This window comes from Asterias amurensis, chromosome 1 (genome assembly GCF_032118995.1).
Source record: "Asterias amurensis chromosome 1, ASM3211899v1".
Classification (NCBI taxonomy): Eukaryota; Metazoa; Echinodermata; class Asteroidea; order Forcipulatida; family Asteriidae; genus Asterias; species Asterias amurensis.
Window position 1 is genome coordinate 23592 of NC_092648.1, and position 125526 is coordinate 149117.

Here is a 125526-nt window from a genome sequence, read left to right on the forward strand (position 1 = left end):
ATCATCAGCAATAATAAGTTGTGACACATCTTATGCATTTTGTGAGCACTGTAATGGAACACAAAGCCTTTTTACGGCCTGGGGTCCGGGCCTGCCTACAGGAACAAATTTTGCATTTCAGATGCTCTGTGGTGCAATCTAAGGCAATTAAGAGCCCTAATGGCAAACAAAACAGAACAAAATAAACACCCTCACATACTTCTCAAATGAATATGGAGTCAAATAATAACAGCCCTTAGTGCGAAGTTACCTGGGTAAAATATGACCAATATATCGCTCAAACAAGTCATAGAGGCCGCAGACTGACAATGGCATACAGAGATGGCGCGTCTCAATAAAGTAAACATACAGTAACTACAGTACAAGAGAACAACAAAGTATGGAGATGAAACGCATGTACATGTATTTGCCCTCTTATGAGACACACAAGTTAGCAAAAACTGGGGGAATATTGTTCACCCCAGAACATGGGGGGGACACCCCTGATTGACGCACATGCGTTGACTGAGTGTAACCCTGATGTAGCTTCGACAAAAAGAGCATTTGAGGTACTGAGCATTATTTTGAGGTAGTGGTACAGTAGTACATGCATTTATTTTTTAAGGCCAGCTATGGTTAGTAATGGTGTAAGAGGAAATCGCAGCTTGGAAACAGTTCTATTTAATTTTAGATATTGAAAGTGTACATATATGCAGCACAACTAAACTTCTTTTCCTTGTGGGGGAAACACTTAATACACATACATGGGTCAGCGCATTGTACACAACACAGCTCTTTCTTATTCGTTAAGACATTTTATTGTGATTATAAAAGTGGGTACAAATGGACTTGCAATTTGAACACAGCAAATTGTAATTAATCACAGCAGTACCATTAGGATCTATACAGGTAGATTCACAGGTAAATTTATGCAGAGTTCTTTTGATTGTTGGAAACAGTTTCTATTGTAAAACAGAATTTCAGAAGCTTTATACTGTGAAACTTCTCAGATTCAAATAAATACATACAGTGTATGTTTCTACATTGACACATTAATTTTAACTTAAATGTAGGGGCATGCATGCATGAGGGTCTGCACGTTTATAGCCCAGTGGCAGAAGTTTGTGCAGTAAAGACAAGACAAGGCAGTACCATAAACAGGTTCACAGGCAAAATATTTCTTGGAACTATCCGTTCAATTGTTTTAATACTTTATAAATGTAGTTGTATACAATCTTAAAAAACGGGCCCATTTTTTAGATAGCAGAAACTTCCCAGCAAATGTCAACAAAGAAATAATAATCCCTATAGGGATACACACTCTGAAGAGCATTACTGCCATTATGCTTCTTATATTTAAAAGGCAATGTATTTACTTCACAGTGAAATGTGTCTCAAAGTGCACTTTACTATACAAAGCTGCTGTAATTCTTACTACATGTATGTAAGTCTTTAATTAGTCATTTTAAAATGTATACAAACCATTTGATCAGAAGACTTCAGTTACAAGTTTAGTCATATTGCTGGTTAGCAAATTTAAAAGCATGTTAATTGTAAGATTAGATTGGGGCGTCTGAATTTATCGAAACGGGATTTTGTACAATTAGTGTATACCTTTGATTCTTTGAACCATATCAATGGTAGAGAATACAATAAAATGAACCTGTGACAAATTAATTTTAATCCGCTTCAGGAGTCGCAATGTGATTACAAAAATCATCCACTGTTGAATAGCTCACTTAATAAGTAGTGGGGTTTCAAAAGACTACAAAATCATTTAAATTGTTTAATCTAGTTAAAACTTGACGTTTATCTAATAGGCAAAACAGTGGACATTAACTAATTAACAATGTTGGTTTTACACAAAAGTACAATTTGATTCACTTTACGACCATTTGGATATCTTTATCATACCACAGCAGTCTCCACTCACAAACAGGGCCATTCCAATAAGGAGTTCAAATCAATCTAACAGTAACTATGTTTCTATCAGAACTTCCTATTTGTACACGTATGTATTCTTTGTGAAGAGATCAGTCCTTGTACAAGCTTAGGCTTCTTGTCTGCGACCTCCCACTATATGATTAACTTCTGTTAAGTAGTTTTTCATTATATTGCACTACCTAATGGTATGGAAAATAAACCTAATATCTGAACCACCATAATTTAAGTGTGCCACAAACTAGAAAAAGAAGAGTGGACTCAAAAGCTATTAAACTCCCACCAGTAAACAAACACTAAATTAAAAGCAAATCAAAAACATGACAATAAGCGTCATACATTAGCCTTTTACCTTTACTAAATTGTATTGGACTTCAGTTTCCATCCTATTGGCTAATTGAAGGAGGTTTACAGTCACCAAGTACTGGTTCTATTCTATTTGATTCTATTCTATTCTACTGTCCTATATTTAACGATTCTTTTTAGGAGATTTCTTCAACATAGTTAATTGATGGGCTATCTTTGCCTGAGTCTAAAGATGGAGTTTGACCGTAAAGAAGCAGCACGCACCTCCGCACAAGGCAGAAGTGCCACACACCTCCGCATCAATGCAGAAGTGGCACGCACCTTTGCATGATGAGTGCAATCTCACAATGTCACCATTATAGGAGCTGATCACCCATGATGAGAGACAGACCATACTGGGATACAATGCAAGACATCATACTGGGGTGACGAGCCTTCTAAACGCTGTCGCCTCCATCTTTTGAGTTTAATTAGGTTTACAAATGTAGACTAACCCCCCCTTCACACTGCATAATCCCACTCCCCCCATCCCCACCCCCCCTCCCCACCCCCCCCCCTCCCCCCAAAAAGATAAAAATAAAAAATAAAAGTATGTTCCCGAGGCTTTGCACTCATGAAATGTTAGCTTGGTAGCAGAATAATTCCATTCCAATATTGTGCATGTGGCGTGATTGTGTCCAGGAAAGGTTTTTCATACTCACAGTCCTCACTTGTTACAATGTAGTCACTTGGGAAGTTGGATCCAAAGTGTCCTCTTGTCCAATTAGTACAAATTATTAAAACCAAACACCCAACACAAATACATGTCACTTTTATTCTAAAGATAAGGTATTCCATTATTCTTCAAAAGAAGTCTTAATAATAAGGTATAGCATTATCACTCAGTTTTTGGTCAGGAAAACACATTAAATTTGTGGACATACCAAATCTTTAAAATTAAAAGTATTTCAATTGAGAGCTGACAACTCATCACAATTACACATTAATGCCTAAGAATAAACATAAAAGTAAAAATTACCAGACACTTCTTTACTGCAGGTACACATGATTTATTCGCAATAACAAACTTTACAATACCCAATTAAAGGCAGTGGACACTATTGGTAATTACTAAAAATAGTTATTGGCATAAAACCTTTCTTGGTAATGAGCAATGGATATAGGTTGATGGTATAAAACTTTGTGAGAAACGGCTCCCTCTGAAGTGCCATAGTTTTCGAGAAAGAAGTAATTTTACACAAATTTAATTTCGTGACCTCGAGTTAAGAACTTGAGGTCTTGAAATCAACCATCTAAACGCACACAAGTTCGTGTTGCAAGGGTTGTTTTTCTTTCATTATTATCCCGCAACTTTGATGACCAATTGAGCTCAAATTTTCACAGGTTTGTTATTTTATGCATACAGTATGTTGAGATACATGTACACCAATTGTGAAGGCTAGTCTTTGACAACTACCAATGGTGTCCACTGCCTTTAAAACAGCATTGCTTTTTATTTCAAATTAAAAAACAATTTGAAGAAATAAATTAACATAAACAAGTACAGGTACACGTATGTATTCACAAACACGTAACAAGACAGATAAACCGCAAAGTTGTCAGCTCACAATTAAAATATTTCAAAGCCATGGCACAACAATTTCTATTAATTGTCATATCGAACACTCGTATTGAAAAAAGGATTAAACATTTTTTTTTTTTAAAGGATTAATAATAATAAAAAAAAAAAAGGTATGTTGTTGTAACTCCTAAGCTTGAGTGTAAATGAGGAGTGTACAATTTTGTGAACTTCTGGGAATATAAAGTATACTATCTGATTGGAATTTCACAGATTAAGTCATAATGCAAATGGCATTATCAAGGTGTACAAAAGGGCGATAGTTCCATACCTTTGACCTTTATACCCCAGAAACAAATGGAACTTTCTGTTCTCTCAAGTTGCAAGTTCCCCCCCAAAAAAACATAATTACACAACTGAGTTTGCCCGGAGGCTAGAGGCAGTGTGAATCCTCGCTTAGCAGCAGGTTCTGCAAATGATTTAATAGATTTGCATCCAGAATAAAGAATATTAATTTGGTTTGTACCCATATACACTGATGAATTGCCACTCTTTACTCCGTACTTACCCGAGTAAAAAATCACAGGCATATTACTCGGTTGGGATTCGAACCCACGACCGTTGCAAATCTAGAGCAGTGTCATACCAACTAGACCACTGAGATTGCCCGGTGGCTAGAGGCATTTTGAATCGTAAGTGTAGCAGTGGGTACTGCAAAGGATTTATAGATGTTACACTTGCATCCGAAATAAAGAATATTAATTTGTTTTTTTACCCTTACACACCAATAATTGTTAGCACTTTATACTCGGAACTTACCAGAGTTCTGCGAAGAAAAAATATCAAAGGCATAAAAAAAACTATTAATCGGGTGGGATTCAAGGAAAAAAACAATGACATCGCACCGTGGCTTTGAAGACAACACAAAAAAGAACAACACTAATGCATGCAAGGCAGTATGACAGTCTGATGGTCAACAAACTCCTACAATATCAAGCAAATCTGAAAATGAACAAGCACATAAAGATTTCTTACATGTACACATTTACAACTTCAATAATGAATCATACTGTCTTGCATAGCATTTTTGGGACGGGAAAGGTGCACAAATACATAACTCTCATCCATTCAGTCGTTCATTCATTCATTCTATCTACTGTACACAACTAAATGATATGGTTTCATGGATAATGTATAGGAGCAAATAGAGTCCATTTCATACTGTAACAACTACACTTAATACATTATGAAGTATCAAACACTTTTCAGTTACAAAATGGAATTCATTTACAATTTGTACAACAATCATTCATAACTCCTAACAAAATACATACGTGCAGGGATACATCTATATAGACCACACACACAAATGTTTGTCATTGGATTAAGGAAAAATGCTTCAAGTGTCATCATTTGTAGGTACCAGAAAAAATCATTCACAGCACGTCTGTGGAAATGGGTTTTTTTCAAGGAAAAGTGACGGAGGACAGGATTGAAATCTACATGGCATTATCTGCATTTCAGTCTTGGGTATAAAAGTTTCTGTGTCTTTTGCATATTCATGGAGAGCATTTTTTCCAAGGACAAGCATCTATGAGTGATAATAGTACAACAAATATTGAATACATTTCCTTTTTGCATTATCAGAACTTGATCAATCTGCACCATGCATTTTCATATGCATCCAATGTTTGCATTTAACACAACTAACCATAGTCCTTTGATGATACTTGCTCCTTCAGTGATGTCAAACATTTCACATAGACAAATCCTAAGAAACATGAAAAAAAGACACATTCAATTTAAATGTTTTATAAGACTATTTATGAACAATGACACACAGCATAACAAAACGATTCTGAACTTGTAGGTGACATTAACATAAAGAGACCAAGTTAAGGAAAGGACATACAAACAAAATGAATCACAGTTGTGGGTACTCTTTGTTCTTTGATGCATGGTGCACAATTTCAGTAATCATGAAAACTGATTACTTTGTTTTCAATACTTCATATTCATGGACTCACAGTCTGGTGTCTCTATTCAGACGTTTTTCCTTTCATCTCAAACTAGGGTTTCTTTTTAGCTCTTTTTGCTTTCGATTTTGTTACGTGCGCACATCATTTCGTTTTTCTCGTTCAGTCATTCAATTTTGCTTCGCTTTAGGCATTCTATTTCATTTATCATGTTTATAGGTAATCAAGACTTCACTTTGACCATTCTGAAGTTGAATTTCTGTAGGCTCTTTGTCTGGAATATGAATTCCCTAAATGAATCAGAGAGGCAATGAAGATGTCCATAGTGTTCACCTTCAAACTTGGGGGTGTGTATAGCAAAAGGTGGAGGGGAGGGTTACGGTTAGGCTCTTTGTCTGGAAAATGGATTCCATAAATGAATCAGAGAGGCAATGAAGCAGCACAAAGTGATCACTGCATACATGGTGGTATGGAAAGCAAAGTGGCGTGGGGGGGGGTAAGCTCTTTGTCTGGAATATGGATTCCCTAAATGAATCAGAGAGGCAATGAAGTAGCACACAGTGATCTTCTGCATACATGGTGGTATGGATAGCAAAGGGTGTGTGTGTGTGGGGGGGGGGGGGGGGTTAGGGTTAGGCTCTTTCTCTGGAATATGGATTCCCTAAATGAATCAGAGAGGCCATAAAGCAGCACACAATGATCCCCTTCATACTTGGTGGTGTGGATAGCCAAGGGTGGAGGGGGGGGGGGTTAGGGGGTTAGGGGTAAGCTCTTTGTCTGGAATATGGATCCCATAAATGAATCAGAGAGGCACTGAAGCAGCACACAGTGATCTCCTTCATACTTGATGGTGTGGATAGCAAAGGGTGGAGGGGGTGGGGGAGGTGTAGGGTAAGGCTCTTTGTCTGGGTTCATTCCATAAATGAGTCAACGAGGCAATAAAGAAGTCCACAGTTTGTCCAATATTGGTAAACCAGGGTGGTTCAACCATAAGGATTGTAGCTAGACTCTTTCATAATTTGTTTATTGAATTGTTGTTGATGTTAGCAGGGATTCTGGCATGTATGTGTGTGTGTACTCCAGCTTATCACAACTAGGCATTCTACACTATACACAGCTAGTGAAGAAATTAAATGCTGGTGTTCATAAGCGCAGAATAATTTTGCGGTAAGCAGAGCCAAGATTTTGAGCCATAGAGTAGCCTTGCTCACGGCAGTCGAATTATTCACTCCGAAAAAAGACCTCCGCTGTATAAAAACCCACCCGTATTCACTGTGCGAAAACCCACCCGTATTCACTGCGTAACATCGCACGGCACGATGCCCCCGTACACTATCCGCATGCGGAGGCCGTCAGGCCGACAGCCTTGTAGGATCTGTGTTGAAGCCACTGACCTCATTACTATAATAAGCGAAGAGTTCCCACGGTCAGCTCATTACCATAATGCCCGCGAAAGATGAGACATGTCTACATCATCACACACCACCACCACGGACGCTCAGCGAGCATGATAGGCGTGTGTGATTGGACGTCAAAATGAATAATTCATTTGCCTCACATCCTGTGTTGTCTGATAGGTCTGACGAACGATATACACATTCATGAGCTGCATACTAGCATATCCTAGAGCCCCCCCAATTTCGTCCACTATTGGAATTTTTTCAATACAACACATTAAAACGGGAAGATACAGACCCGACAAGGCTGTCGGCCTGACGGCCTCCGCATGCGGTTAGTGGTGTGATGACTTGTGTAAACAGTATTCGTGCGATGTGACAGTGTGTATACGGGTGGGTCATTCGGTGTGATCGCACACACCATGCACAGGGTATACGGCGGGTGGGTTTACAGCTGCGTCTTTTCGGAGCGAATAATGCGACTGCCTTGAGCAAGGCTAGCCATAGAGTGATGTTTTCCGGTCTTAAGTTCCTCCACTTCTTTGATCAGCCTCTTCACAATCAGCTTTAAATTGTTCCTTTCTACATCCTCATATTTTCGTTTGTGCCAATTATTTATAAGAGATTTAAAATGAAGACAATTATTTGTTTCCTTTTTCTTTTGGTTTCTACAAACAAACAGCTACAGAACAACTTACTGTCATCTGGCCAATGAAAATGAAAGCCAAACATGAAACCAGCTCCCTCAAGAGTTCGGCATGCACGATCCAACCCCTTTTTTGAATTTGTCATCCATAGGTGTTTATGCGCATGTGCACGTCTCATTTGCATATTTCATAGGAAGGGCCTATTTGTCATCAAAGTTTGAAAACCCAATAAAGATAAAAAAAACCCTTGTTGCAAAACTTTTTTCGAAAACTACCTTTAAACCTATGTTACTTCACAAGGAGATGTTTCTCACAATTTGCTTATACTATCAACAGCTCTCTACTGCTCGTGACCAAAACTATAAAGTTTTTGGGCTAACAATTATTTGGTGTAATTACTACTAGTGTTCAGTGCCTCTATAAAGACCATTTTAAAATACATGTATGTACTTACCACAGAACAACAGCAAGATGATTTACAAATCATTGTCAGAAACATTTGTATCAGAGTTTCTGTCAAAGCATGGTCTACAAGAGAAAAAAATATACACATAATCAGTTAAAACAAGTGTTCATGATCAAACACACTTGAATCACATCAGGGCCTAAATTAAAATAAATAAATAAATAGTAATAGCAAAACCATTCTCTATATATGATAAGTGTGCTGATTTTCATACATGACACAACAAACATGACCTACATCTTTACGTCCAATCTGAAGGACGGAGCAATAATGGTTAGGACACTTAACCATCGCTTTGACTTTCTGATTGAACGTAAAGCTGTAGGTCCCGTGTGTTGTAAACAGCATGTAAAAATAGTGCAGTTCACATCGAAAAGCGAACAGGTTACTGTGCCCCAGTATTCCTGGTTTAATTGGCTGCATAATGCGCCATAGCACCTTGTAAAACAATTTCCAAAAATAGGTCCCATAAATGTAAGCTCCACTGTACCTGGCAGGTAAAATAATGCGCACTTTGATATGCCCCTTAGGGGTGTGATAAAGCGCACTGTAAATGTACATGTAAAACAAAGTATTATTAAAAATGCTTAATGACACAAAATGTCACCACTCAGAGTCGAACCCATACTCTGCTGATCAGAAACACCAGAGCTTGAATTTGGTGTTCTCATCAGCTCGGCCATGACTGCCGCATCAAATGGCTCCACCAAAATATTGCATTAACAGCCCACCAAGGTGGGCTACCTTAGAAAGATATAAATATTAATTAAACTGTATAAAATGTAAGGTGTCTTTCTTCTTCATCCTTTTTTCCCCCTCAAAAATGTATGTTTATGAGTGTATGTCAAATGCTGAACTTGCATTTCTAGCCACAGATATGAATTGTGAAGGGATTAATGAATATGAAAGAATGTATAAAATATAAATCACTTAAGTAATCAAAGTGCCATTTTTCAGAAAGTCAATGTTGACCCTGATAAGATGTTTCTTGAAGAATTGATCTGTGTTTTGAGGCCCAACGTAAGGAACTCCCAGTTGCAAGAAGTGCAGGGCAAAATGTTTGTCACTCTAAGGGTTGAGATTTAAAGAAACGGTAGCTAGCAAAAAGAACCTATTTTGGTAGTCATGGTAGAGCACATGGTACTTACATGGCACATGGTGCAAATGGAAGTATAGGCCAAATACTACTCCATCAGGTTATTATTCACCTTTAACTACTAAAATGGCCAGCCCAGCACTACCACAGTCACCTCTGTCCTAACTCTATGCATCCACTGACCATGCTGCTTAGAGTAGCAGAACTTCATGCATTGTCAGTGCTTACTTACAGGTCTTACAAAATGCTTTCAAAGGAATTTCATGGCAACAAAGGCTCCATTAAAAAAAGGAAGTGAGTATGCAAGAGCATAACAAAGAAAGTGTTTAATGTTGATAATGACCAGCTGGAACTCTGTTTATAACCAATTATTTTTGGTTACTATACACTAGTCTTGGTGCAAAACAGTTCTTGTTGCGGCCAATGCAGGCGCTGTTGGTGAGTTGGCCGCGCTGTGTGTTGTGTTAAAGAAAAACGAGGAATGTCTTGCAACAAGAATGCATCCAAAAAGTGTCCGAGTCATAGAAATTAAACAACTGCACGGAGCTCAAGGTCGTCAGAAAACGGATACATTTTTACAGAGTTTCTTAATTAATTATGCCTTTGAACCAAAAAGGCATTTATGAATGGGAATAAAAGAGCATTCACTCGTTCTTAAATTTGTGTTTAAAACTATGCAGGGTCGTGGCCATGATTAAAGCCCTCGCCTTCCGCTCGAGCCTTTACCGAATGGCCAAGACCCTTCCGGTTTCACACTGCTGTTCATGACTACCATTTCGTTCCATTCATTAGACCTTGTCTATTGGATTAAAAAAAATTAAACTTACCTTTATAGCTACTGGCCAGAATGAGTAATGCTGGGAGTGCATTAAGTTACTTCATTGTATGGTGAAGATCTTATTGAATCTAAAACAGATCAATGGTCAAAGAATAGAAATTAAGGATAAATTATAAATTATTATGTCAATTGCATCAAATAATGTCACTACCCTCCAGCAGGACCTCACCAACCTCCAGAAATTGTTATTATTAATATGATTATTATTATTATTTTGGACAATCTGTCGTTTTGTGCGCACAGTCTTGTTAACTCCCGAGAGAAAGGTTTACGATATCGCAACTCATCATTCACACTAATCTCTCTCATAGTACAAACATTGGTTTAACATCTATGATTATGAATTGCACAAATCAAGAAATTGTGATTCAGTAACTAGACGACAATATTTGTTCTCTAGTCATTGTGAAAACAGCGGTTAGCTGGGGGATTCGAACCCACAATATTGTGATGTAAGTCCTGCAGTCTAACCACCTGACCACGGTGACACTACATTCATATGTACTTTAACTATACTAACTAGTCTGTATTTATAGTTATAGCCCTATTTAGTATTATTAAAAGGAAAGTACACGTTTGGTTATTATTACTCAAAATAAAAATTGACTTAAAAACTGGCTTGACGATCATTGGACTTGGATGGCTGATGGAAGTATAAAAAAATGTAGGAAACGACTCCCTCTATGGTTTATATGGGATACACCTAGTAGTAAGAAGACTGGTCTTTAAAAAAATAACAATTACCAAGCGTGAACAATGCTTTTCAGTACACTACGTACATACACACGAGCTTACTATTAGATGCGTAGACCAGCTAACCGAAGAAAACGATTTAAAAATAGCTTCTCTCGAGCGGACGGCGGAATGAACCAGATAAATGTACTCTAACAGCCCTTAGCTTGACTTGTGTGTTTTAGTTGCTTCATATAATACTTTACACAGATATAACAGTCAAAATTTTCCACTTACTCATTTTATACTTCCCGCGATGATGTTCACCATCTTGAATTGATCGCGGAATGCAACACTAAACATAACTAGTCTACAGAGGGCGCTAGGGTTGTTCTTAGATGAAATTAATTTTCTTTTGCCCTGTTATGACAAAATATACTACTAGACTAAGGTTACCAGCATAATACCATGTCATGTACAGCTTGCGAGTGGTATCCAGCTCGTTTCTGCTTAACATACAATTCTTTGAAATAATGGGCCCTGGATGCCATGCCACCTAGGCCCCCCGGGGGGGGGGGGGATGGGGGATGATGGGAGGGGCAAACCCGGGATTGTTCAGGTGCTGGGGAGAATGGTGGAAATTGCACTCTCTGTCCTATTAAACTAATTTTGATCATTTAAAATATTGCCTTGACGGGAACAGCCCTTGACTAACAATATTATAGTGGTTATAATGTTTATAAGTTGGCAATATCTTAAAAGAAGTATTCAAAGTGTACAGAGGTAACACAGCTTCTCAGACTGAGTACACATTGCTTAAGGGTTTTGGCAATATCTCAACTTCTCAGATTGTGTATTACTATGGGGACTCTCTTCTCTCAGGAATTTTACAATAATATCTCAAAAGAAGTATAAGAAGCGTTACCGCGATATCCCCAACTGTGTCTTGATCTAGGGATAATTATTCTTATAGTTTTGGCAATAAAGTAGTGCAGCCAAGCTTGAGTGCAGTGGCTTTGGGTTAAAGTAAAATGTGTTTTAAGACATTTTTCACTAGTGGCAAAAAAAAAGCAATTTCTTTTACAGGGGTATTTTATTATTTTAAAATGTTAATTACCACAAAGTTGTTTCTTGTTTCACATGACCAAGGTATTTATTTCACACTAAGCCATAAACATAAATGTGGCAAAATAAAATGAACATTTTGAAATTACTATACACATAACGGGCAAAAAACACTTAAAAGTTAAAGACAGTGGACATTATTGATAACTGTTAAAGACTAGTTTTCACAGTTGATGTATCTCAACATATGCATAAAATAACTAACCTGTGAAAATTTGAGCTCGATCGGTGTCAAAGTAAAGAGATAATAATGAAAGAAAAACCACCGTCACACAAAGTTGTGTGCTTTCGATGCTTGATTTCGAGACCTCAAATTCTAAATCTGAGGTCTTGAAATCAAATTCGTGGAAAATTACTTCTTTCTCCAAAACTATGGCACTTCAGAAGGAGCCATTTCTCACAATGTTTTATACCATCAACTTCTCCCAATATTACTCATTACCAACTAAGATTTTATGCTAATTATTATTCTGAGTAATTACCAGGAGTGTCCACTGCCTCTAGGTGATTGATAGTTATGGTAATAGGCATTAATAGGGCTAACTGAAATTAATTAGGTTAGAAGACAATACCAGTATGAAAACAAGGGGTTGCTACATAGATTGGTTTTGACCTTATCGCAAATACTTGGTACGCATGCATAGCGATCAAGTTTGATTGCGAGCTGGATCAGCATGCACCTTGTTCAACAGCGAGGGCTTCCCAAAAGAATTTGCGAAAAAGGTCTTTGATGACATTAGTTAACAACAGGGTGGACCACGTGAAGGTTGTCATCTTCCACCCCACAACAGTTAAAGGGATCATAATACATCAAAGTGTGTAACCATTACAACGATTGCTTCATTGGAAATGTTACCCCCCTTTGATACCTAGCCTACGGAGTAAAAAACCAGAGATAACAAATACTCTGGAAAACCCCACTTAAACTTATCTATAATAACTATGACTTAAGAAAAGGTTTCAATTTTTCAATTAAAGTTGTTGACCATGATTATGCGGTTAAAGAAAATTGTATAAACTGTTTTCTTGCAGTAAAACCAATTAATTACTTTCCTTTGTCTAAAATAAGATACATTATATAATTTAAATCAATATCCTATATCGGAAGTCATTATTAATAGTGGCTAGCTCCCTTTGTCTGCAGAGTGAAGAAACACTCTTGTGAGAAAGTACTCTTGAAAACCCTGATATTAGCATCAAATAGCTACTACAAAGGCATTATCAAACTTGTCAACAATTTTGTAATTAAAAAAAACCTTGTTAACAAGTACTTTCAACTATAACACTGTTGTGAATGGGATATCACAATACCAATCTTAGTTTGGCATTTTGGCCACGAAATTAACACAAGATAATAAAACCAATGTCATGTCCTTTGTATTAAAAATAAATACCATAATATAATGAGCAATCTCAACTATTGCAAGGTATAAAGATTATGGATACCGAGTGTAACATTAATGCAACAAAATTAACAATAGATAATATAAATGTTGTGACCTTAGTTATAACCATTGCAATTAATTGATATAACAACTAGTACTCGGTGCCAGGCGAACAGCGCCCTCTATTGAGCAAAAACTCAACATCTTGCACAAATTTATAATAGCATTGCCTAGCTCATAACAATAAACATTATAATTATCATAATAATGAGGACTCAAACACCCTCAAGGAACACAGTACAATGTCAAAACCATTGTAGTTAATTAACATTTTTATGAGGACTCAATAAACCTACAATGCCACGCCCATTATAATTAATAAGTTTACTCGAATACCCTCAATAAACATACAATGTCATGACCATTGTAATTAATTAGCATAACAATGAGGACTATAACACCCTCAAGGAACACAGTACAATGTCATGACTATTGTAATTTAAAACCTTAATAAGAGTTATTGTGAGTCACAATATTATTTTACATGTCCTTAAATAATAACTAATAAAAAAAAACCCATGGTGGCCACCATGTGGGGGTACCCCCAGAACACTTATAATATTGTTTGGATGAATAACGGAAAGGCAGTGTGACACTTAATAAAAGGTACCATTCATATTTAATACAACATTCAAATTCAGTAAAAGTATAACTAAATTTTATTAGTTTGTAACGTTAAACCACTCATAATAAAATACACTTCATGACAAGCTTGTTGTCTTTATATTTCTAATGAGTTTACCCTATTGTTTCATATTTGTAATGAGCAATTGCATTACAAATATTTGTAATGAGCAATTGCATTACAAATTTACATAACTTTGTTTCAGGCTTGTAATGCAGTACTTCATTACGCACTTGAAACTTTGACATACTTGCAATGAGGTATTTCATTGCAAGGATGTTTTGCATGAGTGTAATGAAATACCTCATTACAAACAAGCAATATTAAAAATGTGAATACATAAACTTGTAAGGAATTATTTCATTACAAGTTATTACATATTCTGTCTACAAAATAAGTTGAACAAGGCAGCTTGAAGCAGGAACTTCATCACATCAAGACATCACTACAACTCATCAACTAAAAGACCTTTAATTCCTACAGCCAGCCCAAGCCATTCCTCATCACACCAGTAGACAAAAGTCTGCAGTTGAAGGCTACCATCACCCTTCCAACCATCGGCCATGCATCTCACAAGCTCCAACGAATCGTCAGCCAAGCTCAACTCAAGACCTTCCCAGAAACAAACAAGATTCAAACATCACTTCACACAGAAGACCAGCATTCCCTCTGAATGCGATGACACATAGAGGAGACCTGCTGCATTCATATCCATGAGAATCAAGAAACATAAAGCACACAGCAGTCTGGGACACCATGACAAATCACCCTTGATCAAACACTCACACAAACAAAGGGTCTTTCAGAGCCAACACTCACACAAAAGAGTGTACCCACAAGTCAAATATACATATTTATAGTTTCTTCCTATTTCTATTTACCATGCAAAGCTCCAAGCAGTACTATAAATATTCAAGTCATTGTTCCACAATAAGAAAACTTTGTTGTGTAAGTGAGTTCAATCTGCAGATGAATCCGGATGAACACGCTGTAATATCAAGATCCATTGGAAGATTCGTTCAATGTTGTTCATGCTCTTGGAACGTCTACTCAATGGTGGAAGTACATCCTTAGTAACAGTCGAAGCTGGTACCACCAATTTGGATACATCCTTAGATGAGAGCAGTCATCATGAAGAAACAGTCCTCCTTTACAAAGACTGTGTTGAAGCAACAGTTTTATTGGTGCTGCATAATGTGGCTCAGCATCTTGACGTAACCAGCTCTTAGTTGTTCCACTCTGTTCATCCTGTAATATGATATAAAACAAAATTGAAACAAAAAGATTTGTAAGTTCAGTTTTTGTGATTAAGCAAAGTTTATTTTCCGCACGTTAATTAATGGATTTCTCAGATTTATTAGCTAAAAAAGATCTTACCTTCAAGAATCCTGTAAGTAGTTGTAGAAATACTTTATGTATATCTCCTCAAGCCATGACGTATCTATCTTTGTGTTGTGATGTCACATCTTTATGGTCCATGTTGACAGGATGGCAGAAAAGTAGTCATCGCAATAACCTGTATGTCAGTAGTAGTTGAGCGACAGGTTGTCTTTAGCCAACGCCATCTTGGGAACCTGTGATGGCAGCCTTCTACGCCCTGTCCAGCATCAGCATCTTAAGCTCAGTTGTTTCTGGTTGTGTGCTGTGTCATTCAGCTGATGTAAGAATGCTACATCAATGGCCATTGGTAGCATTCTTGTATAGACCCCGTCTAGCGGATGACCTCTAGGGGTGCGCCATCTGAAAGAAAGTTGTTATCACATCAGTACAAACCATATAGAGACTAATATAATGTAACCATCTGATGATCATTACGGGACTACTGCTTCAAAATCAAATCACAAAATTAGTTCAAAAATTAAAGTTCAGTCGCTGCTTTTCAACAACAAGTTTGAACTATTCATGTCATCTCAAAGACATCGATTGTTGTAAAAAGATTGACGCAACAAACTTTCTGCGCAATCCTTTAAAGTTATGTTCTTACATGTGTAAAATTTGTTTTAGTTTCATGTCAAAACAAATATAGTTGCCATTATTACATCTGTTGTTGATCCATCAGACTGCAATGCATTCTCTCATCAACCAGGGAGACAGGAGCACGCCTCTATGAAGCCAGGAAACCAGCAGTTATCTTCTTGGTCATCGGCGGATGGACGTCACCAGCACGAACGCAGAGGCCATTGATGTGCAGTCTTCATTGGACTGTGACTTCACAGGCAGTTGGTTTCACATTTCACCATTGCAGTAAATAAAAGAAAAAAAATAGATACATTCAGAAAATGCACTTCCAAATAGAGTTATTCCATTTAGTTTGGGGATAGTTCAGGTGAACATAAATGTGGGTTTGAGTTTTTCCATCATATTATTCATTAGGGTTTATTTCTTTGAATTTTTAGAGAGTCAAATAATTATTTCTCATCAACTTGTTTGTCTGCATTTAGCAAATCGTAAAGAAAATTTTAACCTTTTCGTTAAACTTTGATGAACACTGATATACACATCAGAGGAAAGAAAGGAATGTTTAGGTTTTGTTAAGGGTTAAACTGCATGGTTTTATTAAGCTAGTTTTGTTTGGGCATTCAAAATAAGCCACATTAAGTTTTCAAAAGCACTTTTTTTACGACTTAACACTTATGGACAGTAATAATTTATACTGTATTTTACTTTCTTAAGTTGTCTTACACGGAAACTTGCATCCACAGACCATAAAACACCCTCGTCCTCCTCCAATGATCCTTGGTAGCCATTATCCTTGTGACATCACCTGTATATGGAGAATCATTCAACAACTGCTTCACTAAGTTAGTTCAAAAATTGAGTTCAGTCGCTCCTTTTCAACAAGTTTGAACTATTTACGTCATCTCAAAGACATCGATTGTTGTAAAAAGATTGACGCAACAAACTTTCTGCACAATCCTTTAAAGTTATGTTATTACATGTGTAAAATCTGTTTTAGTTTCATGTCAAAACAAATATAGTTGCCATTATTACATCTGTTGTTGATCCATCAGACTGCAATGCATTCTGTCATCCACCAGGTAGACAGGAACACAGGAACACTCCTCTATGAAGCCAGGCAACCAGCTGTTGTCTTCTTGGTCATCGGCGGATGGACGTCACCAGCACGAACGCAGATGCCATTGATGTGCAGTTTTCATTGGACTCTGTACTTCACAGGCAGTTGGTTTGCATTTCACTATTGCAGTAAATAAAAGACAAAAAATAGATACATTCAGAAAATGCACTTCCAAATAGAATTATTCCATTTAGTTTGGGAATAAATTAGGTCAACAAAAATGGGGGTTTGTGTTTTTCGATCATATTATTCGTTAGGGTTTATTTCTTTGAATTTTTAGAGAGTCAAATATTTCTCATCAACTCGTTTGTCTGCATTTAGCAAATCGTAAAGAAAATTGTAAATTTTTCGTTAAACTTTGATGAACATACTGATGAACACATCAGAGGAAAGAAAGGAATGTTTAGGTTCTGAAGGGTTAAACTGCATGGTTTGTTGAGCTAGTTTTGTTTTGGCATTCAAAATAAGCCACATTAAGTTTTCAAAAGTACTTTTTTTACGACTTAATACTTATGGACAGTAATAACTTATACTGTATTTTACTTTCTTAAGTCGTCTCTTACCTGGAAACTTGCATCCTCAGACCATAAGACATCATCGTCCTCATTCCATGATCCTTGGTAGCCATTATCCTTGTGACATCACCTGTATATGGAGAATCATTCAACAACTGCATCACTAAATTGTTTCAAAAATTGAGTTCAGTCGCTGCTTTTCAGCAACAAGTTTGAACTATTCATGTCATCTCAAAGACATGGATTGTTTTCAAAAGATTGACACAACAAACTTTCTGCGCAATCCTTTAAAGTTATGTTATTACATGTGTAAAATCTGTTTTAGTTTCATGTCAAAACAAATATAGTTGCCATTATTACATCTGTTGTTGATCCATCAGACTGCAATGAGTTCTCTCATGAGACAGGAACACAGGAACACTCCTCTATGAAGCCAGGCAGCCAGCGGTTGTCTTCTTGGTCATCGGCGGATGGACGTCACCAGCACGAACGCAGATGCCATTGATGTGCAGTCTTCATTGGACTCCGTACTTCACAGGCAGTTGGTTTCACATTTCACCATTGCAGTAAATAAAAGACAAAAAATAGATACATTCAGAAAATGCACTTCCAAATAGAATTATTCCATTTAGTTTGGGAATAATTTAGATGAACATAAATGTGGGTTTGAGTTATTCCATTTAGTTTGGGAATAGTTCAGGTGAACATAAATGTGGGTTTGAGTTATTCCATTTAGTTTGGGAATAGTTCAGGTGAACATAAATGTGGGTTTGAGTTATTCCATTTAGTTTGGGAATAGTTCAGGTGAACATAAATGTGGGTTTGAGTTATTCCATTTAGTTTGGGAATAGTTCAGGTGAACATAAATGTGGGTTTGAGTTTTTCAATCATATTATTCATTAGGGTTTATTTCTTTGAATTTTTAGAGTCAAATATTTCTCATCAACTCATTTGTCTGCATTTAGCAAATCGTAAAAAGAAATTGTAAATTTTTCGTTAAACTTTGAGGAACACTGATAAACACATCAGAGGAAAGAAAGGAATGTTTAGGTTTTGTTAAGGGTTAAACTGCATGGTTTTATTGAGCTAGTTTTGTTTGGGCATTCAAAATAAGCCACATTAAGTTTTCAAAAGCACTTTTTTTACGACTTAATACTTGGGGACAGTAATAACTAATACTGTATTTTACTTTCTTAAGTCGCCTTATTACCTAGAAACTTGCATCCTCAGACCATAAGACAGACTCGTCCTCCTTCCATGATCCTTGGTAGCCATTAGCCTTGTGACATCACCTGTATATGGAGAATCATTCAACAACTGCGTCACTAAATTAGTTCAAAAATTGAGTTCAGTCGCTGCTTTTCAACAACAAGTTTGAACTATTATGTCATCTCGAAGACATCGATTGTTGTAAAAAGATTGACGCAACAAACTTTCTGCACAATCCTTTAAGGTTATGTTATTACATGTGTAAAATCTGTTTTAGTTTCATGTCAAAACAAATAATATAGTTGCCATTATTACATCTGTTGTTGATCCATCAGACTGCAATGCATTCTCTCATCCACCAGGGAGACAGGAACACGCCTCTATGAAGCCAGGCAGCCAGCGGTTGTCTTCTTGGTCATCGGCGGATGGACGTCACCAGCACGAACGCATGCAGATGCCATTGATGTGCAGTCTTCATTGGACTCCGTACTTCACAGGCAGTTGGTTTCGCATTTCACCATTGCAGTAAATAAAAGACAAAAAATAGATACATTCAGAAAATGCACTTCCAAATAGAATTATTCCATTTAGTTTGGGAATAGTTCAGGTGAACATAAATGTGGGTTTGAGTTTTTTGATCATATTATTTGTTAAGGTTTATTTCTTTGAATTTTTAGAGTCAAATATTTCTCATCAACTCGTTTGTCTGCATTAAGCAAATCGTAAAATAAATTGTAATTTTTTCATTAAACTTTGATGAACACTGATGAACACATCAGAGGAAAAAAAAAAAAAGTTTAGGTTTTGTCAAGGGTAAAACTGCATGGTTTTATTGAGCTAGTTTTGTTTAGGCATTCAAAATAAGCCACATTAAGTTTTCAAAAGCACTTTTTTTAATACTCATTGACAGCAATAACTTATACTGTATTTTACTTTCTTAAGTCGTCTTACCTGGAAACTTGCATACTCAGACCATAAGACACCCTCGTCCTCCTCCCATGATCCTTGGTAGCCATTATCCTTGTGACATCACCTGTATATGGAGAATCATACAACAACAAAATTAGCTCAATCACTGAGTTAATGTTACATGACATCATCGGACATAAAAAAAAAATGGGTATGTACATTCCCAAGAGGAATGTTTGTGTCGAAATGAACAATTTATGTACAACAATTTATCGACCATGTAATTCAAAATATGATGATATCCACTATTGTTTTATTTGTATAAAAAAATTGTTGGGCATCAGAAATAATGGCATTTTACACCATTACAATAATAATGGTGTAAAATGCCATCAGAAATAATGGCATTTTACACCATTACAATAATAATGTTGGGCATCAGAAATAATGGCATTTTACACCATTACAATAATAATGGTGTAAAATGCCATTATTTCTGATGCCCAACAATTTAAGTCAGAGACCCTTCCCCCAAATAAACAGTTTTAATGAAAAATAGTGAATCCCCAACTCGATTTGACCTTTGCAGGAGCCCCTCTTTAACATAAATTAACAAAATATCATCATTTCAAGCAAATCTTTTACAAATTACGGTCCTGAATGAACTTCCAAACTACTAACATCATGAAAATAAACTTACCCTCAGGTTGTATTCCTGAACTGTAAAATGAGTGTCGTTTCCTCACAGCATACCTCCGCTCACCACAGCTCCAATGATGTCAACAGGGTCTAGAAAACAGCTGAAGGGAATGAAACATAAAAGATGTTGAAGGTTATCAACCATAATGGCATTTTACACCATTATAAAATGAAGCCAGCGACCCCCCCCCCCCCAAAAAAAAATAAATAAATAAATAAATAAACGCAAAAGAACTGAACAATTTTCATATCAATTTGAAAAGTAGTGAAGCGCAAAATTAAATTTGAAACTTTTCTTTGCAGGAGGCTCTCTTTTAAGCAATAGCACAACATTGATAAAACAGTATTGTCCAAAGACCCACACTTCGTGTATCACAACTTGTACACAAACGTGTGAAAATTTAAGCTCAATCGGTCATCAGAGTCGATAAAAAATACAGGGAAAACCCACCTATGTTTACACACGTTTCGCCGTGTCACAACAAGTGTTTATAATAATCAGTTGTTCTCGATATTGAGAATTGATGATTTTATTAATGTCTTCTCAAAAAGTAAAGCATTTCATGGAATAATATTTCACAGGGAAGTCTTTAACCATTACCTTCTGTAAAACCTGTGAGTTATTTATTAATCTGTCAACTTTAATTTGTTGTTCTGTTCAGAAAGTGTTCATTGGCTTCAACCAAAATTAACCAAATATGATCATTTCAGGATTTTTTGTTTACAACATGGTCCTGCAAGAACTTCTAAACTACAAACATCCTGAATATAAACTTACCTTCAGGTTCTATTCCTGAACTTTAAAATGTGTAAGTGTTGTTTTCCTCACAGCAACCTCCCCTAACCACAGCTTCAATGAAGTCTTCATGGCCCTGGAATGACTGGTGCAGTTTCCATTGGACTCCATAATGCGTATTCCAATGGCAGTTGGTTCCGCATTTCACCATTGCAGTAAATAAAGAACAGAAAATACATACATTCAGAAAATGCACCTCCAAACAGAATGATTCCATTTAGTTTGGGAATAGTTCAGGTGCATATAAATGGTGTGAGTGGTTGTTACATGACAAGTGACTGATAACGGATGGTGTGGAGTTATAGATGGGGTACGTTTTCGCTGTCGTATAACGAACCCCTGATTGTTAAGATGTAACATGCAAGCATGGAAATGAGCTTAGTAGATTTTAAAGTGATGGTGTAGATAGGTAGATGGGAGTGAGCTTGTTAATCATGCAGTTTGGTGCAGGTTTAATGTTAGAGTGAATAAATGGTGATAATAATATACCTTTAGGATTGGACATAATCCCTCTGTGCCGTAATACCACAGGATTACAGTGGTTGCTGGATCTGTCATGAGAGACTGTCATGAGAGAGCATGTAGATGAGGACTCCATCCAAGGTTCTCCATCTCAGTCACTGCATGTGTGGGAAATAAAGATAACATTCTCTAAGTTGTGAAACATGTTTGCCAACATCAGAGTAAAAGATGGTAGCTCCAGTGGTTAGAGAGTAGTTTTGAAACGAGGGGCAAGGTGCTAAATAAAGTACTTGAAGGAGACTGAATGCATTGGAATGCCATTTACATGTAAACTTGCTTATAATACGTTTGTATTTACTGTATTTTTGGTGCATTTACACTTCTTGTTTTCCTGCCGTTATCATTCACAAAAACTACTAAAAAGCATATAGAGTGAATTTCTCAAGAACTACAGCACCTCAGGTAGTAATATTTTTAGGAAAGCTTTATATACAATCATTATCTTTGGTGTAACTTAAATGTAAATCTGCGGACATTGTCTTTTGTGTTACCAAAAGTATCCAATTGCTTTAATTTTTAAATAGAAGTAAAGATCACACACTTTGTGAAAGCTTTAAAAAAATATCCAGGGTCTTTCACAGGGTGCAAAGATCTTGCATGCAGCAACTACGGTTCTCCAGATAAATTTTTTGGTAAATACTTAAACATTGATTTAGATTTATAACGTCATCTAATTCCAAAACTTGTTAAATTTTATTGCTAAACTGAGGTCTAAGTTCAAAGTGAAACCCTAGCCTTTTTGGATCACACACTAAGCACTTCAATCCAGAATCCATAACCATTCATATACTATAAAAAAAACTTGTGTAGGCTTCTAACGAAATTTGTCTCATTAACATTATTTTTAAGAGTGACCACTAACTGTTTAACCTTCTTTTATTAACCAGTCTTAAAAAGATCAGGTTTCAAAGAAGTTTGACAAAGATCAGTTTCCCATAAGCAGCCCATTCCACATGCAGGATTGTAAATGAATGATAGCTGGGGAGTATTTGGTTTTGGCAAAGTTGTTTCTGTAAATTAAAAGATATCACACCAGGCAAACCATCCAAAATCTCATTGAACACAGGAATTGACTGGCTGAAATTTAATTGTTTCTCTTTAGTGAACCATCCAATTCACCTTGGGGCATTTTTTTTCTTCACCTGGGCTCTGTTACTTTCACTATGGTTTCAAGGAATGCTCCCCATCCAAGCCCAGACCTTTTAAATTGTTGACTAATTCTCTGAAATAAAATTTCACACTTCCCCAATTTCACGGCCTCATTTGCTCATACTATGTCATGCTCTACTCCAAATGTAAACAAGCACAGTATGTTGGACCATAGAGTAAACTCTATGGTTGAACACTGCTGGACCATAGAGCTAGGAGCCTAGATCCATGGCTGGACACAGTACTGCTGACCTTAAACAAGGTGAAGGCTTACCAATAAACCACTTATCACTCAGGTTGACTTCCCCTCATTAAACAGTATCTATCTGGCTGTGTTCATGATAGCCTTAGGAGGGTTTGGCAGTACAGCACAGTAACAACAATTTCAAACTAAGGTTATGGCTAGTCAGCAGAGAACTCCATGAAAACAAGGTCAAAAGGGATTGAAAAGGCAATTTCAAGGAGAATGATAAACTAGAAGAAGATTTCATAGTGAGAGCATGTCAACCACAGAGTTTCTGTAGTGTTTTTACTTAATACATGGAGGTATGCATTAGCCCACAAAGATAACCTGGAGTTGTGGACAAGCAGTACTGTTAAGAGCACCAAATTCAAACTCTGGTGTTTCTGATCAGCAGAGTGAGGGTTCAAATCCCTAGCCGTGCCACTTGTGTCCTTAAGCAAGACACTTAACCATTGCTTTGTCCTTCGGATGGGACGCTAAAGGCAGTGGACACTATTGGGAACTACTCAAAATAATTATTAGCATAAACCTTTCATGGTGACGAGTATCGGGGAGAGGTTAATGGTATAAAACATTGTGAGAAACGGCTCCCTCTATAGTGCGATAGTTTTCAAGAAAGAATCAATTTCCCACGAATTTGATCTCGAGACCTTCGATTTAGAACTTGAGGTCTCGAAATCAACCATAAAACGAAACATAACTTCGTGTGACAAAAGTGGTTTTTTTTTCTTTCATTATTATCTCGCAAGTTCAATGACCGTTTGAGCTCAAATTTTCACAAGTTTGTTGTTTAATGCATTTGTTGAAATACACCAACTGTGAAGGTTAGTCTTTGACAATTACCAATAGCGTCCACTGCCTCAAAGAATCTTATTACATGTATATTTACTATAGACAAGAGACACAATTTTATAATCCAATGTTATGCTCAAAAAGTGAAGTGGGTGACATTTATGTATCAATGTTTGGACTATTATCAGGCAGGCTACAATAGAACTTGTAAACTTCAAATAATTAGATGTTTAATTGAAGGAAAAAACAGAGATGAGGCAGACACAATAAGAAACTTAGTCTTAAACCTAAAACAATTCAACAAGGGGGAGGCATATATGTTAACACACAAGGGTGAAAATTGGGTGAGCATTTGTTTGCTACTTCTTTTTTGCAGGGAGAATTTTCTGGACCAACGCGACTGAGCTCACTGTGAGAACAAACAACATAGAGACAAGCTTGCAAATAGACTAATTGCCAGATGCAGTTTTAAATAAGAATTCCAAGAGTGTGAAGGGCAAAACGTTTCCTAGCCCACCTTGTTGAGCTGTAAATGGCTTGTGTTTTATTTTTTTTTTCGTTATTTTGTTTCCTTAATAATACAGTAAAACATATAAATAAATAGTGATAATTGAATCACCTAGCAAATTTTTAAATTTTTAATAATATTAATGAGGGTTAAAACAACATTCTCCAAAGAAAATGATATGCAAGTTAAAAAGTGTTTGAGAAAACTTTTCCGGAGGACAATTTTTCTTTATATGGTCCAACACTGTGACAAATTTTTGTACCTAGTAAAAAGTTGTAGAAATGCCTAAAGCACTAAATTTGCATTTGCAAGTGCAACTAACGAGTGGAGCCTTACATGGTTCTAAGTTTTGGTTAAGTGATAGGAGACTCTTTGCTTGGCAAGTCAAACCATGGTCAAACCACAAACAATTTATTTAGAGACCGTTTTTACATCAATCACGAGAGGTAACAGATTTGCCGTGATTATTCATAGGGACACCTTGAAAAATGGACGTCCTACGATACGAGAAGCATGTAGACGGCGAACACAGCATTTAGTAACGTAGCACAGCATATAGCACATGGTGCACAGGAAAACAAGGCAAAATACTCCCATAAATATAAAACAACATCTAACTAACTTCAGTCACCTAGCTTACTTTCAAAAGTTACCATCCGCATCCTGCCACAACCACCCTTAACCGTAGCTTAGCGTTGAGTGAAGTGTGGCCAACCACGCTGCCAGAGTTTTAACAAAAGTGAAAGAAATCTGAGCGGAAATTTCCACTGAATCACGTGCTAACAGAAAAGAAAAGGAACTTACGTAATACTTTTACAACTGGGTAAATCATCAAAACAAAGGCTCATAGTCGAGGGGTAGAAAACTCCACAACAACAAACAAAAGCTGGGCCCGAAGAAATGCAAGCTGTATTTATGAATGATTTCAATGGATGGGTAATAGCTTTCATTTCATTGGCTTTTACTTTCCGTGTTCTGATTGGTCTGCTCTGTGACGTATAAGTCACGTACACATCCAGGGGTCAATTTCATGAATACTGCTCAGCAGGTTTGTCTGCTTCTGATTGGATGGCCATGGATCCTCATTTTGTCACAAAACTCTTAATGGGATTTCGTGTGTTAAATGCCCTCCATTAAGAATTGTGCAGGTAAAAATACGAAGATCTGATTGGTCGACAGCTCTCGAGCTTGGATCCTCATTTTGTCACAAAACTCTTAATGGGATAACGTGTAGTAAATGCTCTTCATTAAGAACTGTGCAGGTAAAAATACCAAGATCTCATTGGTCGACAGCTCTCGAGCTTGCGGATCCTTGTTTTGCCACAAAATTCATAATAGGATTTCGTGTGTTAAATGCCCTCCATTAGAACTATACAGGTAAAAATACCAAGATCTGATTGGTCAACCTGCTCTCGAGCTTTGATCCTAACGAGGATAACGCCCTGTCTACAAAAGCCGTATGATTTTACCTGTGAGTGCGCCGCCACGCACCGACATTGAGTGATCGGCCCTTGAGGGCGCCCTATGTTATTGTTGATGATGATCTATACTATTAAAAGCGTAACCTGCGCCATCTTGGATTGAAAATTAGAAGGTCCAGTGGTATGGCATCCTTGTGGAATCCAACACGGTTGTTTGTGTGGAATTCAATGCGTTTGTGTGGTTTCAGACGTCGGGTTGCAAGTCTGCAAAACCCGGATCCAAACTCACACTTACAAGTCATGTGATTGGAGGAAGTTTGGGCAAGGACCGTGCGTCAACCACTGGTCGATGTTGTTACCAGACTTCCTAGAAATCTTTCTGACAGGCGACTCATTGGACAGTGTTTCGCAGATGGTGCTCCGGATTGGTTCATTCATTGCCCCTTGAACGCCCACCCGCCATTCGATCCGCCCTTTTTGGTCAGGTTACTTTCGTGTTGTACTAAGCATGGTTCTCCGGATTGGTTCATTCATTGCCGCGCAGGGTCGAAAGGGTCGAAGAGGCTGGGTGCCAGGACAAATCCGAAACCAATCTCACGAATTTGACCGAATTTGCATTGAATGGATTAAGTACCGTAGATTGATGTTTCGCAGGTGACCATGTGTCAACCACTGGTCGACGTTGTTATCAGACTTCCTAGAAATCCTTCTGCGGGTGACTCATTTGTTGAAAAGATTAAATGGAGAATATTTATAAAAAAGCATTCACTTCCAAACGGCATGAGAATTATCATGATGAACAAGGATGGGATCAAACGGAAGCTTAATAGTTTGGAAACATTGGGTAGGGCCGGCTATAGGTTGGAAGGTGTCTAAGGGAACTATACAATTAAAAACATTTTGGGGTGGGGGGGCCTTACACAAAGAGCCATTCTGGTCAGTGTATTGTGAGTGGTGTGTTGTCTGGTTTGAGACAGGCCACCTGTTGCTTGGTGAAGAAGGTCGCCGTGGGACCACTTTAGGTTGACAGTGGGTGGCGACCTTGGACCTTTTGCCAGTAAACTCAAATGGGTACATGAATACCGTTTTAGAATACGGTCTGTTCATGGAGGTATAATGTTGCAGTTTCAGAGTTTAACCATGGCGGTAGAATTGTGAAACCATTCCTTACTCTATGGTGAAACTTATACACACACGTCAAAGGCTGTTTTGAAGCTGTAAAAAAAAAAAACTTTGCTTTGCATTTGGTCAAAGTTGTTAAGCAAAACGACATTAAGTTTCCTGTTGAATAAGTCCATTCACAAAATTGGTTAGAGCAGTGTGTCGGTCAGGTCTCAGAATGTACATTTTGCCAAATCCATTATGAAGATTAATTTAGCCATCGGCCCGTCGGGTTGGTTACTGATGGAGATTAACAAAAGAGACCTCGTGCGGCTGAATGGGGTACATTTTTAGGAGTTTGTCTATTGACCCAAACTGGACGTAACAAACCCTAAACATGACTTGACATGCTTTCTGAAAGTGAAATAAGTTAGAGAAAATTAAGGAGTGGGGACGAGTTTATCGTTTTTATTTAGTTTGTACGATATAGAGTTCCAGAGATATGGGATGTATGGAGGTTTGTTCCTAGAGCAGCGTGAACATGAACGCGGTCAGAAATTGTGTCGTTTGTCGTTCAAATTTCGCGAGATGCAATAAGCCCAAAGTGACAATAAAACAAAACCAGACCTGCCAAGTCTCACGCATTAGGAGTGAGACTCACGCATTTGGGCTCTGTCTCACGCTCACACGCACATCAACCATTATTGGGGCGAGATCGGGAAAAAAAATTAACGACATTTTTTGTACAAAATTTGTACAAACAGAGCGCAAATTTGCAGATTGCGCACGCTTTTGCTCATCCAGTAGGTTCAGCTCAAACTCGGCAGAGCGCAAAACGCTTATTGCGCAGAAGTTTGTTACGATTCTTTTAGCAAATTCGTTGAAATGCGCTCCACTAGCGAAGACACAACAGGCAGAAGAAGTGAGCGATTGATTTTGGACATCATTTTTAGTCTATTTTTTTCAAGTTTGGAAGGATATAATCTGACACAATCGAACCTCCACATTAACCATCAACATCTCCTGTGTACCTCAAGTGAGTTTTAATTATTCTGAGGAGGCTTTTGATGCATTTTGAAACACTTTTTGTCCACAATTAAATTTCACATTGTTTTATTTATTTATAAAAAAAAAATAATAATAAAAAGGTTGGGCGGCGATTTAAAAAGGCCTTCTTAAACTGGCAATTTTTTTTCCGGGGGGATGAGGGTTGAGCTTTGAAAAATCTCACACATAGCTAGCCTCTGGACTTGGCATCTCTGCCTGCAAAACACTTTTTTGACGTTCACGTTAAGTGCTCCCGTTATACATGCAGCCTATTGGCCAGAACGTTTACAAGACCAATTCAGATGAGAATAAACTAAAAAGAGGCCTACGCTCTTACCACCCCCGCCCCCCCCCCCCGAAAAAAAAAAGTAGATAAATTAGATTTGTGGCACACAGCATGTTCCAAAAACTCGCTTTACTTATAGTGCTGTAGCAACGCTATGTATCGTGGGACGTAAAAATGTCATTTTTGACGATGTTTTTTAAAAAGGAAATGCAAGCATTATGAATGTATATTGAGTGTGTGGAGAAAGTTTTGGTAGTGTAGTACAAAAGAAACTTTAGTTATTGCTGGCTAACGGTCAGTTTCACCTATCAACGCTGATTTGAAAAACGTGTAACGTTAGGGAGGCCCAACATATTAGAACCCTATAAGGATCACGGGGGAGCCTTATAGTTTCTAGATGCATAAGGTACGTTGTCTAACCCAAAACGAGGTGGGTACAGCCACTGCAAGTAGTGGTGGACGTGCGGAATAGCTTCATTTTGGGTTAGAATTATGACGCCATGCATAAATATTGAGAGAGGCGTATAACACCCTCACCCACATTTCGAAATATTTGTGTAAAGGATTTTAATATCCTAGCGGGGTGCCGCGCGAAGCGCGGCATCCCGCTAGTGTACAATAATGGTTGATTTCTACCTCCATGGTTTCCAGACACATATTCTACACTTGTAATTGTACCGATGTCTAAGTCTCAACAAGGTGAGACATTAATATGGAGGAAAATATGGGGAAAAGTTTCCGGATGGCGCCACCACTTTTTCATTCGAAATGAAATAATATAGTATCTAATTTACCTGATTGATATATCCCTTTTTGTAAAAATGAGTGAAAAAGTGGTGGCGCCATACGGAAAAATATCCAAATATGGACCTGGATTATTCCTTACCAATTCGTAGCTTTAACCAGCTGTGTTATAATTTACACACAGCTCACCGAGACTGGCCTAGAAACAGTCTGTATAATAGTGTATTCATGAATCATAATGATGGTATTCCATATATTATATATTCACTTCACTTCAGCTTGTTGTGTTGGTTTGTTGATTTTCCATCCTTCTCCTTGTCCGCCTGTGTGACCTTCACTTTTTGAAGCGGATCCTTAGATGCTTTTAGGGACTTTGACTGTGTACCCCCGATACTCAAACAAAGTCAAGTATGAGCTCAATTTCATGGCTCTGTTTTGTGCTTACCGCCGAATCGGAGGATTCCAACCGCTGGGCTGGGTTATAATAAAATGTTGGGAAAGATATTTGCAAATGAATACCTGAATACAGCCAGTACATGTTGTAACTTGCAATTGTCATAATTTTGTAGAAAAAATATGTAATGGATTAATGGCTCGCAATATTTTATACTTTTAAAAATAATGATAATTAATATCCGCACAAGCACGACAAGCAACCATACCAAATAATTTATGGAATTGTTGGTTGCTTGACTCGCAACCATAGCAAACAATTTATGGAATTGTTGGTTGCTTAACAAGCAACCATAGCAAACAATTTATGGAATTGTTGGTTGCTTGACTCGCCAGCTGACATGGCTAGAGGCCAGTAAAGAAACATCTTATTTTATAGTACAAAAGATAAGTACGATACATTCACATTATTTTGGCTTCGGTGTACAACAGTCATGCCAGTATATGCGTATTGACTCTTCTTTACAAAAGTTGGGGAGCTTCTCAATATTTCCTTTTTTATTATTTTCCTGTTACAGTATCCAGAGTTCTATTCAGAGCATTACAAGGAACCTTAAAACAACCAAAGCAAGTGCTGATCCGCTATATTAGTATGGACACACAATGGCCGGTACAGGCAAGCATACGAAAGAAGTTGACAGACAGTTTTCAGGTGAGTAAACTTTGATAAGACCCTACTGCCTAGAGGTTGTACTATCAAACCATCCCCCCCAACTCTCCCTTCAAATTGAATCCAATGCGAGTATTGATATAAAAGACATCAACCCTACTGCCTAGATTGTTGTACTATCAAACCATCCCCCCCCAACTCTCCCTTCAAATTGAATCCAATGCGAGTATTGATATAAAAGACATCAACCCTACTGCCTAGATTGTTGTACTATCAAACCATCCCCCCCAACTCTCCCTTCAAATTGAATCCAGTGCGAGTATTGATATAAAAGACATCAACCCTACTGCCTAGATTGTTGTACTATCAAACCATCCCCCCCCCCAACTCTCCCTTCAAATTGAATCCAGTGCGAGTATTGATATAAAAGACATCAACCCTACTGCCTAGATTGTTGTACTATCAAACCATCCCCCCCAACCAACTCTCCCTTCAAATTGAATCCAATGCGAGTATTGATATAAAAGACATCAACCCTACTGCCTAGATTGTTGTACTATCAAACCATCCCCCCAACCAACTTTCCCTTCAAATTGAATTCAATGCGAGTATTGATATAAAAGACATCAACCCTACTGCCTAGAGATTGTATTTTCAAACCATACACCCCAACTCTCCCTTCAAACTGAATCCCAACCACTACTAATTACACAAGCGTATCTTTAAAACTACCTCACCTGTGATGAGTATTGGCACTTTAAGCTAAGTTAAAGGTCACATGCATGCTTTATCAACTGGTAAAGATCAAAATGGTTGTTTTCTTGCAGCCAAGTCATCTGGATGTTATCAATGAGAGCTTTATGCACAATGTACCCAGAGGCTCCGAAACACACTTTAAAGTAGTTGTTGTGTCAAACAGGTTTGAACAAGAGAGTTTACTGAAGAGGCATCGTCTCATCAATGAGGTACTTCAGGAAGAATTACAAGGGTCAGTCCATGCTTTATCAATCCAGGTTAGTGATTTAATTACTTCATTATAAATATCATGTCACACAGGAATATGAGCAATAATTTGGGTCAAGTTACATGTCATACAACATCCACTATTTACATCCTTGGTTTTCTCCACCTGTAGGCCAAGACACCCTTACAGTGGTCCCAGAATGCATCTCCAACACAGTCACCTCCTTGCTTGGGTGGAATGGCCAGAGAAAAAACAGAACACTCTGAAGGAAGATGACCTAGAGATTGTACAACCTTTAGAAATGACTGATTGCAGTGAACTTCATTGTTCTATTAATTATTCCCTTGTCTGAAGCAAAGCTCTGTGGTGTAGCACTAGAACAAAGAAAACCTGGCCCAAGCATTGCCCCATTGTTTAAAATTCTGCATTTAAGTTGATGTGCAGAAAGGCACAAACACTGGGATTTTGTGTAAAGGCACAAACACTGGGATTTTACGCACAAACAGAAGTATTGTAAAACAAATTAAATCTCCAATGTACCTCATTTAAGAAACTAAGTCTACCTGCATCTACTTAATTGCAAGGCATTTCCTATTTTGGGTTTTCCTCAGACTTCTGAAGCTGTTTGTCTCCCATTCGTCGTGATATAGAATGCCTGTGCTTTTGGTTGTGTAATAAATATCAAAAATAATGTTGTTAAAGATTAAGATTATCAGAATAAATGGACAAAAATTGATATGTAAGAAAAGTTTGAAAGTTTCAGTAGTGTGTATTTAATTAAGCACAACAGCGACTTAAACAAAAGCATTTTTTTGGTACAATAAACTACAGCTGATAAGTGAAGTCCGGCCAATTAAATTAGGTTGCACACATCTTTTGTTTTGAAAGTGTGTGCAATCTTAATTAATCAAATCATTATCTTATTATGTTGTCCATTCATGCCAAAACATGATGTCCATTGTACATTCTTCGCTTAATACTTGAATTGTGGATTCATTCCATTGATGTAAACAATCTGAAAAATACAATATAAGGTATAAGGTTACCATCTTCACATCACATCAGTAAAATCAGACACATTATAATCAAATATAAAACACAAATACAACTATGTACCACTGCTTTTGCATATAGGCTTTTAATTGCATTTCAAAATACAGCATTATATACTTAATTTTATTTTTAAAAGCCATGCATATACACAAAGTCATAATTTTGCAAACAGTAAGATTATTACAAGTTCAGCTTTGAAACATTACATTAATAAAATATCAGTTTTTAATAACGGTTTCTAAGTGGCATGGGAAGAAATACAAAGTGGGTTAATAATGATAAGGTAATTATGTACAAAAGTTGTGAGTTTCTAAACAAAATTCTTTTCACGGAAAAGAAAAAAATAATTGAAGGTTTCACCAGGTCCATTTTGTATAAACACACAAAGAAAAGAGGTTTTAAATTCATCCACACACTGCTGGCAAGGTTACTTGAAGCTTCTATGTAAACATTCACCTGATTACATTTTAGCTTATAGGGTCTGGGTACTTTTGTAGGACAAAAAACACAATGTCCACAGATTTACATTGAACTTAGTGCCATTGGACACTTTCAGTTAATAGTATTGTCCAAGGCCCACACTTCTTGTATCACAACTTATATAAAATAACAAACTGTGAAGATTTAGGCTCAATCGATCAATCAGAGTCGTGAGAAAATAACAGGAAAACTCACCCTTGTTTCTGCACGTTTCGCTGTGTCATGACATGCGTTTTAAATAAATCCGTAACTCTTGATATCCGTAATTCTCGATATCGAGAATTGATATTGTTTTAATGTTCTTTCAAAAAGTAAAGCATTTCATGGAATAATATTGCAAGAAAAGTCTTTCACCATTACCTTCTGTAAACCCTGTAAATTATTTGTTAATCTGTGAACTTTTATTTTGCTTTTTGTATCGTAAGTGTCCAATGGCTTTAAACAGTTTGAAGAATATTTTAGTAGAAAACTTCCCTGAAAATATTACTTGCCTCGGTGATCAGGAGAAAAAAGTTAATGTAAATCTGTGGACATTGTGTTTGGTGTTTAAAAAGTACCCATCCTTAAAATTGCAATGAAATTAAGTACCATGAAAAAGAAAACCACTTGGATTGCTTTACACAAAGGACTCATTTGCATAAGGTTGGCCATTTTAATCATACTCTGCTGGTTAGTTAAACTCGATTTACAAATAAAGACGTTCAAACTAAATCAAGTGGTCTTCGTATGCTAAAAAATAAGAATAAAGATAATGGAGGAAAACTTTGTTTTGCATGTTATCTACAGTTGTCTCCTTCCAGATCGCCCACGGCCTTTCTTCTTTTTCTTCTTCTTTTCCTGAGGGTTTACTGCTACAGTGGTTTCTTCCTCTTTCTCTTGTTGATTTTGTTCTTGCTCTTCACAAGTTGTACAGCAAACATCACTATAGTTAGGCAAATTGCAGTACGTGCGGAATGAATCAGGGTTACAGATAACACTCTGCAGAGGAGTACACACATCTTCTACAAGTTTGGAGAAAAACAATATCAATCAAATTTAAGTTAATGAGGGTTTAAAACAACCACATGTGCTCTAGATCGATCCAAGTATAACAGGTTTGATTTTACATTTAGAACAATAAAACATTCACAGTTTGAAGTATTTAGGGCTTGTGAACTGTAGCAATGTATTCCTACCTTCTACAGGGCACTCTCCAAGATTGCAGGGACTTGTGTCCATTGGTCGATCTTCAAAACAATTAAATTCTTCAGGATTATCTGTAGGGGCTCCACACATAACTGTACGACTCATGAACCCATCTCCGCAAGTGACGGTACACTGCAAGAAATGGAGTAAAAAACTCTTTCAAGAAGCTTCAACCCAAAATAACAAAAACTTTGGGAAGTGACACTGGTTTTTTAATTATTAAGCTTTTATACTCAAATAGTAAGCCACAAGGGCCAGTTTCCCTTGTCTTTTATTATTTTGTATTTTAAATAAGAAACCACACCCCCTGAAGGTGAACCCTGGCTGCTTCCCTGACTAAATGCAGGCCCAGTATGTTTATCCAGCTGGAGGTTCTTGGTTCAAATCCAAAGTCAATTTGTCTCCGTTCAACCATTATTAAACAAGATTTAATACTGTGATGTAGTTAAACAATAAACAGTCTGGTACTTACACTAGACCAATCCCCAATACTCCAGAATGCTGGACAAAGTTCCTGGTTGCAATTCTGACGAGTCGCTGGCTTCTCCTCAATACACCTCTCAGCTGCAGTAGATGACACCTTTCTACCATTTTTTTTGATACAGCGTACCCCTCGTGATTGGACACCATTAGAACCACAGGTATGAGAGCACGGGTTCCATTCATCTACTTGCCACTTAAAAACAGGTGTCTTCTTTCCTCTTCCTGATGGTTTAAAGGGTTTCTTTGTCACTGTAGGAGTGGTTGGTGGTCGAGTTGTTCTTATAGTTGTCGTTGGTGGAACTGTGGTTGTCATTTTGGTGGTAGTCTGCATTGTTGTTGGAGGCTGAGTTGTAGTGGGAGGTTGGGTTGTAGTTTGCTGGGTTGTTATTGGAGGCTTTGTTGTAGTTTGCTGGGTTGTGGTGGTACGCTGTGTTGTAGTTTGCTGGGCTGTGGTGGTACGCTGTGTTGTAGTTTGCTGGGTTGTGGTAGTTTCAGGCAGAGTAGTTGTGATAAGCTTAGATGTGGCAGGTTGTGGCATTTGGGTTGTAACTAAAGGGGCTGTTTCTGGTTCAATTCTTCACAAATGGGGAAAGCAAACAAAGTCTGATTTTAAACCAATTTTGTGTTTTTCTGTTTTCCAGAGGGAGGAAAAAATAGAGTACCAGGACAAACACACTATGAGAGAACCAAAGTTACATAAAATATGATTGACCATTAAGCTTTGAATCTAATAGGGTCAGAAAAGCAAAAGTGGGGTGCTTTATGCAGTACCTATGTTATCCATAAATATAACATTGCATTAATTGTGATGCTTTGAGAGGTATAACTGGATTGATAAGGCACATATTATTATTATTATTAAAGACCTCATACTCGAACATAAGGTAGCAACCTCTTATTGAATTTGGAGGCGTCCAGAGTAAACATTGTACAGGCTTCAATTGGCTTTGGGGAACTTTTTATAACATCTTAATGATGTCTAACGGCAAAACAATTTGGAAATCAAATTACATTAGGAACATTAATGCATAAAACAAAATTGACCACAAGGAAAATGAGAGGCTTCTAGCTTACATAGTTTCATCACAGGATTGTTCATTGCAAGGTTTCTTGGATGCCTTAGGGTTGTAGCTGCCCTGTCCACAAAAGGTTTTCTTCACTCTAGAATCGTCACTGCTCTTAATACACTGGAAGCTATGGAAAGAGAAACCTACACAAAAAGAAAACCCAGAGTAGAAGGATTAATCTCAATAATTCTGATTTGATTGAAAATTCTTTCGAACAATATTGTCTGCTTTTGTATCTTCACATCTGGCTATTAGTTACAACCTCTTATATGTTATGACAGCAACATCCACAGTTTTCCTAACAGGCATCCAAGACAGCAGAAGCCCAAGATCTTAAGAGCACATCCCACCGCTCCTTCAATTCCTTCACTGTCTTCCCATTACCAAGGGAATCAATTTCAAAGTCTTTCTTTTACTTGTTTTTAAAGCCAAAAAATAGTCTCGCTCCTACTTATCTTCAGAACCTTATTTCAAACAAATCCTGCAGTTCTTGCAATCTACATTAATCTTCAAGTGATAGAGCATTCACAGTCAGAGCTAAAACTATAGAAAAATCTCCCTCTTCACATCCGTCAGATAGAACAATCTCCCTCTTCACATCCGTCAGATATCGCTTCTTGAATGCTTCAAAGCCATGGCACAAACTCATTTAGTTTGATGCCAAGTTTATTATTCAATTGGTGTTTATTCGTATAGATGCTCTTGTTCAGCGCTTTGAAACTTTTGTAAAAGATGCTTTATAAAGTATTGTTATTATCAAAATTAAACACTTATTTTCACAAATCATCCTTCCACGACTCTTTCTCACTATAAACACTTTTACAAATATTCCCTTACCTCCACCACAAGTTCGGGTACACTGAGTCCATCCCATATCCTGCCAAATAAACTCCACTTCTACTATAGGAACATGAGGGGGATCTGTAACAACAGCAGGCGCTGAGAAAATATGTACAGAGGCCGTTTGTTCTGTATTAGTAGAATCAGCAGTTTTCTCTATATAGTAGCTATAGGTTATATTGATGGGTTTGCTGTTCTTTTTCCAGAAAACCTAAAATGGGATAATAATAATAATGATAATAATAATAACATGCATTTATAAAAGCGCTTAATGCAGGGTGTTTAAGCGCTGAAACATACAGTAATTAGTAAGACAATAAAGTGTACGACAACAGTTTTAAGAGGGATGAACTAGCTGAACTGAACTAGCTGATGATTCACATTTTAAAAATTGTACAAACTGCTGTCAGGAAACTTGGGCCATAATTATGTGCTTTTAAGGTGGAGGGTTATTATTCATCATAAAACTTTAGAGGAAGTGCAAACTAAATGTTGGTCCCATAAAGAAACATAACCACAAGGAAAACTGACCGAGTAAATTTGTAAATGATTTTTTGGGGTTAAATAAAGAAAAAATTAACTCGAGCAGGATTCGAATGAAAGACCTCTGGATTATTTTGCCGGTGCTCTACCTGAGCTATCTAGAAACATGGCAGAATTTACACAAATTACTATCTGTAAAAGAATTTTTATTTACCAACAAATCCAGATCTGCTTGAAGTGGCCCAACAGTAAAGACTCTATCCTCATCAGGGGCATAAACAAATCTAGCTCTGCCTTCAATAAAAGAATGTGGTCCAGACTGGGTGCTACGAGCATTCAGTATGTAAGACTTGTCAGCTTTTCTTAATGCTGAAAAAAAAAATCAATACAAAAAAACAACTATCACATCCAAGTTGAAGACTTATTTTTGAGGAATATTAATCTATACATCAAGCATAAAATAACCAATGAATACAATTAAGTTGTGATTCACACAATCTGTGTAAGAGTCATGTAACCTTGCAAGTCTACAAAGTGTTTTACTTGCAAACATGAGCAAACTTTACTACAGTTACAGAAAACCTTCAAACCAAAATAGTTGTAAACTCACCAATAAAGCTATCCGTGTGTGTGTTTTCCCTGACGTCGATATAGCGTGACCCAGCAGGTAATACATCAATCTGTTGATACTCTACAAGCAAGCAAGATAATATAAAGAGAACGTTAAGGTACCTTGATTCTGGCCATCAATAAAACACAGAATAAAGCTACACCCTCAATGACAATTATAGTAAGAAAGTACTGAGACCAAACTTTGGGGAAACAAAAAATGGTAGATCAGTTTGCATGTATGATTTCATTTATTTTTCTTCTGAGGTTTTTTACAAATAATTATTTTGTTCAAAAATAAAGATGTAGCTATAAAGTTTTCAACCTTTATTAACTTCAATTTTTTCCACACTGATCAAGTTTCCTTGGTAAAGCTATATCTTCGGAGTTCTGATAGGGTTTTTTGTGAATCAAATATCAAGAAAATTTGATAATACAATTTGATAAAAAAGGGTGGCTTTCAAACAACATTATAGCTTCTCTTACTTTTCTTTGGCTCACTGTAAAAATGTTTCTGAATGAAGTTACACTGGCTACTATCTCCGTCACATACTCCACATCTGTCTTCGACTTTGCTTGAATCAACAACTTTGTCACACCCTAGTTTCTGTGATCGATAGATAAGAACATTATTTCACATTTTACTGATAGTTGCATATACCAAGGAAAGTAAAAGAAATGTTTTTTTTATATTAAATAACTTCATTCAAATGACAAGTTCAAGGTTTAAAACAAAATGATTACCCTCTCTCAAACACTAATTCACTTAGCATTTTGGACAACACACATTTCAGTCTCAAATTGAGCACAACTTATTTCATGTGTTATGCTCTCACTTGAAGTTTGGAGGGTTTGATCAAGTAATAGCTTCTTACCACACATTGGCCTTGTACACAGATACTGTGATGGTCATCATATGAACAAGGTGTTCCATCCGTCACATTGTAGTCAGTCACAACAACATCTTCTGTCTTACTGGAGATGCATGTTAATCGACACTGTAAGGTTTCTATGGCAACAAAGTCAACGGAAAACAAGTAGTCAGTTTAATAAAAGATATTTTACAAATTCCACACAGCAGTAAGATTATTTTTTTAAGTTCAATTTTAACTTCTACTTCTATAACAGTGACTTACTATTTCTATTCTCAAATGGGAGCCATGAGTGAATTGTTGATCTGTGAGTAAAGCTGGCTAGATTGTCTTCACACTGCTTAGCTCTTCTGTCTTCCAAATCACCAACACATTTCTAAAATAAATATCATGCAAATGATAAAGAAAATAATAATCAAATCAGAATAAAAATGGACTTCACAGAAACTCCATTTTGAATAAATTTGTAGGTGTATAGTTCTTTTGCTGTGTATATTTTGAGAAGATTTTAGAACTTCAGGAACTTCCTGTCTCTCATGAGCTGTGCTGAGCCTGATCCAAATCTATGACATGGTCTAGATCGGTAGAGCGTTTTAATTTGATTTGTCATAATCCCTTCTTCTACCTTGTGCTTCATGTTCTTTCAGGCTTTTATTAAGGTCTCTACCAGCATCTCCTATAAAAACACTTTCCTTCAGACAATAGCTTAACTGAGATTGAACATTTACCTTGGTATTACACAGACGGTATTCATAAGATTCTCCTTTGCAGTCTTTTCCTCCATGAGAGGGCCTACAAGGACAAACAAAATATCTTGAATAGATCTCAGACATTCCAAAGTTCATTATTAACCCCCAAAATGGCGTGGCCATTTCTGAATCTGTAGTTAATTAAATACGGACCAAGAAAAATGTATGAAAATGTTAGAATTAAATACTCACGCTGGGTTATCACATTTCCTAGTTCTGACTTCAACACCAACATCACATGGGTAGGAGCAATCACTCCATTGAGACCATTTACTCCACTCCCCATTCTGTCGGCCCATGTCTCTAAAAACACAGATTCCTTGAATGCACCACTAAACACAAACATAGAAACTGGTTACTCACACTTTATGGTTTCAAATACACATAATACAACTACATCTATTTTTGGAAGTGTGTTTATTGCCACAATTGAACCAAGTGAGGCACCACAACCAATATCACTTTTTAACATAACAAAAATTATATCAACATCTTATACCCCTTTGAGGCATTGTTGGTACTACACAATACCTACAAAAACTATTGAAGGAGCTGATAACAGGTGCAGCACCTATCAACATCCACCTGCTAACCCCCCATTTAAGTCTTTGCTAACTAAAGAACAAGCATTCCTACCTTGTCGCTACCACAAGCAGACCCATCCAGTGCTGGTCCCTTCTTGGTACGGCAGTACTGGGGATCCCAGGGATCAATACACCATAATTGATGACAAGATTTAGATTCCTCTGGCTGCAAACAAAGATTGAGCAATGAGTTCTGAATAGTAAGTTTGACAATAACATCATCTATCTGGTCAATAAAATAGGAAGTTGTGTACCATAAAAACAGATGAATAAAAGCCCTTTTATACTTGTATTCATTGAGATGATGGTTGTGATCACAGCATTGGTCAAAATGATTTGAATTTGGATTCAGGAACAATCTTCTGCCAAATAGAGAAACGCTTCATTGGTTCTGTTCAATTTAAAATACATAATTATACTCAACAACATCTATGAATGTTACCACAAAACTTCCAGTAATATAAACACCTGGAAATGTACTCTTCTTAAAGAAAAAAAAATCACCAATGGTTAAAAAACACAAAATAATATGGAAAACAAAACCAAGGTGAACTTTAAGCACAAAATGATCTATAGGCATAGTACACTATAGTAAACATTGTTGGTTTGACTGACTGATGCACATTTACAAGAGGTTTCTGTTAGACCAATTTAGTTATACTTTAGCCTAGGCAGACCTTGCTGTTCAAAGGTCAGGAACCGATGAATTAAACACATTATGAAAAATCTGGAAAATAATTTGAAGTTAAAAACTTCTTCAAAGAAATTCACAGCCCTGAAATTTACTTTAAAAGGTTCATCCCTGTTTCCCAGGTTGTGGTCGTTTTGAAATAATTTGTTTAACACTATTTTATGGGGGTTATGGAAGAAGTGGGGCATAGTTTCAGTTATTTTTCTGGAGAGAGTATGTTGATTGATATGTGAACCCCAACAAACTGCAATTCCCACAACGTATTAGTATGTGATAACAAAATTACATAGGAGAGCAAAAGTGTGACTCTGGCTATTTATAAACCCCACAGTTTTTGCCACTGATTATCAATTAATGTTATTTATCAAATAAAAAATGCTTTTCCCAGTGAAAGAGATGTCACTCTCTAAAATGAAGTTACATAAACTAAAAAAAAAGCTGTAAAATTCTACACTGGCTCAGGTCAAGCCCCATCAGAGTAAAACTACTTCAATTCATGCACAGAAACATACATTGAAACTACCATTCATGCACAGAAACAAACAATGAGACTACCATTTTCAAAGGAAAAATATAGGCAAAAAGAAAGATAATGTTGTTACATTGCAAAATGGGAAAAACTTCTCTAATTTGAAGTTGCAGTTTGAATGCAGATTAGGTTGAGAAATACAAAACTGTTGAACTAAAAACTTGAACAAATAAAAACAGAAATTAACATCAATATTTCCCAGGCTCCAATGTCTAAAGCTGCTAAGCGATGAAATTTTGCTCAGCACGTACCATAAATAGGTTAGCAATATTTTACTTTAGAAGCCATACATATTTTAATAAAATATTTCATGCAGGGAATCATGCGATGAAATTAAAATCATAACATGTTGAGAGAAATGCAAAGCTGTAATGAAATATCTGTTGTGAGATTAACATGTACCATACATAATGTGCAAGTCTGATTTGTCTGATAATGCGCTGTGAGAACAAAGACCCTGTAAAAAGGACTCTATTAGGACATCCTTAAACAAGATGATCATAAGCAGGTCATTAAGAACCACTTGAGGCCCTTTCATGTCAGTGCACACTTAGGACAATATTCTTGTATAGATTTCTGCTTGAGGAAAATCTTTTCACTTAGCAACTCGGTGAGATTGGGCCCACATATAACGGACCTTACTTTTCTCAAAAGAGGGCATTTGGAAGGGTCTACATTGGTGTCATCAGCCAGACTGGTTAAGAATTGTGTGACCCTGCAAAAAAGCCTCAGCACTTGCCGGTGGGCTCGCTGTCAGGTGAAAAATATCAGCTTTATTGAATAAGTTTGTTATCTTTTGAATAGCAGTTTTAAGTGAAACAGTGATTGAGAAAAAGAGTGTTTATGGTATAAAATAGACAAGCTACATGATCATGCAAGTAAGCAAGTAAGCATGCATGTCCTAAAACCAATCCTCAATGCAACCCCACCATGACAACAAAATAAATAAATAAATGAAAAACAATTCAAACAAACTAAAAAATGTATTATAATACGAATTGACAAAATTTTCACAAAAGTGTGGAAGAGAGAAATTAACTTTAAAGTGTATAAGGCAAAAGTCATTTAGTTTGACATAGATTCAGTTATAGCAACTGAATGACAAGGTCTATTTTAGATTTTAGTTCGTCTTCCTTTTCTTTTTTGTTTATTGTAAGAGCGCAAACTTTTGCTTTTTGTTTAAAAAGGGTAGGAGTTGATTGTCACAACAATTTAAGCAACTTTGAATACAGTGGGCCTGGTTGACTAGTCTTGACTGAAGTCACCCTTGACATAACCTATGTCACTTTTGACGTGAATTATCACCCTTGATGACCAGCCTTCATAAATCATCACTATTGGGATAAACATACTTTACCGTGGTTATACAATCAACTGCTTACAAGTTGTTTCACACAAGGGGATGAGGAGAGTCCACACTTACAAGTTTTAACTAGCTTGTTTTATTGAAAGGGGATTTATTGTGTTTAAAAAGCTTTATATATCATCAATAGTGACATCTAGAAAAAGAAAATAAAAACTAATAAATTCACTAGTTGGACTTGTGAAACATGTTGATTGCTTGATTTTAAATTCACTCATTGTTTTGAACTAATTAAGTACACACTAATGAAGCTCACTCCAAAGTCCCAGTGGAATAACACAATGACAAGGGGAAGTAAATCCTCGCCCTGCCTATAAACCCAAATGAATGACCGTGCTGGGTGCCAAATATCAAAGCAAAGATGGTTAGAAACAAAATATTTTGATAACAAGTTCCCTGTAACACTACATTATTTTTTCCTATTTCCTTTAAAGCAATAAACAAAACCTGTCAATGACAGGTACAGGTTGGTATAAACAATGATGATGACATTTATCTGTATCACGATGAGAGGACATTTATTGGCTGAAACCAAAGCAAACTTTACATATTTGTACACTTGTTAAAAACAAGCAAGTGAAAACAAAATATTTATGTGCTCAACATGTGTTAAATGTTGGTCATCCTGATGGTAGGAATGTTTCATGATACAAATTTCTTTCAGCCTTTGAGAAAGACTCTGCTAGGGTTGAAACTTCAGGCTATTGTTTTTATTTCTACCATATGGGTTTTTGGTTGGTAAGCTGTTAGCAAAACAATCCAATATTTGAAGAATGGAATTGTGTAAGCTTGAAAATTTAAAAAGCTAAGGGAGTCTGTCTAAAGTAATTAGGTGACATGATTTGCCATAGGTCAACAGTGCCCCAAAACAAATCAACACTTAATGTTGAATTGCTTGTTGGTGAAGTGAACTGTCACATCATTATTATTTTTTTTTCTTATTCTGAAACTTAAACAAAAATGTGCTGGGAATAAATGGGTCCAAATTTTCTTATACTATTGCACACTATGGAAACATCTTCTATACCTTAAAAAAAAAACATAGTTTATAATAATTTGTGGGGGTCAACTCTGACTACAAAGAAGAAAAGTGGAGCAAGGGTTTCCAGACCTTGTTACAGAATTCCAAAATGAAATGTTAGTATCAATGACATTATTAAATTACCAATTACTAGAAAACCAGGAACGATGATCAAATAACAAAAACTTGAGTCATACTGTTTATTCCAAACAGCTGGACCCTTTTCAAGGAAAACTCTCATGCACCCACAAAAGTCCTTATTTAGAGGATATTTTAACATTAACTGATTTAATTCCTTTCTTGTAACAAAGTGTCTCTGATTAATACCCTCATACTTTGGGAAGGTATTAACAACAATGTTTTATGAGCTCTGCAGTCTTGTTCATTTTGGTTCATAGTTTCAGAAACGTGTTAAAGCATGTCCTGATCAGAGGTAAACAAAAAAACAGCAGGAAAAAAAACAATAACAAAAAAACTTTGTTTTTGTTTTTGTAGATTAAACAAATAAATCACAGCCACTCACAAACATTTATCTGAAAAATTTGCTAGTTCCATTAAAATCTGATCGGCTGAAATAATTAAAATACACTTATTTTCCATAAAAAAAATATATAGACTATGAGAGGAATAATCCTGGATATGCAAAATTTCCAATTATGGCAGAGTGGTTTCAATATTTGCAGTCAGGAAAGAAGAGGGGAAAAGAGGAAATAAGAATACTTACAGTTCCACAAAGTTCAAATTCTTCACCAAAGTCAAATTTACACTGATCATTCATATTGTACCATTCCCCTGGATATCCATCTAACTCTGGAAGGCCACTTTCAAATGGAGAATCCTCTAAACAGGTGTAAGCTCTGTAAGGAAAATGGATCATCGGTTTATTATTGCATCAAGAAATCAGGGGTTTCAAGCTAGTATTCTAAATTTGAACAAAGTATATTCTTCAAGATACATGATACATATTGACATCATTTAATACACTCAAAAGTTTCCAGCACTGTATCATTAACTTTTCTGAATCAACATCTCATCTAAAAGAAAAAAACACACCAAAGCTTTGAAAGTAATTGTTAATGATGTTCCTGTCTTTATTGGGAGCTTATGGGAATGTGGGAGCTTACTAACACAGACTCTCAGATTGCTTCTGTATAACACAAGAGTAACTCACCTAAGGTATCGAAGAAGCTTACTAACACAGACTCTCAGATTGCTTCTGTATAACACAAGAGTAACTCACCTAAGGTATCGAAGAAGCTTACTAACACACACTCTCAGATTGCTTCTGTATAACACAAGAGTAACTCACCTAAGGTATCGAAGAAGCTTACTAACACAGACTCTCAGATTGCTTCTGTATAACACAAGAGTAACTCACCTAAGGTATCGAAGAAGCTTACTAACACAGACTCTCAGATTGCTTCTGTATAACACAAGAGTAACTCACCTAAGGTATCGAAGAAGCTTACTAACACACACTCTCAGATTGCTTCTGTATAACACAAGAGTAACTCACCTAAGGTATCGAAGAAGCTTACTAACACAGACTCTCAGATTGCTTCTGTATAACACAAGAGTAACTCACCTAAGGTATCGAAGAAGCTTACTAACACACACTCTCAGATTGCTTCTGTATAACACAAGAGTAACTCACCTAAGGTATCGAAGAAGCTTACTAACACAGACTCTCAGATTGCTTCTGTATAACACAAGAGTAACTCACCTAAGGTATCGAAGAAGCTTACTAACACAGACTCTCAGATTGCTTCAGTATAACACAAGAGTAACTCACCTAAGGTATCGAAGAAGCTTACTAACACAGACTCTCAGATTGCTTCTGTATAACACAAGAGTAACTCACCTAAGGTATCGAAGAAGCTTACTAACACAGACTCTCAGATTGCTTCTGTATAACACAAGAGTAACTCACCTAAGGTATTGAAGAAGCTTACTAACACAGACTCTCAGATTGCTTCTTTATAACACAAGAGTAACTCACCTAAGGTATCGAAGAAGCTTACTAACACACACTCTCAGATTGCTTCTGTATAACACAAGAGTAACTCACCTAAGGTATCGAAGAAGCTTACTAACACACACTCTCAGATTGCTTCTGTATAACACAAGAGTAACTCACCTAAGGTATCGAAGAAGCTTACTAACACAGACTCTCAGATTGCTTCTGTATAACACAAGAGTAACTCACCTAAGGTATCGAAGAAGCTTACTAACACAGACTCTCAGATTGCTTCTGTATAACACAAGAGTAACTCACCTAAGGTATCGAAGAAGCTTACTAACACACACTCTCAGATTGCTTCTGTATAACACAAGAGTAACTCACCTAAGGTATCGAAGAAGCTTACTAACACACACTCTCAGATTGCTTCTGTATAACACAAGAGTAACTCACCTAAGGTATCGAAGAAGCTTACTAACACAGACTCTCAGATTGCTTCTGTATAACACAAGAGTAACTCACCTAAGGTATCGAAGAAGCTTACTTACACACACTCTCAGATTGCTTCTGTATAACACAAGAGTAACTCACCTAAGGTATCGAAGAAGCTTACTAACACACACTCTCAGATTGCTTCTGTATAACACAAGAGTAACTCACCTAAGGTATCGAAGAAGCTTACTAACACACACTCTCAGATTGCTTCTGTATAACACAAGAGTAACTCACCTAAGGTATCGAAGAAGCTTACTAACACAGACTCTCAGATTGCTTCTGTATAACACAAGAGTAACTCACCTAAGGTATCGAAGAAGCTTACTAACACACACTCTCAGATTGCTTCTGTATAACACAAGAGTAACTCACCTAAGGTATCGAAGAAGCTTACTAACACAGACTCTCAGATTGCTTCTGTATAACACAAGAGTAACTCACCTAAGGTATCGAAGAAGCTTACTAACACACACTCTCAGATTGCTTCTGTATAACACAAGAGTAACTCACCTAAGGTATCGAAGAAGCTTACTAACACACACTCTCAGATTGCTTCTGTATAACACAAGAGTAACTCACCTAAGGTATCGAAGAAGCTTACTAACACAGACTCTCAGATTGCTTCTGTATAACACAAGAGTAACTCACCTAAGGTATCGAAGAAGCTTACTAACACAGACTCTCAGATTGCTTCTGTATAACACAAGAGTAACTCACCTAAGGTATCGAAGAAGCTTACTAACACACACTCTCAGATTGCTTCTGTATAACACAAGAGTAACTCACCTAAGGTATCGAAGAAGCTTACTAACACACACTCTCAGATTGCTTCTGTATAACACAAGAGTAACTCACCTAAGGTATCGAAGAAGCTTACTAACACAGACTCTCAGATTGCTTCTGTATAACACAAGAGTAACTCACCTAAGGTATCGAAGAAGCTTACTTACACACACTCTCAGATTGCTTCTGTATAACACAAGAGTAACTCACCTAAGGTATCGAAGAAGCTTACTAACACACACTCTCAGATTGCTTCTGTATAACACAAGAGTAACTCACCTAAGGTATCGAAGAAGCTTACTAACACACACTCTCAGATTGCTTCTGTATAACACAAGAGTAACTCACCTAAGGTATCGAAGAAGCTTACTAACACAGACTCTCAGATTGCTTCTGTATAACACAAGAGTAACTCACCTAAGGTATCGAAGAAGCTTACTAACACACACTCTCAGATTGCTTCTGTATAACACAAGAGTAACTCACCTAAGGTATCGAAGAAGCTTACTAACACACACTCTCAGATTGCTTCTGTATAACACAAGAGTAACTCACCTAAGGTATCGAAGAAGCTTACTAACACAGACTCTCAGATTGCTTCTGTATAACACAAGAGTAACTCACCTAAGGTATCGAAGAAGCTTACTAACACACACTCTCAGATTGCTTCTGTATAACACAAGAGTAACTCACCTAAGGTATCGAAGAAGCTTACTAACACACACTCTCAGATTGCTTCTGTATAACACAAGAGTAACTCACCTAAGGTATCGAAGAAGCTTACTAACACACACTCTCAGATTGCTTCTGTATAACACAAGAGTAACTCACCTAAGGTATCGAAGAAGCTTACTAACACAGACTCTCAGATTGCTTCTGTATAACACAAGAGTAACTCACCTAAGGTATCGAAGAAGCTTACTAACACACACTCTCAGATTGCTTCTGTATAACACAAGAGTAACTCACCTAAGGTATCGAAGAAGCTTACTAACACACACTCTCAGATTGCTTCTGTATAACACAAGAGTAACTCACCTAAGGTATCGAAGAAGCTTACTAACACAGACTCTCAGATTGCTTCTGTATAACACAAGAGTAACTCACCTAAGGTATCGAAGAAGCTTACTAACACACACTCTCAGATTGCTTCTGTATAACACAAGAGTAACTCACCTAAGGTATCGAAGAAGCTTACTAACACACACTCTCAGATTGCTTCTGTATAACACAAGAGTAACTCACCTAAGGTATCGAAGAAGCTTACTAACACACACTCTCAGATTGCTTCTGTATAACACAAGAGTAACTCACCTAAGGTATCGAAGAAGCTTACTAACACAGACTCTCAGATTGCTTCTGTATAACACAAGAGTAACTCACCTAAGGTATCGAAGAAGCTTACTAACACACACTCTCAGATTGCTTCTGTATAACACAAGAGTAACTCACCTAAGGTATCGAAGAAGCTTACTAACACACACTCTCAGATTGCTTCTGTATAACACAAGAGTAACTCACCTAAGGTATCGAAGAAGCTTACTAACACACACTCTCAGATTGCTTCTGTATAACACAAGAGTAACTCACCTAAGGTATCGAAGAAGCTTACTAACACACACTCTCAGATTGCTTCTGTATAACACAAGAGTAACTCACCTAAGGTATTGAAGAAGCTTACTAACACAGACTCTCAGATTGCTTCTGTATAACACAAGAGTAACTCACCTAAGGTATCGAAGAAGCTTACTAACACACACTCTCAGATTGCTTCTGTATAACACAAGAGTAACTCACCTAAGGTATCGAAGAAGCTTACTAACACAGACTCTCAGATTGCTTCTGTATAACACAAGAGTAACTCACCTAAGGTATCGAAGAAGCTTACTAACACAGACTCTCAGATTGCTTCTGTATAACACAAGAGTAACTCACCTAAGGTATTGAAGAAGCTTACTAACACAGACTCTCAGATTGCTTCTGTATAACACAAGAGTAACTCACCTAAGGTATTGAAGAAGCTTACTAACACAGACTCTCAGATTGCTTCTGTATAACACAAGAGTAACTCACCTAAGGTATTGAAGAAGCTTACTAACACAGACTCTCAGATTGCTTCTGTATAACACAAGAGTAACTCACCTAAGGTATCGCAGAAGTTCTGCATTACTGCATTCTGACCAGAAATGATTATTGTACGTTGAAATGACAACAGGTGCCATAATGGAGCCAAGATAGGGATCCTCTGTACAAGTATTTCCAGATCCATCATGCTCCATACCAAATCTACAAACATGACACAAAATTAATGTAATGTAAAGGGTTTCTACATACATAGTAGTAACTGTATTGTTATTGTTTCAAATAGTTCATATGAAGGGCATTGGTAGTAACTGTATTGTTATTGTTTCAAATAGTTCATATGAAGGGCATTGGTAGTAACTGTATTGTTATTGTTTCAAATAGTTCATATGAAGGGCATTGTCAATAATGTACTTATTTCCTCAGTGGCCTTGAGCGAGTCCTGGTCCAGTGTCAATAGGCCCTTTACAGGTTCAAGCTGCATATGGTGCATATTATTCAGTTTTACCCTATTGTTTCATATTTGTAATGAGCAATTGCATTACAAATTTACATAACTTGTTTCAGGCTTGTAATGCAGTACTTCATTACGCACTTGAAACTTTGACATACTTGCAATGAGGTATTTCATTGCAAGCATGTTTTGCACGAGTGTAATGAAATACCTCATTACAAACATGCAACATTAAAAATGTGAATATATTAACTCGTAAGGAATTATCTCATTACAAGTTATTACGTATTCTGTCTAAAATAAGTTGAACAAGGCAGCTTACAGCAGGAACTTCATCACATCAAGACATCACTACAACTCAACGACTAAAAGACCTTAAATTCCTACAGCCAACCCAAGCCATTCCTCATCACACAAGTAGACAAAAGTCCGCAGTTCAAGGCTACCATCATCCTTCCATACATCGGCCATGCATCTCACAAGCTCCAACAAATCGTCAGCCAAGCTCATCTCAAGACCTTCCCAGAAACAAACAAGATTCAAACATCACTTCACACAGAAGACCAGCATTCGAATGCGATGACACATAGAGGAGACCTGCTGCATTCATATCCATGAGAATCAAGAAACATCAAGCACACGGCAGTCTGGGACACCATGACAAATCAGCCTTGATCAAACACTCACACAAACAAAGGGTCTTTCAGAGCCAACACTCACACAAAAGAGTGTACCCACAAGTTAAATATACATATTTATAGTTTCTTCCTTTTTCTATTTACCATGCAAAGCTTCAAGCAATACTATAAATATTCAAGTCATTGTTCCACATAAGAAAACTTTGTTGTGTAAGTGAGTTCAATCTGCAGATGAATCTGGATGATCATGCTGTAATATCAAGATCCATTGGAAGAATTGTTCAATGTTGTTCATGCTCTTGGAAAGTCTACTCATTGGTCAAAGTACATCCTTAGTAACAGTCGAAGCTGGTGGATATGACCTTCTTTGATGAGGGCAGTCATCATGAAGAAACAGTCCTCCTTTACAAAGACGGTGTTGAAGCAACAGTTTTATTGGTGCTGCATAATGTGGCTCAGCATCTTGACGTAACCAGCTCTTAGTTGTTCCACTCTGTTCATCCTGTAATATGATATAAAACAAAATTGAAACAAAAAGATTTGTAAGTTCAATTTTTGTGTTTAAGCAAAGTTTATTTTCCGCTAGTCTTGGTGCAAGACGTTTCTCGTTTCCTTTTCACACACACCACGGCCAATTCACCGACAGCGCGCGCAACGACTCACCTGACTTATAGTCCACTCACAGCCGGAGAAACGTCTTGGTCCGTGTACAGATCGCTCGGGAAATTCCGAGCACATTCCAATCATGCCATGCTGCGCTAGGCCTGCATAACTCTGACGTAGCAGTATCAGCACAATTTCCCACAGTCTGGTATCTGTACGTCTTCGGTGCAACGCAACCAGAAACAGCCAGGCTTCCTCGTATGTTGGTGTGTAGGGTTTGTAAATTTAAGTTCGTCTTTTAATTTTTGTAAACATGATTGCTGCTGAACGATGTGCGAATTTTAGTTTGCCCTAAAATTTGTTTTTAGGAGAGATTTTGAGAATTTTTGTAAGTGCAATTAATTGAGGGGAATGGAATCTTAAAATGTTATGAACGAGGATGTTTATTAGCAACAGAGCTAACAAAAATAGATCGATGTACACGAACATGGGATTTTCTGACATTTTTAGTCTTAGTCCAAATGGTAACTTTGTAGGTACAACTAATTATAGGGTCACAGTGCCTGAAAGTACTTTTTATGCAGAAAAGAATAAATACTACACCCGAAACTTCCGTATCATACTCACACAGCTTGGTCAAAATCAACCGGTGGTCGACCACCATTATATCTAAGCCTACGAGTAATTTGACACGTCTTCGCGCGAAGATAAGAAGCCCAGCCACAACACCACGTTGGCATTAGGTTGTGTACCGTGTGCATGTGTACAAGAAGGTACATGTACATGTCAGACATATCCTTTGCCAACACACTTGGCCACAATTAGACGTGACGTGAAATGAATAACAATTGTCGCCCAAAACTGTGCTTTATAGTAAAGTGCAGATAGCCATTTCTTTATTTTCGAAATAATGTGCAAATATAACCATACAAGTTACAAGTTCTCTCATCCGCAAATAAAACACTCGACTCCTCGAGTATTGTCGATGCGGTCAGCAATATTGTTATAGTATTTTTTCATTGACTGACAGATTCTTCCCTCTTACAATCGATCGCAACCGCTGATCTCTAATTAATAATAACATAAAGATCAGTGATCGCCTAGCTTTGCATGCACAACAAAACGCACATGGTGAATATTCCCGGGTTCCCGCCGAAGCATGACAGAGCGAGGCTTTCACTCGACACGTCGGGTGCATGCAAGTTACCAGGCTGGCCCGCTTGTCTGTTTCCAGTTGTGCGCGTGCGTAGTATTTTGTTGACCCACACGTTGAATATGTATGTGAGGTCACATAACTCAAACATGTACACGGACCAAGACGTTTCTCCGGCGGTGAGTGGACTTATAAGTCAGGTGAGTCGTTGCGCGCGGTGTCGGTGAATTGGCCGCGGTGTGCGTGATATAAGAAAACGAGAAACGTCTTGCACCAAGCCTAATTTTCCGCACGTTAATGGATTTCTCAGATTTATTAGCTAAAAGAGATCTTACCTTCAAGGATCATGGTAAGTAGTTGTAGAAATACTTGATGTATATCTCCTCAAGCCATGACGTATCTATCTTTGTGTTGTGATGTCACATCTTCATGGTCCATGTTGACAGGATGGCAGAAAAGTAGTCATCACAATAACCTGTATGTAAGTAGTAGTTGAGCAACAGGTTGTCTTTAGCTGACGCCATCTTGGGAACCTCTGATGGCAGCCTTCTACGCCCAGTCCAGCATCAGCATCTTAAGCTCAGTTGTTTCTGGTTGTGTGCTGTGTCCTTCAGCCGATCTAAGAATGTTACATCAATGGCCATTGGTAGCATTCTTGTATAGACACCATCTAGCGGATGACCTCTAGGGGTGCGCCATCTGAAAGAAACATCAAAATTCACTTGATGTTTACTCAAAATCTGTAATACCTATTTGAACGATTCCAAGTGTAGTGCTATCTGCAACTTCTGTTAAGCATTAGATGGGTAAGTTTCATGATGCAGAACATTGCAGATGGTTTTTCAAGGATTCCGAAAGGTTTTGATATCAGTGGTGCTGGGGCCAAGGATACGGAGTGGATTGGACCGAATGGCTAGACACCCACCAGAATGTTTTGTATTTATTGTATATTGTATCGAATTCGAAGGTGAAAAAAACATTTTTCGAATAGAAACACAGGTTTTTATGTCGAGATTTTCCCCCAGTTGTTTCACTTACCGTAGCACCTTGGGGAAAGCACATTAACTCGAAAATGTGCTCGCTCGTTTTGGTGTAATTCTATGAAATATTATCTGCCCACATCACATGCACCACTTGTTTGTTGTTGATTCCTTGCTCACAGCGCCACCACGGGACGTGCATCAGCAACAAGCCGAGCGGAGTATACTGCGCGCAGTAGCGACAAAAAAAGACTAGCTCATCGACTCGGCAGTCATGATACAGGTTTGACTGATGTACGTTAGTCTTGGTGCAAGACGTTCGTTTAACCGTAGGCGCCGTCGCGATTATTCTACCATTTAGAGGGCGTTTATCGCCACCGAACTTTGGCCCTTTTCGAAACCAAGGCTTCGGCTTTGGATGCACTTAGTCTTAGTGGATGTTCCGTACCAACGTTCCTTCTAACTTGATAAGAATCGCCACACTCTAGACAGTCAGTAGCACAGTAAAGTCTTCTTGACTATATTTGTTAATTCGAAACTCGAAAACTGATCAACCACTAGAAATATTGAAGTTTTCTTACCTCTCTTTTCTTGCTATTTAGCAGACGACTTACGGCAAAATTTTTAAGTCTGTTATAGCGCCCTCTATTTAGAGGGCGCTATGTCGGTATCGCCCATCAACTGTGTGCCCCATCTGTCCTGGGAAATAAATAAACAGCCGGCTAGCTTGCCCCTGAATCCGCAGGAGAAAATGATGGCTCAATATACGGCTAGCCTCAACTCACGGGATGGTACAGCGCCCTCTTTTTGATAAGAAACTACCATTCAAATAGTCTTTTTACAAGGATAAAGACAGGTCCCAGGTTCCAGTGATTCCATGGGATTGGTCAAACGTGCACCCAATAATATGCCCAAACAGTATACACTGCTCTCAAGTCCCACCTGAATTTGACTGCGTACATATCTCTATGTGAAATTAAAGAGGTCAAAGGTTCAACCACATGTCAGATGCAATTGTGTCCGCCATGCAATACTGTCCGCTCCGGACACTTTTGCATATGCAATTATGTCCGGGGCTATGCGAAACCGTCCTGCGGACACGATATATGACTGTACATGTATGCACGTAAGCGAGCGTGCATGCACTATATGCAGCACTATTCACGTATTTTATGATTGCAGCGAATACCCATGCAACGGCCGAACATTTCCCATGTCATGCATTCATGACATGCACTTTATAGCTAGTAAGAAAATGACGATTGTGTTTCGCGACCAAGGGCGTTTAATTTACTGCAAGGATGGTTTTGCACGGGGGCGGACACAACTGCATATGCAAATGTGTCCGGGCAGACACAATTGCATTATGCAGCAGCGTCCGGGCGGACACGATTGCATATGCAATATGTCCTCCGGATAGTATTGCAAAGAGGAAATAATTGCATGGACACCGGTCTCTGGCATTATTCATGAGCATCGAAGTGTGTCATATCAGATCGTTTCAGGCTACCATTCAAACTGTTCTTTCAAAAAGAAGGGGGCATAATTTATCAAGATCGTTTACTTTCACACGCACAGTTTGTTTTGAGAATGTTTTTTTTTTTGCAAAAGAGAGCGCTATATAGAGCGCTTTCTTCAGAAATTTATTCACCTGAAAATTAAAAGAAACATCAAAAGCAATTAATACTCCTTGCTTTGGCATTATATGGGCGCCACATCTGCCAAGGTTTGTAGAGCGGTAAGTGCATTCTTCAGTGATATGATTCACTTTTATTAATTAACACGGTTTTGCAGGTGCCTATGCTGCCCTACACTTTCCTACATGCTGCCCTACACTGCCCTACATATTCAAGTCCCATTCTTGAGTGAAAGATCCCTAAGAATGTAGCATACAGTACCAGAGTGTGGTCTGATTGGTCTATTCCTAAGTGACGTAGCTTGTCACTACTACAAACTTTCGCTAGAAACCACGCCCATATACTTTGTACCTCCTCTTATCCTAGGAAAAAATAAACAGTCAGCTGGCTGGCCCCGGGAAACTTTGGCCCAATATACGGCTAGCTTCAACGATGATGTGCCTCAGCAATCAAACTCAAAGTTACACAACAGACGTACAAAACAAAACATTCCTTGTGGATGGTGTTACTATTGACATCTAGGGCCCTATGTACATTAGTAAGTGATACTTTAAGTTTTTACTTACAATTACATCGTTTACTTATAGTAGATACTGCTAGAGTTGTTTGTTGTAATTGAACTTTATTTTGAAGAGGTGTCGTCGTGTTCCTGCCTGGCCCTGGTCAGCTGGTCCAGCTGGTCGCGCTCTTTGCACCTTACATTACACAGTGTAAGTGTTACAAATACAACAGCAGTACGACTACAGTACTACTACTACAAGAGGAATGTATTTCACCGTATAGATAGATAGATAGAATATAACTTTTATAAATAAGCAGTTGAGAAGCCCTACTAAAAAATACTATACTATTTTACTATTTTATTAAAATCTAATAAGCAAATCAGTCCAACAGCTGCTCTGAATACAGAATAGCGTAACAACACTAGCCAAATTCAAGGGACATATTCTCCCATGATATAAGCAACACCAAATCGTAGTCTATATCCACACGCAGTGGGCAAGTTAGCGTTGATGTATCCGGCAGGATATTTTGCTGACTTAACCAATGGAGATGGAGATGAAGTTCAGAATAGATAATGAGATACCTGGATTGCGGGGCCAATTGGACATGGTGGATGATTGATATTGATTGCTAATTTACATTGTCTAGATAATAATATCTCAATAGTGTTGAGGCAGTATATTTTTTATTGTATAAATAAGCTCTGTGGGGAGGGCGGTCTTGTGTTTTTTAATTTGAATAGTATTAGTAACGCCTTATCCATCGTATTTTAGTACAAATATTGAATGTCGGTCACTTGGTACTCAAGTCACGTCATACATGAATGAATTGGGTGCGGTTGTAAGACAAAGGAAACAATATGAAATTAACCTTTTTTCTTTCTTTTTTCAAAACCAAAGTTGGGGATTTGTTTTTGTTATTGTACCGGTACTGGTTATCAGTAAACAAAACATTCACTTTTTAGGAGAGTTTTTACAACAACAAATGTTGTTATTTACGGAGGAAAAGCTCGAAGTAAAATATGCCCTCAATCGCGTCAAAGTGAAGAACATTAGCCGAGTAGCACATGTATTTGTCGCACAGGCTGTATACTCCCCAGGGAGCTGAGATGGTTTAAAGAATGATTTAAGGCCCGGTGACCAGGGGTAATATTGTCGGAAGCGCTTTGAGACGCCCTCCGGCGTGAAAAGCGCTATATAAAAACGGTAAATTATTATTATTATTATTATTAGTTCAGCAATAATAATAATATTAATAACTGGACACTTTATTACAAAGGTTAGTGCGGAACCTTTATCCTGATCTTCCTGCAAGTCACTTTTTAATATCTGTGATTATTGAAACTTTAAAATTAGATTTTGAGGTCTTGGTATCAAGCATCTGAAAGCACACAACTTTGTGTGACAAGTGTTTCTTCTTCCATTATTATCTCGCAACTTCAACAACCAATTGAGTTCAAATGTTCACAGGTTATTTTGTGCATGTTGAGATAAACCAACTGAGAAGACTGTCCTTGACAACTACCAAAGGTGTCAAGTGTCTTTAAGTGGTTGCACATTCAGGCTTACAAAAGAGGTTTCTAAAAAGTTATTTTAAAAATGTACGCACTCTCACTGAAAATGATATGTGTATTTATTACAAAAGCTAAAACTCATAAAACTAATTTTTAATGAACTGTAAACTGGTATCTTATATTACGCAGAAATTGTTAAAAGCAGCCCACTCATGTTACGTTCCCCACAAGGCCAACACCCTGCTGAACTTAAACAGTAATTTCAAACTTCATTCTTTCATTCCCTTATTAATATTTCTTGTTTTATAATCCTTTTATACAGCACCTCCAGATCCTTGTTGTTTTACTCACTGGCATTAGTCGTGATGTGACTACATTTGAGTGTACCTACCCTTCTGGATTCACTGCGGCATTTTGTCAAACATGTGAGTTTCTATAATATTTGTCTTATATGTTTGGCCAAGTCTGAATTACATGTATTGCCTTGTGGCTGCTGATGACCTCCAAACAATAGACCGATCCATTCATTCAGCTCCGCCCCGTTGTGTATTGACCAATCACAATCCATTGCACAACCAAAAGTCTGACACTATGAAGTTCGTCATGCGCGCCTGATGCTTGGCGCGCGTGGCAGAGTTGAGCAGAATGGCATTGGAGAGGCTCATGTGTTCTTTCTCACACATGAGCTTTGGGTGGAGCCTAATGGATCGGTGTAGAGACGGATCTCTAATAGTAATAATAGAATGGATCTCTAATAGAGACGGATGTACAGTATGGAAACGTCAAGGAAATGAGGGTTGCGATCTCCAACAAAATCTGAACGGACGCACAACGATTTGTTTTGCAGCTAGAAAATGTTATATATGCTGAAAACTTGTCGATGGACGTGACTGATAATTTCGGCCTCTGCTGTCACTAGCGGATCCGGTGGGGCAATTGAAGGCAACACACGATGAATGGCTCAAATTCAAAGTTGATTTGACTAACCAAACTGAGCTGATTTGGCTGTAGGTTCAGTACACTTCAGTTTGAGATAGTTTAAGGAATGTTGAGGTCCAATCAGCAGGGACAGTGAGGTGCTATGATGCAGGTTTTTTAAGTGCCTAATAAATGCCTATCGAAATATTCTAGTAGACTGATGGTATAATTATCAAATTTATTTATTGATTGTAAATTTTTGATTGACAGAGACTGGTTGCCATAGTAATCCACTGAGGCGCGAGATGGAGAAAACATTTGTGATGTGTTTGCAACGCCAGAGATATCTTGGCCAATTCATCACAAGGTCTTTCTCATCACAAACTCCAAGGTATGTGTACAGTCTTGCATTGTTATTATTCCATCATGGTGTCTGTCAGGCCTACTTAATTTAATTAGGTCATGGCAGGCCTGATTCGTGGGCATCTACAGGGTGAGTCGGAAGGAAGTTGACCAAGATTTATGATTTAAAAACAAAACAACAACTGACAGTCAAAACCCTAGTGAAGCACTATATTAAACAATCATTCTTTCCTGCTATCTGAAGACAAAAAGAATGAAACAAATTGATATTTTCTGAGAGAAGTTATGCCTGTTTTACTGTAAGCACTCATGTTTGTAGCCGTCCATGAAATGTTAATGCTTGACTGAATCTAACTATCTGACCACATGTAAGTAGCCAAGTGTATACAAAAAACATTCATTTGTTTTGTCAAGTAATTACGTTGACAGCTTCCAAAATGATTAGAATATACTCTAAAATCTAGATCAAACTGATCTCAATTACTTGCATTATTTCAGTCACCAACGTCAATGACAAACAGGGAAAAACATTGTCTAATTTGTGTATTTTTCTTGACTAAGTTTATTACAGAAGAACTACTATGAGGTGCTGGGTGTGAAGAGAAATGCTAATGCAAGTGAAGTTAAAGCAGCTTACATAAATCTCTCCAAAACAGTAAGTTCACATTTAAAAAAAAAAAATATTTTAAAACCTAAGAGAGTTGAGCCCAATTGTCATGAGTGTAGGGATGCCCTACTAGCCGCAAGTCTATTGGACATGATGATGGTTGTACTCCTGTTGGTACTTGATGTCAACATGTATGAGGTTGAAGGAACTCCTGTGAATGTCAAACTTCAAACAGGAACTCTGAAAAGTATGATTCTTCAAGATTCATACCACTGCTGGGAATTTCTCAGTTTGGGTCAAGGCTTTGGTAGCATGGATTCAAAGCATGTGCATCAAGCTGATTGCCCCATACTACAAATTTGTGATCAACTATGTATTTTCATTATTTATGTGAGTCAAATTTTGAGATGGTGTCAATCTGGTTGGGTTGAATACTATTATCACTAGTACATGTATCACAACGGCAATGAAAGGGAACACAACAATTCACATGAAAACTAGGTTATTCAAAGGGCATTGACAACACTACTTAGGGGTATAGATAGATATTTCTAAAAATAGACCGTATCATTTATGACGTTACCATTCCAACACCTGCCAACAACATGGATTCTGTGAGCATGTGTGTGTTCGTGCATGTGGGTGTGCCATAAAAAGAAAACCAGAAAGGCTGCGTGCTTCATTAAAGGGGTTATTGGATACGGTCTATTGATAGATATGGCTACCAATACCAGCTTGAAGTATCAGTAACAATGTTAACAAATGATCATTTTAAACATCTACAGAGTCTTTCATTATTTGTTTGTAATTCTATTTTATCTTTCAGTTACACCCTGATGTCAACCCAAAGAATGAAAATCCACATGCTTCATTTGTTGAACTGAACCAAGCCTATGCAGTATTAAGTAAATCTCTCTCTAGAAGAGACTATGATTCCAGCTTGAATAATCCTCCAGGTACAAGACGTGTAAATCGTCATTCTAGAAAAGCTACTCCTGGAGATCCTTATGGTACTCAACAGCAATCCCATGATTGGTAAGAACTTCAAATCACTGTGGTCCAATGGTTAGACTGCATGACTTGAATTCTCTCAGCTATCTGCTGATTTCACACTGACTTGAATCAGTGTTGTTGTCTAGTAACTTTATTACAATTTCTTGATTTGTGTAATTCATAGTGATACATGTAGACATTAAACCAATGTGTGTATGAGAGAGATTGACTGTCGCCACCTAAGCGTTTATATTCTCTCATTGGAGTTTGCCGAGTTCCCTTAGCGGGAAGATCATTCATTCAAACAAGAAAAGAAACCGCTTCACGACGGCATGAAGTGACTTTAGAAAAGAAACCGCTTCACGCCGGCATGAAGTGACTTTAGAAAAGAAACCGCTTCACGCCGGCATGAAGTGACTTTAGAAAAGAAACCGCTTCACGTCGGCATGAAGTGACTTTAGAAAAGAAACCGCTTCACGCCAGCATGGAGTGACTTTAGAAAAGAAACCGCTTCACGCCGGCATGAAGTGACTTTAGAAAAGAAAACAAAATTATATGACACATAGGCACGCTTTACATATTCTAATTTTGGGGGGATTTCCAAAGTACCGGTAACTCTTTTTGGGGGAACACTCAGGACTACATTCATTCTCATAAAGTGCACCAGGATGTTTTGCTCACTTGCGAGAGACATAGCCTGTTGTGAACGAGCAGTTTAGTTGATTGGATTCAAGTTGTACTGGGTTTGGGTTCCAATCCTAGTCATAACACTGAGTAAGCTGAGTAAGACGCCTATAATTACTTGTCTCAACCCAGGTGTAAATGGGTACCTGTCAGGCCAGGGTTAAATGGGAACCTGTCAGGCCAGTGGTAAATGGGTACCTGTCAGGCCAGGGTTAAATGGGTACCTGTCAGGCCAGGGGTAAATGGGTACCTGTCAGGCCAGGGGTAATAATGATGGAGCACCTTTAATGTCGCTGAGTGGTCACTGAGTTACACATTTAAGCTCTACGTAAGAAGCCACTGTGATTAATACTATAGAATGGCTAACAATGACTTGACTTGAACCTTCAATGATCGGCCATGATACTGGTATACATGGCACATTTATATTTATCTCAAACTTTCCTCTAGTACAAACAATGATGGCAGCATATTGACCTCTCATAATCCTCAAATACAGGTCTGGACTCATCAGCCCCCCCAGAAAAAGGAAGATTTGAGGTTGAATTCCAGAACCCTTTGCTCATGGTCGTGGAATGTGTTTGCTTTACTCCATTATAAACACACATACAACTTAGGCTTATCTACACTAGGGTGGATTTGAATTCCTTAACTGTTTGACAAGAAAGCATTTGTGACAAAATGAGCCAAATTGAAATGTGAGATCTTCATTCTCCAATGCTATTACATGAATATTGATGCTTTGCCTTTTCTCTGTGTCTGTAGGTATAATGATATGGGTACATTCTATAGAGGTAAACCATCAGATACAGCAGAGAACTATTATGGTATCAAAGGAATACGTCGAGTAAGCAGCGGGTATATTCTATTCGGTTGCATAGTTTTCTTATGTGCAGGAGCTCTGATGCATTACATCATCTTCAAGTAAGTGTCTCAAACTATATCCAAGAGAGTGTTTTGTATCTTGTCACCAGACCTGTTCCATCTGAGTCCAATTTTATGGCTCTGCTTGAAAGAATCAACGCTTGTGGAGGTAGGGAATTCTGTGCTTACATCAATCGTATTTTACTGGTTAGTGGGGAATTTTTGCTTGTGCACAGGCGTACTCCATGTTACTAGGCATTCTACGTTACACAGCTATCGCAGAAATTCTGTACTTGCACAGTAAGCGGAGAATGGTGAACGTAAGCACAGAATTTGGCAATAAGAAAAACCATGAAACTGGGCCCTGCTCTCTGCATGGTGGTGGTGCTTATCAGAGCAGCTTAAAGAGGGGCTGCAAAGTCAAACTCAATGTTGTGATGTACTCATTTTCCAGTAGTTATTATGGGAGTTACAAGTCCCTATTGCAAGACAGCCGCACCAGAGTTACGCCGTACAAAATTCTGAATTAAGTACATGAAAAGTTTGCTGTCAAAATCAGTAAGAATGGTGAACGTAAGCACAGAATTTGGCAATAAGAAAAACCATGAAACTGGGCCCTGCTCTCTGCATGGTGGTGGTGCTTATCAGAGCAGCTAAAAGAGGGGCTGCAAAGTCAAACTCAATGTTGTGATGTACTCATTTTCCAGTAGTTATTATGGGAGTTACAAGTCCCTATTGCAAGACAGCCGCACCAGAGTTACGCCGTACAAAATTCTGAATTAAGTACATGAAAAGTTTGCTGTCAAAAACAGTAAGAAGCGACTGGACACGCTAAAAGTAAAAGATCAACTGTTTCAGTGTTTTGGAACAACTCTAGAGCATGTCACATATAGACGTTGATCTTGTCATGAGCCGAGCCAATGTAAATGTTATGTTAAGCTCACCTGTCTGAAACCAAAATTTATTTGGGTCGACCTAGAGTCGCTCCTAATCTATTTGGTTTGGCGGGACTCTGGCACGGCTGTCTGCAACGGTTGTAACCTCATACTATAATAATGTAAAATGCCATAAACCCTTCCACTGCTAAATTTGTAAACATCCTAAACATTCAATGATGTCATTTTGGTCTACATGGGTCTTTAAATTTTGTGTCAGGGAATTCTTGGTTCATTCCTGACTTCATATTTGAACTTGACCTTTTGTCTAGAGAAAAAATTCCCTCCCTGGAATGTAAAGACTATTTGTTGTTGAAATCCAATGACGTCATGTTTCAAATGTGTTTCAAGCTTTGCTCTGAAAAATATCAGGAATGAACCAAAACATCCCCTGTACAAAAAAGTAGAGACCCACACAGACCAAAGGAACATTATCGGATGTTGTGGGGTTTTGTTTTTTATTTATTTATTTATTCTTTATTAGGGGGGGGGGGGTGACAAGTTTCGCACTTCTGGTACAAAAAAAATTTGAACATGAGGTTAGAAACCTTTTTTCTCCCAATCATTTGAGGACTCTGTCTATTTAAAAAAGAGTAAGCCTACATCATGTATGATGAATTTGACCTTGGAGCCCCTCTTAAAGCAAAACAAGTTGATTAGAACAACAAAATAATGCTCACCAGATAAGGTTACCTGACAACATATCATTTGACATGTACAAAATGTATCTGAAATCCTGATTTGATTTGCCACTAGGTACCCTTAAGTAATAGCCTTGTAAGTCTCACATGCTTTCCAAAATTAGGACCCGTTAAAGTCTACAAATTTGTTTCCTTCATGCATTAAAGCAATGTACATTGGACCTACACGTTAACATTGACATAAGGTTTAGGAGTAATACAGTGTTATTTGGCAGTCTAATTTCCATCCAGTAACCCCCCCCCCCACCCAGCAAACCTGTTTGTTTAGCCTTGTCTTTAATTATCATTTCCTTGTCTTGCAGGCAAAGTAGTTCTTATGCATTGAAGAGACTTGATGCAAAAGACAGACAAATATCCATCATATACAACGAGGCTAAATCCAGAGCAATGTGAGTAGCTTCACTTTACTGATTGTATTCTTATCTTTCAATATAAGATGAATTTGAAATTGTATCCGGAAGGAGCTGTTTGAATGGGAGATTGCCATTATGATGAGGTCCTTGGGGGTGGGTTAGTGAGGAAGCTTTGGACTTTGGAAATGTGAGTTGAGAGATCTCAGAGGCTGGGCTCCTTTCAATACAATCAACGTCGTAGTTTTTTTAATGTTCAGAGGTGGTCTTATTACTAAAATACTTGACTGAGAAATGGTATCTGCTTCCAAATTGAAAAAGCTTTAAAGGCACTGGACACTATGTGGGTGTCTTGGCCAAGTGGATAAAAGCACCCAACTCAAGCTCTGGTGTTTCTATTCAGCAGAGTGTGGGTTCAAACCCCGGTCGTGACACTTGTGTCCCTGAGCAAGACACTTTACTATAATTGCTTCTCTCCACCCAGGGGTAAATGGGTACCTGTGAGGGCAGAGATGGTTCTTGTGGTTGATTTAGCTTAGTGTGCTACATATTTGGCGACACAGGCTGTATACTCCCCAGGGAGCTGAGATGGTTTAAGGAATGAAATGGCCCAGTGATCAGGGTAATAATTTGTAGAAGCATGTATAAATCGCTATATTATAACTATTATTATAATATAATAATAATAAATTTGTATAGCGCTGTGTCACAGTCCGAAGAGCGTATCAACGTGCTTCTGACATTATTACCCCTGGTCACTGGGCCGTATATTTCATTCCTTAAACCATCGCAGCTACCTGTGTTTTGGGAGTATACACCTGGTACTGTGAGTACTGCGCTCCAAGCTAATTATTCACATAAACCAACCTGCCCTCACAGGTACCCATGCATTAGTTGTTCATCAATGAATTTACTTAATTTAAAACAAATTTGTTTTATTAGGCAAAATGGTAACAAGAAACAAATGGAACTACTACGAGCAAGACAAGACGAACTGAGCAATAAGAAGGACAGTCTTAGCGGAAAGATGTTATAACATCCAGGGATGAGGTACAGTTTCATTCACACAACTTAAATTTTCCGCACAAATGAATGAATATTTAAGATGTGGCCCTCGTGGGGGAGAAACATCGTCTTCAATACTATTTTTGTGTATACATAGTAGTTACCGACATGAATAAAGCAGTGGCTTTAAAGACATCAGGGTTTTTTTTACAAAATGTTTGAATAGGAAAGTAAAAGTGTGGTTGTGCTGGATTGCTTCCTGTGCAATAATAACAATACTAAGAGGTATCTATATATAGCGCCTTTACAAAAAAGATCAAAGCGTTGAACAGAAGAAGACGAGAATCAAGAAGACAAAGACAGGGGTTACGACAGGGGTTTTTTCAAACTTGTCTTGAAAATGGCGATAGAAGAAGCATTCCTGATATTGATTGGGACAGAGTTCCACTGTTTGGATCCAGCTATAGAACAGGATCTGTCCCAGGAGATTTTGAACCAGCAAGAATGAGATTTACAATGCAACTGCATGTTTTCAACAAATAAGAACATATTTGATACTGTGTGATTTATGGACGGTTTTTATTCTTTAAACAAGGTTGATTATAAGATAATATTAATTTATGGACATACTGGGCTTACACTGCTGGTGCAACATTATGTGCCGCTTAATGAACCAAATAGAAAAAACACAAGAATTATATTTTGTGAGTGCAGTTGTATTGGTTTTTATTCATTCATTTTTAATGTTCAATTGGTATTTTTATCACTATTTATATTATTTTTTTTAAAGTTACTGCAGGGTGTTTTGCCTGGGTAAAAGATGTAGACGTGTTAAACCAATTTGTTGGTACGAATGTTTTATGTGATACTTTGGAATTTATGAAGCGATTGCTGATTGACAAATGTAAGAAAAGGTGATTCAAAGTGAAACAGTTAACAGAATGAATTTTCTGAGTGTATTGCTTGGTAACAGGAAACATTCACAAGCAAAACGGATCATGTTGATGGGATCCTGCTATAGTTGTTTTATTAATCCATTTTGTACCTGTTTCCTTGTGGAGCAACCCAGTCTTTAGAGTTCCCCTATGGAGGTCCTCTTGTTTTCCCTTTTTCATTTTATTCTTGGTTTCCAAGGTACGGGAAAATCTTTCCCCCCCCCCACCCACACACACACACACCCGTAGTTGCCATTATCTATTAATACCTTTTTCACTTTTGTGCCTCAACACACTGCCTCAAAACTTGCAGCTTAATTTAGGTTTAGTTTCAAGCATCGGACAGTACGTCTTAATAATGATAATGATTTCAGTAAATAATTACAGTTAGACAAAAAATAATGAAGCCAAGTTGAGATAAAACACTGTGCAATTATCTTGATTCCTTCAATGCAGGTTAAAATAATTCAATGTGCTGAGAATAGACAATAAAACTAATAATGTTTTTAAATGTAAAAAGTATGAATGAAAAATATTTATTATTTCAAAAAGTAATACTGACATACTGACGATCTTTAGTCCTTACCACTTTACTCCTATTGGTTCATAGTCACCAATTGATTCTAAAAAAAAAAAAAACTTTGATTGGCGATAATTTTCCCGATTTTTCTGGATCCCTTCCCTTAATCCGGGTGTTTCAAATCAAGTAGCATTAAGTAGACAAAAATTCAAATACAAAAAAACACAACACAGAAAACACATCTTGTTTGCTAAATGTGAAAACCTTCCCAATTCAACCGAACAGGTTCACTGTAATTTGGTGTGAAATTTGAGGAATTTTCAGCAGGATATACCAGCAAGTTGTTAGTTGGACATCTATCAATACAACTTTTTAGAGGTTAATTTGGCTTGGTGTTGAATGAGCCATTAGCTGATGAAAGTCCCCTTGGAGTTTGGTGCATTCAAGTCTGGTCCTATAATCCTAGGGGGAAGACTGACTGCATTCTTTAGTCTCACCCTACCAAATAGAATCTCTGACCTTGTTATGCAGTATATAGGCGCATGTAAAGCATACATACTGATCTTAACAGTTAACTTCAGGTGGCATTCAATTGTGTCCACATCTGACAGTGGTCGTATGTGCTTCAGCAAGCCAGAGTACTTCAATTTGGTGCCATCTGTGAAATTAAAGCCATTGGACACTTTCGGTAAACAGTATTGTCCAATGGCCCACACTTCGTGTATCACAACTTATATATCAAATAACAAACCTGTGAAAATTTAGGCTCAATCGGTCATCGGAGTCGGGAGAAAATAACGGGAAAACCCACCCTTGTTTCCGCACGTTTCATGACATATGTTTACTATAATCTCGTTGTCGAGAATTGATCATTGTTTTAATGTTGTCTCAGAAAGTAAAGCATTTCATGGAATAATATTTCAAGAGAAGTCTTTTATCATTACCTTCTGTAAACCCTGTAAGTTATTTGTAAATGTGTGAACTTTTATTTTTTTCTCTGTTCCGAAAGTGTATAATGGCTTTAAAGTTGTTTTAAAATTGAACTTTAAAGAAAACCCTTGGAGAAAATACATTTGAATCAACATAAAAAAATATTCTTTGGAACTTTCTTGGAGATTTGGGCCCTATTTCATAAAACCTGTCAGCATGAAAAATTGCTAAGCACGGAAAAGTATTGCTTAACAGAAACAGGTTACCATACCAGCCAAATAACATAAAGTTAACGTTGTTGTTACTGGTGCCCATCTCATTGTTTGCTTAGCAAATAAACTCGTCAAGTAGTACACTTTGCTGAACAACTTTATGAAATTTGGCCCTGTTGGTGTTTTTAAAATATGAAAGCTTACTAGCGTTGACTGGACTTCATAGTGCAATGGAGACTGCCGTTCTTAGGGGGCTACGAAGCCTGCATTGGGTACATTTTGATTTTCTTGAAATGTTCAGGTTATTAACAGCTGCGTTAGAATCAGAGGAGTCAGCCAACAAGGACATGTACCATAGAAATCACAAATCACTTGGGCTTTAGTCATATAATGGAAAATATCCAACAAACTTGAATAATAAACATACCATAAATGAAATCTGTAGAGTTGAGTGATAGATAGGGTGTATGTGGTGATGTTTGACAGCCTTGGCTGTAACTAGGTATTATGTAGGACTCTTGTGGCCTAACCCTGGCTGAACTACCATTTTCTACTCAGTGTAGATTTCCCTGTCTTATGGGATTGCTGTTCCTCTAGAGACTTAGTACAGTGGAACATCTAAACGAGTTACTGGCACGCAACATAACAGGGTCTCATACTTTGGGAATTTATTGAGTATTCCATAGAACTCAATCATATCATATTTATTGCTTGGGTTTGTGGGTTGGAATGTTTTACCAATGATGATATAATGCTTGATGTCAGATCAGATGTTTTGCATCTCAAAATTAATTGCTGCATGCGATTAATGATATATATTGCTTTTCTTTTTTGGGATAAAGATCTATATTTTTTTTTTGCTTATTTTCATTACAGGAAGAATTTATTTATTTGTTATTTGTATTTATTTATTTTTTTGTATTTTTTTGACAGATTACACAATAATGTTTCTTAGTGAAGATCACATTATGCGAAGAACCCTTGTCCCCCTTGAGATCATAATAATGCCACCCCCCTTCCCTTCCTGGTCACATCTCTGGCTGCAATTCAATTATCAATTGACTGTATCTTGCACTTAGATGTCTTTCATATGATTCTTGCAATGAAGTTATTATATGAACTTTGGACAGTTCAGTTCATTAAGCACATTTTTGGGGTCATGTTACCATCTTCTTTAGAGACGGTGGTTTTGTTGATTGATTTTTATTTTAGTTTGAGTTTTAGTCTCAAAGTAGAACATTTGAATCATTCAACATGGTGGTAGAATGTAGAAATCGTTTCTTTCAACACCCTTGCATTTTTGGTGATGACTAATGAACTTTGTCATGTTTTGCTCACAAAATAATTGTTTTTGTAATCTTATGAATATTTTCACAAAATAGAAACAGGAATAGACACATGTCATTGTCGGACTGCGACTCAAATCAGAGGTGTTAAAAAACAAGCGTTGCTCATTTTTCTAAAATGAATTCATTTGACTTTACATCAATCATCATAACTCAGTGAATCATACTGGAAACCAACATCAAGATATATCCAGAGTATTCAAAGAATTGTGACTAGTTTGTAGAATTCTCCCCCTTCACCTTGACTTGTCCCTCTTTGGATATGATTTGGACTTAACAACGGAAGTGATGTGGACTCAGTGCCACTGGCAAAATCTTTCAAGCTTGCCAAGTGTTATAGCCAAGTGTTATAGCGCAGTGCAGCTGCGCAATGTGGCCTAGTAATTAATATCGGTTAGACAGGATTTACACAAATGCATCAGGGAAATGCTACACGGTTCAAAGTCACTTTATGTTTAGCCATAAAATAAATCAAGTGAGTAAAATATATTGTGGCTGTTTGATCACTATCAGTTTGCTCTATGATTGTAAGTACCGTGTCCCATTCACATGACAATTCCTATTAGTAGCTAACTTTGATTATATCATGGTGTGGGGAGTTGAATGCCTTTAAAGGGATCAATATAACATGCAGTTAATTCTGTCTTGTCTAAAGTAGTTATTCTAAACGATTATGGATAAACCATAAAATGCACAGACAAGTGCATCACAAATGTACAGCCGCAAAGCAGTTTTAAACATGTTGTTGCTTGAAAGAAGGGGCAGGGCATTTACAAAAATGCAACAGCTCGCCCATTTTGATGCATTTACATTGTGTTAAAATGTTTTTACTCTTTAAAATCAGTAGGCCTAATATGTTGTGGCAAGTTTCATTTTTAATAACTTGGACAAATTTGGTGTCCTCCTCTACACCTGCCATCAATTCATAAATTCCTGGAAGTGTTGACTTTCTTCCGGATGACACATTTTACATTCCATAATCATAGATGATTGATAGCAAGCTACTGAATAAGATGTTAAATATAAATGTACTATCAATGTAACATCAATCTTGTAATAAGTATGCAACAATTCCCCAATGACTATGGGATAGTTCAGGGTGCTTTCTCTCAATGATCCACTCTCAATAAGAATTTACAAACTCTAGACAAAAACAAGAAAATAAATACATTGGTTTGTCAAGCGATTAAAGTAACTATAATATAAACTAAGTGTATGGGTAAAGACAAGATGGTATTAGAGAACTTCAGAAACCCACCAGTATTTGTTCTAAATAATTAAGATTAAAGGGGGTTATCACGCCATGTAAAAAAGAAGGAAAACAAGTTTATAGGAACAAAATTATTGCATAAATGGAAAGGTCAAGCAGGGTAATTCTTGTACAATCAGCAAAGTGCTAAGACCACCAAACTGTGCAATCAATGCTGATTCATACGTCATCTTTCAACAACCCAAAAAACCACAGTGCATAAATATGAAATTTCCTGAGAATAGATCCTTCAAAATAATGAGTAATTTTGTTATTGTAGGTGTCTGGAACCAAAATAATTACAGCGTTGGGTTATCTTAGATAAATTTTCCGATAGTATTCTGAATTGAAGGAAATGTGATTTAGGTTGACAAAATAGAATGAGCTGTTGCAAACTGCTAATTTACCAAATTTGGTTATATGCACAAAGTAGTAATGGTGTGACGTTTTGGCCCCTTTAGCAGACTTTCTCATTTTGTGAGATAATAAGGTTGTTCATCAATATTGCCATGTCCTTAAATTACTATTGATAAATACCCCAGACAGTTTTGCTTTTTCCATTGCTGGAGAGCGCGTCACGAGGGGCTGATAAAGACATAACTAGAGCTGTTTTGGCTCGGGCCTTTATCGCACAGCCACAACCCTGCCGGTTTTAAACAGCTGTTTAAGAACTTGTCCACTACTCTTTTATTACCTTACTATTACAGTCATGGCAAAGCTAGAAGATATACCATTATGTTAATGTGTTTCATTACTTGGCAGGAAAAATGCGATATGTTAGTAACCAATCTTGATTGTGAATGGCTTTTTTTGGTATGAACTAAGTAGAAATTCAGTAAGGGTTTGCCAGCGACATAACAAAATAAAGAGCAAGTCACTTTCTGTGTATTTCATTCCAGAGGAAGGTTGTTTAATTTTGTACATAGTTTTTACAGTGTTTTTCTTACAAAGTTTCGATGTAGACTAAACAAGGGTTTATTTCCTTTAAGATAATCTTGTAAACAAGCAAAGAAACAAGGAACTATACAAGACTGCTTGGTATATGAACCAAATTCATCTTTAATTGAACTTTCAAATACCAATTGGGTTATTTTAAATTCAATGTGCTATACCTTCTAATTAAAAGGGTTTTCTGCACATATTATTATTGTTTCTATAATTAATAAGAATGAATAAATACATGTATTTACAGGTGATATATGTGGATACAGGGAGGAGAGCCATGTTCATGGAGTGGGGATGGGAAACTTTTGTCCTAGTAATGTCAAAATGGAGAGTGATTTAAAACAATCAATATTACTTCAGTTAAATTAAAAACACACTACAATCTAGTAGTCTTTTCTTATTAGAGCATCAAGTTAGGAAATGTTTGAATAGTCTTGCCAGCGTGAACTATTGGACATAAATGGCCAAAGGCGCACAAATGGGAACAGAAGCTTAACAGGGGATAGTAATTATAAAATGAAGTATGTAGTTTTGTCTGTCATATATTCAAAGCCACATGAGGATTGTGGTTTTAAAAAAAGTTACATAGGCCAAGTGTAACGAGGACAGACATTTTTGTTATTACATGTACGTGTATTTGGTTTTACAAAAAAAATCTGATTGGTCCTATGTTGTCCAGAGGCCCCTAAAGGGATAGTTATCAGCTAACGTTAAGAAAGCCTTTCCCAAGCTATTTTAGAAATTACCAGTTAAGAATGACAATTATAGGTAAATTCGTTGACATAATTGGGTCACAAAAGAGTCTGTTCAATGCTCAGCGTCTTGACTTGTTTTGCGTATTTTCCATTGTTTCCTATGGCAATATCTCAGTTTTACTGGCACAATATTTGTGTGTTGGTTTTTTCCTCATTTTCCAGGCCATATGTCTGTCTTTGTTTCATACCTAATACTTTTCAAATGACCTTGTAACTGCTATTAAGTTTTGCTATAAACAATGGTGAAGAACTTGTACAAGAAAAGACTGGGACATTAATAGTAATTGTTTGACTCTCGCATGCCTGTCTTACCCATTATACAAAGTTATCTTTTGGTCATTAGTGTGGAATTGCGTACATTTATCAGTTGATCCCTTTAGGTCCCCGATTAATGCTTGAGACTAAGATGTTACCCACATTAAGGATATGTGCCTTCCTGTGTTGCTTAGATCAAGCTTAAGGGATTTCCTTCAACAAATCCCTGTGCTTATGTACGTCTCCTCAAACAGCAAACACAGGCCTTACAAGTCAGATTACTCTGTACATTACATATACTTAGTATTTTTAAATACCTTTTTGGTTTGCTGAAATGCATTTGTTTATGAATACTTACAGGAAAAAAATACACTTTTTACAAGCTAGGCAAATTGCGTTCTCTTAAAAATCATTAACTTATATATTCTACAGATAAAAACTTAAGCAATAGGGGCCTAATAACAACTGGGCTTAATAACAAAGCAAGGCCATTCACTTTGTAAGCACAAATTAACATTGTAATTATAATTGGTTAAAATTAATCTCGACAGTGTTCAATTGGAACCCTGACTTTAATCACAATCTTTCCATAAAGTGATTTGTTTATTTACATGCTTGGTGGATTTTTTTTTGCCATTCAGTTATCCCTTTTTCATGGCAACTCTTCAAGTAAATACTACTTACACCTTAAAGTTTTGTTTATAACAAACTCCACCCACTTATAAAAGCTCCAGTGCTTGAGCACATTTGTCCCATCTTGTCTGTTGGTCATGTACTTAACAACCAATTAGTTACCCCACAATAACACAATTTTACCAAACAAATTTTTGACTCAAGTATACATATATTACAAGTATTTGGTGTTAAACCACAACTTCTTCTAGAAAACTTAGGCAGGGGTCACTTAAAGATTGTTACTTCAATTAACTGCAAAATGTTCTTTGGTGTTTGTTGATTCCCCAGTGTTTTGTAAGTTACTGCATGACACGTTAACTCACATTTGTGTGATTGTTTACACCCCCCAAGGGTAGGTAAAACAATAATGAGAGACAACCTTTTAAAATGCAGCTCCCCCCCCCCACTGTAATACCAAACAACTTGATGCATAGATCTGTCAGCTTTAAGGTTAACAGCTGACTGCCATTAACATGATCAAATCATTCACCAACTCCACCAACTTGATCACTTCCTTTCCGAATGTTGCCTCAAGGAGACGAGGTATTTCAGTGAAGAAACCTTGCTTTTATTCTATTCTATTTTAACGCCGCTTTAATTTGTTGAAAAGGACAGCGACAAACCTAAGTTATTTTTGTCAAAAAGTAATTTGCTAAAATCATATATGTCAGTTTTACATAATCACAACTTTTATTTGAAAATCTTGGCTGTAAAAGGTTATTTTCAATCTTAGAAAAAAATCTGATTTTGGTTTCAGCCTTGAAGATTTGTTCTTAATGTACAAGGAGGTTATAAATAGGCCTAGCTCTTACGACTTACAAATGATCAAAGCAATTTCCCACAGGGATAAAGAATATTCATTCTGGTTTTACCCATACACCGATGTGTGTTAGGCACTGTACACTCAGCATTTTCCCGAGTTCTGTGAAAAACTCACAGCAAATTACTCGGGTGCAATTCCAACCCATAACCTTTGCAATTCTAGACAATAGATGGCTGCTCTATAATTGCAAAGGTCAACGGTTCAAATCCCATCCAAGTAACCTACGTGTGATTTTTTCACATAACTTGGGAAAGTACTATAAAGAGTAGGTGCTAACGTATAAAGTGGATAAAACCAAAATGAATATTCGTTCAGCCGTACTGAATGAAACAATTTTGCAATAACTACCTTTTCTTTGTGTAGAGATAAAGGGACACTTGTTTCTTACTATTTCCAAATCAATCAACATTGGTGTATGATGTGATGAGCATTATTGCTATGGTTTAGGATGAGTCATCTCTCAGTACTATTGAAGGAGCTTGTAGGTACACAGAGCAATCCCTGTGTTCTTGCCTCATGTCAATCTGTCAACTAAAATACAAATCAAACAACATTTGATTAGTCTTGGTTGGAGGGTAGCTAGTGGAGCAGTGATTAACAGCCTGATACTTCACAGAGGCAATTGCCTTCCTTACCCCCTTGGTGCCCTTGAAATGCTCCAGAAGAAATTAAAAATTTCTTCATTAGGGTGCCCTTTACTGAGGAGCAAATGCCTTGGTGCCCTTAATAATAATAATAATAATATCAAAGTCTTATATAGCGCACGTATCCACCAAACAAGGTACTCAAGGCGCTGAGTACATACAAACTTTCAGAAAGAACGGTTATTGCAGTGATGAAATCTGAGACCCAATCATTTAGCAAGGTGCTACAGCGCATTAAGCAGCCACAACCAGGAACACCGGGGCGAACCCCTTCTCTTTTCGATAAGTGCACTGGGTTCTTTTACATGCATTACACAACCCATGGGACCAACGGCTTTACGTCCCATCCGAAGGACGAAGCAATGGTTAAGTGTCTTGCTCAAGGACACAGTGTCACGGCTGGGGATTCGAACCCACACTCTGCTGATCAGGAACACCAGAGTTTGAATTTGGTGCTCTTAACCGCTCGGCCTGATACTTCCACTTCCTTGTCCTTCAGAGTAACAAACATACAGGACTTGAACCCACAAAGTATGAATGTATTTATCCGTTTATTTCCGTTTGTTAGGGAAGCGCCATCATAGTATAGTGAACTGTTCTCCCTTGGGGCCGAGGAATGAATGCCTGTATATAATGGTGGCTTAAGTGTTATAATGATAATTATCTTCAAGTACGCGCTAATCCACCAATCAGAATTGCAGAAAAGAGTGGTGATAAAAACCTATATTGCACGGCTAATATCACTACCTGCGTCTTGTGTGTTCTATGTCACGCGCCAAGTTTGCTTGAAGATAAATATGTTCGTCCTTGTTGGATATAGGATTTGAGGCATTGTTGGATATGGGACGCAGAAGCGCTATATTTTTCCGTATTCCACTCGCGCTTGTGTGATAACTTATATAATAAAGACTTGTAATGTGCACATATCCACCCTGCTGAGTGTTGAAGGCACAGGAAATGTGCACCTGATGAGGGACTGGAACCCACGACCCTGGGATATAGTACAAATTAAATTTACTAGTCAAAATAATTTCTTTTAGAGTTCCATCAACCTATTGCTAGTACAATGCTGCTCAAAATGTTTACTGGACCTTAGGTTACTACAAACGCTTAATAGTAAACTTGCCGGTACAACCATGTTTAAGATCTCTTTTGAGGAAGTGTTGGCTCTGAAAGCCAGTTTGGTCTTGACGTTTTAAATAGCATACTTTGCTCATCTTCAGGAGAGTATACTCTGCTTATCTTTCTCCTAAAGACGAGTAGAGTATGCTGTTTAAAACTAGGCCTAATATACAGACAGAGTTATGTGTGTTAATGCAGCTGATATACTTACTGAATGGGTTTGAGCCGGAGGGTAGTGGTGATGGGTTGCCTGTAAATAAAGCAAAGTTAGATGCAACATGCAGCCTGGTCAGAAACATTAAGCAAGCAAGTCAGTAACTAACATGAACGGACAGACAAACGCACAACAAAATCACTTTTAATACATGTTAAATTTACATTGAAGATAAAAATTACTATTCAGTGTATAGATCGTATCAAATAACATCTTTGTTGCTATGCTCTATTGATATGGTCTATTGGTAAGACCAAATAATGTCTTTAATCCTTGAAAAAAATTCAACTTGTATTAATGGTCGCAGTACTCGCTGCTAGATGATAGGAATCAAACTGCCTCTAGCCACCGGGCAACCTCCACGGTCTAGTAGTAAGACATCTGCTCTAGAATTGCAAATGTCATGGGTTCTAATCACACACAAGTAATATACTGGTGGATTTTGTTCACAGGACTCAGGAAAGCACTGAGGTTACAGTGACTCAACCACATCATGTTTAGGTAAACAAAATTACAATCATTTCAGATGCAAAATTCAAAGTAAATACAATTCCCTCTGTTTGTCTTGATTGTGATGTGATGACGATAACTTAACAAATTGTACCACTTTATTATTTGCCTCAATTGAAGTGCATTCCCCTCTTGATTTACAGAGCGTTGTAATCTGTGGGATTTATATATTCAACCCCTCAAAGGATGAACAATGTTAATGTGTTAGTTTTCATGAATGAGTTGGGTTACTTGATGCTGCCATTAATGGTTGGTTTTAGGGTCATTCCATGTCGAATCAACCAATGGGGGTATGGGTCTCATCTCAGATAGAGCTGAAATTATTTTTAAATACTCATCTATGGGTATAATGAACAAACTCACTCACTCACTCGACCAAAGTTTGTTTGAGTTTGGCTCAGCAGTGACTGACCACACAACTCTGTCCTGCATACAGCTGTTTAGCTCTTTCTTGATTGTTTACTCCTGCAGATTCGATCAGGGTCTTGAGCAGAGTCCTGGTGGGTCTTCTGGGACTGCGCCTGCCTTGTGTAGGCTCCCACATTTCAATTTTATCAAATGGATCATTATACCTATAGATGAGTATTTAAAATTAATTTCAGCTAAATCTGAGTGGTGATCCATCCCCATTTTCAGAATACTTGTTGATTAGACACAGAATGAAATCTGTGTGATAAACCAACACATTGCTACGCTGTTGATGTAAGAGCAAAGATTGAAACTTACCATTTCTAACTTCCAGACACGTTAACCATTCTCCCATTGAGATATCAAGGTTGTCATCTTCATCACAATACTTCATAAAGTTGCGTTTACACTTTTTAGCAGCACTGTTGATTTTTTGGATTTCAGTTTTAAAATCAATGTACTCTCTTCTCTCCAGTAGATTATTTCCACTTACATCGAGTTGCTGGAATTTCCAGCGGGCAAGTCGCTCTGATGAAGTCCTAAAAACAAAATAGTTTGAGCAAATAGTTTACTTGTATATGTGCAGTTCAGTTATAAAGTCCACTCTGAGGAATAATCTTTGTATGACAATTATAGTTATATTAACTTTGGTTTTACCCATATACACCAACGTGTATAAGCACTGTATACATGTGTACTCAGTAGTTTCCTGAGCTCACTGAAAAATCACAGGCCGTTATTCGGTTGGGATTTGAACCCACAACCCTTGCACTTCTAGAGCAGTGTCTTACCATTAGACCATTAAGATTGCCGGTAGCTAGAGGCAGTTTGAATCATATTAGCAGCGGGTACTGCAAAGATAGATAGATCTTGTACCTTTATTCCATATTCATGATCTTCAAATTGTAATTTCAAACTCCATGCAGTTTATTTACTTTAATCTATAAGTGCAAGCTTATATCACAAAACAAAAAAAACTTTTGAAAACAGCGAGCAATGTCCCCAAGGTACAACATGGAGGTATGCCAAACTTGTAATAACCCCTTGGGATACAATGTCCCTCAACAACTGTAGAAATTAGAATACTGTACCGACAAACAAGACCAAATAACAGATGTCCAAAGTAATGTACCAACATAGATCAATTACAAGAAAACATTAACCATACTAAGTGCAATCAAACTTAATATATTCATTCAGATTCAGAACAAGACGTTTGGAGCCAGACTGATTATAGCCCATGTTTGGTTTGTAACCCTATACAGACCAATGCAGGGATGTATGCTTTGTTCTCAAAAGGACAAGGGCACCAAGATATTCTCTTCCTGGTAAAGGGCACCCTACGAGTCAATTGTAAATTTCTGTTGGAGCATTCCAAGGGCACCAAGGCAATGACTAGGGGGCATCAAGGCAATCGCCTCCTTTGCCTTCATGAAGTATCAGGCATGCAATGTGTGATAAGCACTTTATACTCTCCAAGTTGGATTGTTTTGCCCTACAGAATTGAAAGGGGGGCGACACAAATCCCTGTAGAGCAAACCCCAATCCCTGATGCATTTAATGACATGGGTTCAATTGTTGTGAAACCCACCTGTAATTGTACGATTCAAACCTGCCTCATGCCTAGTGATCTAGTGATTAGACACTTGCTCTACAATGGCAGAGGTCATGGGTTTGAATCCCACTTGAGTGATGTGCCTGTAGTTTTTTGCACAAAGCTTAGGAATAAAACTCTTGAAATATGTTTGGGGGAAAAACATATCAAAGTGTATTGCACTAAATGAACTTTTATCCCGATTTACATAATACTTTGATTTACATAAATGGGCAGATAGACGAGGGTAAGGTGTAAAACATATTACATTGATATTTTACATGTTTGACCCAGAAACGTTGAGTATCAATCAACAACCAAACCTTTAGACTCTGATCGTTGTAATGTATTGGATCCATGCAAAGCTGGCTTGTTGATCAGTCTTGATTTTGTAAAAAGACTTGGGGAAATAATTTTGGAGTGAAGTTGTCAATCTTAAATCAGGGTTATTGTCTATAGCTATAAAGCTGGACTTTGCTGATTCTATAGTACTATTCACACGGCAGCAATTTAACTGGGGTTCCTTGCTTAGTTTTAGCATGGTGGTAATATGTAGTAATGTTTGACAATATTTTGCAAAAGAACTTTGACAGTAAAAGAATTGTTGTCCTTTCATACGCTGGACATTTTGTAAAGTTTTACAACTATTTAGCAAGGGACCCTTGCTATAATGTTTCTGGTGTGAAAGGGGCTTATGGAGCACTTAACCATTAACCCACAAGCAGGCACCAGTAGTCTGACTTACTCACCAAGACAATCAGAGCATACTGAGTTACCAGACCACCTTATGTCTGAGACAACTCTGTAGAGACTCTACAATTGCTGCTTGGAATAGACCTTTTGTCCTTAATAATTCAAGGTTACACAAGTTCAAATTTACAAATAACTGCACTTAAAATGAGTCACGGTGAAGCGGTTTTGACATTTGTCCCAGTGAACATATCATGTCTAGGCTCTTGGCTCTCTGGTGGTATGTTGTGTATCATACAGTTGTGTGATATCTCAACATATTTACTGAATTCAGGATTTGTCTCAAAAATACCTGAGCTTTCAAATGTTGTTTTGCAAGAATTAAAGGAGTCACCAAAGTGAGAAAGAAGTAGTCTACATTCTGTTTAAACCTGTAGTTTTGTATTTCTTGTGATGCATAGAGTCTGTAAACCCTCCTGCATTGTTACATCTGGGAGGTACCAGTCTAGAATATGGGGAACCTAGAAACATAAACCATTTTTTAAGACTTTCAACATTTCTCCAATCTTATCCCTAATGGTAAAGAACTGTATACAAAAACCCAGGAGAGATTTAAATCTTGTGTAAGTGTCAATCATGGTGTATCATTAGAGCAATAGTTACTGATAATGATAATACTCCTTTAATTTGCTTTACATATCTTGATATGAAACTATTAATAGACTCCTTGCACAACAGGCAGCGCCCTTGCACACGCGTCTCCTGTCCTCCATTTTGGGTGTCAAAACATTCACAAAAGGAATGAATCCCCAGACATGGTTGACGCGCATTGTTAAGATGTGCCTGAACCTGTGTACCATCCTTTTGTGCGTGTTTTGACACCGAAAATGGTGGACAGGAGATGCACGTGCAAGGGCGCTGCGTGTTGTGCATAGAGTCTATTGATAGAAATGGAGAAATCCTAAACTGGTGAACTTACCGGTCAGCAACTGAGTCCTCTAGTGACATCTCTGCAGCAAATCTATCCAATAATATCTCAAAAAACTCCTCCTTCTTCCTCCCCTCACATTCTAGAAATTAAAAATATAAAAATATATCTCAATTAACCACATCGTTTATGAATTTGCACTTGTTGAAACATTATGTTAGGATATTTCATTTCCTAATGGATTGTTAATGAGACAACAATTTTTTTTTGTAACCAAAGGTTTTGAAGGGCTGGAAAAGCTGATTCCAGAGAGTGTTGGCCTTTATAAAGTTTATAATTGTAAATGTATGTACACTTCTTTTTGTAAGCTAACATTGTTTAATAATGGAAATTACTGAAGGTGTTCTGTTAGATCCAGTAGAAAACACTGATAGGATTCAGCTTTACGTTGCAATGCAAGCTGTGCATGTTTAGAAAGTTTGTGGGCCATTTACAAGGTTGCACTCAACCTTATTTAACAACAGACTTATAGCCACTTAACCCTGCACTTAGGAAAGAACAGAAAATGTGCACTCAAAGAAGTACTGTGGAATTCTTCAATTCTTGACCCGTCAACTTGAATTAAGGATTATTACATTTGACATTCAGCGCTTTTATGTTGTGTACATGTAGTGGAAAGTCCTTCATACATTCCAGATGATGTTGGTTTGTAACGACATACTTGGCTAGTATATAATAGTCCTGAAGCTAAGGAACTACGATTATCCCGTCTACATGTATAGAAAGTCGATGACTAAACTTGCAAATTGATAACCAGCAAAGATTATAGAAAAGATTAATTTCAATCTGAAGAAATACTTGTTTTTATAAATTGCCTCAATCATATTTACCAGAAAAACGGTACTCTGCTTAAAAAGCTTGGGTTATTAACCCCCAAGTCCAGTCATTGGTCTAAATAGAAAGACACCAATTATGAAAACAGGCTTAGGTTGAAAATGACCTCCCTCTAGTCTAATTTTGCTGCAGGAATTATGTAAAGGTCAATAGACATTTGACAGCCAGTCGCTCCTGGGTGTCCAGTTGCAATTTGCCAATCCCTACGGCTTTCAAGCCTTGAGTCAGGAAATATGTTGCTTCCGTGTCAATTGACCACACATTTTTGATAATCTTTGAATCCGACAAGCTAGTTAATACTAAAACAATTATATTATTCAAAAAAGATTAACTTTGTTTCTTAGATAAAAGAGAAGGGTCAAAGGGGTGATAATAGTTCTGTTATAAACACCCTTTTATTTTATTATTATTTCAATATTGGGATTATTGCCTTTAAAAAAACTGCAGTGGTTTGTTTACCAAGTAAGTTTTTATGGTCTTTAGTTTCTGGAGTAATTATTAAAGGGGTATCCAAATCTTAACACATTCTGTCTTTATACTTTGCGCTGTGACAGGTAATTAAAAAAAAAATTAAAAATTAAAAATTGAAGAACAAAGTCTCAAAGTATTAGATCAGAACATGGATGGTGCTATGTGACAGTGTGTACCACCATTCAGTAAATGGACTGGCCTAAATACTTGAAATTCCATAAGACAGATAATCTACCATCAAGGTCTTTACATTCATAATGTCTACCTTTCCATATTGTAGAAATGTTACATGTTTCTCTCATTGTGTTTAGTACCTGGTGGTTATATAGGTTATCTTCTAAGCTTAGCTCAGATAGCTTATCACCAAATAAGGTGCAAAAGTACACAAGAAATCGGTTATCAAATCCTTGTTTTTGTTGAAGGTGCTAAAGTGAAGAAAAGCAAACAAAGCATTCATGCTATCGTGACTTTGTGCATCCCAGACGCTTTGATATCAAAGTACTCATTCTAAACAATAAGATAATACAAGCAACAACAGATAAAACTACCTTGTTCTGCTCCGTTATTGCTGTTGCTAGGGTAATTTATAAAATTGTCAACTCAAGTGTTTGCTGGCAAAACAAAATGGTTTTAAAGAGAACATTGTATGGAAAAACCAGCAAATCATCAGGTCTAGTGCTTCTCCTTGGTAAAGGGCAACCTGTGAGGAAATTGTAAATTTCTTTGGAGCATTTCAAAGGCACCAAGGCAATGACTAGGGGCATAGAGGCAACCGCCTTCATTGCCTCCATGAAGTATCGGGCCTGGATTATTGTAGAATTTGAAACAATTGATCTAGAAATTAGACTCTGTGGTTTAACCGTGGAAGAGTCAAGAGTGACTTGGCATGTAATGAAAAAAAAACCATGAAAACTGTTGTTTGATTAAAAATGTCCTAATTACAACCATGACATGGACAATGACGACAATAATTCATTATAATAACTACATGGTATAGCACGTTTTATAATAACTGTATGTGCTTCATGATGAACATTTTGCACATTGTTCTCACTTAAGGGGCCTATAACTAATTTTGCGATGAAAACATCTGGAATACCCTGAAATCATTTCATGTTGGTTGCTTAATCTACAGTTTTTATGTCCTGTCATATAAGACCTTAAGAATCCCATGACTGATGCTGTAATCAATCAAAACCAGAATTGTCCCTGTAATTAAATGTTCAGTTTATGTCGCATATCAAGTGGCCTTTGAGGTGATTTGCTGAATGGATCAAGTAGGGAGGTATTTATAAAACATTGGTGAATATAATATGAACTTTATATTCCTTTCCTTAACCAAACTACCTCCTAACCAGCTTATTTATTCAGTGCGATTATGAGCTCATTCACTCATGCAATTTGTCAATATCTTAGTCACACATAAGTCAATTACTTTACTATGTAAACAGTTCTCTCATGGTAACATAGTGCAAATGAGAAGGTGATAAAAACGCCATGCCAAACAGTGTTTAACTTTGTTATACATGTACCTATCACAAAACATAAATTACCACTAGCCCTAGATTTTAATCTTTGATAATTGTTTAAAACACTTGAACAAATATAAATGACAAACACAGGTGGCCTGGAGGTGTTATACCTTCAGGCTGCAATAACAAAAATAACGCTATTTGTCATATGCCAAATATTTTTACAGATTATAAAGTTCAGTTGTTCAAACACAATTAGTGTGTAAAGCCTAGAAGTCAGTATTGCACAGAAGGGGGCATAGCTCTATCACACCTGTATGGCATTGACTTTAGTTCCCTATCAGCTAAGAGAGTAATTTAATTAGATGTCAGCTCATGTACTCAATCTTTAGGAGTACTGGGTTTGGATTCTTTAATCATTTCAGGTGATGCATTAGTGACCACCTGTTCATACTTGGAATAGAGTACAGTCTCCAAATTACACAAGTCATTCAAACATACCTAGCACATTGATTAAGTTTGCTCAATTTCAGGGGCAGATCAAATGGCAAGGATATTTCATAGGTAAAGTCTCAAGAATTGTTGTTAAAGTACAGGCATGTATGCTTCATCGTTGAAAGGGCAAGGGCACCAGGTCATTTTCTCCTTGGTAAATGGCACCTTATGAGGAACTCTATATGTAAATTTCTCATGGGGCATTTCAAAAGGCACCAAGGCAATGACCAAAGGGCATGCAAAATGACAAATCTTCTGTGTGTTTTTTCTGTGTAATTCTCATTAAACTTACTAATCTTTTAAGAACTAAAAACTTTGACGTACCTTTAAATAGCCTGATTCCAGTAGAACCCTTAGACATGGCCATTTCATTGCAATTGAATTGCTGAGTAGAAGCTGGTGTTGATGTTCCTGGTATTGGTCTTCCTGTATCTACATAGACACACCAGCAATATTGGGCTTCATCATGGCACTGGACTGCTTTATAAGAACCATCGGCATTACATTGTGGAATAAACACACCACTATCTGGAAACAGCTCTGCTTTCAAAGAGGCACGTTGCCTCTCAGCTTGGCAGGATATTATAGTCACAACTAGTATGGGATACAAACAAAGCAGGAATTATTGTTTAAGAATGGGGTTTGGGCCACCACTTATTTCCTATGGGATACAATTGTTTGTATTTGAGATGAGAGTATGGAAGTAGGGTGAAGTTTGTCATGGCCAAGTAGTTTAGAGCAGCAAAGTCAAGTTTTGGTCGTTAAGTCATTGGGGATGGGTTCAAATCCCATATGGGTTTCGTCACCCATAAGTACCTGTGAGTGAAGAGGTCTAGTCTTTGAAAAAGCCTTTGGAGCACCATGGCAGCCCCAGGCTGTATTAATACGCCACAGGGAGCTGAGAAAGATTAAAGGAATGTTGTTGGCCCAATAACCTGGGGTTGATTTTGCAATGAGTTAGGACTCGTCATACCTCTGGTTAGGACTGCCCCTAAGTTTTGAATATATCCTAGGACTCGTCCTAAGTTAGGACTATCCTTAGTTGGTACTTAGTTCTAAGATTTGTGTGAAATGGACCACAGGGCACCAAAGTAAAGCGCAATGATGGGTTATTGTAAAATGTGCAATGTATGAACTAATTACTATTATTAGTTTAATTTATAAGATGTGACAGTAAGACGCACCTTTGCCTGTGTTTGCTGTAGCTCCAGAGGGTTGTGGTGTGACTGGATTACTTCCGATGGGAAGATGGGTTTCTGGTCAAACAGAACAGAATTATGTAAGACTTAATATTGAACATTATCAGACAGATGTTAATAGGAGTCTTCAACCTCAAGATGGTTGAGTCGCAGTGAAGTTGAAATAATGAGAGAAGTTGTAGAGTGTTGTGGCCAAGCGGATAAGAGCACTGCACTTTCTGTTCAGCAGAATGTGGGTTCAGGAGTCGTGACACTTGTGTTCCGAAGTAAGACATTTAACTATAATAATTACTTCTCTCCACCCAGGAGTGAATTGGTACCTGTGAGGCCAAACATGGTTCTTGTGATTGATTTAGCCAAGTAGCACATTTTATTGTAGCACAGACTGTATACTCCCCATGGAGCTGAGATGGTTTAAGGAATGAATTAAATGGCCCAGTGACCAGGGGTAATAATGTAATTATTATTGTTATTATATGCAAATAATGGTAATGACCCACAGATACATCTATAAAAAGAAATATTTCCCTCCCAATTTCTAAGATCAAGTAATAAGGCAGAGGAATAATATGTTAAAATATTGGGAACATACCTTCCTGTGAATTACCATCAGCTGTAGGGTCCTCTGGTTGCTCGTCTGAGTTGAGGGATAAAAACAGATGGAACGAAACTACAAATTACAGGAGTACTAAAGTCGGTGGTTGGAACCTAAGGAAAAATAACAATCTTGCACTTGCCCGGCAAATCATGGCTGTCTACACGGAAATACCAAAGATAGAAGGAAATTATCTAATACTACATAGCCTGCATGCTCATGCAGAAAAAAGAAGGTCCAGAGATAGCGGGGGGAAATGATCCTGTGGTTTGGAAATATTAAGGAACTAATTTAAGCTGACGGAAAAATGAACACGTTTTGAGATATGAAGGGTATTGTGTGTTCATTTAGAAAAAAGTATCACAAAGGAGGTTGTATAGGGAGCAAGGTCAGGCGAGGTCAGAGATTATATTGAAATATTACTAGATGTAGAGGAAAGTGGAAAGATTGAGAAGGTATTTATCTGCTAGATGCTAAGTAGGTTCATGTAGACAGACATATCAAAGGCACATTCATAATACAGGCAAGATGCACAACAAATAGTCTTCGAGAAAGTCTCATCAAATAACTTTTATCTTTGAGTGACATTTTCCTTTTTTGTGTGAGGGTAAAATGTTATTCACAAAACAATCAGTGCTTGTGACAAAAATGAAACATAAGAACAGATAAATCAATATTTTAAAGGTTTGAATTGTAGTTAACTGTGATAAAATTGAATTCCTTACAATAATATTGGAAGGTTGCGCATAAGGGGTCATCATGTGTTGTTTTAAATTGTTATTTGTAGGGTTACTTTAAAGTGTGCATGTAGTGAAGATTTTTAATTTTATTAGGGTCAGGGATCATTGATTGTCATGTTTGGAACACATGTAGGCTTTGTACTCTCTTTGAGAAATATGATTTAAATTTAATAACTTTATTAATTATTGAGGGGTCAATGTTTGAATGTAAGGAGCCACTGAAATTGTGTCAGTGACACTTTTCTCTTTGAATCTGAGAGTAGAGTAACTACTCAAACAATTCTAGTAAATACAGGGTAGACAAGATTTCATCCAAGTTTGTATTTGATTGGCGCCTTGGACATTGTACGGGGTTACAATAAGTAGTTTCAAAGTTAGCAACATGTCGGAACTGAGATGAGGTTTAAGGGCAACAGAAAGATTATTAGGGCAATGAACTGGTGTGGTTAAATCGACATGGTTAGGATGAAATTAATCATAAAAACAGCACAAGGACAATAGTGAGACAATGAGCACAACAATGTGACTATAAAAACATGCTTTGGATTTGAATGAGATTATGAAAACAGCATATCAGTGACCATACAAAGAACACCATGGATTGATAACAACACTAAATGGTGTTAGTCATAGCAGAATAGGGCCAAGTGCATTCAGGGATTGGTTTGTAACAGAAAGAAAAGTGCGGTTAATATAACAATCCAACAAAGAAGCATTCCCACAGTAAGCATAATGCAAACATTGCTCAGTCAACATGCACTGATTTCAATAGAGCAATTATAAGACTTAATCACACTGTTAGTAAACTCAAAGTGAAAGATCAACAGAAGGTGTGTTTAAGCATGTAAGATGATTCCATTCAATAAACGCTAGTATTGTTAAAGGTTTTTACATTCAGTCAGTTATGTTGAAATGCCTGCTAGATGATATGGGTGCTCAGAAGCTTCAGCAGAAAGGGGAAAAAAGGGCTTCAATCGCCGCCATTACTTTTGGTTGGATGAAAAGCGTGACAATCTACTCTATGCAGAGGGTAGTAGGAAAATGAAAGTAAGTTGGAAGTGTGTAGATTTGACTTTCACCTTCCCACATTCTCTCTTTATAGTTTATCAATATTTGAATGTTCACCAACAACCAATGAAAGTGACAAACTGATGTAAGAAGATCATTTCTGCTAGAAACTTCTGTGGAAGGTGAAATGTCCTCATGATGTGACGGTCAAGTACAAGAACCATTCGTATAATGGGTACTCACTATTATCCACAAGACAAAAAGACCACTCAGTCTTTGCTATTCGACCATCTTTATCAAGGTCACAGTGCTCCACAAATGTCTTGGCACATTTCTTGGGTTTGACAATCTTCTTCATCATTCTGCCGAGCGAATTCAATTCTTTTCTGTCCAACTCCATATCTACGTTGCTATCTAATTCTGTAAATTTCCATTCAATAACTTGTTTCTGTGCATCTTCAAGTCTTTGTACTTCCCCCGTTGTCTCAGAAGATGGTTGGGTAGTTGGTAAACGATGGAACTCTTCCCTGAAAATATCTTTCAGATTGGAGTTGAACTCGATTCTTGCATCTTGGTTACATCCTAGGAGAAAATCATTCATTGCAAGATAGTATCTGGTCATTAATTATCAAATATTGTAAAACAATTATCACAAGAATACCTTTATAAAGTCATAGTTCTATAAATGTAATGGTGCTTTATGTCTCTTCTGCTTTCATTGTTATGGTATGCAAGCAGGAATTTTAGTTTTTAGTATGAGTTTGATACATGCTTATACTTCACACAGGGTAACTACGGCGATTGCCTCCGTGCCCCCTGGATATTGCCTTGGTGCCCTGTTTGGGTCATGGTTTTCATTTGAATTGGCTGTGATGTATTGATAATGTCCTCTCATTACCAGGCAAGTTTGGAAGTCGAGAGCAGGCCTGATACTTCACAGGGCAACCACGGCGATTGCCTCCATGCCCCCTGGTCAATGCCTTGGTGCCCTGTTTGGGTCATGTTTTTCATTTGAATTGGCTGTGATGTATTGATAATGTCCTCTCATTACCAGGCAAGTTTGGAAGTCGAGAGCAGGCCTGTTACTTCACAGGGCAACCACGGCGATTGCCTCCATGCCCCCTGGTCAATGCCTTGGTGCCCTGTTTGGGTCATGGTTTTCATTTGAATTGGCTGTGATGTATTGATAATGTCCTCTCATTACCAGGCAAGTTTGGAAGTTGAGGGCAGGCCTGATACTTCACAGAGGCAACGAAGGCGATTGCCTTCATGGCCCCTGGTCAATGCCTTGGTGCCCTGTTTGGGTCATGGTTTTCATTTGAATTGGCTGTGATGTATTGATAATGTCCTCTCATTACCAGGCAAGTTTGGAAGTTGAGGGCAGGCCTGATACTTCACAGAGGCAATGAAGGCGATTGCCTCCATGCCCCCTGGTCAATGCCTTGGTGCCCTTGAAATGCTCAATAATTTACAATTTCACTAATGAAAAAATTCCTTGATGCCATTGATCTTTCAAAAACGAAGCATGCAGGCCCTGCAAGAGGGTCATGAACGGTGTTCTAGAATTAACCCATATCTAAAGCATGACTTTGATTTTCACTTAGGTTTATGTTGAAATTCCTTGAAAACCTGAGTACAGTGCTTTGAAAAGCATCCATTAAGGGCCAACCTTTAGACAAAACTGCCTTTTATTTATGATGATTGAGAACTTACATCATTTAAAAAGGACTAAGTTTCAATTATTTCATACCTTTGGTTTCTGTAGGGAGCTCTGTATTTGGGAGAAAAGTAGCTGCAATAGAAAGTGGGATCACACATCAGGTTAAACATATCAAATAGAAACATCTTAAGCATAGAAAGGGTGTATTTCTTTTGTAGGTCAGTTATAAGTTGGAATGCAATTATAGCTACAAGTAATAATACCAAATTGGTTTTAAGGCAATCAATTTTACATTGTACCAAGCGACCACCGTGTGAAGCTTGCTATTAATTAGGTAATCCTGTCATACAACAAGTATGCTCAGTTTAATTAAATTGATTGCTGTGATGGAAACACATTTGGGCATAGGGGTCCAAATGCCATTCCTTGACTTCACAACATTTTAGGTGAAAGTGTTTCTCTGTAGGATTGTCCCCTATTACACACCCTCAGTTTAAAAATACACCTTCCTTCAGAAAAAAAACCCAGAAGAAATTGGTTTTACCTAAGTTGGGCTGAGGGACGAATTCCCCATCACATGATGGTAGAGGTGAATTAGCTTTAGATCCTTGCTTGACTGAAGATCCAGGTATCGGTTTGCCATCCTCTGCTACACACCAGCAATATCCAAAGGATTGATGACATTGAATCTTAGAGAAACTTCCATCATCTTCACATTGTGGAACAAACACTCCTTCTGTTGAGGTTTGAGCTTGTATCCGACTTGCAGCTTGCTCAGCTTGGCATTTTGACAGTTCTTCAATATACAAAACGAAACAGTTTTGTGGGGGTTAGGTTATTGTAGTGGTGTATTTATTACTATAAAATGAAGACGATCAAAAGATTATTGCTTCCAGTAACACAATCAGTTTCAGAATCATAACGGGTAATATTGTTCATTGATACAAACACTTTCTTACTAAAAACCATTGACAAAATCAGTGAAAAACATTGACGAAATCAGTGAAAAACATTGACGAAATCAGTGAAATCCATTGACGAAATCAGTGAAAACCATTGACGAAATCAGTGAAATCCATTGACGAAATCATTGACTCATTTCCTCTTAATTATAGTCTTGGATAAGGTCTTTGATGCAATAGATCTTTTAAATGATCTATTTAGGTCTAAACTGGTCACATAACAATTCCAATACTGCTGATGTAATGGTATATTCTGAGTTATTGTTTGAAAATATTTTAATTGGACATACCTTCACATTCGCCTTTATGTTGAATTTGGACTGAATTTCCCAGACACCTTGCTCTCCTTATTTCACACCGTGAATTATAAGTTTGTCCGTCATTTCCACAAACTGGTCTGGTTTTCTCCCTCGAGCAATCTGTGTTGCAGTTTCGTTCCCGACTTGTCAATTCATATGTCAATGGAAACTGAGTGGAGTTAAAGGTGTAAACAAAATCATTTATCAATTACTAACCTGATTAAAAATCATTAAAATTTGCAACTCATATTCAGCAATAACCAAAACTTGTTTATATCGAATCACCCCAAATAATGTTAAAGGTTAAACACTGATGACTATTTCTAAAAGTTGTTTGTATTTTGACACGGACAAACTCAAGCCTGATACTTCTTTGAGGCAACGAAGGCGATTTACTCCTTCATTTCCCCTGGTCATTGCCTTGGTGCCCTTGAAATGCTCAAGTAAAAATTTACAATTTCAAAAACGAAACATACATGCAAACTATACAGGAATCAAATATTTTTTGAGAAGAACTAAATAAAAATCATGGTTGGAATTGGAATGAATCAATGACTACCGCCCCCCCCCCCCCCCCCAACTAGATTGGTGCGCCAATAAATTCCAAAACGAAACAATTACTTTTATTACTTGTTTATATATCTGATAGGGGGTATGTGAATTGTGGTGGATTCAGCGGCCTACAAATGGCAAGGTTGGGGTACGATAGAAACTTGATGCTGGAACAAGATAGCTGGTTGAATGTTTTCATTTGCGATTAAAATGGGTCAGCTTCCAGACATAGAAAGATATTACATTATATACTGCAGTAGAGTACAGTCCGAATTGTCATTAAGGTTTAAGGGTCCTTTATATCGCACTGGATTGCCTGAGGTGGTTCTCTAGGTCAGTTCTCATTTTGTTTATTCACTCGTATTGTTTCCAACACTCTTTATACCTTCAGCATACAATAACGAGTCTAAAGGCACAAACGCTCTCACAACTTTGAAATTGAACTCACTCAAAGTTTACTTTAAAGATTACGATCAACAAAGGTATTTAATCTTGAAACTTCTAAATGTGTGATAAGTGTGACTTAATCGGAGTTATTAAATTACTTGGATCTTAAAAGGCTGGTGAACTGTTTGAATAAGATTTACATTTCTTTACGAAGCAAACAAGTAGCCAATGTTGAATATGGCCTTATCAAACAGGGGCACAAGGTCTGATTTAATTGTCAACGGTATTTTGTAGATACTTTAAAATAGTTGTAAATATAAATTCAGTTTTCAAACATCTATGATCAGACGCACTGAAGGTCCACCTCTCTAACGTTGGTCTAAAGAGCGGTCGGACAAGCACAATAGTGCACTTGGTTCTTAATATGTTTGAAATCCTTTATGTACAAATTTGCCCTTGTTTTATGCAATATTGTTTATTACTAAAAAGATTATCCGTCCATATTTTGCGCTTGCGCTTTGGGTGTTGTAGGAGACAAACAAATAAATAAAAGAAATAAGATGCACTTGATTAATCACAAGAAGTGTCGTTTAACATCTTAAAGTATTGTATTTCAGTCAAACAAAATTATACAAAGCTCTGATGAGGAATCCTTCAATAATGTGCGAGAGTTTTAAGCTTTAAGAGCATGATTGATTGACCGTCCAAAAAACTCCTAAAATCGTGAATATCAGTAGAGTTGAATTGAAATTACCTAATGGGGGTACAAAAAGGAACCCCACTCTTTAAAAAAAGAATTGTAAACGCTGAATAAACTTAATGTTTGGGTTGTGTTTTTCTGACACGTTACTGACGGATCTGTTTCTCAGATTGTATATTCAAATTTTTATACGGAACGTTTTTCCTGCTTGGACATAATCGCTCCAGATTTCCAGCAGAACGGTTCCAAAAAACAAATGTCTTGAAGGTTTGAGTGTGGTGTTTCTGTCGTCAAATTAAGGTCCCGTAGCTCAGCCAATCGGTTGCAACAAAATGGTTTGCAGGTGAAATATTTACAACACGGAATATACGTTTGCAACCATTTTTTTCGTCGTGTATGTTTAAAGGTCAATATTTTAGTGCAATTCAATTGATTTTTGGAAATATGCCCATAAAGTATAGTAAAATGTGCTTTCAAAAGTAAGTGTCCTTGTTTTTGCCCCACCTTGGAAAAGGCCTTCAACGCATGAGGCACACATTGCAATAATATGGGTCTCTCCCTTCCTGTGTCCTCTTAAAGATCGCTCGGCGGAAAGGGAAACCAACATTTGTTTTTTACTTAAAAAAAAAAAAAACGTGTATAATGGACGTGATTTACCATCGTTAGTTAGTTTCAATCTTATTATTTGCATACTCTCCAAAGTAAAATGAAGAATAACGTTGTGACTAACTAAAGCAACACTTCCGTTAACCGTCAACTTATATTAGAATGAACAAGATCTTAAAGTTTGCATACCCATGTCTCACTCGAAAAATGCTCGAAACAAGTTAAGAAGGACATTGTGATAAGAATAAACATCTAGATGTAACCTGATTGTGTGCTTTTGTACATTAAACCCTTGGGTGCATATACCACCTATGGTGCATGCCTTGCATAAACTATTTCACAGATTCTACTTTGGGTTATTTGATTATTCGATTGGTTGGAAACTAACTGCCACGTGGTGTGCGAACCAATTTCTAAGTGCCACTATTCTGTGTTCTCCTTCTTAGCCTTTTGCTGTGTGCTTTTATTAAGGATGAAACCTTGGTATATTAAGTTTAGCTTGATGTAGTACGACCATTGACTAGATCATCAATCAATCAATGCTTTTGTTTAGAGGGAGGGAGAGAAAAAGGAATGTTGTTATCAAATGGGGCGTTTGAGGCCAACATGAAAGGGTGAATTGGAACACCCTGGCAACATGCTGCTGTGTAGGAGTGCACCCCAGCCCGTGTGTTGACCACTTTAATTCTTTCTTGTTTATTTGAACTGTTTTGGGGGATGATGGGGGAGTCTCGAAGCATTGATATCAGCAGTGAGAGAAAGTTTATCGTCATGGACATACACTCTGATTTGAAAGAGTTAGCCCTTTCCACACGACATCACTTTAATTTGGGGTCCCTTGCTTAATAATATTTTACAAGGGAACTATAGAACAGTAACAAACTGTATGTCCATTAACATGAGGTACACACCATTATACAACCATGCTACAACCATGCTACAATTAAACATGGGACCCTTCATAACTCTCGTGTGAAAGGGGCCTCAAATGTCTTGAAAATATCACGTTAAAGGTCGTGGTCTACTGGTCGTGTCACACACAGTGTGTAACGGCAGGGGACTATTAGCAATAATAAATGTTATAGATCATTAGGAATTCTTGTTGGACATGCTGGGCTAGTCTAGGTACACACAATGGTAGCTACCACCAGGCCAGGCGGCGTGCACACTGCCGGTCGATGAGCAATGCCCCAGCTATGTCAGACGTCTTGCTCACGGTAAAACGACTTGTTTGGCTTCTACAAAGAAACCGTGGATTATATGAAGAGCCATCCAAACCTAGTCAAAATGGCTCGGCTGTGGTTTTATTTTATTTTTAATTCAGAGTTTATGAGTGTTTGAAAAGAATATTTTCCTCGGTAACCCTTATGCAAAGCACGTATATGGAGCTCCATAAGGACCCACTGTACCTAGTTCACTGATGCAAGAGTTAGTTGGGTATAATAGTTGCAAGCCTGTTAGGGTGACGCCAACACCCAAAGTGAGAAAATACCACTGGAATGTTGAGAACTAATCTGCAAGTACTGTATATGACGACGACGCATCATTGTACGTTATGCAGTGACCTGCATAATCTTGTTGTGACTTTCTATTTATTAAAGTCAGAAGGCTTACGTATTATTGAAGCCACTTTGACAAGCACAAAACAATCATGGTTCCTTTTGAAATGAGCGACTTGCAATCCCATGTACAGTGTGGAACTATTCAGTAGTTGCTAAACACGAATCACCTGCTCCTGGATTAAGTGTTGGGCCTAATTCAAAGTAGGGGGCCTACTACTGTAAAACCCGTACCATCTACACCAACTAAAATCATTATTTGATTTGTTAGTCCCATCCTAGGCTTGGCTTAAGCTATAACTCATATGATCATCTCCTTAAAAAAGCATCTTTACTTTAATCATAGATTAACATTTCTCAAATTAATCAGAAAGTAAATCAGTTTAGTTCAATTCAATTAGAGAGGTATCTTACTGTCGTCATAAATGCTGATCGCAAAGTTTGACAATGAAGGAATGGGAGAGTTTATCTGATTCCTGTTTTAAAATGGAAGGAAAATAAGTAGGAATAAATACCAATATATAATGGGAACATTTTTAATTTAAGTGTGTAGAAACTCACCCTTGTAGCCAACGATTGCTGAAAATGAGCCACAAACAAAACCAGGGTAATTCTGACAAACAGTCTTGCTGTAGCCATGCTGTATCAGTCAGTCGCCTACCACCACCACCGTAGTCTCAAGGTATTATCCTTATGGGAAGGTCTTGGGACACCAGGTCTTTGCAGGAGGCTTCTACGATGATGTATCGTCTACTGTAATTGAGATGACAAGATCTTTTCTTCTAAGGTTGTTAAAGTCCAGTTGGTTTTGGCTTAGATTGAGATTGATGGAGGAGTCAATGCACATTGGTAATAACGAACAAATGTCCAGTCATTACGTACGTTACTGCATCGGTGTAGCGGGGTAACTCATGCCCTTGCGTCGTCCGTCGTGCTGCCAACGGTCCTGAATCACTGCTAAATACCGTTGGAAAGCTGAAATATTTCTTAAAAGGTAGCTATGTTAAGTCACGGATGTCTGCCATAAGATATTGTTGGTGGAGAGTGGTTGGTTTTGTGGCTTGAGTATGTATAGAGCAAACCAGTGGAGTCCGTCCTTGCTTATGGTACGTCAAATCGTGCGGTTATTTCATGCCAAGCAAAATAAGTCGTCAGTGAGAGGGATGTGATTGGTCGATTACTTGCAACGCACTTTGAAGTAAATAGTTGCAGTATGAGAAGCTGTGTGTGGGTCTGGTCGGTGCGTGGCCTCGACTTGAATAACCACCAGTACATGAATGATCACTCTCTGAGGTGTCTCGCTCCCCTGTTGACAAAAAAACTATTCGTACAGCCAGCAAGCAATTCTTTAACACGTGTGTATTATCATGTTAATTTTTGGCAGTCATTTACGATAACATAGAGAAAATCTGCACCCGTACTGCCAATTTAGTGTGTTTGAAGCGTTGTCAGCCCGGCTAAGTGTTTGTTTAATGGCTATTATAGTTGGACTCTTGGCCTGACGATTGTATTGTCAGGTCTGACTGACTGCTTAGCCCATCAGGATCCTAGCCTTTTACATTGGCATTCCGTCAAAGTGATGATCGGATTGGGGCTACTGATGTATTATATCATTACAGTGTATAGACAACACTTGAAAACTTGCTTCAACTGCTTTTAGAAGCACCCAATTGGATTCTATCAGACAAAGTACTAGCATCTAGTCACGGTATCTTGTCCTATTCATGACCCATTACCTCTAGAGTGAAGCTCGCCTACGTCTTTTGTTAGGTTAACAACTACTGGAAACGAGGGGGTTAATACTCCCACTTAAAAGCGCACATGACCCTTTCATGGATTAATTGTTATTAAGACACTCATTAAAACCAGGACTTTCCTGTGAAATACATCTATCGATTTCTCATTATCTATTCGTAAGTTGGTCAAGCTTTTGGCATGGCTTGGTGAAGAAAAAACCATGTTAGATTTTGAGTTAAAATCAATTACTAATGGTTTCAATGTATTAAAGGGACAACAGTTTGCCGTTACTACTCTGTTTGCCTCAACACTAATCTACTTCATGAACGTATAAACAATAAAGCTGTTTGGTTATAACAAAGCTAGTGTCAATGCATATTTGTTTGTGATAACCCGTTGCCACCCTTACGACGCCCCCAGCCCCCAATATAACGGATAATGTTCGTATAGAGCAGAGATGGATCTCTTAGTCTTACAAAATTTAAAGAAGTTACTGAGCAGTTTGCAAATCATCTTCTTTTGAACTGATAAAATGGAGATCTGGGTGTGCCCCCTACCCCCCCCCCCCACCTCTAGCAGTACTCAAAGACAATCAATGTACACACGTTTGGTCCTTGTTAGCTTTTGAAGTCTGACACTTAGCTGAGAACATTCAACAAAAGTTGCTGTATGATTTGATCAGCTGGTGGTTGTAGCGGGCAGGGCAGGGACCCCCCCCCCCACCCCCTCCAATGTCACCAAACGTTCAGACCATGACTTGATTTTATGTCACTTGTTACAACCTCACATGATGGTTATTGCGAAACAATCTGCTTGTCTTGAACGTAGAAGAAATGCTATGTGATTTGTTGAACTAGTCTTCCCTTTTCGCCCATCCTTATAATTATGACAAACACCTTTGTATAATTTAACTGGTGTTTGTAATGTTGGAATAAAACGATCTGTTTGAAACAAAAGTGTTGTACTTTTACGCCTTCGTACTGACGGAAGTCTAATTGTTTTTCGAGCTTGAACGATTGTGTTGGAAATCATGCTGTAAGGAATTGCAAAAGTTGTTTGCAATTATGTCAGTTAGGAGTAAAACAAAGGCACTATTATTTAAATGGTGTGCATGCGGTGGGACTCCTGCCAATAAGTTGAGCTTTGGCGAACCCAATGTTCCACCAGCAGGGAGCTTTCTGCTTCACCTTTCAGTCTGTACCAACACACCTGGCGGCTGGCTGCTCATTTCACGCTGATTGTTTACGCCCAACGTGTTAGAACTAACACCTTCCTAACAACCCTGTAATTGACACAAACCTAAGGTAAACATAGTGGCACATTAACCCACATTATTCGGCAACTTGTACGTGACAGGTGGCTGGATGGGGAGAAAAGCGGTGGAATAAAGTATCAAGAGAGGGCGCTATTTAGAATGTCATGGTGGGATACAATATTATAACTTGAGGGCGCTGTTCATAATGTCTCTCTTGTTTACGGGTGCTCCGAAATTAGCTGATATTGGCTGCACCAGGATGATTACTAAAAAAAAATCACATGTTTCGGGTTGATTGATGCTTTATAAGAAATGATTCCCCCAGCTCGAGCAAAAGTTTACCCAGAAAGAAAACAAAACAAGTTTTCATCATATAAAAGCATTTATTATGACAGGAACTTTGAATTCCGAAAAGACCCCAGTCTTAAAAAAAAAAAAAACGATGTAAAAGTCAAAGTGAATTATTACAAATATCTTTTAAAAATTGTTAAAGAAAAACTTGCTTTCTGAATGCACCCTCAATGGGATTGTGTTAACCAGTGGAGCAGTTTTAATTTAGTTAGGGTTGAAGTGGGTGCCGCTAAGAGAGTAATACGTCACATAACAGAAAGTGCCAACAGAAATTGAGGGCGCACTCGCTTTGCAGCTGCAGCACACAGAATAATGGGCCCTACTCGAAACCACGCCCCCCCATAGGGCTTCAGACGAGAGGATGGAGCCTGAAGCCGAATCCAAAGCCGAAGCCATGGTTTCGTAAAGGGCAACAATCAGAATCAACTCACCATTATTCCAAGGTGGGCTGACTATATACAACTATTGTTTGCGCTATTGACCCGTAATCAAAATAAGCCAAGTGAGGTCAAAGTTATTTCAGTAGGTTTTAGAAGCTATGCAAGTGTGCACATGCACCACACTAAGTAAGCCAAAGTTCATGCGCCAACTCAGATTTTAATATGTGGGCCCTCAAAATCCCAAATAAGAAGTTTTGGGGTAATGCAATGAATAGATTGTGTAAATATATTAATATATCCGAACCTTGTGATTCTGCGCTTAAAATTTTGAGGAGATTAGATAGGTGCATCTTGAATGATGGAAATGTCGCCCCCAACGGCTAGTGATAATTTACAAACTTTGTACCTTTCGACGTTGACCTTCACCATTTTAACAAACTGAAGTTTGACCCATGATGGGACACAACAATAATCATTTTGACCAGGAGAGACTGCTGAAGCCTAAATCATGGCAACCCTACTTGGAATCTTGACTGGTATTATTGTCGGCAGTTTGGCGATCACATTGTGTGCATTCATTGCATTAGTGATATACATTGCGTATCAGCACAAGAGATATGCTCACATCCCAGGCCCACCTAGAAATGAGTAAGTTTGTTTTATGTCAAACAAATGAATGTTGTGCATTACTCTTAACTTGTATTAATAATTAATTTGTCTTATATTATACGTATGTGTATTACTGGTACATTGGAAATTAATTAATTAATGGCCTAATAATACCAATAGTAATTTGCTTTTTGGTCGCGAGTCAATTATTATTATTGTTTTTATTTATTCGGCATAAAAACACATACAAAATACAAACATAAACAAAACAAAAGCCAGGACATATGCCTTGAATAAAATTTAAAAAAAAAAAAAAAAACTGTAACCCGAGGGCCTTTAATTCCAATATCCCTGGCTATTGTCAACTCGAACCATTCGAATTCCCATAAAATTAATTACTTTCTGCATTTTTGTTTGTGGATCTTTTTTGTTTTCATAACTTTCAAATAACAAAAAATATACCCTTTTTGTCATTTCTGTGTTGCGTATCTCTTGGGCAGGCCTCCGTTTAAAAAAAAACAGGCTGCTTGAATGAAAAAGGAAAATACCAGAAAATGCGAACATAATAATAAACTTAACATTACCTCAGTAGGGACCTTTGTTTCTGTCTACCAACGGTTTATATTTAACATTAAGATAAGAACAAAAGCCTTGGCTATTTTTGTTTCTGCTTTTTTAGTTTATATGATTTTGTGATAACAAGGAAATTGCTAAGTGCCCCCCAAAATGGCAAAAAATGGCAAATAACAGAGAAGCAAATGACCTTTGTTGTCATTGACACATTGGACTCAGTAAGGCCAATAATTATCTCTCTACGTAAATAGCGGGGTGGTTAAGATCACTATAAATATCACAAATTTTCTGCATTTTCTCGAGCTCAAAGTTCGTCCATTAATTATAGGCCAACACTTTGTTCAACTGATACAGCATAACTTATAATCCATTAAATGATTGATTTAATTGTTGGGGTGTGGTCTATCTGTGTCCCTCAATAAACTAACGCGGCCAATATCGTCACAGCCTGTTGTCTCAACTATAGCCAGTACGATTTTTGACTACTGAAAAGAGTATTAAAAAAGGACATTCTAACGAGTTCGAAGGGAAGACGCCTGTTATATTATTGTCAAATCTTTGAGCACTTTTAAAACTTATGCATACCAAAATAATCATTCTAAAGAGCTGTATTTATGTAAAAAACAACACTAATTGATTTTGAAATCCTGGTTTGAGATCTTGTACTTATCTGTGATTACATGTCAGTTTCTTCACAGGCAATCTACGTCAAGTTACAGGGAGTGAATCGCTCCCAGAGTTTCTTGCCGAGCAGTAAGTTTTCCATAAAACTAATGTATTTCTTCTCATAATAAGAAGTATTAATGTAAGTCATACGATGTCGTTTGCAGACAACTGGTTGTCAGTGTGCATGATTTTCTGTCCCCCACCCCCATACGGCGAACTGTGTACAAACTACTTGTTCTGATAGCGCCCTCTTTTGTATCCTCCATCAGCCCACGTTCATTTCTCATGAAGGCACACAATCTCCGGTGGACAGATTCCAGTCCGGAATCGAATTCATTTCAAGTTGCTCATAAATTACTCCTAACAACAATACATCACTGACCTTCAGTCATCTTCTCGCAACTTACGATCTTTATCATAAACTTCTCCAAATTTCCAACTGGGAACCACTGATAATGGAACGACCCAAAACAAGACACAAGAAAAGAGCAAATATCATTCATCTTTATATTTTCAATTTTTTGCTGCTTTTGCTGCTTTCAACTTCTTCTTGTTGCGTTTTAACTTGTCAGAATGAGAACCTATGGTCCTGTCTTTCTTTTGTTCATGCTGCAAAAACCTGTCGTCATTGTGTTGGAACCAAACTTCATAAAGGTTTGTATAATGTTCTTTCTGTGTGGTTCTATTAAACATGATGCATTGCCAACCAAAACAAGGTATCACAAACTAGGGGTCGTTATCGTATGACCGAAACGTGTGTCGCAAAATGACGTCGCAAACAGCTTTGCCAGAATCACTAAAATTATTTATCGTACTGATAACCCCGTCCGTACAACAATTTGACTCACAATACTGATTCAACATCAATGTTTCTCTTTTTGATATAAATAATTAAACAAACCGATTGAATAAGTCGGCCACGACTGGGCGTTTTCGTTACCAGGCCACGAGCAATCAGCGAGGATCGGTGGCCGGGTAATAGGCGAGTTTGCCGACTCGATCATCTTAAACTTGCTCTTTGAAAATATTCAGTTTATATCATGTATATTTTCGTTTTAAAAGGCTTTTATCGAATATGATTTTTCCCCATAAAATCGGAACTTTATTAGGTTGTACAAATTGAAAGTTTTGTGCACAAAAATTTAGCTCATTGATGATGTTGTTTGACCTTGACCATTTTCTTATAGGAAGTATTGCACTCAACAACACATTTTAAACCACCAGTGGAGCATGCAAACTTCTGGCATGTTTATGGGGAGCGGTGCTTTTACCATGGATTGCTAACAGAAACAAATGTGCCAAAGCACCTAAAGAGAAGATCTTTGTTTAACCCAGCCTTTCACAGAAAGTAAGTGTAGTCTTCAAAACACATCTTTTAAGTTTGTGACTTTTGTTAGATCGGGACGGTGTACACCCCTAGCCACATTATGGCTCTGGTAAGTGTAGGGTCAACTTTGGGGGATGCTCTTTCAAAGTACTACTTACAAACTTAGAAGTGGCGACAACTTTCCATGACCGAGGAATCTATTGCGTTGTAACCTTAACGGCCGATTACCGAACGTTGGTTCGATTCCTGGTCTAGGCGATGTTTATTTTTTTTACCATAGCTTTTATTTATTTATTTATTACCTAGCCCTTATTCGCACTCGGCGCCCCCCCCCCCGACCCCACCCGATGTCACGCACGAAAAAAAAGACCAGCGCTGGTCTTGGTGCGAGACAGCTGAGGTTTCGCTTACGACTTGACTAAGGGCTAGTGAGTGGATTTCACAGATCGGGAGTTTCTGAAATTCACGATAGAAATCTATTGTTCGTAATGTTATGGAATACTTACAGTACAATATACATGTTGAAAGTTAATTTACATTTGACCAATTGGTATTATTCAAAGGAGTATTTTGTTGACTTTTTGCACATCAGGTATTTAATGCAGTCTATGGATGTCTTCAACGACAGTGTTGATTTGCTGATTAATGAACTCTCCTCTGTAGCGGATGGCAAGACAGAGGTGAAAATGTTGGATCTGTTCAATCGAATCACTCTTGATGCCGTCGCCAAGGTAACAACAAAACATGTTTGTGAGTTGTATCTAAGCGTCCAAGTGCAGGTGCAATCCAGTGACAGGAAATCATGTCGCCCATACGGCGATTTGTCTACAAACTACTTCTGATAGTCTTCTTTTGAAACATCATCCTTCAGTCCACGTTAGTTTCCCCAGTAATCTCTTTCTGCTACTACGTTCTCAGATGAACCCGGAGCTCTTCAAATAACATCTTAAGACCCACCTGTTTACTCAATCTTTTTCGTAATCTTTTATTTTTAATATTGTTGCTTTCTTTTGTATAAATGTGTATTGTAAAGCGCATTGAGAATACTTGCAATACTGAATTGCAATTTAAAAGTATTTCTTCTTATTATTATTATTGTAAGGGGACAGAACCTCCCATGGACAGTCCTGGAAACCGGCATTCTCCCATGATGACGTAGATGGCTAAGCATTTATTAAAACACACAACCCACAACTATATGCCTTTAATGTGATGATTAATTCCATTGGTGACTTATGTTTCTTTATTTACCTAAGGTTGCTTTTGGACTTGAACTTGGCGATGTAATGGATCATGATTCCCCTTTCACGAAAGCGATTGGAACTACTTTAAAGGGTGTTCAGGCGCAGTTTTACACACCTTGGAAAAAGGTACGGCAACAAAATATTGTCATCATCGTTGATAACGATTTGGGTTTGAAGCTTACTACCCCTGTTATACAGGCCTATAAAGTCATTACATTGTCACTTATTATGCCATGTTATTAATGATATATCAGACATCTAAATTGGATTTAGTTTTTTTATCTTCCAGTTCAGCCCATTTACATCGGATCGTAAGTTTCGAGAGGAGGTTCGAGAGTCGATTCGATTCGTTCGGGAAACTGGCCGTCGATGTATCGAAGACAGAATCGCAGCAAAACGAAGAGGAGACAAGATTCCTAAAGATCTGTTGACTTATATTCTAGATGTATCTGGCGATTTCAATGCAGATAAAGATTTCCAGATTGAAGACATGTTGGACGAGTTCTTTACTTTTTTCTTCGCAGGTAGAAACATCTAGTTCAGTCAAATTGATACCTTGTTATATAAAACTAATAATAGTAACTTATTCAATGGCAATAACAATTAAAAGCAAACGAAAAACGGAAAACAGTTGCATCAAAGGTTTGACACAATTATGACCTACAGATTCCGATTAATCCGAAAGCTTCTGGAACACTTCTGTTTCTTATTTGGGAGCATTTCTTGTCCAAACTATACTTGGACTGTTTCTACTACTGGATGTATATCGACTTTTTTCATAACGACAACACGAATTTCGATTTTGTATGAAAATAAACGTCAACTATTTCGAATCGATTTTGTTTTCTCATCAGGTCAGGAAACTTCGGCCAATTTAATGGCGTTCATATTGGTCGAGTTGGGCCATAGTCCAGAAATATATCAAAGGTATATACCACTATAGATGTAGGATATTGAAGAATAATCTTGTTCAAAATAATGTTTATCTGATTGATTCTTTAATGGAACCTTGCAAAAGGTAAACATTATTTCATCTCTATTTTCGATAACGCACCAAAATCGTTTGGTTTGAAACGTTCAGTTGAGGATCTCCAACACATTTCAAATTCAATATTTAAAAACGAGTTAATAAGGAAAGTTATTAAATCATACAGTTATTTGGTTATACCCATAGACTGGTGCGTGTGCAAAGCACTTTGTGCGAGTCATGTGTTGACATATGCACAGGCATATTACTCGGGTGGGAATCGAACCCACGACCTTGCTATTGTGATTCAGATTAGATGTGAACACACAAATTGAAAAACTTATTATTTCGTTTTTCCATCTTTCCCGTTTAATACAAATGATGCAGAATGTTATAATCCAACTTTGATTGATTGTCTATATCCCATTACAGAGTCATGACCGAAGTCAACGCCGTGTTTGGAAGCAATGACAGAATTGAATATAAAGACTTGGCCAAGTTGGAATATTTGACTATGGTAACTTATTCCATTATATGTAATAACCGATTATATTGTCCTATAAACTACCGTGAATGAGATCAGAACCAATGGTCATTATGTCTTCTTTCGATTCCATTATCCATAGCCTCCAATTTAAAATAATTTGGCCAGGATTTTTGTTTGAGCGCATCTCACAACCCTCTCGTTTGCTGCCATCACGTCTTCTATGCATCACTGCTCCTCAAGGGCTGGGCATCGAAGAAGGTGTGGCATAGATTGGGGGTGATTTGCCACAATCGCGTTTGATGTCACCATGATTATTACGATGTCATACATGTATTATTGTTGGATTATCAGGTAATCAAAGAGACTTTACGTTTGTGGCCTCCAGCCTTTGGAACAAACCGTGAACTAGCTACTGATATGACCGTCTTGGGAATGAAGATACCTGCTGGTACAGTAATATGGGTAAGAAGATACTTCAATTTAGTCATTTATTCGTTAATAGAAAATGGCCGTTTATTTTCATCTATTAAATATAATGTCTTTGAATATTAAGCTGTTTTGCTTATTCTCATCGCGGGGGTTTTGACTCTAGTAATGTCACAATTTATACAAATACAACATTGTTAGATGATGAGCAGTCAATACATCATGCATATTCATGACTGAGAGTCGAATTCTCATTGGTCCATTCAACATCACGTAGTTCATCTAAGCTATCATAGCGACTTGTGGTCTCCCTGTTTAATTTGTAGATTTGTATTATTTATAAGAGATAAATTTATTATTGAATAATGTGATGATAACTTGGAGACAACGCATTTTTTGTTATTCTTGCAGTTCAACACTTATGTTATGGCTAGAATGGAGAAATACTACAAAGAACCACTGGTTTTTGATCCCGAAAGATTTAACAAGGTCGAAAACGAAAGGTAACTATTCACATTTTAATATAGAATTTTATGTGTTTTAAGTAATGGATGTGTCTATAGCATGACATTGTTTTCTGGGGACAAATAATCAACGTTTCCACGCCCTAAGATCTTTGCTAAAGTATGAGCAAAATCATTCAAAATGGGTAACCAATGAACTCAAATAATTCTAGACATTTGCTGGGCATTAAAGAAGTCACTTAGATATGAAATTGTTTGTGATATGCACCAGCAAACAATGTTCAATATACCTTGATCTATTGACCCTTTGTGGATTTGCGTATTTAATGTTAGGCACAGCGCATTTGAGGACAAAATCTTACAGATTCTTTAAGACAATAAAAGCATCATGTTTATCTGTTTATGTTTCAGGGATAGAAATCTGTATACGTACTTTCCGTTTTCTATGGGGACCAGAGCTTGCATTGGTCAGTCATTTGCGATGGTAAGATACATATATTTTTTAATTGACCGTCTACGAAAAATAAATTAAAATTTCTTTGTTCAGAGAATATTACTTTGTTATTAGTTGTTATTAATTGCCCTTTATTTTGTGATTCTATTAGATTGAGGTTCGTCTGATCATTGGTCGTCTTCTCCACAATTTCAACTTCACTCTTGTGCCAGGTCAGGACCGGGACGATATAATGCAGGAGATTACCATTAAACCTCGTGGAAGATGTAGAAATTATCTCACCAAAACTCGTTAGAATTGAATTGACAGAAGTCAATAAATGGATGCCATCATCGCCAAAACAAGTGCTTTTCACCATGTAGCTAGTTTGTGTGTCTTAATTGTTAAGTTTTTTTTAAGTATCTTTAAGTATGAGTATCAAAATGAACTAATTGAAAGTTGAAACACTGACTACACAAACGCCTATTCATAATAATAATAAAAACTAAAAAAATAATCTGCTTTGGAGATTGGTTTTTAATAGTTTAATTGTTGGTTTCGACCTCAAATACTTTGTATTACCACTCAAATAATACTGCGTTGCAAACACATAAAACAAAAGGTTTATGGATGACGATATTCAGTGTATCCTTTATTTTAGCAACAGGCTGAGCTCAACAATAACGGGTTTGAAGATCCTATGTCAGCTGTTGTCAAATTGAATCCATACAATATCAAAATAATTAGTCGTATCAATCATCAACCACTTGGGAAACCGACGTGTTTGTTTGGATTTTTTTTTTTTTTTTGGGGGGGGGGGGGGGGGTGAGGGCTTGGAGGGGGTGCACATATTCCCTTTGTGGAACTCCTGGCCAATAAATACTGTGTAATTTCCGTTTACATTTCAGCGCTCTTGTTTTGTTATTATGGCGTGAGTGTAAAGTCAAATAAATAATGGTTAAATGGAAACCTAAACTTTTGTGTACTTTTCAAATTTGTGGTTCAGTTACTTTTGGAAACGTTTCATTTTCTTCAGTTTGTTTGGAAAACTTGTAGGCCAGGCACGTCCCCATCCGTACATAGTCTCCATAGGTGTGCACCGCCACAACTCCCCTGAATACAGTGCAAATACTAAACAAAAATACGATACCTACAATACTTACAAGTCTCTAGTTGTTTACAGTAAAAGGGAAACTATTCATTGACTCCCTTTCTGTTATCATGTGCTCAATTTGACTAGGGGACTTCAAGAAGGCCAGTCGGTTTATAATTCTTCCTCAAGATACCCTAGGCCAACACCCATAGGCTCACACCCCTGAGCCCACAACCATAGGCCCACACCCATAGGCCTACACCCCTAATCCCTACTACCCTAGGCCCACACCCATAGGCCCACACCCCTGGGCCCACACCCCTAGGCCTACACCCATAGGCCTACACCCCTAATCCCTACTACCCTAGGCCCACACCCATAGGCTCACACCCCTGAGCCCACACCCCTAGGCCCACACCCATAGGCCTACACCCCTAATCCCTACTACCATAGGCCCTCACCCCTAGGCCCACACCCCTGGGCCCACACCCCTAGGCCCACACCCATAGGCCTACACCCCTAATCCCTACTACCCTAGGCCCACACCCATAGGCTCACACCCCTGAGCCCACACCCCTAGGCCCACACCCATAGGCCTACACCCCTAATCCCTACTACCCTAGGCCCACACCCATAGGCTCACACCCCTGAGCCCACACCCCTGGGCCCTCACCCCTAGGCCCACACCCCTGGGCCCACACCCCTAGGCCCACACCCATAGGCCTACACCCCTAATCCCTACTACCCTAGGCCCACACCCATAGGCTCACACCCCTGAGCCCACACCCCTAGGCCCACACCCATAGGTCTACACCCCTAATCCCTACTACCATAGGCCCTCACCCCTAGGCCCACACCCCTAGGCCCTCACCCCTAGGCCCACACCCCTGGGCCCACACCCCTAGGCCCACACCCATAGGCCTACACCCCTAATCCCTACTACCCTAGGCCCACACCCATAGGCCCACACCCCTGGGCCCACACCCCTAGGCCTACACCCATAGGCCTACACCCCTATTCCCTACTACCATAGGCCTCACCCCTAGGCCCACACCCCTGGGCCCACACCCCTAGGCCCACACCCATAGGCCCACACCCCTAATCCCTATTACCCTAGGCCTCACCCATAGGCCCACACCCCTGGGCCCACACCTCTAGGCACACACCCATAGGCCTACACCCCTTATCCCTACTACCCTAGGCCCTCACCCCTAGGCTCACACACATAGGCCCACACTCCTCGGCCCACACCCCTGGGCCCACACCCCTGGGCCCACACCCCTGGGCCCACACCCCTGGGCCCACACCCCTGGGCCCACACCCCTGGGCCCACACCCCTGGGCCCACACCCCTGGGCCCACACCCCTGGGCCCACACCCCTGGGCCCACACCCCTGGGCCCACACCCCTGGGCCCACACCCCTGGGCCCACACCGGTAAAATGTCCGAGCATCAATCTTGACAATATGTCCCTGCACCTCTCGGTAAAACAGGATCATACTGATTCAGGGTGTCATCTAAACCCACCCGAGTTTGAAAACATAAACCCCCGGGTCACAAATTGAATTCTGTGTGCTCAATAAATGAGTGGACAGAGCGCCACCGTGCGGCAGCAGTGAGATAGCCAGGAGCCCTTTAAACCTGCGCGCGCGCACTACACTGCCTTTCTGTGCGTGATTTCCAACGAGGCGAGCATACAAAGAAAAATGGTCACGGTAAATATCATTATTTCTTCATTTCTCAAAGTTTTTCCTTCATTTAAATGAATGAAAGATATCTTCAGGTATTTCTCGTGTGCCGATTTAAACTGATACTCTTGCAAAGCTTAACAGACCGCCACAAATTACGAGTTTATTTCATGGTAAGGACTGGAATTTTCTTTTTAAAATGGCGATTTTCCCCGCCGTATGTTACACATGGTGTTACACAATACAGACACGCCCATAGACAGTTCCCAGCAATGCTGTATCGGACACACACTTTGAAGGGATTGTTTGTGTTATTGAATAATAAAGAGAATATCTCACAGTCAATTTTGAATGATTAATTGAATATTTAACAAATTATTAATTTAAATATAAGTATAAAAAAATATAAAAATAATAAAGTGTCAGACTCTGTCTCTGACTTCAGAATCAGAATTATGAAAAAGGAAAAGTTTGTGCATCCTGCCCCCAGTCTCTCTTTTTCATTAGTTGGAAATAAACTTGTATTTTATTTACTCAAATGAGGTATAGACCTTGTGCATTGACGTCATCCAGCTGCCATCTTTGAGGTCAAATGGTGAAGAAACAATAGAAACGCAAATAGATTGGGCGATGAACAACCTCCTTTTGACCTCAATGTGGGGGCGCCGTGCTGAAATGACCTCATGTGCATAAGGTCTATTCCATTTTGTAGAATGAGTGAATTTGTAACACTGGGTCCAAAATGCTATATGTTAAATGTTCAGGTTAGGTTTGCTGCATGCTAGGTTTGCTGTAATGTGGTGTAAGGGGGGGGGGGGGTCGCGGGTAAGTGGAGGGACCCAATAAGAGTACAATACAAATAACTGTGGCAAGCAACCCATCTTAAGTTAAGACGAATCTGAGTGATTTGTGAAATCAGTGTTTTTGTCCGGTATACTATTGCCGAAGAAAGAGAATCATTCTAAAGACATGAGAGAAATAGCAGCAGCACTGGAGCAGACATCCCAAACAATGGCAAAAGTAGTTTGATATTAAAAACAACACTGTACTTTAAACTTCTACATTTAAGTCAAGGGCCAAGTTTCATGGCTCTGATTAAGCAAAAAATCAGTGATTAAAAAGAAAGACCAGAAAAGTCTGCACTCAATGAGTAAGCATATTTTTTACAAGGAATTTCATCATGTGTGTAATATGTGCATCTTGTTTCTAAGCATTCTTAACTTTATATTCAGCTAGCACAGAAACTTGCCTGTTACTCTGAAAGAGGATATGATGACCAACTAATGCTTGACTCAAAGCTATAAAATTTGCTCCATATTTCTTAACCACTAGACCAACCAGCTTGCCCAGTGCTATTGTTTAGTAATTTTATACCAAGGTTTATAAGGTTTTAAAAACTAACTTAATTTCATTAATGACCTTTAAAAGCTGTTTTGTTAGTTAATGTACCTTGCAGGCTGTCATCCCTCAGAGTAGTCATGGTGTGGTGAATGCAACGCTGGAGCTGTCTTCTCAGTAAAAGATGTACCCCTCCCCTGATCCTACCATCCCATGACAGAGAAGTGTATACAGGTTTGAATTAATGCATTATTTCAATAACCAAAAGAGTACCATCCACTTAAAAATACAAGATTGTTCTTTGCCGTCTGAGAAATTTTTCCTTCTGCAGAAGATCAGCATATCAGACAGATGCAAGTGTGGTATCCATCAAACAGTTCAGTGTATCTTTATCAACTCCTGCTCTATAGTAATTTTTCTCTTTCAGATGGCTGCCCATCTGGTTCTGGCAAGGTGAAGTAGACAAACCATCCCTACAGTTGAGATGTCCTCCTTCTAGGATGGAAATGATCACAAGATGCATTGGACATGGATCTAGACTCCTCCAGACACTGATGATGGCTGTCTTCCACTTGAAACTTTGGTTTGGCTGATACATAATTTGGAGGAACAGTCTCGGCAGGTAAGGCAGTCTACTACATTAAGTCAGTGAGTGAATTATGGGATTGTTGCTGTTACTCTTTATTCTCATGGTATCAATACTCAACAGGTATTTGTTCTTATCATTGTGTTTCATCAAGAATGCTTAGGGCTAGTCGAACCTGCTTCTTAAGTATAGCCCTACAAACTTATCAAACATTAGGTTACCTCTTTATTTGAAGATTTAATTTCTCATGAGAACACTACATGAGAGACTCTTGTTGACTCTGGAGGCAAGTTGGGTGAGTCCAAAATGTTGTACCGGCAGTGTCTGCTTTTAACAGATTAAACTAAAAACCAAAAGTGCATTCTAAATGTAAGCATACTTTCAGCTTGCATTATGTTTCTAGGCATTCTCCACTTTATATTCAGCTACAATGGCCTTTACCATGCAAGAGGACAATGATATTACCAAATTATTCTGGAAGCAAAGCCATACAACTTGGTACAGATGTCGTAACCAATTTACCAACAAGTTTTTCCCATGCCGTGCTATTATTTTGTAATTTAATACAAAGTGTTATGAGGTTAAAAACATATTTATTTTCAGTAATCTTTAAAAGACATTGTTTTGTTAGTTACCTTGCAGGCTGTCATCCCTCAGTGTAGTCGTGGTGTGGTGAATGCAATGCTGGAGCTGTCGTCTCAGTGGAAGATGTACCCCTCCCCTAATGGTACCATCCCATGACAGAGAAGTAATATGAAGGTTTGAATTAATGCATTCTTTCAATAACCAAAAGAGAAGCATCCACTTACAAATACAAGATTGTTCTTTGCCGTCTGAGAAATCTTTCCTTCTGCAGAAGATAGGAATGCCTTTAGACAGATGCAAGTGTGGCATCCACCAAACAATTCATTGCACCATTATCAACTTCTACTCTATAGTAATTTTCCTTTTTCAAATGGCTGCCCAGGATATTAACCACGTGTTGTTCTTGCAAGGTGAAGTAGACGAACCATCCATACAGTTGAGATGTCCTCCTACTAGGATGGAAATGATCACCAAATGCAATGGACATCAATCTAGACTTCTTCAAAGAGTAATGATGGCTGGCTTCACTTGAAACTGGAGGGGTAATCTTGCTGGTAGTCAGACCTGACAGTCAAGATGTCTCAACTTATTGAGTACAGACACTTCAATGATGAGACACTTTTTACTGGACACTATCAAAGATTTAAATACCCCCATGCGACACGCTCTCCACCAATAGGAATAGCGAAACTGTCTTAGGTAGTTATGAATGTTTATTACCGTGGCAAAAATAGTCCAGTGCTCTACTGAATGGATTAATCACCAAAATTACTTAAATTTGTAGTTGTTAGTTTGCACTTAAAGTTTGAATGTTATTGAACTTGCCCTTGTATCTTTCCTGAATCCCCGGATGAAAACAGAAAGCTTTCTTTTTAGCTTTATTTTTCTGCATTCAACAGTTGGTTGTTTTTTAGTCTTCATTATGCCAATTGTGTATGATTTTCGCAGGTGATAAGTGGACAATCTTCAAAGACTGGAAAGAGGCAAAGTATTTTTCTTCTCATATTTGTTTGTTGTTTGACAATCAGTTTAGAGGCAAAAGCCCGGGTGGTCAAGATTTGTGGAAGATTTAAGGAATACACTTCATCTTAAACACAAACACCAAAACAAATTCTAAGCTTTTGGTAATCAAATAATTGATTTGTCACTAGATCAGTTTCATTCTGAGAAGTCGTTGTTATTACCATTTTCACTGCTCATAATTACTGTTGCTTATTTTGATAGCACTAAAATGTGACTCGGGTCAAAGTCTTTGAAAATGTGACTCATACATCTCTGAAAAGAAGGATACCTTGGCTAGAAATTTTTTTCTTGCAGAGGAAAATAAAAGGTTTTTTATTTCATGTCAATGAGCTTTAATATACAAAAATTGCTTATCATTTCCATCTATAGTTAAAATACTAAGGTGGGTGCTGTATGGCTTCTTTTGCTGGACTGTGTCCACAAACCTTAACTAAAAACCTGACTATTTATTTACTGTGTTATATTTTAACCTGATCCACATTTCAGAGCAGATCGTGGGTCATATGGATGGAGTGGAGACAGAAAGCATATCTACCTCTGATGTCACATCGTACTCCGGTGGCAGCAGTCAGCCAGCCAGTTGCACTCGAGATGTCTTCCTGATTAGACAGCAAAGTCATGTCATGATGACCACATCTCATTATCAGTGGGTCATGTGGATGGAGTGGAGACAGAAAGCATATCTACCCTGATGTCACGTCGTACTCCGGTGGCCGCAGTCAGCCAGCCAGTTGCACTCGAGATGTCTTCCTGATTAGACAGCAAAGCCATGTCATGATGACCACATCTCCTGATGAGTCCAGTGAGTCAAACTATTTATTGTCATCTTTTTATGCTGACATTTTCATCTCTCTAGCTGACCAGCTGATTGCCTTGTGTTTCATTTCTCAGTTGTGCAATTAAACCTTGGAAAACACCAAACAAAATCCCGCAATTCCTGACATAACTTGTAATCTTGTTTTATTGATAAACTGCAGTTGCTTGTTTGTTTATGTGAAAAGAAGGGTACCTTCACTTGAAATTATTTTCTTCAAGAGGAAAATAACAGTTTGTTTCTTTCATGTTTCTTTCATGTTGTTATATTTGACCTTATCTCCACATCGCAGCTGAACGTGGGCCAAATGGATGGAGTGGAGACAGAAAGCATATCTACCCTGATGTCACGCCGTACTCCAGTGGCGGCAGTCAGCCAGCCAGTTGCACTTGAGATGTCTTCCTGATGAGACAGCAAGGCCATGTAATGATGACCACATCTCCTGATGAGTCCAGCGAGTCAAACTTGTAGATCTGCGAGACCAGCCAATGAGTGAAACCAGCCAGTGAGTCAAACCAGCCAATGAGTCAAACCAGCCAATGAGTCAAACCAGCCAATGAGTCAAACCAGCCAATGAGTCAAACCAGCAAATGAGTCAAACCAGCCAATGAGTCAAACCAGCCAATGAGTCAAACCAGCCAATGAGTCTAACCAGCCAGCGAGTCAAACCAGCCAGCGAGTCAAACTTGTAGATCTGCGAGACCAGCCAATGATGAAGGAGCTTCACTCTCCAATTAAAGGCGAGTTCATAACAAGATTGCTTTTATCATTTACCCATCCCAAATGAAGCTCTGAAAGAATTGTGCGGAATGCATGTTCTTGCTGTTATTTAAAAACACTAGACACTATTGGTAATTGTCAAAAACCAGTCTTCTCACTTCGTGTATCTCAACATATGCATAAAATAACAAACTTGTGATAATTTGAACCTAATTGGTTGCAAAATAAAAAACACCTTTGTCACATGAACCTGTGTGCTGTCAGATACTTGATTTCAAGACCTCAAAATCTAATTCTGAGGTCTCGGAATCAATTTCGTGGAAAATTACTTCTTATTTGAAAACTATGTTACTTTAGAGGGAGCCGTTTGTCATAATGTTTTATCTATCAACAGCTCCCGATTACTCGTTACCAAGTGAGGTTTTATGCTTGTAATAATTTTGAGTAGTTACCAATAGTGTCCACTACCTTTAATAATATAAATTCAAATCAGTCATTTTTGTTAGCCTTACACTTCATCCTAAGATATTTGTATGTTGTTTGGGAATGATTTTGCCAATCTCTGGCCAAGTCTACTGGGTTTGCAGTACTCTCTTTCCAGAGCCATAGCTGTTTGGTTCTTGGTGTAGTAGTTGGACTAGTCCAAGATTCTCTACTGCAGATTTGTCTGTGTCTTCCCTGTGTTTAGGAAAAGCCACTGCTGTTGACCCTGTCTATGGAGACAAACCTTTATGGTCCCTGTTCTCCCCAAAAAGGGTGTCTTGGCTAAGCGGTGGACTCGAGTTCTTTAATTTACGAATTATGGGTTCCAATCCTATCCCGACAGGCCTATGGTGCTTTGTTGCTGGTTGCAGATGTCTGTTCACTGTCCGTTCTTGAGCGACAGGCTTCTGGTGCTATGTCATTGGTTGCCGATGTTCGTTCACTTTCATTTCTTGAGCGACAGGCCTCTGGTGCTATATCACTGGTTACTGATGTCCGTTCACTGGAGTTTCTTGAGTTTCTTGTCACTGATTGCTGATGTCCGTTCAATGTCAGTTCCTGAGTGCCAGGCCTCTGGTGCTATGTCACTGGTTGCCGATGTGCGTTCACTTTCACTTCTTGAGCGACAGGCCTCTGGTGCTATGCCAGTGGTTCCCGAAGTTCGCTCACTTTCTTGAGCGACAAGCCTCTGGTGCTATGTCACTGGATGCCAATATCGGTTCACTTTCATTTCTTGAGCGCCAGGCCTCTGGTGCTATATCACTGGATGCTGATGTGCGTTCACTTTCATTTCTTGAGCGACAGGCCTCTGGTGCTATATCATTGGTTGCCGAAGTTCGCTCACTTTCATTTCTTGAGCGACAGGCCTCTGGTGCTATATCACTGTCAGTTCCTATGTTCAGTCCCATGTTCGCTCACTTTCACTTCTTGAACGACAGGCCTCTGGTGCTATGTCATTGATTGCCGATGTTCGTTCACTTTTATTACTTGAGCGCCTGGCCTATGGTGCTATATCACTAGTTGCCGATGTTTGCTCACTTTCTTTTCTTGAACGACAGGCCTCTGGTGCTATGTCACTGGTTGCTGATGGTAGTTCACTTGTTCTTGAGCAACAGGCCTCTGGTGCTATGTCACTGGTTGCCGATGTCTGTTCACTTTCATTTCTTGAAGGATAGGCCTCTGGTGCTATGTCACTGGTTGCTGATGGTAGTTCACTTGTCCTTGAGCAACAGGCCTCTGGTGCTATGTCACTGGTTGCCGATGTTTGTTAACTTTCATTTCTTGAAGGACAGGCCTCTGGTGATTTCCAGTGGTTGCCGATGTCGGTTCACTGTAGTTTCTTGAGTGACAGGTCTTTTGTGTTATGCCACAGGTTGTCGATGTTCGTTCACTTTTGTTTCTTGAGTGACAGTCCTCTGGTGCTATGCCAGTGGTTGACGATACATAGATGTCTGTTCACTGTCCTTTCTTGAGGGACAAGCCTCTGGTGCTATGCCAGTGGTTGCCGATGTTCGTTCACTTTCATTTCTTGAGTGACAGGCCTCTGGTGCTATGCCAGTGGTTGCCGATGTTCGTTCACTTTCATTTCTTGAGTGACAGGCCTCTGGTGCTATGCCTGTGGTTGCCGATGTTCGTTCACTTTCATTTCTTGAGTGACACTGACAGGCCTCTGGTGCTAAGCCAGTGGTTGCCGATGTTCGTTCACTTTCATTTCTTGAGTCAGGCCTCTGGTGCTATGCCTGGGGTTGACGAAAGATAAATGTCAGTTCACCGTCGTTTCTTGACCGACTAGCCTCTAGTGCTATGCCATGGTTGCCAATGTCCGTTCACTGTGGTTTTTTGAGCGACAGGCCTCTGGTGCTATGCCTGGGGTTGATGATGTTGGTTCACTGTCGTTTCTTGAGCGACGGGCCACTGGCTCTTTGCCAGTGGTTGCCGATATCTGTTCACTTTCATTTCTTGATCGACAGGCCTCTGGTGCTATGCCAGTTGTTGCCGATGTTTGTTCACTTTCATTTCTTGAGTGACAGGCCTCTGGTGCTATGCCAGTGGTTGCCGATGTTCGTTCACTTTCGTTTCTTGAGTCAGGCCTCTGGTGCTATGCCTGGGGTTGATATCGGTTCACTGTCTTGAGCGCCAGGCCTCTAGCTCTATGCCAGTGGTTGCCAATGTCTGTTCACTTTCATTTCTTGAGCGACAGGCCTCTGGTGCTATGCCAGTGGTTGCGGTTGTTCGTTCACTTTCATTACTTGAGCGACAGGTCTCTGGTGCTATGCCAGTGGTTGACGATGTTCGTTCACTTTCATTTCTTAAGCAACAGGCCTCTGGTACCATGCCAGTGGTTGCCAATGTCCGCTCACTTTCATTTCTTGAGCGACAGGCCTCTGGTGCTATGCCAGTGGTTGCGGTTGTTCGTTCACTTTCATTTCTTGAGTGACAGGCCTCTGGTGCTATGCCTGTGGTTGCCGATGTTCGTTCACTTTCATTTCTTGAGTGACACTGACAGGCCTCTGGTGCTAAGCCAGTGGTTGCCGATGTTCGTTCACTTTCATTTCTTGAGTCAGGCCTCTGGTGCTATGCCTGGGGTTGACGAAAGATAAATGTCAGTTCACCGTCGTTTCTTGACCGACTAGCCTCTAGTGCTATGCCATGGTTGCCAATGTCCGTTCACTGTGGTTTTTTGAGCGACAGGCCTCTGGTGCTATGCCTGGGGTTGATGATGTTGGTTCACTGTCGTTTCTTGAGCGACGGGCCACTGGCTCTTTGCCAGTGGTTGCCGATATCTGTTCACTTTCATTTCTTGATCGACAGGCCTCTGGTGCTATGCCAGTTGTTGCCGATGTTTGTTCACTTTCATTTCTTGAGTGACAGGCCTCTGGTGCTATGCCAGTGGTTGCCGATGTTCGTTCACTTTCGTTTCTTGAGTCAGGCCTCTGGTGCTATGCCTGGGGTTGATATCGGTTCACTGTCTTGAGCGCCAGGCCTCTAGCTCTATGCCAGTGGTTGCCAATGTCTGTTCACTTTCATTTCTTGAGCGACAGGCCTCTGGTGCTATGCCAGTGGTTGCGGTTGTTCGTTCACTTTCATTACTTGAGCGACAGGTCTCTGGTGCTATGCCAGTGGTTGACGATGTTCGTTCACTTTCATTTCTTAAGCAACAGGCCTCTGGTACCATGCCAGTGGTTGCCAATGTCCGCTCACTTTCATTTCTTGAGCGACAGGCCTCTGGTGCTATGCCAGTGGTTGCGGTTGTTCGTTCACTTTCATTTCTTGAGCGACAGGCCTCTGGTACCATGCCAGTGGTTGCCAATGTCCGCTCACTTTCATTTCTTGAGCGACAGGCCTCTGGTGCTATGCCAGTGGTTGCGGTTGTTCGTTCACTTTCATTTCTTGAGTGACAGGCCTCTGGTGCTATGCCTGTGGTTGCCGATGTTCGTTCACTTTCATTTCTTGAGTGACACTGACAGGCCTCTGGTGCTAAGCCAGTGGTTGCCGATGTTCGTTCACTTTCATTTCTTGAGTCAGGCCTCTGGTGCTATGCCTGGGGTTGATGATGTTGGTTCACTGTCGTTTCTTGAGCGACGGGCCACTGGCTCTTTGCCAGTGGTTGCCGATATCTGTTCACTTTCATTTCTTGATCGACAGGCCTCTGGTGCTATGCCAGTTGTTGCCGATGTTTGTTCACTTTCATTTCTTGAGTGACAGGCCTCTGGTGCTATGCCAGTGGTTGCCGATGTTCGTTCACTTTCGTTTCTTGAGTCAGGCCTCTGGTGCTATGCCTGGGGTTGATATCGGTTCACTGTCTTGAGCGCCAGGCCTCTAGCTCTATGCCAGTGGTTGCCAATGTCTGTTCACTTTCATTTCTTGAGCGACAGGCCTCTGGTGCTATGCCAGTGGTTGCGGTTGTTCGTTCACTTTCATTACTTGAGCGACAGGTCTCTGGTGCTATGCCAGTGGTTGACGATGTTCGTTCACTTTCATTTCTTAAGCAACAGGCCTCTGGTACCATGCCAGTGGTTGCCAATGTCCGCTCACTTTCATTTCTTGAGCGACAGGCCTCTGGTGCTATGCCAGTGGTTGCGGTTGTTCGTTCACTTTCATTTCTTGAGCGACAGGCCTCTGGTGCTATGCCAGTGGTTGACGATGTCCGTTCACTCTCATTTCTTGAGCGACAGGCCTCTGGTGCTATGCCAGTGGTTGACGATGTTCGTTCACTTTCATTTCTTAAGCAACAGGCCTCTGGTACCATGCCAGTGGTTGCCAATGTCCGCTCACTTTCATTTCTTGAGCGACAGGCCTCTGGTGCTATGCCAGTGGTTGCGGTTGTTCGTTCACTTTCATTTCTTGAGCGACAGGCCTCTGGTGCTATGCCAGTGGTTGACGATGTCCGTTCACTCTCATTTCTTGATCGACAGGCCTCTGGTGCTATGCCAGTGGTTGACGATGTTCGTTCACTTTCATTTCTTAAGCAACAGGCCTCTGGTACCATGCCAGTGGTTGCCAATGTCCGCTCACTTTCATTTCTTGAGCGACAGGCCTCTGGTGCTATGCCAGTGGTTGCCGATGTCTGTTCACTGTCATTTTTTGAGCGACAGGCCTCTGGTGCTATGCCAGTGGTTGCCGATGTCGGTTTACTGTCATTTCTTGAGTGACAGGCCTCTGGTGCTATATCACTAGTTGCCGATGTTTGCTCACTTTCTTTTCTTGAACGACAGGCCTTTGGTATTGTGCCACAGGTTGCCGATGTTGGTTCACTGGAGTTTCTTGAGCGACATGCCTCTAGTGCTATGTCACTGGTTGCCGATGTTCAGCCACTTTCATTTCTTGAGCGACAGGCCTCTGGTGCTATGTCACTGGTTGCCGATGTTCATTCACTTTCATTTCTTGAGCGCCAGGCCTCTGGTGCTATGCCACAGGTTGCCGATGTTTGTTCAATTTCATTTCTTGAGCGACAGGCCTCTAGTGCTATATCACTGGTTACTGATGTCCGTTCACTGGAGTTTCTTGAGCGATAGGCCTTGGGTGCTATGCCACAGGTTGCTGATGTCGGTGCACTGTCGTTTCTTGAGCGACAGGCCTCTGGTACTATGCCACAGGTTGCCGATGTCGGTTTCTTTCATTTCTTGAGCAGCAGGCCTCTGATACTGGTTGCCGTTGTCAAATCAGTTTCCTTTCTTGAGCGACAGGCCTCTGGTGCTATGCCAGTGGTTGCCGATGTCTGTTCACTTTCATTTCTTGAGCGACAGGCCTCTGGTGCTATGCCACAGGTTGTCGATGTCGGTTCACTTTCATTTCTTGAGCAGCAGGCCTCTGATACAGGTTGCCGTTGTCGGTTCACTTTCATTTATTGAGCAGCAAGCCTCTGGTGCATGCTGTTTCACTGGTTGCCGATGCTGGTTTATAATTGGTCAACAAATATCTTATCACACTTAAAATACAAATTGACACCACATATGATATTGGGGCCTAACATTTTTTAATCAATCCTGCAATTGAATGTGCAAATTAAAATTGATGGCTTATATATAATTTTTGGTCCTCATACTTGACCTTTCAGAGACGGTGATTTTGGGAACAGTTTCCTGAAAAGAAATGCAGAATGGAGTCACCACTGCTGATGTCATCAAGGAAACTAGGGGTAAAGGAGAGCATCGCATATGAAAACATTGCTATCGTCTAGATGTCTTAGCTGCAAGCAATCATGGATGTAACAATCATTACTGGCTGCCTTTACAAGGACCATATTGTGTTCAAGCCAACGTTGCTCACATACACGTCTCATTATGGTCTCGCTCCTGCACGTAACTCTGAACTCTAAATCTGAACCTTGTATACACCTGCTCGTTGTCCTTCGCTCATCATCACAGTGTCTACTGCAAGCTCCCCAGAGAGTCTCTACTTCGCATTATGGGAGTCGGTGCTGCTCCCATCTTATGGAACAGTCTTCCTCTTATTGTTCGCCAAGCTACTTCGATCACTTCCTTCAAGAGTTGTCTGAAAACGCAATGTTTTCAAAATAATGATGCACTTTTTGTTCTTTTAATTCTTGTTTTGGCTGATCTCTTCCGTGTTGTTTTCATGGCCAGATGCTGAGGATCTTGGCTAAGGGTGTAAGTGCTGGTAACCTCTCCCCTTTTCAAAATAGGTGTTCTAATTAATGATGCAATTTTTGTGCTTTTTATTCTTGTTTTAGCTGATCATTTCTATGTTGTTATATGGCCAGATGCTGAGGATCTTGGCTAAGGGTGTAAGTGCTGGTAACCTCTCCCCTTTTTAAACATGTTTTCTATGATGGTATGTTACTTTTGTGTAGCGGTGTATAGGCAATGGACACTATTGGTAAATATTTCAAATAATTTTGAGCTTAAAAATTTACTTTGCAGTTGTTACTAGCAATGGAGAGCTGTTGATATTATAGTAAACTTTCTTACTCAAGATAATAAAAGACTTCAACTGAAGCCTTTTATTATGCATCAGAAAGCACACAATGAAATGCAACAAGGGTGTTTTTTCTTTCATTATACTCTTGCAAATTCAATGTTCAATTGAGCCTTAGTTTTTTATTTTATGCGTATTTTGAGCATGCTGGTCTTTGACAATCACCAAATGTGTCCAGTGCCTTTAATAAGTATCTTTCATTGTTCTATCATTTTAACTTTGTAAATAAGTACACCATTGCAAGTAAGCACATACGCGATTTTGTTTGCGCTTTGAAATTGCGATAAATTGTGAAATTGCATAATGCGCTTGCAAGCAAATTTAGCGATCTTTGTGGTGCGGCGGTTAGATTAAAGGGACCTGGACACATGCACGTGGCATGTGGGGTCCTACTTCCGGCTCGGGCCACTGGGTGGTTGATCTTAAAGGTGCACTTGGGCTCCTCATCTGTCAGGATGGTGCCAGTGTTATCACAAATGGTTGACCAACGGAAGTAGTCCCTAGTCCTTTCAACTAGGGACCGCGTTAGTAAGAGTAGGGAGGCTGTCCTGGCGCCGAAGTTGGGACAGTGGACCGGACCCGTCCCCTTATGGGACGGTGCAATTGGCTCTTACGATCTCAGAAAGCGCGTGGGGCTGGTATCCTGGAACCTGCACGTTGGTAGCCCTGCTAATTGAACCAAGCTAACCAGGATGACAATCAGCAAAATCTGATGACAAAAAATGCTTGGGATGGTGTACTTATGTATATTGGTGTATAATTATAAGCATTTATGTGAAACAAGTTTAGTTCTGGAATATATCTGCATTATATGTTGTGCATCACAAACAAGGATTTGGAACCAAAAAAGGGGGAGCCTATCAATTTACTTTGTTGGAGAAATCCCCCAGAAAGAAATGTTAACTACAGAATAGAATAGAATAGAATTACCCTTAACCTAATATCAGCAACAAAAATACATTAGCGATGGGAGGCGACAGCGTTGAAGGCGTGTCACCCCAGCATGATGTCTTGCAGTGTATCCCATTATAGTCTGTCTCTTATCATGGGAGTGTCAGCTCCTATAATGGTGACATTGTGAGATTGCACTTATCATGCGAAGGTGCATGCCACTTCTGCATTGATGCGGAGGTGTGTGCTACTTCTGCCTTGTGCGGAGGTGTGTGCTGCTTCTTCACGGTCAAACTCCCTTAGGCTCAGTCAAAGAAAGCCCATCAATTAACTATGTTGAAGAAATCCCCCTGAAAGAAATGTTAGCGATGGGAGGCGATAGCGTTGAAGGCGTGTCAACCCAGTATGATGTCTTGCAGTGTATCCCATTATAGTCTGTCTCTTATCATGGGAGTATCAGCTCCTATAATGGTGACATTGTGAGATTGCACTTATCATGCGAAGGTGCATGCCGCTTCTGCATTGATGCGGAGGTGTGTGCTACTTCTGCCTTGTGCGGAGGTGTGTGCTGCTTCACGGTCAAACTCCCATAGGCTCAGACAAAAATAGCTTATCAATTTACTATGTTGAAGAAATCCCCCTGAATGAAATGTTAAATAGAGAATAGAATAGAATAGAACTCGTAAAACCTTATCTAAGCAACAAAAAATACACAAACAGTGGGAGGCGACAGCGTTGAAGGCGTGTGACCCCAGTATGATGTCTTGCAGTGTATCCCATTATAGTCTGTCTCTTATCATGGGAGTGTCAGCTCCTATAATGGTGACATTGTGAGATTGCACTTATCATACGAAGGTGCATGCCACTTCTGCATTGATGCGGAGGTGTGTGCCGCTTCTGCCTTGTGCGGAGGTGTGTGCTGCTTCACGGTCAAACTTCCTTTAGGCTTAGTCAAAGAAAGCCCATCAATTAACTATTTGGAAGAATTGAAATTCTTGCGGTGGTGCACTAACTATATGCATTGCTATTTTTGAATTGTGTTGTAAACTTTATCATGGGTGTTTACATAAGTTTATCTTTAACTATAAATGCATTGCTTTCTGTGAATTGTGATGTTAAACTTTATCATGGGTGTTTACATAAGTTCATGTTTTTAAACTAACTTTATCATGGGTGTTTATATAAGTTCATGTTTTTAAACTAACTTTATCATGGGTGTTTATATAAGTTTATGTTTAACTATATGCATTGCTATTTGTGAATTGTGATGTTAAACTTCGTCATGGGTGTTTACAGTACCTTTGGCTGGCTGATTTTAGACCACAATAATAAGTATTCACTGGTTAAATTTGTTGGTATAGAAACGAGGTTGTTGCTGGTTTGAGCGTGAGTTGAGTGGACATAACATTGTCGTGTGTTGAAAATATTGCGGAATTATCATATGTCGCGTGTTTAAAATATTGCAAAAATGTCACCTGTCGCGTGTTGAATATTTTGCGGAAATATCACATCTGTTTGGTCAATAGGTCTTGTTTGTATAAAGGACTTAATTGCACTGTAATGTGTTGTTGTATTTTCTTCATAATTCCTGACAAATGTAGATATTACAAAATTCAACAAAAGCAAGAGTATAAACTAACACCAAAATCTCAAAAATTTATATGTTTTTAATATATTTAAATTACAAAAATTACAAAATTACAAATAAAGGGTTAATTAATACAATCAATAATTTAATATCACCACTAATGTACGAAAATGAATGAAATAAATTCCATGATTTGAATAAACATACTAACAAGTAACCACATGATAAAAAGATAAAGTAACCGGTTGTTTGTTTAATTATATTAGTAAAAAAATTACAAATTATAATTTGTTGTTAATGAGAATTTTGTTTAATATTTCTAAATCTGACATTTGACGAAGGTTCTGTAGTGTCTTCTACTAACATTAAATAAATTAATTTATGTTACGAACAAAAGCAAGAGTGTAAACTATCACCACAATTAATCTTCAAAATTATATGTATTTAATATATTTAAATATACACATAATACAAGGTTTATACAAAAATACAAACACAAACACAAATTACAAATAAAAAGTAAATTAATACTTACCAATGTTTTAAAATGTGGTTGACCTTAAACACGTCTTACAATGATTTTTTTATGAATGTTTTATTCTTAAATTCAAACATGCGTAGTCTAAAACAAGTTTTATATTTAAAAAGTTCAATTTTTAACCTTTAAGAATTCATATTTAAAAAGTTCAATTTTTAACCTTTAAGAATTCATATTATTGTGTTACTGCATGTTGCAAATGATGACATTGTTCAAATTGATAAGTTTATTAATATTTATATGACATAATTCAATATCCCCCCCAAAAATAACAACCATCGTTAATCTAACTTAAAAAATATAATGTTTTACAATACTAACAACAATGAATTAAGAACTAACTTAAACATAAGAATGTTTACAACAAAACAAAGTGATCAGTTTTAGGCTGCCACCAAACAGTAAATTTTTATATTTAGACACAAGTGGTTTAGATTTGCCATTTTAATTCTTTAATCTTTTGTAGGGATAACATTTTATTTTCGGTGCGTCATCTACAATTAGGTTAAAACATTGTGTCAGAGTGCGAGTCGCGCGGATATAAATTCAACGCGAATTGAAGATATTGCGACCAATATCAAAGTTTTAATATTGTATCGAAGGACATTATTCACAGACAAGTAATAATAACAAGGGTGTTACAATAAATTACTGAGTTGGGCAGTCACACAAGGAATAAATAATTAACCATGACATTTGTTTTGAACAACCGAAAATGATTTGTAGTTTGGGCTTTGTTGACAACAGATTCTGTCTTCTAAAACAAATAATTATGATTGTATTGTTTACATTTAATTAAATCTCACCACTAATGTAAAAAAATAAAAGAAATAAATTCCATGATTTGAATAAATATACTAACAACTAACCACATGATAAAATAACATGTTGTTTGTTTAATTATATTAGTACAAAAATACAAATTATAATTTGTTGTTAATGAGAATTTTGTTTAATATTTCTAAATCTGACATTTTTTGACGAAGGTTCGGTAGTGTCTTCTACTAACATTAAATAAATTAAATTACGTTACGAACAAAAAGCAAGAGTGTAAACTAAGACCAAAATTAATCTTCAAAATTATATGTATTTAATATATTTATATATATATACACATAATACAAGTTTTATACAAAAATACCAACAAACACAAACAAAATTACAAATAAAAAATAAATTAAAACTAATCAATAATTTCAAATGTATTTGACCTTAAACACATCTTACAATGATTTTGTTATGAATATTTTATTCTTAAATTCAAGTATGCGCAATCTTAAACAAGTTCTATATTAACAAAATTTAATTCATATAACTGTTTTACTGCATGTCGCAAATGACGACATTTTTTAAATTGATAAATTTATTAATATTTATATGACATAATACAATATAAAAAATAAAAAACAACTAACGTTAATTAAACAAAGGTTCTGTAGTGTCTTCTACTAACATTAAATAAATTAAATTATGGTACGAATAAAAAATTTATTGATGTTATTTGAATGAAACTTAACATATCCTATGATGCCTGTATCACTTCAGTAATAACAATTCAAAAGTGTAATAAAAAGAACATGAAACTAAAAGGGTTATAAAAACATGTATTAGGCTATGACTAGGTACTACAAGTTAAAATAGATAAAATTATGAGTACTGACTATAGGAAATATGGTTTGTTTTTTATGAATGAGCGCTACCAAAATCGGAAACACGTTTATACGGATCGACGCATCGATTGATTAAGCCGTGCGAAAAAACAGCCTCGTTTCTGTAAGGTATATTGTAATACAAGAACTGTGTTAATAAAATAAAGACATGATTATCTGTGAATATTTAATCAGTGCGTTTAAAGGACAGCAAATGATCCTACGTTTGACTTTAGAATTAAAGTTTAAGTAAACTTTTTTTGTATTGTACTTTGAGAAATGTTCTACTAATGTTCTAGCTTTAAAACTATGCATAATTAAACATTGAATATTGAATTAAATATTAAATTGAAAATTGAGGTATGAATAAAACCACTTGCATTGCATGCACTCAGTGTAAATTCAAGTTTGACAGACTAAAGGGGGAGTGGGAAGGGGCAAATTTGGTTAGTACTCAGTTAAATATTTTGTACTATTTAATTTGTAAATGTTTAAGTTCTTGTTAAGGTAGTCTGTTTTGTTTGTAGTCTTTACGATTATTTGCGAAACAAATAACTTATGTTAGAGCAATTTGGCATGCAGAATAAGATTAATCTTTTATTCTGACGCACTAAAACTTGTTGTTTAAAACACACTCATATGGTCACAAATATAGTGAAACAATTTGTAGTTAAAAAAGTTATGATAAATAGTTTGTATTATATACTCCGTAACTTTCTAATGTTAAATTACTTGAGACGTTATGTAGTCTTAATGGTGTATAGTTTTACTCGTTAAACTTTTATTGCGACGCACTAAACCTTGTTGTTTAAAGTACACTCATTTGGTCACAAATATGGTAAACAAATTTATAGTTAAAATAGTTCTGTTAAATAGTTTGTATTATTTACTCCGTAACTTTCTAATGTTAAATTACTTGAGATGTAATGTAGTCTTAATGGTGTATAGTTTTACTCGTTAAACTTTTATTGTGACGCACTAAAACTTGTTGTTTAAAGCACACTCATATTTTCACAAATACAGTGAATAAATTAGTAGTTAAAATAGTTCTGTTAAATAGTTTGTATTATATACTCCGTAACTTTCTAATGTTAAATTACTTGAGACGTAATGTAGTCTTAATTGTGTATAGTTTTACTTGTTAAACTTTTTATTGTGACGCACTCAAACTTGTTTAAAGCACACTCATATTGTCACAAATATGGTAAACAAATTTATAGTTAAAATAGTTCTGTTAAATAGTTTGTAATATATACTTCGTAACTTTCTAATGTTAAACAACCTAAGATGTACCTTAGATGTAGTCTTAATGGTGTATAGTTTTACTCGTTAAACACATTTGGTAATATTTGTATTGTTTATTTTTGTACTACAAATAAACCTTTATATAACTCCAACTGACATGTCTTTATTCTATTTTTCTTCTTGTGACTCATGCTAAGGTCAAAGTTCAAAGGGTGCATTTAATTTATTTTTTATTTGACCTCGCCATCCTAAGGTTTAAATATTAGTTCCGAGAAATTTTTTCAAGAGCCGCCGTGGCGCAGTGGGCTAGCTCACAGCCCCAGGAATCCTGGAGCTGTGAGCAGGGTGGGTTCAAATCCCTCCGGGGACCCTTTTACCATTAAAAAAAGACTTTTTTTTATAATTCTGGTAAAAATGTGCAGGGCTTGAACCGGGGACCTTCCACTCTGTAAGCACTTTCTCTCACTACTGTGCTACTGAGCTGTTATAAAAATCTAACGGTTTTTGGAGTGATGAAGTTAAAAATGGCTGACTTAGAAATTTTTTCAGAATTTATTTTCCCTGGCTCAACCCTTGGATTTCTAGCTGATCTGAGAGTTGACCAAGGGCCTACCAAGGGCCTTGGAGCTTGGCTGGAGGAGTAAAATTTCTAAGTGCTGAGGGGCCAGAGAGGTTGCTGAGTGGACTTGGCGGTTTGGGATTTACGATTCGGGCTTGGAGTGATGGGCTGGGAGGATGCTGGGCAGTCAGTCAGCCAGTGGGCTGGAAGAGTTGGGATGATGGCTTGGGGTGATGGGCTTGACTGTTTGGGATGAGAGCTTGGGTGATGGTAGGAGTGATGATGGGCTTGACTGTTTTGGATGAGGTCTTGGGGTGATGGTAGGAGGAATGGGCTCGACTGTTTTGGATGAGGTCTTGGGTGACGGTAGGAGTGATGATGGGCTTGACTGTTTGGGATGTGGGCTTAGGGTGATGGTAGGAGTAATGGGCTGGTTGGAATGAGGACCTTGGGTGATGGTAGGAGAGTGGGATGGGCTGTTTGGGATGAGGGCTTGGGGTGATGGTAGGAGTAATGGGCTGGTTGGGATGAGGGCTTGGGGTGATGGTAGGAGAGTGGGATGGGCTGTTTGGGATGAGGGCTTGGGTGATGGTAGGAGAGTGGGATGGGCTGTTTGGGATGAGGGCTTGGGTGATGGTAGGAGAGTGGGATGGGCTGTTTGGGATGAGGGCTTGGGGTGATGGTAGGAGTAATGGGCTGGTTGGGATGAGGGCTTGGGTGATGGTAGGAGAGTGGGATGGGCTGTTTGGGATGAGGGCTTGGGGTGATGGTAGGAGTAATGGGCTGGTTGGGATGAGGGCTTGGGTGATGGTAGGAGAGTGGGATGGGCTGCTTGGGATGAGGGCTTGGGGTGATGGTAGGAGTAATGGGCTGGTTGGGATGAGGACTTGGGAAGATAGTAGGAGTGATTTGAGTTTATGGGGAGATGGGGTTAGGGTTGGGCAAGTTGGCCGACTGTTGGTCTATAGGCTTGGAGGACGGAGGGGTCTAGCCTGATAATTATCATGATGGGATGCGGGCGAGGGGGTCGCTGGATTGAGATGGTTGCACTGCGTGTGATGGAGATGGAGACTAGTGTATTCATAATGGGGGGTGGGGGTAAAGATTCATGGGACGCCATTGTTGGGCTTGATTTAAAGTGGTAGTACAAGATCATTTTATTAACGAATTTAAAGGTGCTCATGTATTTCTGTATCAGGTATTTATAAGTGTAATTAAATGAAGAACCTGCCAAAGGTATTTAAAGGGTTATTTTGTAGTAAAGGTTGTTTAATCCTTTTCCCCAAATTAAGTTTAAAGGGGTGGAACTTTTTTTATTGAAATGTTTATTTTAAGGTATGATTTAACGATGTGGGTTTTCGGGGTCTTAAAGGTTTGGTGAATTTAAAATTAAGGGATTAATTAAAGGGACTTTATTGCGCTTTTCTGGGTGGACTTGATTTAAAGTGACGCTACTTATATTTTGATAATGTACTTAAAGGTGTTCATGTATAATTTTTTAATGGAAGAACCTGTCCAGCAAATGTACTTAAAGGGTTGTAAATTTATAGTAAAGGTTGTCTCATCATTTTGCTCACATTAAATTTAAAGGGGTGGAACTTTTAATAATGAAATGGTGTATTTTAAGGTGTGAACTAAAGGTGGTAAGGTTAAAATTTAATTCAAAGGG

At 38.2% G+C, this 125526-nt stretch overlaps 5 protein-coding genes, 4 long non-coding RNA genes and 1 pseudogene across 12 annotated transcripts; 5 read left to right on the forward strand and 5 right to left on the reverse strand.

The window, feature by feature from the left end:
• Positions 1 to 2790: 2790 nt before the first annotated feature.
• On the reverse strand, positions 2791 to 11222 carry LOC139943965 (uncharacterized). The gene is made up of 4 exons (XR_011786909.1): positions 11174 to 11222; positions 10194 to 10272; positions 8259 to 8332; positions 2791 to 5555 (listed from the first exon to the last, which is right to left on the reverse strand). It is a non-coding gene; the product is annotated as an uncharacterized lncRNA (long non-coding RNA).
• Positions 11223 to 13342: 2120 nt separating this feature from the next.
• LOC139941171 (uncharacterized) lies at positions 13343 to 19625 on the reverse strand. Its single transcript, XR_011786550.1, has 9 exons — positions 19187 to 19625; positions 18873 to 18954; positions 18023 to 18192; positions 17711 to 17792; positions 17063 to 17267; positions 16754 to 16835; positions 16111 to 16279; positions 15449 to 15811; positions 13343 to 15319 (listed from the first exon to the last, which is right to left on the reverse strand). It is a non-coding gene; the product is annotated as an uncharacterized lncRNA (long non-coding RNA).
• A 168-nt stretch (positions 19626 to 19793) lies between these two features.
• Positions 19794 to 21845, reverse strand: LOC139941177 (uncharacterized). The gene is made up of 3 exons (XR_011786551.1): positions 21258 to 21845; positions 20481 to 20580; positions 19794 to 19904 (listed from the first exon to the last, which is right to left on the reverse strand). It is a non-coding gene; the product is annotated as an uncharacterized lncRNA (long non-coding RNA).
• A 7112-nt stretch (positions 21846 to 28957) lies between these two features.
• On the forward strand, positions 28958 to 31697 carry LOC139941162 (DNA-binding transcriptional regulator BolA-like). Its single transcript, XM_071937623.1, has 4 exons — positions 28958 to 29044; positions 30061 to 30194; positions 30980 to 31165; positions 31288 to 31697. The coding sequence occupies exons 1-4, from the start codon at positions 29026 to 29028 to the stop codon at positions 31390 to 31392; spliced, it is 444 nt and encodes a 147-aa protein (XP_071793724.1). The 5' UTR covers positions 28958 to 29025; the 3' UTR covers positions 31393 to 31697.
• A 201-nt stretch (positions 31698 to 31898) lies between these two features.
• LOC139941156 (A disintegrin and metalloproteinase with thrombospondin motifs 3-like) lies at positions 31899 to 49820 on the reverse strand. The gene is made up of 17 exons (XM_071937612.1): positions 49682 to 49820; positions 48506 to 48649; positions 43850 to 43982; positions 41384 to 41491; positions 39574 to 39687; positions 39130 to 39269; positions 38917 to 38980; positions 38453 to 38564; positions 38192 to 38325; positions 37803 to 37923; positions 37318 to 37398; positions 36922 to 37076; positions 36222 to 36435; positions 35392 to 35527; positions 34307 to 34892; positions 33825 to 33966; positions 31899 to 33650 (listed from the first exon to the last, which is right to left on the reverse strand). Exons 2-17 carry the CDS (start codon positions 48640 to 48642, stop codon positions 33430 to 33432), a joined length of 2598 nt encoding a protein of 865 aa, XP_071793713.1. The 5' UTR covers positions 48643 to 48649; positions 49682 to 49820; the 3' UTR covers positions 31899 to 33429.
• Positions 49821 to 54343: 4523 nt separating this feature from the next.
• Positions 54344 to 66426, forward strand: LOC139942822 (dnaJ homolog subfamily C member 4-like). Of its 2 annotated transcripts, none has more exons than XM_071939605.1 (8): positions 54344 to 54448; positions 56250 to 56352; positions 57116 to 57236; positions 57770 to 57863; positions 58642 to 58850; positions 60258 to 60416; positions 62295 to 62381; positions 63285 to 66426. In XM_071939605.1, exons 3-8 carry the CDS (start codon positions 57151 to 57153, stop codon positions 63376 to 63378), a joined length of 729 nt encoding a protein of 242 aa, XP_071795706.1. In that variant the 5' UTR covers positions 54344 to 54448; positions 56250 to 56352; positions 57116 to 57150; the 3' UTR covers positions 63379 to 66426. The 2 variants fall into 2 exon arrangements, with proteins under 2 accessions (XP_071795706.1, XP_071795714.1); XM_071939613.1 differs by lacking the exon at positions 54344 to 54448 and adding an exon at positions 54459 to 54620.
• A 3001-nt stretch (positions 66427 to 69427) lies between these two features.
• On the reverse strand, positions 69428 to 93689 carry LOC139941183 (SPARC-related modular calcium-binding protein 1-like). 3 transcript variants are annotated; one of them, XM_071937648.1, is made up of 12 exons: positions 92263 to 93687; positions 87889 to 88066; positions 87181 to 87432; positions 86727 to 86768; positions 85220 to 85558; positions 83226 to 83303; positions 82619 to 82690; positions 81759 to 82028; positions 78154 to 78244; positions 75209 to 75429; positions 73970 to 74008; positions 69428 to 72523 (listed from the first exon to the last, which is right to left on the reverse strand). In XM_071937648.1, exons 1-12 carry the CDS (start codon positions 92338 to 92340, stop codon positions 72507 to 72509), a joined length of 1677 nt encoding a protein of 558 aa, XP_071793749.1. In that variant the 5' UTR covers positions 92341 to 93687; the 3' UTR covers positions 69428 to 72506. The 3 variants fall into 3 exon arrangements, with proteins under 3 accessions (XP_071793749.1, XP_071793755.1, XP_071793760.1); XM_071937654.1 differs by having other exon boundaries at positions 83226 to 83270; positions 92263 to 93686; XM_071937659.1 differs by lacking the exon at positions 73970 to 74008 and having other exon boundaries at positions 92263 to 93689.
• Positions 93690 to 95887: 2198 nt separating this feature from the next.
• Positions 95888 to 103394, forward strand: LOC139939968 (cholesterol 24-hydroxylase-like). Its single transcript, XM_071936144.1, has 13 exons — positions 95888 to 96072; positions 97294 to 97359; positions 97845 to 97926; positions 98460 to 98620; positions 99192 to 99330; positions 99856 to 99969; positions 100133 to 100367; positions 100698 to 100770; positions 101243 to 101327; positions 101649 to 101759; positions 102135 to 102226; positions 102599 to 102671; positions 102793 to 103394. Exons 1-13 carry the CDS (start codon positions 95933 to 95935, stop codon positions 102934 to 102936), a joined length of 1515 nt encoding a protein of 504 aa, XP_071792245.1. The 5' UTR covers positions 95888 to 95932; the 3' UTR covers positions 102937 to 103394.
• A 1952-nt stretch (positions 103395 to 105346) lies between these two features.
• LOC139940465 (uncharacterized) lies at positions 105347 to 107349 on the forward strand. The gene is made up of 3 exons (XR_011786450.1): positions 105347 to 105427; positions 106857 to 106972; positions 107166 to 107349. It is a non-coding gene; the product is annotated as an uncharacterized lncRNA (long non-coding RNA).
• A 222-nt stretch (positions 107350 to 107571) lies between these two features.
• Positions 107572 to 110823, forward strand: LOC139940432 (uncharacterized; annotated as a pseudogene).
• Positions 110824 to 125526: the final 14703 nt, after the last annotated feature.

Bases quoted from the DNA above. Each gene is read 5' to 3' on its own strand.
- LOC139941162 (XM_071937623.1), top strand. The intron at 30,195-30,979 runs GTGAGTAAACTT...GTTTTCTTGCAG, and splicing joins AGTTGACAGACAGTTTTCAG to CCAAGTCATCTGGATGTTAT. The intron at 31,166-31,287 runs GTTAGTGATTTA...CTCCACCTGTAG, and splicing joins TCCATGCTTTATCAATCCAG to GCCAAGACACCCTTACAGTG.
- LOC139942822 (XM_071939605.1), top strand. From the start codon at position 57,151: ATGGAGAAAACATTTGTGATGTGTTTGCAACGCCAGAGATATCTTGGC. The intron at 57,864-58,641 runs GTAAGTTCACAT...TTTATCTTTCAG, and splicing joins ACATAAATCTCTCCAAAACA to TTACACCCTGATGTCAACCC. The intron at 60,417-62,294 runs GTAAGTGTCTCA...CTTGTCTTGCAG, and splicing joins ATGCATTACATCATCTTCAA to GCAAAGTAGTTCTTATGCAT.
- LOC139941156 (XM_071937612.1), bottom strand. From the start codon at position 48,642: ATGGAGCATGATGGATCTGGAAATACTTGTACAGAGGATCCCTATCTT. The intron at 38,981-39,129 runs GTGAGTATTTAA...TTGTCCTTGTAG, and splicing joins AGGAAATGTGATAACCCAGC to GCCCTCTCATGGAGGAAAAG. The intron at 37,077-37,317 runs GTGAGTTTACAA...TTTTTTTTTCAG, and splicing joins ACACACGGATAGCTTTATTG to CATTAAGAAAAGCTGACAAG.
- LOC139939968 (XM_071936144.1), top strand. From the start codon at position 95,933: ATGGCAACCCTACTTGGAATCTTGACTGGTATTATTGTCGGCAGTTTG. The intron at 100,771-101,242 runs GTATATACCACT...ATCCCATTACAG, and splicing joins AGTCCAGAAATATATCAAAG to AGTCATGACCGAAGTCAACG. The intron at 102,672-102,792 runs GTAAGATACATA...TGATTCTATTAG, and splicing joins TTGGTCAGTCATTTGCGATG to ATTGAGGTTCGTCTGATCAT.
- LOC139941183 (XM_071937648.1), bottom strand. From the start codon at position 92,340: ATGGCTACAGCAAGACTGTTTGTCAGAATTACCCTGGTTTTGTTTGTG. The intron at 83,304-85,219 runs GTGAGTACCCAT...TGTAATTTGTAG, and splicing joins TTTTTGTCTTGTGGATAATA to TTTCGTTCCATCTGTTTTTA. The intron at 75,430-78,153 runs GTAAGTTCACCA...TTTTGTTTTTAG, and splicing joins GAGGACTCAGTTGCTGACCG to GACTTCATCAGAGCGACTTG.